Raw genomic sequence first — 144179 nt, forward strand, 5'->3', positions numbered from 1 at the left:
GGACAGGGGCCTCCTTCCTGTCCCTTAAATCTAATCCAGGCAACATGGCCTGAGGATCTGTAGCACTCATAACCCTGGAGGGGTCCCCTTAATCCTACCCAGAACTATGCCAAAGCAATCACTGCACTAATCTAGCATTCACACATCCTTGATCCCGACATCACACCCTCTAGATCCAGCCACCTCTGAAAGCCCCACCTGTCACTGCGTGATACTTTGGGAGGACATCCAGACACAAGCTACAACAGGTGATATTTTAGATCTGAACTATAACAAAAGTCAATTCATTGAAAATAAAATGAAAAATCATGGCTCATCTCTCAAAATAACCACTGAGAGAGAGAGAGAGAGAGAGAGAGAGAGAGAAGTAGAAATCTGACTCTAAAACCTATAGTGAAATACAAAGTAACAAGGAAATCTATGTTAATTTTGGAAAACAATATTTGAGGTCTTTCTCAATTAGAAATCAAAAATCAGAAATTTTTAAAGCCATTATTAATATTATGGGAAATTATTGGTCAAATAATGTATCTATAATTCACTAATGTAAGATAATAAAGAATACATAAACCTGACAACCATATAATGTCTCTGGCAATTATAGCTATCTAATCCCACAGAGAAAAATGAAATGAAATACATATTCTGAACAGAGGATGTGGAAATTTCTCCAGAAGATTTTATTCTATACAAAATAAGATCTTGACCAGTCTACAACTCAAAAGCTGTATATTAATCTCACACAAATAATTGGATTTGTCAAGTAAAATTCATATTAATTAAGGATCCTACTCAATATTATTGATGACTTTAAGATTACAAAATAATAATAGACAATTAAACGACCATTCTTTTCTGATCTTTTCTATCCATACTGACATGAACTCCGTTGTTCAAAGTAGATAATGTCTGTAAAGAGGTACATGAATTGCCTTATAGATTGGGAAATTCCTATGTTATGAAATGTTTTTATTTTATATCCAAGATTTACAATACTTACTTTATATTTCACAAAGAAATATTCCTAGTTAATCTTTATTTCAGAGTTTTTCTACCACTCATCAATCTTAAAGGAGGGATATTATGAAAAGAGCAATTTCTATGCATGGATTCTCCACGAAATTATTAAAACCCCTTTTCTAATAGATCAATTATCTATATCCTAACATAAAAAATGATTAGTGTTCTTTCTTTTCCCAAGGTGAAACACAATATATACCCTGAAATGGACAGATGCCACTATGGGCTCCAATTCATAGTATCTTGGATCGCAGATGTTGTGAATGAGATGGTGCAGTAAGGTCGTATCTATGCGGGTTTGATTACAGAAACTAACATTCTCTAAATAATGAAAAAAAGAATAAGACTACAAGAGCAAGAAGCAATTTAAATATGTTCAGGGACCATTTTCATCTCCAGAATTAAGGATTATTTTGATGTTACATCATTGCCTTTTCTCCTTTACTTTCCTTTTTTGTTTTATGTTAGGATTCCCTATTTTTAACCTTCATACAGAGATTTCTTTAACTGAAATACTGAATAGTTTCTCTGGTGTGGAAAAACTAGAATAGTACACAGGATACTAATGAGATAAGTAATAATGTGAAATAGGAAGTAAAGGGCTAAAGGTGTAGGGAAAGTGGGAAGGGTGGGGAAAGGTAATAAAGGAGAGGAAAAAAATATGAGAAACTGAAACAATGGAAATAAAGTGTTTGTAAATGGGGAGGGGAGGAGGGGGTGAAGGGAGGGCAGGGACAAGGGGAAACAATGAGAATCAAGACCTATTATGTAAAGGTACAGGATCCCAGTAATGAATGTAACTGTGTTGTATAACTAGATTGTACCAATAAACTCAATAAAAAGAAAAAAAAAGAATAAGTCATGACCAGCATCAGTCTAAATTTACACGCGGAGATATCTTTCATTGAATATTTGAGGTCAGTTTTTGCAGATAAGTATGCATAAGTATGTTCTCATGATGCCAACAGGGAGAACTTTTATTTTTTCACTGTGACTAATATTTATGAGTCTTGGCCCGAGGAAGAATATAAAGCTCATAGGTAAAAAATGTTATTCATCTCTGATGTATGTTTATAATTTGAGGTTGATTTGCCTAATATGTTTGTATTTATTTGTTAAGAAGAGATAGAACATTATTATATTTCAATAAGTCTGTGTTTTATAATGATTTATACATGTTTAGCTGATGATTATTTTACTACATTTTTGGATAGAGGAACTAAGAGAGTGGAAAATTTAACATTCTTGTTTACTTAACTGTAAACAACCATTTGTAGTGAAAAATATTTTGTACATTGGTATATTTGATTTATTGTTCATCTCATCCACCTCACTAATGTTGCTCTTATTTATTAAAAATTTAATTATATCAGCACTATTTTAATGTAGCTTTTTGTTTATTTGTTTCATACCCATTGGCATATTGCATTTAATATATTCAAACAGTATTACAGAAACTTCTTTAATGATAAAAATTCAGAGAGATTTCATTATTCAGCATTCAATATTCTAGCAGAAGACCTTTCATGTCATTAAGCATGCTGTTGTTCATAACCTCATTATTTCCTCAGGAATGATTTTAGGGGGATGATTTAGTTGTAAATTGTGTAAATATTAGGCTCAGAAGAATAAAATCCTCCTAAGATTGTGAACCTGTTATAATTCCCTATAACTCAAGAATAATTTTATTTAAAAATATCTCTGCTAGGCAAAAGGTCAAGATTGAATATAAACTCGCTAAATTAATATTTTTGTTATTTAACAAATTCAAGTTTAAGAGTGATCACAGTATATTGAGAAGAATGTTTGATCCAGTCTATGTCTACTACAGGAAATTTGTGCGTAATTGGAAAGAAGGTTGGGAAAATATATTAAATATATTTACAGACAGCAAGACTATCTTTGAGAATTATATTAACTGTATTGAAGAGTATCTCAACATGCAGTGAATCTATGAAAATATTGTTTTATTAAGTGAGATAATTATCTTTTAAAAAGACTTTACATTGTGCTATAGAAGGATTGCTGTCGGTACAGTGCAATCAATATACCTTATAATATATATGTACACATATGGCTATCTTGAAAAAATATAACATTACTTAGGAAATCTCCAATGGGTGAGTATTGACAGATATATCTGCAAATATGTTTTGCAAATCAGAAAATAGCTTAACTGAATATAAGGAGAAGAAGCTCTAATACCCAATAAATTCTATGGAATCAGCATTCACTTTCAGGTGTGTGCACTAAACCATAAAAAGTTTAATGTAAGAAAAATAGAATACAAAATATGTATTCAAATGTCATTAATAATATGGGTAAACAAAGCACTTTTCTGGAAGTGACATTGCCACAGTATCCTTAGTAGTCCATGCCACTGAATTTTGCCATTTATAGTAGCTTGAGAATAATTAGTAGCTCTACTTATAGCCAAATTTATTTCCTGTAGAACTTTCCATGCAAAGTGAATGATCTATGAACTTATACTTACATTTCAACGATCATATCTAAACATGTGGTTTTATAAGAGGACTAATTAATTTATAGTTGAAAACAGAACTATAAATATGCTTTGTCATTTATAAAAAATACAATTATAAAACATTGCCACATATATTTTAGCATTAGAAAGATAATTAATTTTCATTGACAAAAGAGTTCAAGTGTAGTAATGTTAGACAATTTTAAATGGCAAAATAAGGAAATTTGAAAACCTAGTACACCTTAAAAAATAAGAATGCTGCCAGGCCTGGTGGCACACACCTATAATCCCAGCGCTCAGAAGGCTGAGGCAGGAGGATCGCTGGGAGTTTGAGACCAGCCCGGGATACATACTGAGTTCCAGTTCAGTCTCAATTACATAGTGAGACCCTATCTCAAAAAACAAAACAAAACAAACAAACAAAAGTATGCTGGGGTAATAATTAACAAAGTCAATATTTTCTGAGTTCTAGAAATTAAATAAAAATCTCAGGACAGGTCAAAGAGGGTCGACTGAAGAAAAAAATATAGAATCTCAGTAGGAACAGAAAACATTGTGAAACTTTACATTGTCTTCATCCCATCCTTTTGTGCCAAGGTGATTCACATTATTTTTTTTTTAATCAATGGCTTCATAACTGTAATAGATATAAAATCCAAGGAAATGATAGCCAATAAAGGGAAAAGAAACCTTGGTTGGTGTAGAAAACTTTAAGTACTAGTGTAATATAATTTAAAGTGCCTGGAAGCTTCTGTGAGATTATATATTTTAGGAGGAGATTGTATATTCATATATATATGTATCTTTATCTTTATCTTATTGTGGCAAACAAAAATCTGGTTATATAACTTTAAAGAAAAAATATAGAATAGGGCACTCTGTAAAGCTCTGACATGCTTTTCAGGATTCAGGAAGGCAAGTAACATAGTGTTTTCTAATATATGCATATCGATGGCTTTGTCCACTCTCAGTGAATGCCTAGGAAGATCCTAATTTTAACATCTGGCAGAGTTGAACAATATAAGCAAAAAAGAAATGAAAACTAAGTCTCAAAAGCTGTCTTCCTGAATATTCAAAGCACACATAAACATATGCACACACATGTGTAGAAAACCTTTTGGAAAAGACTGGACAGTCTACTGTTTTGAATAGCTTCTGAAAATCTTTTATTTGGCCAAGTGAATCAAGTAAAGACTTCAATGGCTACACATAATCAAGAAAACAGATTTTTTTCAGAAGTAACTTGTGGGAGGAAAAAGAGGAAGAAGCCACAACAGAAATAGTGTCTGTGGATGGAGAGTAGTGTTCTCAAATAATTATGTTAAAAATGTAAACTAGGCACACAAAGATATGGTAGGGAAGAGAAAAGGAAGGGGGAAGAAATCTGATTCTGAATACTGTGACATTTTCTTATTTAAAGCATTTTGTTTTCAAATAATTAACAGAAGGGCAAATAGAAAGAGTACTCTATATACAGAGGAAAACACAGTAAGTAGAGACTGTTCATGAAGAAGCTTAAAGTATCAATGAAAAGGAATTTTAAAGTAACCAAATAAAGTTTCTAGAGTTAGAAATGTAAAACAGAAAAAAAAACCTTACACTTGCTAGAGTGTCTCTCAATATGATTTGAGAACACACAGATTAAATAATTAGGAAACGTGAAGGCAGCATAACTGAGAGTACTTAATCTAAAGAAGAGATTAAAGAGAATGGAGAAATTATTATTATGTCATCAGAAGTATATAGGCCACCTTGGAGAGTACTAAAGTATGTATCTTGAGATTCCCAGGAGAAAAGGAGAGGCAAATGATCTAAAAGAATAATAAAAAAAAAATACCAAACTACCTAAATATAAATCAAACCATTGATCTATATAACAAGAAAGACAACAAACTACACATAAGATGAGAGAAGTCCATCGACTTCATCCAATAGTCAATGAAATGCAGAAGAAAAATCTAGAAAAACAGCAAAATAAAAACAAACACATTAAGATATTCTGACAGCATTGAACTTACTTCTCATTAGGAAAATGGAGAACAGAAGGTACATAAATGGCATATTTAAGGGTAAAAATGTGAAAAAAATTGTTGGATAAAAATTGCACATACACCAATTTTTTAATTTAATTTTTAATTTTTTGGAATCCAGTAAGAGATGATATTATAGTTTCCATTCAATTAATGTGTGATTCATGTCAAAAATACATATACAAAAACTAAATTTTAAGGCAGAAGTAAAACAATATAAAATAGCATGTCTATTATAGACTGTATGTCAGATTTTTAAGAGATCTACATAGTATTTTATAGCACTAAAATATGTCAGAAAAATTATCCATTGGTGCAAGATTCCCCAGCCTATGAAATACTTCAGCTGCTAATTGAATAAATTTTGCTGTTAACTAAGAGCTATAGTAGAATCAAGTGATCACTTTTTATGTCACAGGAACTAAGGCAGGTTATCTTATTTAGTTTTCATTTGTAAAGGCTTTAGAATATTAAATATGAAGTATTACTAAAATATTTTTAGATTTAACCCCCACACTATTTCCAAAGGGATGCATATAATTTCCTTTCATCTCTATTTTAAATTTCTGTGAACTGTTAATACCTATTCATTGTAGGCCCATCCTACTGATAATGAAGGCATAACTTATTTATTTGATATGGTAAAAAAAGTTATAGCCAATTATTGCATCTTTTTCTGTTCACTAGATAATTTCAAACTGAAGTCAAAGAAATTTTGCACATCAACAAGTGAATTTCTACAAGTTTCAATTATGACTGGAACCTGGGCATGGAGGCAGGTGGAGTTCATGCTTGCTTGCCTGTTTTGTGCTACCGGGGACCTAGTAGGCAAATACTCTATCACTCAGAGATTCTTCTAGCCTAATAATTCATAGTTATAGTGAATTAATAGTAGCCTTTCTGAAAAACAGAGTTAACAACCTTAAATTCTATTCATGATCAATGCCTTTTGTTTTGGAGACATGGGCTAAGAAGAAAAATGCTTTAATCAGATAACAAGGGTTAGCTAGCTTGTCCCTAGCAAGCTTCCATATTCCACTGGATAGTGTCAAAAAAGGCAAAATGTATTCAAAATAATTTTGTAAGTGTAGCAAATATGAGATTGATGATATCTTAACTAACATAGTAATTGCAACAATACCTCTTTATTACAAACTTTAAGCTATTTTTATAAAACAGCTATAGACCTCACTGTACTTCACACTTTATTTTTCCATTAATAAAAACTTGTTAAAATTTCTTATGCAGTACTTCTGCAAAAATTGCAATCAAAGAAAATCACTAAAACTACCAGGAAGACTTTGAAATCCTGATTGCAGATTCATTTCAAAGTAGATTTAGCCCCTTTTAGGACCTGGCACTTAAATAGCAAATAAAAAACTAAATTTATGCAGAGAAAAATAGGTAGTAAAAGATCCTCCGGTGATCACCTTCTGACAGATATAGAAATTTAAGTAATTAATTACACACTAAACTATCTTGACAGGTGCTAAGAAAACCAGGTGAGAGATTGCAGTTCCTGACTTTAGTATAAAATAAGGCACATTGACAAATTCAGGAAGGAACATATTTCCATGCCACCTCTCCCCAGCTAAAAGCAACACAGCACAAAAGAGATGTTCCTTCTTGAAAGTCAGAGAGGACATTGAGTTCAGGCTTTTGAACTGAAGCCCAGTACCGGAAGCTATGCTGAAACCCAGTGCCACACAGAGCCCCATTCACCCCTATTCCCAGGACTGCACTTAAGAAATACTGTCCAGTAATTAGTCTAGCCAGGTAGTTGAGGGACTGCCCCTACCAAACCTTCTGCAACCTTGCACAATGCAGGAAGGGAAAAAAGACTCAACTTTAATGAGAGAAGAGCACAAAAGCTAGAAAAGTCTGTGCTTTGGAATTCACTACTTGACTTGCTACAAAGATACACAGAATCTGGCACAAAGCAAAGATCTAGATACCTTGGTCAGAGGTCATACATGAAGACTCTAGACGTGCTGTGGAACCTGACAGAGAATTGCATGTCAGTGGGACTAACCAAACATTATCATTGCTAATTGAAGATTTACCCCAAAAGTCTATATAGGTTCCTGAGGCTATTAAGACTCAGCTATAGCCCAGCTTGCCAAGAGACTGCTTTCATCAAATATTACCTAAGCTCAGGTGACATCTGTTTCCAGACCTGAGCTGACAGATGGAGCTACTAATTCCAGGGAGAAACTCAGAACTCTACTCCACTGAGACAAACGTCTCTTTCAGCTTTCACTACCACTAACTGTGGCATGAGAGTAAGAGCACCGCTGAAGTTTGTTGTGGCTGTGAAACTTAAATACGAACAAGTTTGTTGTGAACTTTTACAGTGAAGAAAATTGCCTTCACCCCTACCCGTCTGGTATTAGGGAGAATGTTGTCGATGACTTCAATCACTGAAGATAGGACAAAATACTGAGCAAAGGACTTTGCCTTGACTGAGTGAAGTACTGGTGAAAACTTACACTAGGAGAAGGCTTTGGACAATTTTCACCAGGTTAGTGTCCACAGAAAGCCTATCAAGAGCACCCAGGGTGGGGCAATGACACAAGGATCTTGCCTATCACTTCTGTTTTGGCTGTATTACTTGTGGCTCATTGCAGTGATCTCAGGCCATATGTACACTCCATCAGCAGGCAGTCCATGGAAGAACAGGCCTTAGTGCTATTACACTGTTATTCTGATACTGGTGTCCTGTGAATTCAGCATTACAGAGTATTGCTACATTGGCAGCCACAGGCTGCTTAACACTGCTTATCACATTCTGCCTCTAATCATAGGCAGCCCAGTAAAGGAGAGTAACTAACCATGGAAAGAAGAGGTGGTATGTGGGCCCATAGTGATGTCCAGGAGCCAGAGGCTATCGTTTCCACAGTGACTGCACCACAGCAGAAAAAGAATCTGTCAGTGCTTGGAAACAAGACTGTGACTGTAGAAAATATATCCACAGCTATCCTGCTTCTAGGGAGTGGCTTAATATCAAAGACAGTTATTTTCTAGTAGTTCTCTCCTCATGCTGAACTACAAACCAATTAAAGATAAAAACAAATCTGGGCTTGGATCACTGTTTAGTGCAGTGGACTTACTACAAACAGGGACTTAAGAGTGATGTCTAGTCATGACATGTCCAATGTCTTACAGAAAATAATCAGCCTGTATAGAATTTAGAGAAGAACAGATAAGAAGATAAGAAAGATAAGAACATAAAGTGTGGAATAAAGCCTGACTGATCAGTACACAGATGATGCTACACACTAGTAAATACCAAGAATTTGTGGAGAAACGTGACCCTAATTAGTGTCAAATAAAGTTCCAGGAACCCATAAAAATCAACATGGGCAAATCTCAGATCTGCTTTATGCCAACCCAAAGATTTCAGAGAAAACATCAAATAATTTAGTGTTCAAAGGGAGAAATTTCAACAGAGAGATGGAAACAATTAAAAATCAAATAGAAATTCTTGGTGTGAAAAATAAACAAATGAAAAAAGATTTAAAAAGATGATGTAAGGCAACAGTAGCAAAACAGATCAAGCACAAGGAAGAATTAATGACTTCAGTCACAGGTTATTTGGAAATACCTCATTACAAGAGGAAATCTAATTTAAAAATCAAAGTAGAATAATGAAAGCTTATCAGAATGTTAGAATAAAATTTAAAGAACAAACATTTGGGTCATAGAAGTTTGAGTCCACTTGAGAATATCACATGGGTGAGATGATCATTCAAAGAGAAAATAAGCATAGAGAAAGATGTAAATACCCAGTTATAAGGCCAGTCATAACCACATATATATTAAGACATTGTGTAACCAAATTTTCAAAGATGAAAACAAAGATTGTTAAGGATGCAAGAATAAAGAAACTTCACAGACCAGGAGGAAGTGCCATGAGATTTTCATAGTACTCTAGGAAAAAAATAATACGCTAAAACACTCCACACAACAAAATTATATTTTTGAAAATAAAAGAAGGGTAAAAAAAATTCCCACTCTAAGAAAAGCTGAGTTAATATACCTCCACAGTTATATAAGAAATGCAAAGTGGAGTTCTTCAAACAAGGAGATACTAATGAGTAAGAAAAAAAATCAGAATTTGTGGAATAAATTTTTAAGATTAAATACAAATTCTGCATCTTCTAAAATAAAATGGTGGCCTAAGATTTAGCTCAGTGGTTCCAGAGCCTGCCTCATAAGCACAAGGACCCAATTTTGATCCTCCATACCAAAAAAATAAAAATAAATAAATAAATAAAATACAATAAAATGGTGTATGAAAGATTCATATAACATTTAGTAGTACTACAATTAATGACAGTGAGATAAAATGATGGCATCACCTTTTTAAGATAAATATCAAAAGGTGCAACATGATACGGCAAGAATTAGAATTGTGGAGAAGAATAAAGAGGTCTTTATTATTGTTTTTTTTATTTCTTTGTATTTTTCCTTTATGACCATGTAAGTTTGCTCTTATTTCAAAACAATAATATAATTAAAATTCATTTTCATACGTTTCATGATAAACAAAAAGTAAAATCTGTAATAGATGGACCATGAAAAATCATTATTAAATGAATGTTAAGAAAATTGACCACCATGATAGAAGCCATGAAGACTCAGCATAAGAAAGAAATGGAAACAATGAATGCCCAACAGAGGAAAGAAATGGAATCCATAAAACAGATTCAAACAGATATCCAGGATATTAAAAACTCTATTGAAAGCATACACGACAGAATAAAAGATTGAGAAGATAGAATTTCAGATATAGAAGATAGGATGATCACAGTCAGTGAACGTGAAAAAAGGGGCAGGGGAAAAATGAGAATCAAGACCTATTATGTAAAGGTACAGAATCCCAATGATGAATGCAATTGTATTGTATACCTAGATTGTGCCAATAACCTCAATAAAAAGAAAAAAAGAAGAAAGAAAAACAGTAAGGGATCATGAGAAATCAATCCAACAACTTCTAGAAGATGCAAAGAAAAATGACATAAGACTGATAGGAATTCATGAAATAGCAGGAGAAAATGCAAATGACTTAAAAAAGCCCTTCACAGAATTAATGACAGAAAACTTCCCAAACAGAAGGGAAGAATTAGACATACAGATAAGTGAGGCATATAGAACTCCAACTAGCCAAGATAAAAAAAAAAAATCTACACCCAGACATATAATAATCAAGATCCCAGAAATCCAACAGAAAAACAAAATACTACAAGCAGTAAGAGAAAAGAAACAAATCACATGCAAAGGAAAGGCCATTACAATCACAGCAGACTTATCAACACAAACCCTTAGGTCAAGGAGATCCTGGAGTGAGGTATTCCAAGTCCTAAAAGAAAATAACCTCCAACCTAGACTGATGTATCCTGAAGAACTCTCTTTCAAAATAGATGGGGAAATAAGATACTTCCATGACAAAAAACACTTGAGAAATTTCATGAACACCAAACCAGCACTGCAAGGAATTCTAAACAATATCCTAGAAAAGGACAATGAAGGTCACAATACCATGAGGCCCAACCGACCAAATCAAATAGGCAAGGCAAGAATCTAAAAGGAGAGGGGTTAAAAAGTAAAAATGAGTCAACAAAAGGACAATAACATGAAAACAATAAATTAGAATATATCAGTTATAACCATCAATGTCAATGGCCTCAATTCACCAACCAAGAGAAATAGAGTGGTAGAATGGATTAAGAAGCAAAATCCAACAAAATGTTGTATACAAGAAACACACCTAGTGCAAAAGAAAGCCCATAGACTGAAAGTGAAAGGATGGAAAACAATTCTCCACTTGTCAGGAGCCCAGAAAAAAGCAGGGGTGGCAATCTTATTCTCAGACAAAGTAAATTTCAAACCAAAACTCATTAAGAGAGACAAAGAAGGACACTACATCCTTGTAAAGGGAACAATTCAAGAGGAAGAGTTGACAATCATAAACATATATGCACCAAATATAAATGCCCTCAACTATATAAAACAAATATTAAGTAACATGAAAAACCAAATAAGCACCAACACAATTTTAGTGTCTACCACAAATTGACAGATCATCTAGGCAGAAAATCAACAATGAAATAATAGAACTGAACCAAGCTTTGGAACTCACGGACTTAATAGATGTTTACAGAGTATTCCACCCCACAAAATCAGAATATACATTCCTTTCGGTTGCACATGGATCATTTTTGAAGATAGACCACACATTGGCTCACAGAACAGGACTGAATAAATGCAAAAGAAATGAAGTCATCCCCTGTATATTATCACAGCATAGTGCAATCAAGCTGGAGATCAATAGCACAAGAAACTGTAGGAACTTCACAAACACATGGAAACTGAACAACACTCTCCTAAACAATCAATGGATTACAGAGGAAATTAAAGATGAAATTAGACAGTTTTTATAAATAAATGAAAAGGCCAATACAACATACAGGAATCTATGGGAAACAATGAAAGCAGTTCTACGGGGAAAATTCATAACACTGAATGCCCACACTAGTAAAACAGAGTGGGCTCAAATAAACAACCTAATGATAAAATTTAGACTCCTAGAAAAACAAGAGCAAGAAAAACCCAAAGCTTGAACAAGAGAGGAAATTATAAAGTTCCAAGCAGAAACCAATGCAATAGAAACTAAGAAAATGATACAAACAATAAATGAAACAAAGAGCTGGTTTTTTGAAAGAATAAATAAAATCAACAAACCCTTACCTAATCTTATCAAAAAAAGAAAAGAAAAGGCTCAGATCCATGCAATCAGAAATGAAAAAGGCGAAATCACAGCAGATCCAAAAGAAATCCAGAAGATCTTGAATACCTACTTTGAGAACCTGTACTCCAATAAAATGGAAAACACAGAAGAAATGGACAAATTTTTAGATACTTGCAAATTGCCAAAAAATTACTGCCATTACTCTTCAAAGTTTTCAATGAAATTCAAAGGGAAGCTATACTTCCAAATTCATTCCTGGAAGCAAGTATCACTTTGATTCCCAAACCAGGGAAAGATGCAACTAAAAAGGAGAACTACACACCAATATCCTTAATGAATATACAAGGAAAAATCCTTAATAAGATACTAGCAAAGAGAATACAGAGGATTATCAAGACGATCATCCATCCTGACCAAGTCAGATTTATTCCAGAAGTGCAAGGGTGGTTCAACATATAAATGTAATACATTATATTAACAAAGTCAAGGACAAAAACCATATGATCCTCTCAATAGATGCAGAAAAACCATTTGATAAAATTCAACACCCATTCATGATAAAAACCCTGCAAAAAATTGGAATACATGGTCTATATCTCAACTTAATAAAGGCTATCTATGAAAAGCCAACAGCCAACATCATATTAAATGGCCAAACACTGAAAATCTTCACGTTAAAATCAGGAACAAGACAAGAATGCCCATTATCACCACTCCTCTTCAATATAATTCTGGAAACATTAGCTACAGCAATAAGACAAGAAAAAGAAATGAAAGCAATAAAGATAGGAAAGGAAGAAGTTAAACTGTCATTATTTGCTGATGATATGATACTCTACGTTGAAGACCTAAAAGACTCCACCAAAAGACTTCTAGACTTAATTGACAGATTCGATAGAGTATCTGGATACAAGATGAACACCCAAAAATCAATAGCTTTCTTATACACAAATAACAGACTCACTGAGAGAGAAATAAGGGAAAAAATTCCTTTTACAATAGCATCCAAAAAAATGAAGTATGTAGGAATCAATCTAACAAAAGAAGCAAAAGATCTCTACACTGAAAACTACAGCACTGTGAAAAAAGAAATTGAAGAAGATATTAAAAAATGGAAAGATATCCCCTGCTCCTGGGTAGGAAGAATCAACATAGTGAAAATGGCCATACTACCAAAACTGCTATATACGTTCAATGCAATGCCAATTGAAATTCCAACACTATATTTTGCAGAACTAGAAAAAAGAATCCAAAATTCATTTGGAACCATAAGAGACCTAGAATAGCAAAAGCCATCTTGGGCAACAGACACATGAGACCAGGTATAACAATTCCCAATGTGAAACTATACTACAAAGCCACTGTGATAAAAACAGCATGGTACTGTCAAAGAAACAGGCCTGAGGATCAGTGGAACAGAGTGGAAGACACAAAAACAAACCCAGATATACTCAGCTAACTCATCTTTGATAAAGGAGTTGACCATCCCCAGTGGAGGAAAGATAGCTTCTTTAATAAACAGTGTTTGAAAAACTGGATGTCAACCTGCCACAGATTAAAACTAGACCCTTATCTTTCTCCATGCCCTAAATTAAAATAAAAATGGATTAAAGATCTAAATATTAAAATAGAAACATTAAACTTGCTGGAAATTAAGTTAGGCAGAACTCTGGAAGACATTGGCATAGGAAAAGACTTTATGAACAAATCTTCAGTAGCACAGGAACTAGCAGATAGAAACAACAACTGGGATCTCATCTTATTAAAAAGTTAGTTCAGTTCAAAAGAAACCATCAGCAGAACTAAGAGACAATCTACAATGTGAGAAAAAAATTTTACCAGCTGCTCCTCAGACAAAGGACTATTATCTACAATATATAAAGAACTCAAAACAATCAGCCCACCCAAATATAAAGACCCGATTCAAAAATGGGTATCTGAAATGAACAGACATTTCTCAAATAAAGAAGTAAAAGCAGCAAGTAAATATATGAAAAAATGTTCCACATCACTGATCATTTGAGAGATGCAGATGAAAACAACACTGAGATTCCACTTCACCCCACAAAGAATGGCTGCTGTCAAGAAATCACACAATAGCAAATGTTGGCGGGGTTGTGAGGCAAAAGGAACCCTTCTCCATTGTTCGTGGGAGTGCAGACTGGTGCAACCACTATGGAAATCAATATGGAGATACCTCAAAGAGCTAAGACTGGAGGTTCCATTTGACCCAACCATCCTTCTGCTGGGTATCTTTCCAAAAGAACTAAAAGAATCATGTCACAGAGAAGTACATGCACCCATGTTTATAGCGGCACAGTTTGTAATAGCTAAAACTTGGAAACAGCCTATTTGCCCATCCGTTGGAAACTGGATAAAGATGATGTGGCTTTTCTATAAAATGGAATATTACTCAGCCATAAAGAATAAGAAAACAGATTCATTCATAGGAAAATGGATAGATATTAAAGATATACTAAGTGAAATAAATAAGGCACACATGTAAATACCAAACAGTTTCTCTGGTGTGAATAATCTACAACAATACAGAAGATCCTAGTAAGATTACTGGCATTGAGAAATGGAAAGAAAGGAGCTAAAAGTGTAGGGAAGTTGGGATGGGTAGGGCAAGGGTAACAAGGGAAAAGAAAAAATGTGAGATAATGAAAAGATGGAAATAAAGTGATTCTAAATGGGGATGGGAGGAGGGGGTGAAGCGAGGGCAGGGACACAGGGAAAAAATGAGAACCAAGACCTGCCATGTAGAGGTACAAGATCCCAACAGTGAATGTAACTGTACTGTATCCCTAAAATGTACCAATAAACTCAATTAAAGCTGAAAAAAAAAAAGAAATTTGACCAAATGTCTAGGTTATGAACTCCTTTCTCAAGTTTGTTTTAATATTGTGGGTGAAAAAAGGACAGATGAAACCTCTCCATACCCTGCTGTACTCCCAGTCTTCTGGTAGGAAGACGTGCAGTCTTAATTACTAAATTAATTACTAAATTCTGCATTAAATCATAGCATGGAAAAGTGATTCCCAAACAACAGGTTAGTCAGCTTTGATGGTCAGCACATAGGCTGAAAGCACACATTTGAACTGCTTCAACCCAGTGCATATAAATGATCTTAAACTTCTGCTGCATGGCCATGGATTTAGTTCAGTGGCACTGTGCCTGCCTTGCAAGGGCACAGTCCTGAGTTCAATCTCCAGTACGGGAAAAAAAAAATTCTGCTGCTGTCATATATCTAACATTGTAAATTGGAAATGTAGATTTTCCTAGGTTAAACGCTTATCCATTGAATGAATGTTCAGACTTACAACTATGGCATGCTGTTTAGAAATGCAACTGCAGCTTAGACTTAAAATCCTTCTTTTATTGGTACAGTTAAATACATCTTGTTGATAGAGACTCAGTAGCTTATTTTTGTATAATCTCATGTAAACAGTAGTGCGATTTTTGCTGTTTGTACAGTAGAATGCTATTGTTTTCTATTCTTTTTCACATTAGAGTAATAAATGTAAGAGCTATGCAAATGCTAGCAAAGTAACCAAGTTGGAATTTCCTTTGAGCATATGCTTGTTCTGAATATTTTAAATTCACATGCTACATACAATTATTCAATTAATGATCAATTAATTTAGCAATTTAGTCTCAGAACTTGGCCATTAAATGAAAAATGCCTGTAGCCTGTCTTTTAAGCACATTCACTAAGCAGGCTGTGCAAATAAACACAGAATTCATGAAAAAGCAAATCTCTTCAAAATACGTTTGATTTCTATAATGTCTGATAATGGGGAAAAAATAAACTACCTTACTCACTGGATATAAAACAGGTTTGCCTGCTTTGATGCAGATGGGAGTGATTTAGAATGCAGCCTTGGGAGATCTGTTGATCACATATGATAAAGGCAGAGCAGCTGTGTCAAAGGGCGAGAAAAATTTATCAGTGCACTGTTTTTATTGGACTCACTTCTACAGGCTCCTCTCTCGAAAGTTCCTCAGGTGATACTAAAATGGTTTAATCTGGAGTTATGTAAATTCAAGGACATAGACTCTTTAGAAGTGATGTTACTTTTGAAATTTTTTGATATGTAGAAATGTCTCACACCATATGGCACCACATATTTTCTCAAGGGTTCTAAACCACAGGAAACAATTGAATGATTACCACTGTTATCCTAATCTCTGTGCTTGTTTTATATTTATACTATACTCCTGGCTGGCAGCTCTTTTGCTACCTACTTTTCATGTCTTCCTATTCTCCAAGGTTTTTGCTGCAGAGATGACAGAGCAGGGGCTCCATTAATGCCAGTTTCACTGTTGAAGGTATTTGGCATTTCCAGTGTAGATTCAAGCAGGTTCCTGATTCCGTGATATCTTATTAGTAGTATGTGATATCATTGGTACCTTGCAATGACCTGTAGAAACTCCTTCATTAAAGAGCCAAAATGACACATTCAAAATAGAGTTTCCAGCAATATCAACTGTGTGATCAACATAACATTGCAATTATCAGATCTATTATAAATATAATTTTGTTGACTTTTTAATGTTTGAAATAATATCACAGTAAACTGCATATGCTGCATCTTAATGTTTGTAACTAAAAATAAAATATTTGCCTAAAAAAACCCAAAAAAAGTAAGATGAGTGTGGGCAAAATCCAGGAGAAAAAACAAAACAAAACAAAATATACACATAGAGTCACAGAGGTTGCCATTATCAAAATATAAAATGATTTTCATGAAGTTTCCTAAAAGACAGAAAGCATGAGTATGAATTTTAGCAGATATATAAAAATATGAAGGAAAATGTCAAATTTAAATCTAGACATTAAAATAATATATTAACAAATTTACTTCATGAATACATGGAAGAGAAAATTAATGAGAGTTAAAGATAAAATTAGTAGAGTACATAGTCAACTAGTGGAATATATTCATCTGAAATATAATAATAAATTAAGAAAAAATACAAAAAATGATTAGAGACAGAAGGAAAGATTAATGTGGTTATCTTTGCATTCTTAGAAGACATGAAGAGAGTTAATGGGACAAAAATTAATTATTAGAGGGGAAATGGACTCAATCTGGTGATGTATATAAATTTATAGATAGAATGATACTGTAAATAGAAGCAATATAAATTGCAGGACTTATCTAGAGATAAACACCTGAGAACATAAAACAAAGTTAGAGCATTAAGAAAGTTAAATATTAATTTGGAAACAAGTGGACTACTACATTTTTCCACCGTAACAGATCTACAAAAATTTAATTAAATGATATATTTGAAGGATTGAACAGTATTATGGACAATTTAGATTTTTGTAGTCAGCTATAATCTAGTTCATGTTGTGCATTGGTCATATTCAACAAAAATATTGACTATCACTAGCTAAACTTCAAAAATGAAATAGTGTATCTTGTATAAGCAAATAGAAAGGCTCCCATGCTAAAAGTCAGAAATAAAGAAAAGAATGTGTGCTTAATTAACAATAAATTAATATCAAAATTTAATGAACATATAATATCATAGGTAATACAAGCTCAATAATAATGAAATATAGAGTCTGCAAGATATTTTTTTAAGATACCCAGCAAAACTTCCAAATTTTACATACATATTCTATAATCTCTGCAACAGGCAATGAAATAAATAAAAGCATGATAAAATATTTCTATTTTCTTATACAAGATACACTATTTCCTCTTTGAAGTTTAGCTAGTGATAAGGTCAATATGTTTGTTAATGTGATCAGTGTTCAATTTGAACTAGATTATAGCTGACTACAAACATCTAAGTTGTCCACAGTACTGTTCAATCCTTCAAATATATCATATAATTTATTTTTTGTAGATTTGTTTCTGTAGAAATATGCAGTAGTCCACTTGTTTCCAAATTAATATTTAACTTTCTTATTGCTGTAACTTTGCTTTATATTCTCAGTTGTTTTTCTCTAGATAAATCCTTTACTTTATATTGTTTCTATTTACAATATATTCTATCTATAAATTTATATACTTCACCATATCGAGTCCTTCAAATAATGACATTTTCCTTTCCTATTTGTATTGCTTTTAGTTCTTTCTCTTGTCTGATTGCTCTGTCCAAAGTTTCAAGAACCACATTAAGGAGGAGTGGTATTAGTGGTTACACACTCATAGAAGATTGAATCTAAATCCATATCTACACTATATACAAAGGTTAAAAATATGATCAAAGACATAAATATTCAAACAAAATCACTTAATCTGCTAGAAGGTAAAATAGCTAAAACTCTTGAACACATAGACATAGGTAAGTGACTGTATAAGAAATAGTATCAGGCAGAGGTAAGGGGAAAAAATGAGAATCAAGACTTGCCATGTAAAGGTACATGATCCCAACAATGAATGTAACTGTACTGTATCCCTAAAATGTACCAATAAACTCAATAAAATTTAAAAAAAGAAAAGAAATAGCATCAATAATCAACAAATGAAATTGTATCAAATTTGAAAGGTCATGCACAACAAAGGAAAGAATCAACAAAGTGAAGAAACAGTCTACTGAATGGAGGAATTATTTTGCAAGCTAATCTTATGACAGAGGACTAATAGTTAGAATATACAAAGATCTCAAAAATATCTGACCCCCAAAACAAAAGATCCAACCAAAAGCGGGAAATTAAAATGAATACTCACTTCTCAGAAAGACAAATGGCTGGTGAATAGATCAAAATATGTTCAACATCTCTGACCACTACAGACTTGCAAATTGAAACACTGAGATACCATGTGAATCCAGAAAGATCAGCTCTCCTCAAAAAATCAAAAAATAGCAAATACTGCCAAGACTATGAGAACCAAGACCTGTCATGTAAAGGTACAAGATCCCAATGATGAATATACTGTATACCTAAAATATACCAATAAACTCAATGAGGAAAAAACATAACTACAGGTTAAAAGGTACCCTTTTTCATTTTTGGTGGCCATGTAAACTGGTATAGCCATCTTGGAAAGTAGTATGGAGATGCTAGAAAACAGTAAAAATAGAAATGTCATTTGACTCTATTATTCTCCTTCTAAATACTTTTGCAAATTATTTAAAGATACCATTCCACAGTGATGCATGCACTCTTGTATTTATAGTAGCATGAGCCATAATAGTTACGTCTTGGAAGCAGCTCTCATATCTCTAAACAGATGACTGGAAAAAGGATGTGTAGTATGTATATGTAATGTATTAATTCCCTGCCATAATAAAAAGAACCAGCAGGAGTCATTGCAGAAAACTGATGTACTTTGAGACTACAATGCTAAGTGAAATAAGTCAGACACACAAGCTTAAAAGTCACATACTTTCTTTGATATGAGAAATCCAAATTATAATTATTTTGAAACGATAGTAGAAGTTAGACACCAGGAAACATGGAGACAGGTCTTTGTAAAATAGAAAAGGAATCTAGAGACCGAAAGAGGTTGGGAATGGAATGAAAAGAATCAAAATGTGTTACCGCATGTACCTAATCCCTAAGATGAATGTAATTATTACATATTTATTCATAATTTGTTCTACAAACATGTACTGATAAAGATAATTTCCTAATTTGTGTTTCAAAATCTCTGACTGATAACTATCTCATCAAATTGGGTTTATTTTAGTCACATTATTAAGTCAAAGAAATTCACATTCATTTATTCATATATTTATTATATTGTTTGTGGTGAGAAGGTGTAAAATCTTCTTTTTGAAAATAAAAAAAAAATAAAATTTATAAAAATGAAGAGTAGATGAAGAGTGGTATTTTTCCAGGGTGTATGTGTATATGGGAATAAAAAGACTTCATGTAGAGGCCACTGACTTAGCTCAACAGGAAGAATAAATTTTAGAGATCTAGTGATAATTATAGCTTGTGAATTTATATTTCAGATTCTCTCTTTGAAACAACATCTGTATCCTCAGTTCTTAAAACATGACTTATTGGCAAGATGGTCAATAAAAATTTGAAACTGTATTAGTTGCAATATAGAGGTTTGAACCCAGGAACACACACATGCTTGGCAAGTGCTATGCCCCCGAGCCACACCCCCAGCGCTGAGTAAATCCTTTACACACTGTGCGATCTATAGATCCTCACAAATATTTTAAGATATCATATGTCATGTCTGTCTTATGTTTGATAAATACTTAGACATCTGACAAAGCCCCCCAAAATAATAAATTGATTTTTTTTCTTCAAGTGATATATTTAATGTGTGTGAAGACTAGACCGTCTTGCTGATTAAAATAAATATTTGGTGATTTTCATGGTTATTCCTTTGAAATGCTGAACTTTATTTTGAAATCTCATTTGTATATTTTTGCTTGCAATTTTATTACTCTATAAAGCTTTAGTCGGGTTCCTGAGCTCTCAGCTATTTCACCAGTCTAATTCTATTATATTTTTGGTCTCCGTCAATTAATTTTCTTTGCTCAGATAATAAATTTACACTATTTTTCTTCTTTTGAGTACTTAGATGTTTTAATATGGAACATTGCATTAAAATGAAATAACAAATGGCTTTGTGGTACACAAATTTTCAACGTCTGTTTGGTCTGATAATATAGTTCATAGTAGCTTTATTTCCCCCAAAGTTGTACATGTACATAAAAGACATTATTTTGTGCATTTACAAATGACACATAATTTAAGAGTGATGTCACTATTGCACATATATATCTAGGTTTCACAGTGATTGATACAATTCTCTTTAAAATTTTGCACAAAAGTACAGTATATAATCACATTTCATCTTACACCGCGCAGAATATAGTTTTCTAAATCATACTCCATTGTCATGAGCATGTTCGTCTTCCTTCCAAACAGAGCACGGTGCCTGAAAATAAGATCTACTCGGCACATTTGGAGATATAAATTTTTGAGATTACTGCAGTTGGTACTGTATATCTCTTTTGTACCTGAACCTCTAAATCTTGCTTTTTTTTAACCACTTTTGTGCTTGCAAGATTAATGTCCTTGTATATTTTGTTTATATTAAGCAGTTTAGTACTATTTGTCCTGTTAGCATGATATATCATGTAATTTATTTATAAAGTAAAAATGAGATTTAATCATAACTCTTGCATAAACTCATAAACTCGAATTTTGGTGCATAATCACCCATAGTGAAAAAAGTCAAACTTAAAAGTGCACACACACATATATACCCAATATAAAAACCCATAATTTTAAACATATAAACAAGTGGCATATCATGTCATGTCCACCACTAAAACCAAGTTAAACTTTATAAGTGTAACTTGACTACATTATAATTGCAAACTTATTGTCAAATTAGCCTCTTAAAACTATACCTTGAAATTTTAAATTTAAAAATATCTAAGGTGCTAATTTCCTTGATTTTCTAATTATTACTGTCAAATTTCTGGTCAATTCTCCTGTGAAAGTGGCTATTATAAGCAACTGAAGCAATGCATATAAAAATGATTTTAAGACTTTTTCTAGTAGCCTTACTTTTATATTTCTAAAATACATTATAGATTGTCTGATTTTAATGGACAGTTATTTAATGACAAATGGCAGAGGTTTGGATTTATGTTAAAAGATAAAATAATTTTAAAATATTTAATTAATAAAATAAAATTTAAATAAAATAAAGTCATGTGTAAAACTCTACCATGACTTATGATAATCACATCACCTGTGGATAATGCTCATTTTTATATTTAGTGCTCTTTTGAAAACTTTGAATTAGATGATTTTCTAAAAAATTCTTATTATACTCTCTCCTGTCTGCTTCTCTCATTCAACCCCTCAACCTGACTAATCTCTGCCTCTCTGTTCCTCTCCAACACTCTACTCTTTTTTCTAATATCATTCTCTTTTAGACATTCCCCTCATCTATATTTTCTTCACCTTTAAAAATGATACATAGATTTTAGGTTTGGATCTAGGTAACTGGTGCCCCCAATTCTGCATACTTCATAATTAAAGGGCTATGAAAATGTAAACTGGAAGAAATTAGAAATCCTGTGCCTTAAAACATTCAATTTATAACTCAAGAAACTGAAAACAACCTTACAATATTGAACAGTTAGTGTTTTCAATACTATTAGAAAAGACCCTCTAATGCTGCTATGTGTCTGAATTTTATTAAATATTATTATGATCAATTTTGTAAGAGAAAATACAATGTGGCAGAAAGGTGGAAAAGAATGAATATAATAGAGAGAGAGTCAATTCAAGTCCATATTTTTATTCAGATGACAAAATATTCTAGAATCATTAACTGAGGTGAAATATGGGGGAAATATGTTTCTATTAGCTCTGGAAGTTCCGTTTTCAAAAGTGTACCTAATGGTAGCTAACATCTAATATGTCCTACTGGCACATTTATGAATACCATTCACAATTCCTATGGTTACATGCACAATAAGGTGCAAAAGTGAGTCTGTTGAAATCTGAGGATATATACTATCAGTTATATCTCAAAGAAGCTGATAAAAGCCTGTGAAAAAGTGTTGGCCATAGCTATGCTTGGAACAAGAAGAAAGTAAGAGCTTTTGTAGTTGTATGAGAGACATCAAATCCACTTTCTAATGGTGAAATTACATCCTAGAGCATCCCTGAACCACATATACAATATATGTTCAAAGCAGCTGTTATTCAGAATAACAAAAACAAAGCAGAATTTTTAAAATGAAAATATATTAAATAATAGGATAGTGTGATGTGAAATTTTGTTACACTTATCCACTACTTAACTGTGGAATTTTCATATGAGGTGCCCTTAGTTGCCCTCTCAACTAAAGGTTGATTCAAAGTCTTGAATTGATTCAGAAAGTTCCATGGTCATTTCGACTTTGGGGAAGAGCCAAAAGTTACACAGTGCCACGCTTGATAAGATGAATGAAAGCACATCACAGTGTATTTCTCTTTAAAATAATTGGCAACTGGCCTCAGCGAAGATACAAGATCAAACTTGTGAAGACATCCATGAAAGAGGTCTTCCAGAATGGCTTCAGAAAATAGTAAGAAAAATGGAATAAGAGTGTTTAAAGTGAATGAGAGTATGGAGGGGAAAAAATGGAAGGATGTCTTTTACTGTAACACATATTTATTTACACAGTCACTATATTTTTATCATAGCTCATATCTACATCTTCGAAATAGATAGTCATTATTAAGTGTTATCTAGGGATACTTACATATATGGCTAAATTACAAATAACTTTAGTACTATATCCCGACAATATGTAAAATCATTTTTCTTTTCTCTAAAAGGACAGAAAAGAATTTTGTGCATGTCCACAGAGGGTCCAATTGAACTGATTTTAACTTCTACCTGAATGGTCAATCAATTAGGTGCATTTGTTGTCGTAATTTTTATGACTGTGTGTATTTGATATAAAATGAATGAGGAGTCTTTGATCTAAGACCAGTATTTTTCTGACATGCACAGTACCGCAAGGAAAAGAGCTGTCCAAATTTGTATTTCTCTCAAATGCTTGGATCGTGCCTTTCATATTCTTCAATACTACCTAGACTACTCTGATCAATTTTTTGTGTTGTGAAACCAAATAATCTTTTCAAATTGCTTAGGCTTTTTTATTGTTCTTGTTTGAGAGAAGGAGAGGAGATTTAGACAAAATAAAGCATTAGATATGTAAGTATATGGAAGAGATAAAAGTTATATTCACAGATATAAATATCATGTAGTTATAAAAAATCTATTGGAAATATATTTTTAAATATTATGTATATAACTTATGAGGAAAGTCACCCCACAGTGAAAAGCCCTACCTATATTGTTATGCATTATTGTTTGGGGTTATTTCAACAGGGATTGACATGGGATATGTGAAAAACTTATTTATTCCTATGTTTACTTTTTTTCCACACAGGAAATAGAGACTCAAAAGAAGACAAACATATGTTCTAGAGGAAAAAAGGTTAAAATAGCAGAAGAGTGTAAATAGGTGTTTAAATTTAAATCAGAACTATAGACACAGAAATAGGAAACTATAACAGGGAATTATAGACTGAATTAAAACAGGCCTAATTCTTATAAGATTTCTCTAAGAAGTAATATTTATGTAAAGACTTAACCATATGAAGATGCAGCCATTTTGAAGGGGCAGATGAGTTAATGTTTCAGGACAAAGAAACATCTGCAGTGCCATTAGAACATGTAGAAATCAAAGTGTGTTGACAGATAAAAAACCATAGGTGATTTGGCTTTTGTGAGACAGATAAGCACACATCAAATTTCATAAATTCATAGTGAAAACTAAAATTGTATATGTAATTCATATTGAATCTAAGAAATTAATGATTTGTGGATAAAATTCTGGAAAGAGTATCTGTTCTTCTTTTCTTTTAAAAAATTATTCTATCTCTGGTTCAAAAGTTGGAGGGGACTTAGTCTATGTTAAGACACATGGAAATAAAACACTGCAAATGATCATGCTTCAAAAGCAACTTTGTGACAGATTATTTTGATCAATAATTATCACCTACTAAATGTTGTCATCCTTCACAATATAAACGTAAAATAATGAGCTCTCTAGGACACACATATTGGTGTTTTATGCATTTATTTCTTTCTTTTATTGAGTTCATTGGTACATTTTAGGTATAAAGTACAGTTGCATTCATTATTGGGATCTTGTACCTTTACATGACAGGTGGTCATGGTTCTCATTTTTTCCCCTTGTCCCTGCCCTCCCTTCACCCCCTCCTCCCCTCCCCATTTACAAACATAACACTTTATTTCCATTTTTTCATTTTCTCATATTTTCTCTTATTACTTTTTCCCCTACGCTTCCCACTTTCCCTACACCGTTAGCCCTTTTCTTACTCCTAAGTGAAATAAATAAGTCACACACGTGTAAATACTGAATAGTTTCTCTGGTGTAAATAAACTGTAATAGTACATAAGATCCTAATGAGATAACTGACATTGTGAAATGGGAATTTTATACGTGTAACATAAATAATTTACTCGTGGAAAAATAATGGATTAAGCATTGTTTTATATATTGTCTCCATGTTGCTCTTGGCAGTGGTCATGTTAGACAGTCTTTTTAACATGAGTAGTGAAGAAACAGCAAAATAGAAAATGTAAACAAATCTCTTCAGTGTAAAATGATGGTAAATGGTGAAGATAGAATGCAAATCCCAATATTTATGACTTAGAGTTCTTGTTGTTAAATATCATTAAATATGTTTTCTTTACTATGAATTCTCCAACTTCTAGGTTAACAGGTACTTACTGTAAGATAACATTTTATACTTTGAGATACAACCTAGAAACCTTTGATGGAGATGTTTGTCCTCATAAATGATATTTGAGTGAAGACAAAATAAAGCACAAAAGTAATATGTGTGTGTTTTAAATAGTAGTAAGGCCAAATTTTAAGCATGGAGGATAGCTGCATGATGTACGTGTTTGGAATGTTTGGTGCCATCTAACCAAAGACATGAAGATGATAACAGCACAAGCCATGGTCAGTAATCATAAAAAAGCTACTGTATCTGAAACTCTTTGAGGGAGCCATCTAGTGTAAGAAAGAATTTGACAAAGGAATCGGAGAGTCCATATAGGGTAGGATCTATAAAACACTGTGCATGCTCAGACTTATTCAGTGAATGAAATGAGAACAAATTGGAGAGAGTTGTACAGAGAAGAGAATTGTAATCTACTGTAAGGTTTTTGTTTTTTTGTTTTTTGTTTTTGTTTGTTTGTTTGTTTGTTTGGTACCGGGGATTGAACTCGGGTCTGCGCTTGCAAGGCAGGCCACCGAACCGCTGAGCTAAATCCCCGGCTACTGTAAATTTTAATTACACAAATTTCTGTTTTGAGAATATGTAGAAAGTGAACATTGAAATAAGCCATAAAATGATAAGCAAAGGAGGGTAACATTAAGGTGATAACAGCCAAAGTACCTAAAAGTAATAGAAATCAAACTGTATTTTTAAAAAGTAAATCAGGAAGTGATGCTGGATTACTCTTGTGACATGAGAAAAAACAATTTCATGTTTGTCTTTTATTAAGAATGCTACTGGATTGACACTCAAAATTAACTTCTGATTTTAAATCATTTCAATTAAAATGTCATTACAGATTTTTTAAAAGGTGATCCCTTTTCTCCACTAACCACAACTCCTTGTGATGTTTTAAATTGACGTTATTGATGGAAATGCAACATATGAGTTTGGAAAAGAATTATCCAGAGTCTTATCCATCAGATTTATGGGGTAAATACATTACGGTAAAAAGTAGAAAGAAATTCTAGAAAATGGTACCTTAGATTTATTTCATCCATAGAAGACTAACTAATGTCTAGAAAGTGATAAAATATGCAAAATATTTTAAATTGCATTATAAAATCTCCCTACGAAAACTACATATTTTTACAAAACCGTTTGCATTTGTATGTATAATAATTTATACGTGTAACATAAATAATCTACTCGTGGAAAAATAATGGATTAAGCAGTTTTTTATATATTGTCTCCATGTTGCGCTTAAGACATAGGACATAGATTAAGTGATGTTTCTCATGGTACAGACGAGGCATGGCAGAGCCACAGTTAAATCCATATTTGAGGGAAACGTGTTTTCTATTGCATCCATACTTCCCGATGTGAGCGTTAAGTCCTAAATCAAATCAATGGTCAAATATTTCACTTATACTGAGTATGTACATAATTCTAAATTTTGAGTTGGTCCTAAATATTTTTATTCTGTTCTTATATTGGATGCAAAATGTTTCATAGATATATGATGTTAAAATGAAGTATTGATTTTCTCAGAAAATGAAAAAAAAAAACTACTCTCAGACTCTTTGTAATAACTGTACAGAGGGAAAGTATTTTAGCTCTTTTAATCTTCTAAAATCACTTTCCTGTACATAATTCTGATTCCTTTTCCCCCCACAGGGATAGTGAGGCAGGTATACATTAATTCATGTCATAGTACAAGAACAGGTAGCAATAAAACACTGGCATTTTCCAAATTACCAGTATAAAGTACTGTCAGAGGAACATGAGTATTATCTTCAAATTCTCCAAGGGGTTAACCTTTATATTATCTGTTAAATATAAATTATTTATTAGCTTCTCATATTTCATATGTAAAATTTGAGCCTTACTCTTGTTCCCCAAGATGACCTTGATGTAATCAGAGATAATAGTGTTCTTTACCAAAGACATTAATCAATAAGTTTATAATATGAAAGCTATGAATATTTAATAAGTTCAACTTGCATAATTCAGATCTTGAATCACTAAAAAATAAAGTCAGTTGTGTTACTATGATTTCTAGATCTCCATAATTCTTATATTATTTGTTTCTTATTTTATTATTCTGTTATTTAAGAATTATATTTAAATGGAAGTATGAAATTTTATAGTTTTCTTGTATATAAGATATTATTTGTTTAGTGACTTCTTGTAGTCAGGGTTTGCATGAGAATAGATTCAATACAGAACACATTAATATGTATGATTATTTTATAATATTCACGGAAAATGTCAAATGCAAGACATCTGTCCACACTCTAGAGACCCCATGGCAATGTCCCACACAAGTCCGTCTAAAGGCCTAGAGCCCTCCACAAGGAATCATGCAAGTCTGTAACAAGGATCTGCACCAGAAAGGCCCAAAGGCCAGTGATGGAAACTAGAAAGCCTGCAGTGACAGGAGGAAGGATCTGTGCCACCAGGCTGAGGGATGCAGACTGGAGCCAGGAAACGATGCCAAGGTGAAGACCAAAGATCCCCTGACAACAGGCTTTCCTACTGAAAGCAAGGACCTGCACTCTTCTGATGATGGGACAGCCTAGTTCACATCTTGAAAACCAGCCATGGCAAGCTTCTCCAAGAAGACCAACAGCATAGGATCTTCCCCTCCAGTTTTCTTTTTATGCTGTTGGCAACAGTCTTCAAGTAGGTTGTCTATACCCAGAAACACACCGACTCTGCTCAGCTGGGTGTTACAAGTTGACCATTACTTAATCCACCACATTACTTTTCTGACTATGATCTACTAGAACTATTTTGTTAAAAATATTTCTGACAAAATTATTATTTTTTTCTTCAAAAGGTTTATTTTTATGTTGTTTATTGGTACATTTTAGATATACAATACAGTTACATTCATCACTGGGATCTTACACCTTTCCATTCTATATCTTTGTTCCTATTTTTCCCCATTCCCTTGCCCTCCCTTCACCCCCACCACCCTTCCCTGTTTACAAAGACATTGTTTCCATGTTTTTCCTTTTCACATATTTTTCTTTTCCCTTTTTACCTTTCCCCCACCCCTCCCACTTCCTCTACTCCTTTAGACCTTTTCTTCCTATTACACAATATCTATTATTTATTTTAATCCTTATTTACACTTTCAGTTTTTCACACCGGAGAAACTATTCAGTATTTACACATGTGGGTCCTATTAATTTCACTTGAGAGTGTAGCCTCAATGTGCATCCACTTAGATATAAATATCTCTAGTTTCTCATTCTTTCTAAGTTTAAGCAGTTATATATACCTTTGAAGAATATAATGGGAAATGAAATATATAGTTACTATCATTTGTTTAGTGTATACACAAACTATAAATATGGGTGAGCATATATATATATGTGGTGTGATTCTTTTAATTCTTTTGGGAAGATGCCCAGCAGTGGGATAGCTAGGTCAAAGGGGACTTCTAATCCTAGTTGTTGGAGGTATGTCTATATTGATTTTCACAGTGGTTGCACCAGTCTGCACTCCCACCAAATATGAAGAAGGATTCCTATTCCCCACCATCTTAAAGAGAAAGTCTTTATTCATTAAGAAATGCTGTTAACTAAATATTTTAAAGATTGGTAGAAATGAGAACTGAACAATTCTTTGAAAAATAAAAATACGCAAGGGTGGGGGGTAGCTCAGCAGAAGAGAGCTTGTATAAAGGTGTATGAGGTAACAGTCTCTTTCACCAAAAATAAAATTGGAAATTGTAATAATTAAAAGGAATATAGAAATCATCATTATACCTTACCTAAGAAAAGACCTTGTTGAATTTTATTAAAATCTGATATTATAGATTATGCAGGAAACTATACATAATATGTATACATAGATAGATATACAAACACATAGGCATATATTCTTTCAAACGCATTGCATTTTGAAAACAATTTTAAAGCAATCAGGGGTAGGAAATATTAATTTTTAAAGAAAATTCCTATTGCACATAGCTACAGAGCAGACTTTGTAGTCACGTAATCATTCTACTCTCTCATAGTTCAGTGCAATTTTTAAAAATAAGTCATTATATGAGGAAATGTTTGTGTATGAATGCCAAAATACAGGGAAAATACAGTTATATAAATAGCATATATATTTCATCAGAACATTGTTTTTACTGATGTTAGTACATTGCATACCTATATTGGACCTTGGCTTTGAAACAAACTAAATATAATAGCTGTACTGTTCACATATTTGGTGAAATCAAAATCATCTTGCTTTCTTATTTTTAGGCAAGAAGAATGCATAATTTATGAATGAGCTGACACTACAATGAGAAATGTATTAAAGAATTAATAATAAAATAAATAATAAAAGTTAAAATAATCAGATAGATACTTTTGGTATTAGAGTCATTGTTTATCCAAGAAGCATGAGTTGAAAATGCTTATTCTACATCTTGCAGAAATGTTCTTTTAAGCAAGCACTCAGTGGGTACAAAGTACATCTCGGTTCAGTATTACTTGAGCAATTCCTCATGTGTCAAATGGAAGATAAAACTGGGAAAGTGCAGGTGAGTGGTCAAGTAGATAGAAATTGGATGTATGTGGACACGTGTGTGTGTGTGTTCACACTTATGTGTAAAAATAACATCAGAAAACTGTTCCAATTTTCACTTCTGAGGTGTTTGAACTAAGAATGAATAAAACTAGATAAAAATAGATGATTGTGTCACTTTAATTTGTTTTCTAGCTTTAAAACATTGAAAACTTCAGGCTAGAGAAATAAATGAACAGTTCTATAGTAGTAGAAATAATTGTAATGTCTATTATGTTTTCTTAGACAGTGGAGATGAGATCAAATATTTGATTCTCAAAAGTGAGGAACAATAAAGACGAAACTGATGTAATGAATGATGACTGAAATACTTTCTGAAGATGTATCTTTTTGAAGTAGGTATTTGGACATAAACTATATTGTTTATACCATGACTAATGTACATTGTCATGGATAAGGAAATTTCAAGCCATATTCATGTGTCTTGAAATTATTTTATTTATTACTAAGAGCAATGTCTAAGACAAGTACTATGGTAAAAACAGGTTTACTGTCTCTGGTACTCACCTGTGCTATCTCTATGTATATTATCATTGTTATATATTATCAGTTCTTCACAGAAATGGCTTTACTGTGGTAAATGAAATACCTCATTTTCCTGCTCTGTTCATTTACATTATAATGTTCCTCAGCACATGTGTAGAGGTTTCTCACAGTGTTAGAGCAAGTTTCGAATTAAAATAAAGTTAAAAAAAAAGTTTGACTCAATTTTAAATCTTTTACTCCTGGATAATTTGAGTTTTTAAGCAAAATGTATTCTATTATTAACAAGAAAAACGTTGAATGGTATATAAATGGAATTATTTAAAAATCATTATGTTGTGAATAACAACATTGGTAAATGAAAAATAATCTAAATTCAAAACAATCTAAAGTAGACATTCCAACAAAAGCAATGAAAGTATTTCCCCCATTCCTCTGCCCTCCCTTCAACCCCTTCACCACACCCTATTTACAAAGACTGTGTTTCTTTTCTCGTATTTTTTTTCCCTTTCTCCTACTCCGCCTACTTCCTCTTTCCCTTCTCTTTTGCACCTTTTCTTCCTATTTCACATTACCTATTATACATTTTGGTCATCATTTACACTTTTACTTTCTCATGCCAAGGAAAATGTTCAGTATTTACACATGTGTGTCCTAATTATTACACTTGAGAGTATGGCCTCAATGTGCATTCATGATGAATATCACCGTATTTTATACATAAAGTGTACCAATAAACCTAATGAATAAAAACAACGAAAATATAATTAAAAATTTGGTTTCTTACATTATTTTTATTCCGGTAATTTATACTTTATATTATTATATTTATTCTACTAAACATTAATCATAATTTAAAAACCTGCTGTACACTGTGGGAAATGAAGTATTATTATTTTATTGGAAAATCAACCTAAATTGCAAATTTGAATTATGGCAAAAGTTAATATATCCAGTGTATTCTCAGAAAAATGTGAAACAAGCAAAATATAAAATGGAAACTAAAACCATTTCTGATAATATAGATGTTATAATTGATTTATTATAGGGTAGGAGAATAACATGTTTAAATTGTATAAAATAAATATAGCATCTTGAGTTCTAGTATCTTATATAGAGAAATCAATGAGCAACTTTTTTTTATATTGTTCTACCTTCTCTGAGATTTTAAAAGAGCCAAGAGTTTACCTCTATTACTTGATATTTATGGAGCTCACTGGATTTGTTAGGTATTAAATAATTTTCAAAATTTCATATGTTATGAATAGCATTGCATTTAAAAGTTTAATATAAAATTACTCTCAATCAGTAGGAAAACACATTAATTCATTATGAAGATTGCAGGCAATAAAAATCATGATATGTGCCAAAATAAAAATGAACGAATCTTTAAGCAAATGTTGAATTAAAAAGACACAAATACTCAATTAAACTTTTATTTTTTTTCTTTTTAAAGTGTGTGTAGAAAGAAAGAGTAGGAGTATAATGTGGACTTTTAATCCTATGTATATGCATTTCCAAATAAAAATATAAATGAAAATTATTTTAAAATATTAATGCCTGTTAATTACTTTATGCATTTTGAAATTTTTATTAATTTCACTTTTTTTTCTTTCGTTTTTTTTGGGCTGGGTACCGGGGATTGAACTCGGATCCTTGCGCTTGCAAGGCAGGCCACCGAACATCTGATCTAAATCCCCGGCCCTATTAATTTCTTTATAAAGGAAATTTTACCTTTCAGTGTTTCCTCTGAGAGTTTTTGGTCCCAGATTGTATTTTAACGATTATTCTAATGGTTTCCAGTATGTAACAGATTTCACACATTATTAAGCGATCCGTGAATATTCCATTTTGTATTCCAAATGAATAGCTATTTCCTTTTCGTATGCAAAGAATCTTGTTATTTTACTTTCTATAAGGAATTTATAAAAATAATTCTAAATGGCAGATAATACGATGCACCATATAAAATTTTCACATATAGCGTTATATAAAATATTTTAAAATAAAATCTCCTACATAGTGTACATACAGAAACTTACACATTATAAATATATCTAGATAGGTATATTTTTATAGAGAGAGAACACTTAAATTCAATGCAGGACACAGAAGAGTGTTTCAAAATCAAACCCTGCAGTCCCTCTAAATAAAGATACATAATTCCTATTTTTAACAGCATAGGATAATCATGTTTTATGGTTAAGATCGGGTAGCACGATATTTGTATGTTTATACATTTTTTGTGTAAATATCTGTGAATTTATAAGCCCATATTTTTGTTGATAAGATTAATAGAGGACATTGTTTATACCAATAGTTCATTCACGTACACTGATACAAAGCTTTACATTTGGGATTGTACCATGATTTTTTATTATACTAATAGATTTTTGACTTGTTTCCCATTTAAAACAAATGTAAATAGTGCTGAAATATATTATGTTGATTTTATATCTGATGTTCAAGTATGTTGGTTTCTGTTTTGACAGACAATTGAGTCTTAATTTGGGGTCATGGATATCTGTAAATAATGTCAAATTTTTATGTTTAACCATTACATTCTACTTTCAGCATTAGTATGTGAATTATTGTCAATATTGTTAATTTTTGAAACTTAATTGCTATGTAGTTATACTCTCATTTTAAATTTTACCTCATAATCTGTATAAATTGAATTTCTGATAAATTTGAATGTTTTGTGCATTTATTAGCAATTTGGCTAAATTTCTTATCTAACTTTCATGTCAAACATCTTATGCAACGCTTATGGCTTTCTTTGTCATTGCTTATTGATTTATAAGAATTTCGGTATAATTTCTGTTTCTTAGGAGCTTTCTGCCACTATTCCATGAACTTTTTCTCCTCTTCCATGCCCCACTGTCATGCCGCTCTGCATTGGAGCTAGCCATATAGGGACTAAAAACTCTACAAACTGTAAAACAAAATAAATCCTTCTTCCTAGAATTGGGACTCTTGGGTCTCAGCAATGAGAAAGTAATGATATACCTACATATATAATTACATGTATATTATATGTACTTACAAATACATATATAACATTGTTTTCTTAAAAATGTAATATGAATTACACTTTATGCTTTTATTTATATTTAGTTTTATGATTAGGTGCTATTTCCTAATTCAGTCATTGGAGTGAAATCAATTTTAATTTCAGAGGATTTTTCATGGAAGGACTAAATCCAATATGTTGTTTTTGTTTGTTTTTTTTGTTTTTGTTTTTGTTTGCTTTTAGTACCAGGGATTGAACTTGGGTCCTTGCACTTGCAAGGCAGGCCACTGAACTGCTGAGCTAAATCACCGGCCTAAATCCAATATGTTAAGGATACATTGTCATTCACATACACTGTTCAACATTTAGGCGTACAATTTTGTGTACAGGTATATGACACAGATTGATTTGTTTTTCTTCTTTTCGCTGGTCTTGAATTTGTGCAAGGTTCTTAGATAAGTTTTTCATTGGATCTTTTAAACAATTCACCAGATATTGACAAATAATTTTATTTTGAAAATTATTTAATCATTATTCAATTTTAATAGATAGATTCATAAGACAGTATCTATTACTTTACTTTTATTTTCCAGCTTTCTTGATGGATATATAATCGTGTTTAGGTATCACAAATTACTAACATACATATTTGAAAATCTTTTTATTTTATTATATATAGACATTCCTCATTTAACTAAATTCTGTTCCTGCCACTAAGTCATGGAATCGCTTGGTTGCTAAATCAAAAATTGTTTATACTATGCATATTGCAATATTCAGAACAAAGAAATGGTCAAAGGAAACTCCAACCTGATCACTTTGCTTTTATTCACACAACTCTTATGCACTGTACTGCAATGTATCTCACAACATAAAACTGCAGTACTCTACAACAAAATCAGGAAAAATAGCAGTACTGTCTAAGCAGATGCAATGTACAAAAACAAGATATTAGGGCTGTATAAAAATATACAGAACTGTACCAAAAAAAAATTTGTCACAAGTCTGAGTGGTGATTTGTTAAGTCCAAAAGACATTTCTCGGTGGTAGATCTAAGCAGTCACTACACAGGTAGGTCTTTAAACAAGGATAATCTGTATTCGGCCATGAAATCCAAATACGAAAAGAATTGCAATAACAATAATGCACAGTTTTGATCCTAAAGAAAATATTCCCTTTTCTATTTCTTTAAAGAAATACTTCAGATTTCATGTTTTTCTGTCATGATATTTTCTAGTTTTAATCACCTGAGTGTGATTTGTCCTATGTAAAAAGGTATGCATAAACTCTTCTATAGAGCAAGCATTATTTGTGAGTTATCAAAAATTCCTGGATGTTTTGACCCTTGACGTTGGCTCCTAATTTTATCACAACTAATTAAATTTTATTTTGATGTAAAAACCGTCATATTGTATATTAAATGCTTTCACATCAAATATTAAATATTTTCATATCAGTTCAATGGGTATTATACAGTGCTTGCAAATTGCAGCAGTGGAAAAGCAAAACATGTCTATTATTTGAGTTAATGTCAGAGTCATTTATAGAGAATTAACAAGAACAAAGTTACAATATTCATAGGTAATTTAAAAAAGATTCCTATTTTACTTGCAAATAGTAGTAATTAGATTAAGACCAGAATTTTTTTTTCTAATATTAAAAATGAAAATCTAGTAATTTAAATGTAGGAGGGGAACAGGTCTCATTTTAATTAATCACTGCAGAGTCTATAGCACGCGACAAAATAACCTGAGTCATAGGGCAGTCAGGTGGCCTGATTTTCTGCTCTGATCCTAAGGAATTTCTTCAAGAAATATTTGCCACAGGTATTTTCTACTCTCAGCCATATCCAGCCATATATTATTTGCCACAGGTATTTTCTACTCTCAGCCATATCCACAGCCATATGCGTGGATACACACACACACACACACACACACACACACACATATTTTGACAGACTGTTTAATCAGTGATATGCACCATTGACTATCATGGAGATAAAATGAAAAGAGTGAAAATTAGTGGTTGTGCACAGAATACATAAACAATAGTTAATTTACAGGATAAGGAAACCATAAAACACACCTAGTCTCTCTGCTCGTAAGGATTGCAACAATGTAATTATTCTGAATTGCTCCAACTATTTTAAACTGTTTATCCTCCTTGCCCATATGAAGACATATGAAGTAGGTTTTTAAATTTGTGGTCAGTGTCTTTGCAATGTATTTTTTTTCTCTCCCCCTCTCTCTGAAGCTGATAACAATGAAAGTATGACTGCAGAATCTATACAAAGTCACAAACAAAGTCACTGGGCCAGAGCTTGTCACCCAATAATAGACTGTCATTTATGAGTTCCCACTTTATGGCACTACTGAAATACTTTCACCTGAACCACTGTGGAGCCACCTGAATCATGAGGATAAATCTGCCAATGTGCTCTGCATACAATGATAGATCATCTGAGGGTGAAAGAGTCTCAGAGCAAGAAGGGAGTTTCTCTCTCATCCTTCCTATCCCTATGCGTGTGATGCCTGAGTAGGATGAAACCCTGCTTTCCTAGTGCTATTTATTGGAGGCTGTTATGCCTGTGCATTTTTCATTCACATTTTGACAATTCCTGCTACAATGTAGCTGCTGCAGTGAACACACCCTCATTTCTGTTGAAACTGCAGTAGTTCACAGAGTGTTCATTTCCTTCATGCTGATTCTCCAGATGAGCACCTAGGTGCCAAGCATTCTGTCAGCATTTTACATTCATTATTTCATTTAGTACTTATGGAAAGCCCAGGTCACAAAACCTGTAAATGGTGTGGTAAATATTCAACGCTGCATCTCCTTAATTTGAAAACCTCTGCAGTTCTAGTGGGTTACTATGCCTCGAGTTTGTGGATCTAATACAGTAATAGTACTGCATTCATTTAGAGTGTGTTTGAATTGTGATACATGGATATAACTAACTGCTGTATGCAACTTAGATTTATAATTAAATAATAATGACAAAACAAACACAATATATTATAATTCCACTTAATACCTTAAAAGCCCTCATTTGTCCTCTGTGGAGTTCACTCATTAAGTAGTAACCATTTATACTGATGGATGCTCTATTAAAGCTCCTAAATTTCTCTTTTTCAGGGTTTTACTGCCCATCGTTACGCTCTATTCTAAATTTATATGAATGAAATTATTATATATTCTTTTTCTGGCTTGTTATTCAAGTCAAGGTTATGCTTCAAGATTTATCAAAATTGAAGCATACAGCTGCAGCCTATTCAACAGTTAATGGACATTTGAGATTTTTTTTCCAGTATTTTGCTATTATCACTAGGTTACTAGGAAAATTTTGATTTTATGTCTCCTAGCACCCATGTACAATATCGTCTCTAGATCACACACCACATAATAAGATCGCTATGTCACTCACCCACATGGCAACGAAACTAAGTAAAGCCAAATCATTTTCCAAAGTACCTGCATCCATTTACAGTACGATGAGTATTTACTAAGCAATTAGTTAAGGGGTCCATTTCTCCATGTCTGTCAATAATTAGTTTTACCCAACATATGATATTATTCAAATTTGTCACTGTGGATTTTAAATATGTATATTTCTCTGCTGTATACTTCTCTTTATTATTCATACGTCAACTGTTGTTAAATCCCTCTTCTGGCTCTTATCACTTTAAAATTTTGTTAGATTATTTCTTACACACAAACACACACACACACACACACTTACACACATGCATACACATGATTTTTCCCTGTTTAACACACTATATATTTTTTCTCTGAGTAGTAACTCTGATTTGTTTGTTTGAGAAATATTATCATCTATGTTTGGCTTCTCATTTGTTATAAAAAATGAACAGATTTTTGTAAATTCAATTGACTTTATCCATGTTTTCCTTTCTTTCTATAATTTATGAGTCATCTTTAGCAAATTATTCCTCATCTTCTGGGCTTCTACTGGGCACACACCTCTGTAATCCCAGCACTTGAGAAGCAGAGGCAGGAGGACTGCCAGGAGTTTGAGGCCAGCCTGAACTGTAGACTGAGTTTAAGGTGAGGCTTAACTGCATACACATAATTTGAAATAAGAAAAACATTTTCCCGATCCAAGTATATTGTTATTATTTTCTATCATAATTTTTAAAATGTAGATTTACTTTTTTACATTTATATGAATGATGTATCTGGGACCAACTGTTTAAGAGCTGAACCTCTTTTTCAAATAGTGATGATTATTTTTCCATTTTTAAATTGTAAACAATAATGCGAACGTATTCCTCATCTTCTGGGCTTCTACTGGGCACACACCTCTGTAATCCCAGCACTTGAGAAGCAGAGGCAGGAGGACTGCCAGGAGTTTGAGGCCAGCCTGAACTGTAGACTGAGTTTAAGGTGAGGCTTAACTGCATACACATAATTTGAAATAAGAAAAACATTTTCCCGATCCAAGTATATTGTTATTATTTTCTATCATAATTTTTAAAATGTAGATTTACTTTTTTACATTTATATGAATGATGTATCTGGGACCAACTGTTTAAGAGCTAAACCTCTTTTTCAAATAGTGATGATTATTTTTCCATTTTTAAATTGTAAACAATAATGCGAACGTTCTGCATAAATTAGATGAACAAATACACATTAATATATTTTGTTTGGATTGTGATTTCAGTTACTTTAAATGCATAGATATTTTGAAGATATATTCATATGTGCAGTGTCCTGTTAACCTGTCTACAAAAATATTCCTGTAAAGTTTTGTGTTTCTATTTTCAAGCACTTTTCCAACACAGAGCACTTTGTTAGGTATCATACTATATGTTTTATTTCCTGACACATAATATCTTATTATACTTTTTGTTTTTTGTTTGTTTGTTTTGTTTTGCTTTGTTTTGTTTTTTGGCACAGGGGATTGAACTCAGGCCCTCACGCTTATGAGGCAGGCACTGGATTATTACACTTTTTTAGAAATCGTCATTATTAGTTTATGTATGTTCTTTTTTAACTTATTAAGACTTAAAATCATGAAATGATACACAATTGTTAAGCCACTTTTTCTTCTTATATTGTTAAAGTTGCATAGTTATTCTCTAATCTGACAATGTGCAAGAACATGTTGATCAATTCTCTGCTGTTGAATTGTAAGAAAACAAATGGCTCATTATGTGTTATCTTTTAATATGTATACCTGCATTATTCTTTTCTTCTTGTTTCCTTTACATTTTCAAGGAGCTTACCAATATTTCTTAATTCAGATCATTGAAATAATCATATTATTGGAAATATTTTTCCACAAATGTTTAGTACATTTTTTAAATTACCTAGAATATTTATTTCACTTCAGAGTATGGCCTCAATGCGAATCCATTTAGCTATAAATGCCATTAGTTTCTCATTCTTTAGGGCTGAGTAGTACTCCATTTTATTGAAAAAAATAATAATCTTCTTTATCCAGTCTCCAGTTAATGGAAAAACATGTATAAATACCAAATAGTTTCTCTGGTGTGAGAAACTGAAAATGTGAATAAGGATCAAAATGTATAACAGATAACGTGAAATAGGAAGAAAAGATCCAAAGGGGAAGGGAAGGTGGGTAGGGGAAAGGAAATAAGGGGGAATAACAAAACTGGAAATGCAGTCTTTGAAAATAGGGAAGGGTGAAAGGGTTGAAGGGAGTGCAGGGTGATGAAGGATAAATAAGAACCAAGATAAGTTGTGTAAAGGTAAAATTTCCCAATGATAAATGTCATTGTATTGTCTAACTAAAATGTACCAATAAATTTAATGAATAAAAAAGTCATCTGGAATACATGTTTATTTTCTAGAAAGTTACCAGTTGATTGTTCATTTATTGTTAATGTCTATCCAGGTAAATATTTATTTATATTTTGCTAAATTAAAATTAAGGAATTTATCTTCCTGACATGAATTTTCAGAAGTATAGAAATACATTTTTTCAGTTTTAGTTTTCAATATTAAAAAATAATAGCTAGCTTTATGCCTTTGTCACACAGCTATTCTTATTAGAATACACTTGCATATTGTATTATTTTTTCTGTCCAGAGTTTATCTGTTTTTTACAAACACAACCTTGGCAATTCTATGTTATTTGATCATTACATGTGAGACATATATGTGTGTGTGTGTGTGTGTGTGTGTGTGTGTGTTTAAAATTTGAGAGACAAACATGTAGTAAAATTGAAGGACTTATTTGAAAGTGATAAATACTTCTGTTACTTTGTAGGTAAGAAAATATTAGTGCATAATTTTATTTTATTATGCCACTCCACCTGAAGGCCTGCCTGAATCTTTCTAAAAATATGACATGGAAGAAATATTTATGAGCTATCCCTCTATTCCCACCTACAGATTTTGAGGAATGTAAGGAAACAAGAAGTGGAAAAATTTTCAGAGCATTTCACCAATAGCAGAAATTCACAATAGTGGAAATAAGTGTAATGTTTACTGATTGACAGTGTTATTTTTACTATATAGCAAGTAATTTTAGCCTAACATAAGAGAAACAAATATATTAATATGTATAACGTTATTTTTATAATGCTGTGATGTTCCTCTAGCACATTTTAAATGTTCTGAAGAGACACTTTTTGTATTTGTAAAGTACAAATTTTGAGTATAGCTGCCAGAAAGTGTAACTTTGAAGATATGTAACTTTGAGAGTGGTTTAATGAATTCAGAAAGCCATTTCTTTTTTCCTAAAGATGTGAATGTCTTATTAAAAAAAAAAAACTTTTATAGAATTGTAATGAGAGAGGATTTTATTGTCTGAGAAAGGTATAAAGAATCGTTTCATATGTGTCCATTGGAAATATGGGGAATATTTTGAGATGTTAAATGTTTTGTCCTCTATAATACTTGGAGTTTATATCTCAGCCTTTCTGATCAATACAGGAAGAAACGCCTTTTTATCTAATACAGTTGTGTTTTATTACACTTTCCATTGTATTAATGCTTTCGATAATGCCTCTGCTCTTTCTGCTGACAACAGTAGAAAAAGGACATAACAGAAAGAAAAAAAAAAGGAGGATTACTGTCTTATGGCCTAGAGAAATTGTCAGAGAAGACTAGAGAGAGACTGATTCAGAGCATTCTGTCACTGCAAAGTCTAGATCTGGAGTTTTAGAGAAGCCACAGGGCATGGGGTAGTCTGAAGTAGTATGATCCAGAGCAGCACTCACAGGGCGTACTGGGAGAGGATTTCAATTTAAATAGATGGGATATTCAGCAGCTGGAAAGGGTAACCAGGTAAGTTTGAAGCAACACCACTCTGTCCATTTTGTTTGGACATTATGTAGTGGATGCAGTATTTTCTTTGTGTTTTCCTTGAAGTTTAGTATGAAGAGCATGAATTAATGCCAAATGCTAAAAATCAGAATGGAAAAGTTACTGTGTATGCACATCTATGATCAAGAATAACGAACTATAGACTTTGGTTACGACACAGCACTTCTTTTTTGTGTGTGTGTGTACCGGGGATTGAACTCCGGTCCTCCGGCTTACAAGGCAGGCCACCGAACCACTGAGCTAAATCTCCGGCCCAACGCAGCACTTCTTAAACCAGGTTGGGTTAATTAGTTTCCTAGCTCTCCAAACAAGGGAGATAAGCTTGACAAATTATTTCTTTGAAAACGTAGAGAACTTAGTGATCACATCTGTAACATGAGGCATTTTACGTGTAAAGTTCACGTAAGCCACAGAGCTGCAGTCTCATTTCGGACTAATATGAAGCAAATTCAGAGGCTGAATATTTGTATAGAGAATATCTGATCAGATTGACAGTGTACTTTCTTCGGGCGAAACATGTCAGCTTGGAAGGCGAAATCATTCTCCAAAACATGCCCTTGTCCCTTTTCCTAAAATGGGTAAATATTACTTTACAAAGCAAAGAAAAATTGAAGCTGCAGTCAGAATTATAATTACTGATTATCTGACCCTAAGATAAAAATAACAAAAAAGAAACATACAGAAAGAATTATCTGGGGGACCTAATGGAATCACAAGATTCCTTTAATGTGAAACTGTGAGGAAGAAGAAGCCGGAGTAATGGGACACAGAAAGGACTCAACTCATTATTGGAGTCTCTAACAACGAAGAAGACAACTAAGAGCTAAACAATGTAAACTTTAATGTAAGCTTAGAAGAGGGAAAGGCAGAGTGAGCAGCGAGGAACAAAAGCTTCTCCCCAGTGCTTTCAGAAAGGAACACATTCCTTTGTTTTAGCCCACGTTGACATTTAGTCTACAGAACTGTAAGATAATACAGTTTTTGTTGTTTTAAGCAACTAAATTTGTGGTAGTGTTTTAGAGCAGCAGTAGAAAATTAATACAGTGAGATTAAACCACAATTCTATGAGATAGTTCTCTATCATTTATTTGCTTTTGTATTCAATGATGACCTGTTTATAAAAATCATATCAGTTATAAAGTAGTAGAATTAAATATAATATGATTATACTGAGGTCTCAGCCAAGCAGCTCTCAAAAATAGAGGGCTGACAAAATTTATGTTTTCCGACTAATCTTTTCTTAGTGCCTACTGTAATTAAAAAATGTACTTTGTTACCTCTAAAAATAAAATATGGTGGTGCTTGTCAGATCTATTCACTCTATGAACTTCATTGCTTTCATTATCTTTATCACTAGGCAGTTTTTCCTCTTTAAAATAAGGCTTCGATTTCTTATCGATGTTAGATACCCATCTCTGGTACTGAGCAAGTGGCACCTCTTCTACTTGCCTTGGCAAAATGTATATTAATCTTGGTTAATTTCTTCATTACTCAACCAAGAACTGAGCTTCAAACCTTGGGAACATCGTGCACTAATACATTTTTCTCTTCTTCCACGTCTGCCTGTTCTCAAAGGTAATAAATCTGTGTGTTGTTTACTTTCAGCTTTGCCACAAGCATAGATTGTATTCACAATATTCTCAGCTGGGCTGGAACCTAAGAGTTAATTTGGCTGTTACCACTGTATTTTACTACTGTATTTTGTATCTAGTTATGTTTATGCTCTTGTCAGTGTCTTCTTTAGAAGCCCTGTTTTTTTTTTTTTTTCCTTTCGTTGAGTTTACTGGTACTTTTTAAGTATAAAGTACAGTTACATTTATCATTCCAATCTTGCACCTTTACATGACAGGCCTTGGTTCTCGTTTTTTTCACCATACCCCTGCCTGCCCTTCAACCACTCCACCCTTCCCTCCTACAAAGACTTTGCTACCAGTTTTCCCTTTTCTCATATTGTTTCCTTCCCCTATTTCCTCTCCCCTACACTTCACTTCCCCTACACCATTAGCCCTTTTCTTCCTATTCACATGGTTGATCCTGTTTTTTTATGTTTTTAAATTTTTTGATCACTGGAAGTTTGCTCCCAATTAACTTCACCATTTCTCCTCTAAAAGTTATATGACCATGATCTATCCATTTTTTTAATGTCTAATGACAATGATGGCAAACTTACTATGCCCAAAAAAAAAAAAGCCAGTACTGACTAAGAAAAGGATAATAAGCCCACTATTGATAATCTATTGCCAAAGGACAAACAAGAAAGAAATCTTGGATTGTTGACAACAGAATTTGTCTTTGGTATCTTTCTTGGTTATCAATCACTGATCTTTTCATACTTTACATAAAGTATTTGTATCTTAGGAGTATCATAGCGAAGCACAGCACCACAGATGTATAATTCAAGCAAAAAATGAAGTTTCTCATAATTTTGAGGGACAGAAGTCCAAAATCAAAACAGGGACAGTTACTTTTGAAGGTCTGAGCTTTCATGGGAAGTTCAGTCTCTACACAGAAAGGAACCTATTCTTCTTTTCATAGTCCTAGGTTCTTTGTACCCTTGATGAAAGAATTTAGTCAAGAAAGTAGTCAAGCATGCAGAAACGCATGCACTGAGTGTGTTTGGGGTATTTTTTATGCACAGAGGAGTTAATCCCGGGGTTCAAGGAACTAGGCTAACCATGTTGATCTGCATCTTTCATAGAAGTAATTTAGAAACTGCAAAATATCTTTCTATCCTTTTTAGATGGTGACTGTTGTCTCAGGGACTCGGATCATGTAAGAAACTTATTTATAAATTTATGAAAGATAAATTATTAATTAAAAAAGAGCTCACCCCAAGGCATGAAGGACTAGAGGACATTTCCTTTTCGGAGGCTATTGAGCTCTGTAGCACATGGCAGACATGAATGCTATATGTTTTGAAAGAGAAGACCCGATGGCAAGTATCAGGAAGACAGTGGATAACATACAGTTTCAAAATGGCATTGTACTCTATAGCATTACTTTCAGTCTGAGGCCTGACAAAGGCTTGTAAATGCATTATACCTCTGTTATGGGGAAAATAATGCCCAAACTCTTAGATGTCAGATGAGCCAAGTCCATGAACACACTACACCCATTAATGAAATCATGCATTAAAAGAAGTAACTGATTTTTATTGGAAATAAAAAGAACAGCTCTTGGGTTTCCAGGAGGGTTCTTGAGTGGGTGGCCATCAAGGCTCTTTATCAAAGGTAATTCACAGCAAAATCACAAGGATACGATGTTGGTCAAGCTACAATCAGCCTATAGGGTTACAAGTATAGTTGCTTAGCTACAGTGATCCAATAGGGACATGAGTCATGCAGGAAGGGTACATGGAAAGAACAATAGGATTCCTAGAAAGTGCAGGGAATGTGGGTTCAGAAATTATGGTCACCCCTATATGCATCTAATGCCTATGTGGGTCCACTGGAGCAGGTTGTGCTACTTACAGTATGATCCCTAGTTGTTGTTATCTCAAAGGGGGCTCGTGGGCCTGGCTGTCCATCTCCATGTCTCCACCTTAAGTCCTGGACCTTTTCACATTTGCATTTGGCTGCAATTTTGATGTGTCTTCCTGGTTTAGCTTCTTTGAGGGCCCAATATCTCTTTAACTGAATATTAGTTTCTGTCTTACCTAGCTGCCTGTAGAGCATTGAATTCTTTGTTTCTTTATTGGCAATACATGCTTTTTGGGACCCTTCTCCCTTGGTCCCTTCAGCCAGCTAATGGCTACCTACCTGCCTACCATGGGGAAAGAGCATTCCATGTCTCTTTCTTAGTATGTGGTGAATTTCGGGAAATCTCTCCTGTTCACTGATGTCTGTATCTCTCAGTTCTTTGTTTCCATCTTTCCTCACATTCTCATTATCCCTGTGGATATATCCATCTTTATGTCTGAATTGTCCCCTTTAGTAAGACACTCGCCGTGTTCAATTAATGCTGCTATATAAAAATTGCACTGGCCAAGTTGAAAATGAAAAATAGACTTTATTCAAAGACTATTTCTAGAGGGTCAAGATAATGACAGTAAAGGGTAGATTAAATAAAATTTTGCTGAACCAAATGGCAAGAACATTGTTAAGGGCTAGTTTAAAATAACAAGAAGGTGCTAAAGGTTAATTATAACTGTGATTAAACATTCTGTGTTTGGTAATTGTGCTTACTGAAGTTAGACTTCTGTCCTCCAATAAGAACTAGAAGACAAATGCTCTATCTTTCTTGATGTTTATATATCAAAGTTCTCCAGTACTAGAGAAAGACATTCCAGAATTGTAAAGTTGGAAAGATGCTGAGAAAAAATTTAATTGTCACAAAAATAGAAAAATATATTTATAATTTCAAATTTTCCAGTGTAAAATCTCTAAGAAAGGGAAGCCAGGGACTTAGATCCTGGAGGAAGCTTGTCTAAAGTTTAGTCTTCCCAGCAATAAGGCCTTCTTAATCAAAGCCCATATAATTAATATTTGAGTTTGATTTTCTATGTTCAACTTCTGTCACCTTTGGAGGTATTTGGGTTTAGAATTTCACCACATTTTTTTGTTGGTAGGATGCAATTCCACTCATAAAACCTGCTAACAAAGAAAAATAAATGTATTTCTAAACTATTTCACTTTTTAAAATAACATTTGTTTGTATCTTAATAAATAAAAACAGATTAACTTCTACAATGGAAAGGATTAAGTTCAAATATCACACTATATTTGTTTTTGTTTAATGGATTTAGGAGAGTAATAATTGCCCAATAATTGCTAGTGAATTGTCTACCCATTACAGTATATTAGAAAAAAGTAAATAGAAGAAAATTATAAAACTATTTAGAAAAAAACACAAACGTCCAAGTGAATTATTAATATATGTAACATCTCTCTCTATTTAAGTAGGTAAAATGTTCAAGCTGATCAAATCTAAACAAAACACGTACAGTTACTATTTATGTTTTAATTAATTTTATTGGTATATTTAATGTATACATTATAATAACATTCACCGTTGGAAATTTTTACCTTTACATAATCAGTCTCTGTTCTGATTTTTCCCCATTCCCTTGCCCTCCTTTCACCCTCTCCCTCCCTCCCTTTCTACAAAGACTTTGTTTCCAGTTTTGTTCATTTTCTCATATCTGTTCCATTCCCTTCTTTCCTTTCCCCTACCCTTACCACTTCCCCTTTCCCTTTGCCCCTTTTCCTCCCGTTCACATTATCTATTTTACCTTTTAGCCCTTACACACTCATAAATTGGTAGTATTATAAAATCTATTTACATTTATACCTTAATGATCAAATACCTACATCTTTCCTTTAAAAATTCTGTTTCAGTCCTTTTGTGGATGAGATTGAAATGTGTATCTTTATCATATACCATGTGACTCTCATGAGAAAATGTTGTTCAATATAAAATATAAAGCTTCTGAAGAGTAAATTTTAAAAGGAAACTTCTATTGGTAGAAATCTCATTCTGCAAAAGTATCATTAGTTGGTGCATAGCAAATATTGTTAGAGTTAGCCAGGTAATTTGTACAATATTTATTTTTTGCAATACAGTATCACATGAAATACACTAGGCAATTATGGTTTGGGACACTTGTTTTTGATGTTGTACTTCACAAAATATAACTTTGAGATGATCCTTTCTATCCAGTGAATGTATTCAGAACCTACAGTACATTAAGCATCAAAGCTCAAATTTTGTCAGCTTTTTCCATCAATTGTTTCTACATGGCTGGTAGATAATTGAAGAACTAACATCTTTCCAGATGTAGAAGTACAGAGTAGAAATAATAAATGATCTACATCTGTACCCTTAATTCTATTTTAAAAGCTATAAAAACTGTTATAGGAATAATATATTCTTGCATTTATCTTGCAGAATGTGTCACTACCTGTATGTAGAGTAAATATCTTTCCTATTAAGTTCGGATTATTCTATGGATCCAATCCAAGATGCCCATCTCTCAGTTCAGAATACGGATCTAAGTTGACATTACCTACTTGGAAAAAATTGAGGCATTCTTTCTTAATTGGTGGTCGTGATTTTGCTTAGAGAATTGACTTGTATGGTAGAAATATTTGGCCATATGAAGATGTGCTGAAAACCAAGAAATTAGAAACAAAACAAAAACCCTACAGAGTGATTCTAATCTGGAGCCTCAGAAAGTTAAGCATATTATTTTCTGGAGTTTCAAAGCATAAAAATTATTGCACACACATTCCAAGTTATGAGTAAAACATTTTCTAGAATAACTAAATTTTTACAAAAAAAAAACAGAAATAAATGCTGAAGGAAAAATACTTCTATATTAGTGGAAGACTCATATGTAAAACGCAGCTTGTTTAAAACAAACCCATAAGAAATAAATATACCATTTCCCATAAACAATTTGAATTTCATTTAACATACTAAATATTTATTTTGAGTAATAATATTTGTGATGACTTTATGACAACTTACCCTTACTTTTACTCTGAAAAATTAGGTTGGATACTTTATCAAATCTATATTCCTGACATAGATACTAGTACTAATAGCCAACATACCTGGGATTCTTATCCCTTAAAAGACTTTGTTTTAAATACTCTTCTATGTTATATTCTTTAATTCTGAGTATTTTGAGTCTTTTATAAATGAAAAAATTAACATAAAATACAAGAAAAATCCTTAAGGTCAAATATGTAGTCAAGACCATGTACAGGATTCACATCTAGGTGGTCTTTTTTATGGCTGGTGTCCTCAAACTTGGCCTGTGATTTTTAATGTTTCTCATTGTAACACTGAAAATAAACTATAAAATCTCCTCTTAGATCTACTTGAAGTGTGTCTGAGAAGAGTCTAGCATTTTAGGATTCCATTTTTGTTCAATTTTAGAAACTGTGTATTTTAAAAATCGGCCGACCCATTTCTTCCGTGATTGACTCGTTCAGAATTTGCCGTTCAGTTTCCATTTGCTTGTGCAGTTTCTCCAGTTTGTTTAGAGGTGAATTTCTAGTTTCATTTCACTGGACTTCATAAGGTGCATGAGCTAATTTTATTGCTTTTCTTCAGCTTCTTAAGAAATGTTTAATGACCTGGCATATCATCTATTTTTGAGAAAGTTCCATGCGCTTCTGGAAAGTGTATGTATTCCACAATTGTCAGACAGAACACTGTGGAGATGTATTGTCTATTTTATCTATGGTGCACTTATTCTACTTTTTATGTGATGACATTTTGTTTAGTTGACCTATCTGTACAAGAGTTTTCAATCACTCAATATACATATATTAAGGTTTATGAAACCTTTTATGTACAGTAGTGCTTTTTAAAAAAATTAAATTAGTCATACCAATGTTTGATCCATAAATATTTCAATTTATTTTCTTCTTGGTGGAGTGTTCTATTCACCAGTATTTAGGGACTGTCATTGTCTCTCTTACTAATTTTAGTTTTCATTCCTTTTATAGATCATAATTTTATCTGGAAATCTGCTTTGTTGGAAATGAGTATAGCTACTCCAAGAAGCTATTCAGTTTACTCTGAATTCATGTTTAGATAAAGCCATTATAAATTAAAATACATTTAAAACATTTAGTCTACTAAACGTAATTTAACAACATAGTTGTTTACTCTCATAAGATTGGTTGTTCACTCTCATAACAGGGCTAACTGGGAGCTACAGCTCATACTGTCTAAAACAACATACTGCTAGTACAGAAAAATATTTTAAAAATCAAAGATTTTTTTTAAATGTGTACAAATATAGCATTTTTTTACTTCAAATTAATGTAGGAGCGTCACATTTTCCCTGCAGTCTCTTCACAATTTGTTATTATTTGATTTCTTAATGACAGCCATCTGTCTGGAGTGAGATGCAATTTCAAGATTATATTAATTTTTTATTTCTCTGTGGCCAATGATACTGCACATTTCTCCACATACTTTCTGCCCATTTGTACTTTTGCGAAAAGTCTCTTCATTTCACTTGCCTATTTATTAATTGAGTCTTTTCTTTGGGGGGGTAATTATTTTGTATTCTTCTTGTATATTAGAAATTAGTGCTCTGAGGAATTGCTAGCAATGTTTTTCTCATTCTGTAGGTGGTCTTTTCTCTATTCTGGTTGTTACATTTGTGTTACAAATGTGTGTTCTTTTAATTTGATGTGGATTCTGATTTGTTGATGCTTGCTAGTATTTCCTTTGCAACAGAGTTTTGTTCCGAGAGTCCTTTCTTATGATTGGCTTCAAGAATTTCAGCCATTTTATCTTCCAGTGGATTAAATGTTTCTGTTGTAACATTACCTCTTTGATCAATTTTGATTTTAGTTTAGTCCATGATGAGACATATGAGTACAGATTCAATCTTCTGCATGCGTATAACCAATATTCCAAACACCATTTATTAAAAACAGTATCTTTCTTCTACTGTATATTTATGGACTATTTGTCAAAGATCAAATAGTTGAATATGTTTGGGGTTGTTTCTGAATGCTTTGTTCTGTTTCATTGTCTGTTTGGGGCCAGTGCTATGCTTTTCTTTGTCTGAAAATTTATAATATAACTTCAAGTCTGGGACTGTGATGCCTCAACTCAGTTTCTTTCCAGTAAGGTAAACCAACATTAAAATATATTATGATATTTTGTGGCATTGTGAAGACTTTATATTTCACTACAAAATACCTTGTAGCAAATGTCCTACATCTTTACTTTTCACATCTCTATTCTGTCTTTAATAGAGCTGCAGTGTCATTTCTTCACTATACAAATAGGATTGAATATTAATCTTATAATGCAATTATTTTCCTCAAAAGAAAAATTTTACCATCTTTTGAAAATTCCCTATTTCTGGAATTCTCTTGAAAGCATTTTCCAGACTTACTGATTCCATTGATTATCTTCCAAAGCCTACTTCATGGGCCCTTTTATTTTAGCCTTCAAACCCTTGTACGAATCTCCTCTTCTACAATCCAAGGGCTACACTTATTTCAGACAAGGAGTGCTGCAAACTTTGGGATGTACACTACAAATAAATCCCAGAAAATTAATACAGTTGTATCTTTTTTATTCTAACCCAAAAGTGTCAAGAGAATCAACAGAGTGATTTATATTAGCCAAGTCAGAGCTAAGCTATGTAAAATCATGACTACACTCAAAGCTATAGTTGGAAAGCAATGGGAAGAGAAACAGTTACATTACTGTTAGCCAAATATTCAAATCCTTTGTGCAGTGGTATAAATCTTCCTTTTCAATTCTACTTCAAGCATTACAGTCATTTAAAAAAGGAACAATGACACCAGGAAGCAATTGTTTCATAAATACACATGCACACGCACACACACACACACACACACACACTTCTAATCATTCCATTTTAAATAAAATGTTTAAATTCAAAATGTCTAACAATTTTAAAAAACGAATTTCTATATTTCTTCTGTCTACTCTATTAATCGTGCTATAATGCTATAACCATATTATAAGATAGCTGGTTTTCATAGTAGAAAGTTTTAACATGTAGGCCCAGAATAAAAAGAAAGATGAACTTTATAAGCTTATTTCTTTCTTCTGAGTAAAGCATCTATAATCAATAAAATTTAAGTAATCTGTCCAAAGGCTACATGTGTTAAGTTAGTGAGGTTTGTGATAGCTAAATTATTTTCATCTATTTAAATTACTACTATTGTTGTAGAATTTTAAATTTTATTTCAAGACCTCTTTATTGGGTTGCAATGTAAATCTAGAATTCAGATAACATTCTAGGAATATTGTCAATATTTAATAACATTGTACTACTGGAAATATTATTACACAATATGTGATGCAGATTTTAATCTATACATAATGTCATATGTTTTTTTATTTCATTTGATTTTTTGAGACAGGGTTTCACTGTGTAGTCCAGACTGCCCTGGAACTTACTATGTAGCCCAGGCTGGTCCCGAATTCACAGCGATCCTCCCGCCTCAGCCTCCCGAGTGCTGGGATTACAGGCGTGCACCACCAGGCCCAGCTTGCCATATGTTTAACATATAAGAATGTGAATGAATTTATGCGTTTCCCAAGTACATAAAATAAATATAAAATGACTAGATATTCTGTAACCCAGGATAGATTTAAGAATGAAATAATGATGACAGAAAAGCTATGTCCTCTGCCCTCGAGTATCAATTGCTCCCTAGTTTCTTCATTGAGACTTCTTTCTGTCCTCCTTGATTAGTTCTTTCCCTTATTCAGCCCGCTGCTCTGAATAAGCACTATCAGCAAATCCTGCATGCACTATAGGTAAATTTTCATCTCTTTTCTCCATTTCATCTTTCAGTGTCGACACCTCTCCAATCCACCAGAGGGAGAAATCTTCACTCCGCAAATCAGAACGGATGTGGAAGAAACAGCGTAAACATAACCTGAACTGCTTGCTTCCCTGGTGTTTCCTAACATAGGAAGGCTGCTCAATTTTCCACACCTAGAGTGGGCCGGGGATTTAGCTCAGTGGTGCTGCGCCTGCCTTGCAAGCACAAATACCTAAGTTCGATCCCCCGGACCAAAATAATAAATAAACAAACACATAAATAAATAATATTGAATCCTGATCCGCTCTTTATAGATCATTTTCTATCATCCTGCTTTGTGTTATATTTCCCATGGAAGTGTGAGCAAGGCAACTAATTCATTCAGATGCTCACTTTCCTGGTTAATTTCAATACATTTTCGTAGATCGACAAGAAGATGTCTTTTAGAATGTCAATGAGTTCATCAGTCTAGTTCATTAACTGATATGAACGAAGAAGACGTGGTTTTTATACACCACAGAGTATCATTCAGCCATAAATATGGAAATGACGCTTTTTGCAGGAAGATGATAGACATATCGATACCCATGTTAAACTAAATGAGACAGACTCCTAAAGAAAAATTGTTTCAATTTTTCTCTTTATATGTGGGATCTGAAAACATAGATGAGATGAACGTAGAAGGCATATTAGACAAGGGGCAAGGTATATGAGAGGGTGGGAGAAGAGTGTGGTGAGGCAGGGAAATGGGCATAGAAGAATCAAAGTATGTTTACATACAAGGAAATGTCACAGCAGAGTCCAATAGGTAGTATAATTAGTACCCACTAAGAATAAATGTTTAATTAAGTTATGTTACTTTCCTCTTCACATCAACTTCCTTAGATTCATCAGGGCTCTCGCACTCCATTAACGCGCTGAAAATAGATTTTCAAGATATTCTCACCTGCTCTTTCTTACCTCAGATCATATATCCCGCAAACACTATCCTATTCAGAGATGTCTTCCCTGTCACTACATATACAGCTGTGCTGTTGGATACTCCACCTGCCTTACGTGTACCAATTCGATACTAGCTTTCGCAATCCTTTAAAATCAGTGACTGACAAAGGAAAGAACATGAAATGAAAGGATTAAGTGCATACTATTAGTGCAGTGGGACTGTATTCGTATAATGAGAACAAATAAATAAAAGAATATAGGAAAAATTTACAATTTCCTGACATAAATATCTTCTGTATAATGCTACAGTAATTTAGCCTCAGGTGTTGGGTATGGAGTTGCAAAAATTTCATGCAAACATACAATGCAACAAAAGAATGAAAAATAATGATAAAATTTTAATGAATTGCTCTTTTAGAACCATTTCAGCAAGCTATAGTTATTTTTAAATGTTGAAATTATAATCATTACAAATACATATATTTTTTTATGAGTTTTTTTTTGGTTTTAGCCTTAGACATGAACTTATATTGAGTCCTAGAAGAAGAAGAACTTAGAAAAACATAATTTTTATTATAGTTTACTAAATCAGGCCCTATTTTTAGGAAGCAAGATAATCACAATTTTGGATCATAGTCAAAGAGATTCTTCAAATTTAATTTATTAAATTATGATCTCTCTTCTCCATGGTGCAGACTGATGTCAGCTGATGATCCACTTTAATGTCATAATTATGAAAGCAGATACAATTTTAGGACAATTTACATTTAGAGTATAAAGGGAGGTTGATGTACACATTGAAAAATATATTTGCAACTCAAATTTACACATTTAAAATAAACAACAGTTGTACTAATAGAATGTATTATTTTTCCTTCAAGTTTATTGGTACATTTTAGGTATATCAAACAGTTACATTCATCATTGGGATCTTGTACCTTTACATGATGTATCATGGTTCTCATTTTTCCCTATTACCCTAGCCTCCCTTCACCCCCTCCAACCCTCCCTATTTACAAAGACTGTTTCCATTTTTTTCCTTTCTCCTCTTTTCCTTTTCCCTACTGCTCCCACTTCCCTTACTCTTTGACCATTTCTTCCCATTATGCAAAATCAATTATACATTTTGATCCTTATTTGCACTTTTAGATTTTCACACCAGAGAAACTATTTTGTATTGTATTACACATGTACGTCCTATTAATTTCACTTAAGTATGTCCTCAATATTCATCCACTTAGCTATAAATGTCTTTAGTTTCTCATTCTTTATAACAAAGTAGTATTTCATTTTATGAAACAATGTCTTCTGTATACAGTTTCCAGTTGATGGATAATTGAGCTGTTTCCAAGTTTTAGCTATTACAAACTGCTTCGCTATAAACATGGTGTGTGCATATATCACTGTGGTATGATGCTTTCAATTCTTTTGGGAAGATACAAGTAGAGAAATAGATGGTTCAAATGGGGCTTCTAATCCTAGTTGTTTGAAGTGTCTCCTCTCCATATTGATTTCCACAGTGGTTGCACCAATCTGCACTCACACCAACAATGGAGAAGGGTTCCTTTCTCCCAGCAACCCCTCCAGCATCTGTTATTGGTGGATTTCTTGATGGCAGCCATTCTTTGTGGGGTGAGATGGAATCTCAGTGTTATTTTCATTTGCAACTTTTGAAGGATCAGTAATGTTGAACACTTTTTCATTTGTTTACTTGCTATTTCTACCTCTTTGTCTGAGAAATGTTCATTTCAGCTGCTTATTTTTGAATTGGGCCTTTATATTTGGGTGTCCAGATTTTTTTTTTTTTTGAGTTCTTTATATATTTTAGACAGTAGACCTTTGTCTGAGGAACAGCTGGTAAAATTTTTTCACACATTATAGGTTGTCTCTTATCTTTGTTGGTGGTTTCTCTTACAGTGTGCAGAAGCTTTGTGATAAGATGAGATCCTAGTTGTTGACTCTTTGTGCTTGTTCCCATGGTACTGAGGATTTGTTCATAAAGTCTTTTCCTTTGCTCACGTCTTCAAGAGATCTGCCTAATTTATATTCCGGCAAGTTTAGTGTTTCTGTTTTAATACTTAGATCTTTAATCCACTTGGATTTTTGTTTAGTTCAGGGTGAAAGATAGGGGTCTAGTTTTAATCTTTGACAAGAATGTACTTAAGTTTATAAATTTATTTATATATTGCCTCAATTGTAAATTGCTATTTTTTATTTTATTGTTAGGCATTTTAAGATTACTTCATAAAAAAGATAGTTAAATAGCCCTATTTTCTCCAAATTATCTTTATGCTTTTCATTTCACATTAATATTTTTCTTAGACTACTTTTAATTTACTTTCTTGTCTATTTGAGTCATCTTTTGAATCAAATTAATTTGTTATAATTGAAAATCTTTATGATGCCCTTTACTTAAATTATTTTATTTACTTTAAGATTTTATTACAATATCACAAAATCCCTTTTTATATGAGTTTACTGATTTTTTCAACTCAAATAAGAGTATTTAATTTTTATACATTTTTATACTTACTTTCTCTTTTATTTTTAAGTTTAAAATGAAAAACACCACTATTATCTATAACAATAAATGTGGAATAACTATTTTTCCATCAAGGAAAACATGTTAAAGTGTTTACTTGCCATTTTAACACTAGAAAACACACAAAAACACACATACTCATATATTGCAAGACCAAGATATTAACCTTTACCAAATAATTAAAGCATGAAGCAACACTTTCAAAATCCAACTTAATCAAAGGAATATTCAATTTTTCAGAATTCTTATAATTTAAATTTACTTTTAGATTCTAAATCTAAATCTTATCTCCAGGGTATTTCACTGATTATATAAAATGTTCAAAAATATTGCTACATATATTTGAAAGAGATGACACTTTACCTTATAGTGAGTATAGAAATTTTATTGCTTGTCAAAGTAGGTCTGAGACAAGAAAGCAAAGATGAAAATCTTACATTATAATTTAAAAAGTTTATGTCTAAATCTAAGATGCTAAATATTTCTTGTATGTATAAAGAGTAATATATTATAGTACAAATAAAATATAACTTTCAGATATTTAAATAATCTTTGGGGTTGCTTTTATAAACCTATGAGAGATTGTTCACAGATAAAATCACTAATCATATTTTCATGGAATAGTCCAATAGTTGACTATTTATTAGCCTGGAAAATATATTTCACAAAACACCTAAAATCATAAATTATATCTTTACCTGTTTCAAAGAATTTATTAAAAAGCTACATGTATGTATAGTTCTAAAACAAATAAAAAATTCTGACTTCTATAACTGTATCTTACAATTCCAATTAGTCATTTATTCCTTTTCAGTATTCTTTAAAAAGTAACCTCTTGAAAAATCCCCCTGGGATGTTGGTTCAAAATAAAATTTTAGCATTCCTGAGTTTCTATCTTAATAATTACTCTCATTCATGATTTAATTGGATGGAAATTTTATGACTCACTAAAAGTGCAAACAATAGGAATGGTATAAAATTCATTATTTCCCTCAGGTATTTTCTTACATAATTTTAAAATGTATTCTATTATACCTTGGCCTACCACTGATAATCCTGATATCAATTCATTTTTTTCTTAACCAAACAATCCTCCTGACTCAGCTTCCCACAGTGCTGGTATTAGAAGTGTGCACCACCACGTCTAGCCTTGCGCTTCTTAAAAACCTAAATATAATTATTGTTTCTAGCCATGCCAGTGCTTTATTTAAAAGTAGCGATAACCACCATTCCCCAGATTCCTGCAGCGCTTGCTAAATCACTGAGACTTTTATTTATTTACTTACTTATTTTGATTTTTTTGAAAGAGAGTCTCACCATGTAGTTGAGACTGATTTGGAATTCACTATGTAGCCCAGGCTGATCTTGAACTCACAGCCATCCTCCTGCCTCAACCGCGGGAGTGCTGGGATTACAGATGTGCTTCCCTACGCCTGGCCTTAAATCTCTGGGACTTTCAGAGCCATTTGCATTTTGATGTAGGCTGTCTCTTCAGTGATATTCTATTAGGAACTCTTTCTCAACAGCATCGAATCAGTAAGTACTTTTTAGTCACTGATTGTACTTTTATAGATACATATATTTATTATTAGTTTCTTCATAATAAATGACTGTATACTAGTATAATTATACAATGACTGTTTCGTTTTATCCATAGCATAACTTAAAATCACTTGAATTTTTCTGTCCTTATTTTGTATTTTTTTCTTTCTTTTCTTTTATACAGATTAGTTAATTCCTTTTATTACTAGATAATCTTGAACCTCGACCAACTTGCACATGCAATCCTGGTATAAATTCCTGGCTTCTATGGTTTATGCCTAGAAAGTTCAATTTGGAGTTCACACTTCACAGGATGAAGGCTGCATACAAAAAATATCTTTGAATTTCAGCTGGAAGAGTTTTCCTAACCTAAAGAGAATGTTTTGTACAGGTTTGAAACCAGTCATTAGATATTAAAATGTACAGAACAAAAGCAGGCAGAGATTTGGTGAAAAAAATACACCTGAAGTATATAGTATCCTGGTTGTTTGGGTAACTGACTTCCACATGTACATAATGGTAACTAGGCTAAGATTATAAAATTGTTTCTTTGTTTTATTTCTTCTTTTTCTTTGTAACTGCCCCACTCTTTGGTTGGATCACTTTTCAAAGAAACTAATACTCAAATCATATTTTCTGTCAAATTCAAGAGAGATGGAAACAAAACAGTACTTTAGATGTAGTTCCGGCGGGTGGGATTTGGACCCTGATCACTTGCTGACCAGATGGTAATAAAAATCACATTTCTGATAGAATGTACAGTACTGAAAAGCCTTGACACACAAGTATTTCAGTTTCTAGAATACTGTAAACTGTGAAAATTGTTATGAGATGTCAGAAAAGTAGGAACTGAGGTGAGCAGTTATGAAAAGTGGCAAATGGTATGATAAGTAAGATCATAGGATCTCTTTTGTGTATTTAAATTGAAAGCATCAAAGATAAAAATAACAATTGAGATAGATACTTCAGATTAAAACATATACAGGTACAAGTTCCCTATGATGAGTGTTATCATTATGTATGACTAAAATGTACCAATAAATGTTTTGCTTTAAAAATGAAATAAATATGTCATTGTACAAGCATACAATGGAAAAAAAGGACACCTTTGAAAAGCAGGATGCCCAAAGACATAATATCACGCCATCATTTAAAATTAGATTTGGCTCTGGTCTTGAACCCCTTCCTTCTTATTTATTCTATTAAATTTATTTTCATTTTTGCCTTTTTAGTTAGTATACACTTGCAGTCAGTAATGACTACATTCACTTGTACATAACTCGTGTTAACTCTTTACCTCCCTATATCTTTGTCCCTTTTGTTTCATAAAGACTTTTCTGTTTCGATTGTGTATATTTTATTTTATTCTTTAATTTATTTATATTTGGGGTTCTCATATAAGAAAAACTACGTGATTTTTAAGCTTGTGTGTCTGATTTATTTTGCTTAATATTATGTTTTCAGTGTGTATTAATTTTCTATGAGTGACTCAGATTTATACTTCATAATAGTATTCTGAGAATAATTATTTTTCAATATTCTATTTATTTTTTTCTGCTGATTGTAGCATTCCTCTGCAATCACAATTGTCTCTTTCAGATTAAAATATATGGACAAGAATACAACCATTTTTTCTTTATTCTTAAAACTCTCTATATCCTGCTCCGAGACTTCTTGTGTTATTTCAGTTCTCCAAAACTACTTCAGATTCCCCTGGAGATCCTTTCCTATTTATACTTCTTTCCTTCCTGATGTTCATTTCTGTATTTTATTATGCCTTTTACACTGGTTATCACACAGGTAATGAATGGTTCAATACATGTGCATGTGGAACATTAATCTCTATTCAGTATCTGACTTATGAAGCCCATAGGACTTCTTAAACATTCTTACATTAGCTTCCAGAGAAACGATACACATGTCTCCTGGACAACCTAGATATTTTATTTGCTTTGGTTTTTCTTTCTGTTGTTTTTTGTTGTTGTTGTTGTTGTTGTTTTTCATTGCTATTGCCTCTACTACCTATAATTAAGCTTACTAGATTTGGCAGAGTTCTCTCTCCTTTGACCATATTAATAGTCATCTTTTACAATTTTATGCTTTATTTTGTTTTTAATGGACCAAAAGTAATTGTTTGTTCAATGAGGTATAATATGATTTTTTTCATACATTGCACTGATTTAACTATCAAACTAATTAACACATCTATTACCACAAGTATTTATTTTGGTGCACATAATATTTAATTCCTTCTATTTTAGCTATTTTTAAGCATGCAATAAGGTTCTATTAACTATTCTCAACATGCTGTATAAAAGATCACCAGAATATCTATACATTTGTTCATAAAGTGCCAGAAGATAACTTCTAACTCTGATATGTGTGTGTAAGTTTATCTTTTTCTTATAAGAATAATTCTAAAAATGATCTCTGCCCTCTAATGATCTTGCCCCCTGAATAAGCAATTAAATACCAAACTAGATTCTGCTGTGAAAGATTTTACAGATGTAATTAAAGTCTCATGTCTCTAGTAGATCTAATGAATCTAGTTCTTCCAATCAAATTTGAAACTTAGGGAAAACTGTAAAAGTCACTTGTTTCTAATATGAATCATTTTACCATTATTATATTTTGTATTTTCTTTCATAAGCTCTTGCTCATTTGTCCTTGCACTTCATTGTGTTTTGAACAAGTGTGGATTCTTGCTACATTCAGTCATTCATGTATACACAAAATCAAACTTTTTATATGCTTAGGAGGAGCTAAGCATTTAGCCTGAAAATGGAGGTATATGGCTGAGAAACAGTAATCTTCTCCAAATTGTGCTCTACTTAACTATCATGGATATATTTCATTTTTCAGGTGTGCAATTAACCGCAGTAATTCTAAGTGGATTTGACATCTTGATATTAGTAATTATTATGTGATTAATTTAGCCCTGGTAAAGAGCAATGAGCATCATTTGAAACTTAGATTGCATTGTTCTAAATAGGGACACAGGTGGTATTTAACATTGTTTTGACTCAGTCAATGATTTATTCCCCAGAAGAATTCAATAAACTGATAGAATATTTATAGCCTATACTAACGCAAAATATATTTTCCTTTTTATAGTCACCCTATTTACATAAAACAAATTCAGAACCTGAATCGTTATATCCTTTGTCTAGATATCTCCTCCAAAACCCCATGTGGTCACAGGTGGGGCTCTTTTGGAGGTAGCTGGATCTAGAAATTGTGATACTGGGATTAAGGGTGCAATTACTAAATTTGTCAAGTGATTATTTTGGCACCTGCCCTAAGCCTGGTAGCCTAGGTGGAATATTAAAGGAGTAGAAAGAAGCTGTTATGATAGCTTGTAGCATGGTGTTTTCTGCTTTTTGTGTTCTGCCCACCATGAACTGTTTCTCTTCTGGGATGCCCCTGTTAGGTATCCCACCTTAGAGCCAGCCCACTATGAGATGAAACCTCTACAAGTTGTAATGCAAATTAAACCTTTCCTCTTTAACTTTGGGTGTTGTGTATTTTGTTTTAACAAGGAAGAATGTAACTAAGTATGTGAATTGTTTCAAAGGGTCATGATTTTGAAATTCAATGTTTTTAAAAATTTTTCCATATGGAGCATGTTAAATAAAGGAAACATTGAGTTTCATATTCTTTCTTTCAGCCCTCTTGTTAGTTTGGGGTTTTTAAAAATCTCTACAGCAGTCAACCTTTTCCTAGTTTGAAACTTTTATTTCTTCTATTTGTTTGTGTTGTCATGATCATGAAAACTTGAGGACAAAAATGTATTCAGAAGAGTTGAAGATAGCCAATTTTACTTTATTCATCATTATATTGGCAAAAATCAATATATTTGCTTGTCTCTTACTCAGATAAATATTCACATGGGTTTCACTTCAAATGTTATTTTTGTTATGAATTGGATTGTAAATCAGGCCACTTCCACCAGAGATGTGGCATTTTAGAGTATTACTGTCTGCTCATCCATGGTCTAATTTTCAGGAATGTTATTTATCTATGATAAAGACAGACTGAGATTACATAAAAAATTACAGAAATAAATGAGACTTAGTTTTAAATAACTTTTACTATGTTTTGCTCTATTACAAACATTATGAATGCCATTAATTTCTTACTATGCCTTATTTTCAAATAAAAATTTATCATAGATTTGTATAGATAAAAAAACATTATATATAGTGTTTTGTAAATTCACTTTCCAGACCAAGAATTTTGGTGTGTGACCAGAATCATGGAAAGAATTAAGTTTGGGAACCAACGTACCACTGTGTACCAATTACAGAATGCTGAAAACTGAGCCTGATGGATGATTCTGTTTGAATTTCAAAGTACTAGAATACTAACAGGAATGTGGACAAGAACATCCAAGCTAAGGACAATTCCATTTGAGAACAAAGATTCTATTGACATTTACCAGCAAGGTGTGTTTTGTTCTGGAAATAAATAAATAAATAAATATTTTTAAAAATTTCACATTTTGCCCATATTCAGAGGCTTTTTTTTTGTGTGTGTGTGAGACAGGGTCTCACTATGTAGTTGAGACTGACCTGGAACTCATTATGTAACCCAGGGTGGTCTCGAACTCACAGCAATCCTCCTGCCTCAGCCTCCCGAGTGCTGGGATTACAGTCGTGTGCCACCACGCCTGGCCCCATATTCAGAGACTTTGAAGGAGATTGATAGTAAAGATTGTTGACTAGTTTAAGAGGAGGAAGAAATTTCCAGATAGCCTAATATTCATGTTGTGGCATGGGTACTGCTTATCTGTTTTTAACAAGAGTTACTGTGAGAAATGGGATTAAAAAGCTCAGCAGGAAATTTTGCAAAGCAGCCTAGGAGGAACCACGCAGAAGGCTGAGAACGAAAGAAGTGCAGCTGCTGAGGATATCACTGCCATTGAAAATACAAGGAGGCGCTTTTTTCAGGGACAAGGAGAGAGATGTCTCGAGGGCATTTCAGGTATCACTAATCTCATCAGAGATTCAAAAGAGCAAAAGTGTAAAGCTTTAGTTTGAGAAGAAAATCTTGGGACACCTTGTTGAGAAGGGCTGCATGGGAATCAGCTCTTCCCCGTAGTTACTTCACTGTGCTCATCTGTGCGGGCCTTCCTTCATGTTGATCGCTGCCATGGCACAAGCGGCATGGCTACTTCTAGTTCTGGCTGCACACATTGGGATAATCTGTGTAAGGTTTTCACCAGCATGAAGTTTACAAGAGTTATATAGTCAAGGACTCTTCGACCCTGATTTCAAAGGAAAATCTAGGAATCCAGGCAAGGAATACCTGAGAGTGTAGTAATTAAATGTGTGAGAACTAATGTAATACTACACAAAATGAGAGATACCAGAAGTTTGAAATGAATGCCACAGAAAGCTGCAGGCTCTAAGCAGAGCCCACTCAAGAGAAAGGCTGTGAGACCTGCAACCAGCAAGGAAATAGTAATGGAACTACCGAGTCTCTCTGGATTTCACATCTCACCAACGTGTGCATTTGTTGCTGGATATGGACCTAATGTTTTCCCTACTAGGTTTCCGTTGTACTTTTCTGACATTTGGAATGGGAATATATACCCTGTGCCACTGTATTTTAGGATTATGCAAAGCCTTTAACTTTGTAGAGATTTGCAGCTAACACTTTGCCTTGAGTCTCAGAAGAAACTTTGACACGAACGTTTGGAAAATGCTGACGCTGTTGACTTTTGGGAAAAGATTGCTGCAACTCCAGTAGTATGAATGTAGTGGTGTTATGTAAGAATTATTAATGCAATCGCTTCTCAGCCTTTTCCTAAGTGTAAGAATGATTCACACACTACTGCCTTTTGTGGAGGTTGTGTATAGTTTAAGGAGACATGCTTTGTCTGAGGTTGATAAGGATTTACATGTAGTGTTTATGTAGTGTCACCTTGATTGGCTTTAGGATCATTTCGGGGGATTGGTGGTACATAATCCCAGGTGGGCCAAGGATCTCTAGCACATCTTCTGAAGCTTCTGTTCTGGCACTGCTCTACTTCCCAGCTGCCACGAAATAAGCAGCTTTGCTCAACCATGCATGTACAGAGTGATTTTTGTTTTGGAGTCAGAGACCATGGAATGAAACCCCATAAAACATGAGTCAAATTAAACCTGGCCTTTATTAGTTGTAAATGTTGGGTATTGTTTCCCAACAATGGGAAAACTGATTAATGCAACTTTGTAAACTTATTGTGGTCCTAATCAAAACATCCACAAATATTGTAAAATTAATAAAATGTGTGTAATTTATTGGACACATTAATGGTCTAGAATGGCCAAGATCATTTTGAAAAATGTATTCAAGTTTTGTAGACACTTAACTGTCTCTTTTCAAGTTGTTATGATGGTAATCAAGGCATTATTGTTTCGGGATCATCACCTTTCATTGTGCTAAAGTTATATATTATAATATATTTAAACCAAAATCTAAAGTAAGAATGATCATTCCCTTTTATAGTGATAGCCTCTCTTCACTTCTACCAAATGAACATTACTTATACTTGATAAATTGCAAGTACATTTCAAGTGAATTTCCTGTGTTTGCCAGGATAGGAAATATTTGGAATTGTTCTTGAGTACGTCAATGCCAATCAACATATCTTGCTCTTCTAATTGATAGACCACTGCAAAGAAGTTATGTAAAAATGACCGGATGTCCCCTTCCTTCCCACAGTTATTGGTAGGTCATATTCTCTTGCATGCACTTTATTCATAGATCTCACATGGGTTGAGAGTGGAAATAAATGGTCCTGATCCATTCAATTTGCAAACAACATAAGGAGGCTATGATGAGAAAAAATATTGTTGTAGAAGGAGAAACTTAAATAAAACTTGAAATTGCTGATTGAATAATATCCATCTTATTTATTTATTTATTTATTTATTTTGGGGGGGGGTTGAGACAAGGTCTCACTATGTAGTTGAGACTGACCTGGAACTCACTATGTAGCCCAGGGTGGTCTCGAACTCACAGCAATCCTCCTGCCTCAGCCTCCCGAGTGCTGGGATTACAGGCGTGCACCACCACACCCTGCATTCCATTTTATTTTTGCCTGGGATTACAGAAGAACATTTGATTTTTTAAAGAAAAATATAACATATTGCTGTATTTTGGATTTTGTATCGTGATAAAGGTAAATCAACTGATTTACTAGGGCCTAGAATGTAACATTAGCAGCAAAGTACTAATTCATGGAAATGGCCTAGTTTCTGCTCCCATTTAACTATTTTCAAATACATTTTTGGAGTTTATGTCCTTCAGTCAATCCTTAGAAACTGGTCCTTGAAGCTACCAAAGATTGCTGCCGCCAGATTGGTACAGAAGAGCTGTTTGCCCCAGGTCTCTTCATACCGCCCTCATTCCACCTCTGCAGGTTGGACCATCTGGCACACTGCTTCTAACTAGTGCCAATGTGTCCTCTGTCACTTCACTCATCCCTGGAGAATATCTTGAATAATTGCTGAACCTTAGTAATAATAACACCTCTTGAGGCCAAGAACAAGTTGCTTATATATCTGTACTGCCTCGAGCATTATCTAGGCATTCAAATTGAAAAAATTAAATAAGCATTCTACAACAAGCTATTAACTACGGCTCAATAAACAAGTAACCTCTAGGTATGTAGGCCAGATACTATTAACCCAAACTACTAGAGGCTATCCCATGTTATTTTGTTCATGGACTTTATCCAAGAAAAGTGATCTATGCTCCTGGTGCATTCCATTATGTAGAAATGTTTGGGGATCTTTGCATACCTGTTTTTCCTTTCTAAATAGCATGGCATCTTTTTGGGCAATGTTATCAACTGTAAGCAGAGACTTGATTGAATTTTAAGAGCAAAACTTAGTATGTAAATTAGATGCCAATGTGTCCTGAATTTCACAGAAATTCCTCCTGTATAGTAAAATAAACCATTAAATATAAGGTCATATGACTTTCTAAATTTACTATAAATTAAATATATTATAAAGAATGAAAAGGCCTATCACATGTGGATTCAGAGGATGGTTTCTTTACAGATGTTTTCTTACTCTAGACTCTTGGAAAATAAATACATGTTTATCAATTCTATATGTGAAATGTTTATATACTACATGTTTATATATTACGTAAATGCTGTTTATATGTGAGCAAACATGTCTTGTTTGAGACACCAATGGCTATCATATATTTTCACTTCATTTTGTGCTACTATTGCAGAATCCCTAAGTCTGAGTAACTTAAAGTGAATGCACATAGATTTTTCTCACAGTTGCGGAACCTTTGGAGTTTAAATTTAAGGCCTCAATGCATGGCAAGACCTTTCTGGATGCATAATCACCTGGTAGAAGACACAGGAGCAAACACAGAGCCCATCGCCCAACTATTCTATAATGGTATTAATTAATCAATGATGGTGAGTTCTTACGAACTCACTGTCACACATTTCCATTCTGTACTAGGGGGGATTGAATTTCAATGTGTGTTTTGGAGAAAGCAAATATTCAAATCACAGCAAGGTATCAATCATCTTACTTAAAACTCTGGCATCCTCAGAGAAACTAAGAACAGATCATAGCATCATTCACATATGCATGCACCCTACAAATATTCTTTTGCACATGATATACATATTATTTCACTATTATATATATAATGTATTATATTATATATAATTATGATTAATATATTATGTGTATGTATGTATGTATGTATCTATCTATCTATCTATCTATATATATATATATATATATATATTCCACATTTATGTGTTCAACCAAGCGAGCCTCAGAAATACTCAGGAAAATAAATCTCATCTGTGCTAAACATGTATGGACATACAGCTATTTATATAACCTTCACTTTGTGTTAGCTATTATAAGTAACAGAGATGATTTAAAGTATGCGGAAGGTTATGCCCACCAATTCTGGCCATTCAAAGGAAGTGAACTTCCACAGTTCTTGGTAGTCACAGAGATTCTACAACGAATGAATACTAGGAAAAATATATATGTGCATGTATCATTTTACCAGAATATATTTGTGATCAGTAATAAATATACTTTAAAAAGTGCAACCATGGATTATTTCTCATCAAATCTACCTCTATTTGTTTTGAAATTGATCAGCTTCAGTAATGTTAACGCAAAATCTTATACCTTAATATCGGAGTCCACATATATTCAAGTATGCACACTAGAATCAAGAAGGAAGATATGGTTCACAGGATGAAATAACTAATGATGAAAGAAGAACATTTGAGAAAAGTCACTATGATTAGTGTCAAATTTGTCACAGTTCTTTATTATGGAGCATAGCACAAATCCATTCCCAAAGGTACACTAGTAAGACCTTACCACTTTTCAGATCTGGGTACACCAAACACATATTCAGATGATCACAATGCTTTAATGGGATGCTTTTTGAAATTTAAGTCAGCGATATTTTGTAAACTATGTTAATCATTCAAATTTATTATCTGGCATGATTAGAAATACTTATTTTCAGAGTAATCATTATGAATATAATCATTTATAGTAATTACTGTATTACTATATAAATTATTTAGATTCCCCAACACAGCCTATGAAGTACATATATTTTCTTTGTGTATGTGTGTGAGAGAAAAAAAAATGTAACCTCAGACTCCTATATGCTAGGGAAGAAATATTGAAAATGAGGTAATCTTGCTCCAGAATACACATTCTTATTCACTAAACTATATTAAAGGCTTTCCACTGAGCAGAATTCACAGAGGTTTGAAACAAATTTCTTTTCATAGAGCACCAAAAGTGTAGGCAGGTATCACAATGAAATTATATGGACAGTGCTAAAACTGAAAATGATGATACTGAAAATACTGTACAAACATGCATAGAGAGATGTATCCCAAAATGTAATTGAAATATGGATCAACTAAGCAGCATTTCCTGCTTAATTAAATTTATATATATATGCATATACATATATATATGTATATATATAATATATATGCATACACATAATACAAATATACACTGATATTAACACACACAAACAACCATATATATATGCATGCTGGTGAGTGATTTTATACATATATTATTTTTGTTGAACTTTTGGAAATTGAACACAAGGATTTTTAAATGCTAAAAAATTGCTCTACTATTAGGCTGTGCTCTCAGGACCACTATATAAACCTTTGTAACTCTAAAGATAGATTTTAAGAACAAAGGACAATAAATTATTATTTATCTCATTAAAAAAGTATTGAATTATTGTAGATTTCTGAAAGCTCAAAATTTTAATTTTTCCATATATTTATGTGCATGTAAGTAGAACACTTTCTAAGTCAGTGATATATTACAAATGCTATTGGCCAGGTGAATCTTTTCTTTTCTTTTTTTTTTTCTCATTGAGTTTACTGGTACATTTTAGGTACACAGTACAGTTACATTTATCTTTAGAATCCTATATCTTTACATGGCAGGTCTTGGTTCCCATTTTTACCCTTACCCCTGCCCTCCCTTCATCCCCTCCTCCCTTCCCTATTTACAAACACTTTATTTCCAATTTTTAGTTTTCTCATATTTTTTTCTTTTCCCTTATTTCCTTTCCCCTATCCTTCCCACTTCCCCTACACCTTTAGCCCCTTTCTTCCTATTTCACAGTCAATTATACCATTAAAATCTTATGTACAATTATAGTTTTTCATACCAAAGAAACTATTTGGTATTTACACATGTGTGACTTATTTATTTCACTTAAGAATATATCCTTAATATTCATCCATTTTCCTATCATACCAATGACTCTAATTTCTCATTCTTTATGGTTGAGTAGTATTCCATTTTATAGAAAAAACACATCTTCTTTATCCAGTCTCCACTGATGGGCAAATGGGCTGTTTCCAAGTTTTATCTATTACAAACTGTGCCGCTATAAACATGGCTACACATATATCACTGTGGAATGATTCTTTTAATTATTTTGGAAAGATACCCAGCAGAGGAATGGCTGGGTCAAATGGAACCTCTAGTCCCAGTTCTTCGAGGTATCTCCATATTGATTTCCACAGTGGTCGCACCAGTCTGCACTCCCACCAACAATGGAGAAGGGTTTCTTTCTCCCCACAACCCTGCCAACATTTGTTATTGATTGATTTCTTGATAGCAGCCATTCTTTGTGGGGAGAGGTGGAATCTCAGTGTTGTTTTCATCTGCATCTCTCAGGTCACACATATGCTGCTGGCCTCTTAGCTCTCAAGAGTGTCTTATGAGGTGTAGCCATCATAGTGGTGACAAGTGTGTAAAGATTTACATTTTGAAGCTTCAAGGGACAGAAGGACTGAGGTGTCATGCTTTGGAGTTTGTGAGGACTTAAGGCAACTAATATGGTAGAATCAAAAGAGCTGAAGCTGAAGGATGTTCCAAAATTTTCAAATTATCTCTTGACTAATTTTATTCCCTATTACATAGAAGTAACTATAATTACATGATACATATTCATACCTAAATGGATCTAAAATATAGAGATCTTATTGTTTTATATATAGATCGTGTTATACTTATTTGGCACTTTGTTTTTGCTTTAAAAATCTTTCTCATCCCTTACATATTGTGAGCCTTGAAAAAGACTAAGATTTGAAAAATAATTTTATGGTAATATTGCATTTTTCTCTCAAGATGAATAGGTGTTTTAAATTTATAATACAAATACAGAAATAATTCTACAAGTATGAAGAATAGTCAGAGAATGAGAATTACTTCTCACAAAAATATGTTTCTAATTATTACCTCAAATCTGTGAAATTTCAAAGCGGAAATAATTCCATGCTGTATTTGAAACACAATTTTAATATGTGCATAAAATTTCTTATATTATTATACTTATGCTCATCAATTATAAATTGTTCAAAGACAATGGGAAACTGCATGTAGAACTCTTCAATTACAATTACATTACCAGAAGTTAGAAGATTAATTATAGCTAGCCTACTCACTAACGTGGCATTGCATTAGAATGTTTGTAAATACTGTTTAAAGAAGTTAATACTTCTGCATGTAAGAGTTACAGCAAATACATAATTAGTACTACAACACAGTTTTTAAGTTAACACACTATTAATACAACAATTGAGAGCAAATTTAATATAAATGTTAGATAGAGTTGCAAGAATATGCCAGGCGTGGTGGCACACACCTGTTATCCCAGCACTCAGGAGGCTGAGGCAGCAGAATCAATGTGAGCTCAAGATCAGCCTGAGTTGCATAGTGAGTTCCAGGTCAGTCTCAACTACATAGTGAGACCCTGGCTCAAGATAAATAAATCAATAAACAAAACAACAACAACAAAACAATTCCAAGAATATGTTACTTGACTGGTTTCCATTATAAATAATCTATATGTATGTCTCATTGAACAGAGCTTTTTTAATAAAAAATGTTTCTTTAATATTTAAAACATCATTTTAATGGTTCACATTTAATTCCTATTAGTTACTGAGTTTTTTCGATCATTGTAAATAATACATTTTTCATATACTAAGAAGCATTAATAATTTCCTTCATATAAGTATAATTTTGCTTCCAGTTCTTCGATTTCTTGAGAATATTGCTGTGTAAAAGATGCCAATTCCAGAAACTATTCATCATTTATTTTTTGGATACTGTTTGTAAATGAACATGTAATACTTTTCTTTAATTAAAATCTCTGTTTTTTTTTCTTCAAATCTTATTTTATCAGTGCATGCTATTTATACATCTTAATGGGTTGCATTTTGACAGGTTGCACGTGCATGCAATATGTAATAATCATTTTTCTGCCTCAGTTTCCCCTTCCCTTCCTCATTTCAGTGTTTTTTTTGGGGGAGGGGAGTAGAAGTGTTTCAGTGGGTATAAAAACTTCCAGTCATATCATTACCTGTCATCTTCCCTTCCCTCCCCTTTATTGCTCTTCTCTTATCCAATAATAATCTCCTTTTTTGTAATCTGTTTTAGATTCCACCTAAGGGAGAACAATAAATATTTGTTATGTAGCATGATGATCTTTACATTCATCTGTAGTCCTGTAAATTTGCTCTTTTTGACAGATATATAATAGTCCATTGTGAAAATATACTGCATTTTCTTTACCCATTCATCTGTGTTTGGCTATTGTGAATTATGCTGCAAAAAACATGGCTATGCTGATAATGCTATTGTATGTGGACTTTAATTTCTCAATGTATGTAACAAAGAGTGGTGTATCTAACTCAATTCTTGGCTCTATTTTTAGTGAGTTTTTTTTAACAACCTACATATGATTTTTATAGAGAGAGGCTATACTAATTTACATTCCCACCAGAGTACAGAAGCATTGTTCTTTTCCCCTGAATCCTCACCAGAAATTATTAGGCTTGTTTTTTGTTTTGTTTTGTATAATCCCTGATGATTGCCGTTCTGAATGAGGTGAGATGGAATTTCAATATCGATATTTATTTATTCTGGGGAGGAAGTATGGATTGAACTCAAGTCCTGCTCATTGAGCTCCAACTGTTGCCCTTTATATTCTGATGTATTTCTCACTGCTTGCTCAAGTGGAACTTTAAATTTTGATCTTGCGAGGCATACACCACCATGACTGGCTCACCCCAGTTTTTGTTGTTCTTGGTGGCGTTGGTGTGGCTGCTGTTTAGACACAGTCTGGCTCTGTAGTTCATACTGGCCTTGAATTTTACAGCGATCCTCCTGCCTCAACTTCCTGAGTGCTGGGATTAAAGGCTTGTGCCACCAAAGCCAGATAAAGGCAGTTTGGATTTTCATTTATTAATAATTTAAGACAAGGAACACCTCTTTGTATTATTTTTGAGAATTTTCACTTTTTCTTTTGAAAAGAAGCTGTACAATTCACTCACCCATATTTCACTGGGCTATTTGATTTCTTACTGTTTTGTCTTCTGAGTTCTTTATAGATTCTAAATATTAATCTCCCATTGGAATAGCAGCTGGTGTTCTTTAAGTTATATCTTCACTGTGTTGATTGTTATCCTTGTTGAATAGAAACTTTTTAATTCAATATAATCCCATTTAATAACTCTTTCTATTATTTCCTGTGGTCTTGGATTCCTACTGAGTCAATCCTTACTTGTGCCTATAGTTTCAAGTGTTTCCCCTGTGTTGTGCATAATTTAGCAGTTTCAGTTTCCAGTCTTATTTCTGAGTCTTCGGCATGATACTATTGCCAGGTGGAGGAAGCAAAAGAAGACCAATAAATTCTGTGCTGGAAGGAGAGAGTGAGGGGATCCAGGTGATCTACTGGGCTCAGCCAGTTCTTTCAACCCAGCTCCTTCAGAAAACTACATGCAGTGGTATGACAGTGGGTCTCATGCTCTGAACCACTGTGTGCTGGACAATTTGAACTCACTACTACTCAGATCTATTGGGGGGCGCCTGTGATCAGCACTCCATCTTTTCGTGATTGTCTCTTGGGGTCATCTCATGCGCAGTTATCGTAGTCAGGTAATCCCAGGGAACCCGAAGTGTGGCTACTCTGGGAATTCAGATTCCCAAAGCAGCCGGGTCTTAAGCAATAGATCTCTTCTATAAACGGCTGCTGGTCACACCACCCATAAAAAGGTGGGTGCTACAGTAAATTTCTTCTTCAAAGTTACACTGCTTTGCAGGAGGAAAAACCCATCGCTATCACCATCACATTTTCAGCTTGCAGTCACTGGTGATTCTTCCTCGGGATATCCCTGCCTGTTCATTTTTATCACTGATGCTGCAGGTCCTCTCCTGGACCGGCCATGTTCCCTCCCCATTCTGGGAGTCTATCTTTGAGGGCTTCATTCTTTTCTCTAAGTTGTCTTTTGTTTCTCCATGAAGCTTAGATTTCCTATCAGCTTGTTCTTGATTCCTGGAGCTTCGCTTTCTTTCTCCTCATTAATCTACTTGTTTTTCAGATGCCTCATTCTGGTTCCCAAAGAAATTATGATCTCATGCTGACTTCTACACTGTTATCTTCAGAATATTTTGCACAGTTTATTTTTTTTAGAAAAATCACAGAATGTTACCCATTCAAAATTTTCTAGGATATTTGAGGGGTGAGACCTAATACTACATAAGTTTGAAGTAATCTGTTTCTAGTTTGTGTTTCTTCAACAATTACAGTTTTATTTTCTTTTTCCTTCTCTTTTTCTTTTTTATTGCTTTTTAAAATATATATAAGCTATAAATTTGAATGGGATGGTTTAAGAAGCCTCACATCTAGTGCTTTCTGCTTTTAATTTTTAAATCATGCTTTTTTTCCCACATTTGATAAGGAAAAGAGAAAAATCCTGAGCTTCTGTCAAAACAACTTGACTAACAAGATTCTCTTCTCCTACTGCTTTATTTTCTTTGGTATTGGCTACTCCTAAAGTTAAGTAATTCACTGTTGGAAACCGATGCAAAAAAGTGCTTCCCATAAGCTAATTTTTCATTGTCAGAAAATTCCTCTTTTGGAAGTTTCAAGTAGTGATTTAACATCCCATATCTACTGTTATGTCATTGCTTTCCTGTTTTTTTATTCTCCACTTTAAACTTTTCTCTGGTAATGAATTAAGTCAACAAAATGAGAGCAACATGGATTTCTTTTACTCCAGGTTCCCAGTTCAGCCATTCATTTCAGTTCAATAAATGAGCAAGTCACAGTAATAAAAAAAAACAAAACTGATTTTACTAAAAGAATAGCTCCAGCAATTGGAATACAAAACACATGTTACAAAGATAAAGAATGTCTGACCCATCACTTGGAGTGTCAGAATTGATAGAACATGACATAAAGATAGTTTAAAGATTTTCATTTCAATAGAAAGAAAATATGAATGTATGCACAAAATATTTCAGTGAATTATATATATATATATATATATAAATTAGTGCATAGTATTGCAACTTGTATTTCAAAACATGAAAAAGCCTGTATAATCTTTTATCTCTAACTGATTTTCTAGGGTGAAAATTGATTTATGAAAATGTTATTTTTCATGAATTGGCTTGCATACCACTTCTGTATCCATCATCTTTTCTGTTGCTGTGACAAAAGATTGTCACACAGAACTTAAAGGAGGCAACAGCTTATTTGGCTCACAGTTTCAGAGATTTCAGTCCGTGGTTAGCTAGCTGCAAAGCAAAAATTCACATTGGAAGGGCACACTGGAGCAAAAATATTCACTTCTTGACAGCCAGAGCACAGAGCGTTATGTGATCCACGAGCCTGCCCCAGTCACCCACCTAGTTGAAATGAGCCCTCATCCAGTTAGCACATTCAGCCAATACCGTCAGTGAATTAATCAACTAATGAGTATAGCATCTCCATAACTCCGTCTTTCATTTGCCACTTTGCATTTTTCTCTGCCAATAAGGCAAGTCCACAAAATGAAAGCAATGTGGACTTTTTTTTAAATTCAAGGTTCACAGATTGGCCAGGAGTCTTCTAATCCAATAAAATATACAGTAAAGATTAATTGGTGCTGTTATCTTCCAGACGTCTAAAACTAGTGTTAGCAGATTTTCTTTCCTCGAATTCTTCTTTTAGTTAAAAATTTTATGTCATATTTTATTTGTTTGTTTGGATTTTTGAGACAGGGTCTCACTATGTAGTTGAGACTGACCTGGAACTCACTATGTAGCCCAGGGTGGTTTCGAACTCACAGTGATCCTCCTACCTCAGCCTCCCAAGTGCTGGGATTACAGGCATGCGCCACGACACCTGGTTCATGATATTTTAAATATACATCTTTTTCCTACAATATATTATTTAAACTGCTTTCCTTGCAGCACTTTTGATGACTTTAGGAATCTTGTACTCAGTCAATAAGGATTGGTTTATATACATAGTATGTGAACTCCACTTAAACATGAAGTTTAAAAATTCAACACCATTTACAATAGCTGTGTGAAATTTTTCTAATAACTTTGAGATGATAGAATTAAAATTATTGGTGGAAAATTCCCTTCCAGGTGTACACTTTTCTTCGAAAAGAGTAACTAATAAGAATTCAAGGATCAAAAGATGTAATTTCTAGGAATAAACAAATATTACAAATGGAAGTTTTAATTTCTACCAAGCTTGGCAGTACAATATAACCACTCCATAAGGAAAAAAGCTCTAAACATTTTCACTATTTCTTAATTATTCATCTGTCCCTTTGTGGAAACATTCAGAAAAATGCAGAAACCCAAATGAATCGTAACATCTTGTCATTTGTACGGACTGGCTCATGCTTTCTTTTGTAATTTGCATTTCAGAGTCCAGTATTTCAATTATATATTGACCTAAAATAAAGATCAGGATACATTTATCAAGGATGTGAGAGTACTGCAAGGTGTAGGATACTAAAACCTTTGGTTGCAAGTAACACTATCCTGCAAGTGTTCTGAAAGACCAGCAGGCAATTCTAGTAAATTTAAACTTGATTCAACAAGTGAAGTCTTACAAAATGAGTAGTACCGCGTGTCGGACATCACGTGATCATGACTGAGCTGATTGCTCTCCTTGCTGTCGCTCACTGTGAAATGGTGGGTGACCATTTCGCAAAAACAGGAGGTTATGGAGGACATCTTATCTGAAGAGAAGGCAGAAAAGGCAGAGAAATCTCTCAATTCAAATATTAGGAAGATGTGTAAAATGTAGGAAACCGAAAAATTTTATACAAAAGCACCACCAGAATAAGGCTGTAACAGTGCCAGTGATGAATCTGTTTAAAGGCAATACAATGTCACATTTCTGTGACATTCTCAGAAGGAAGCAAATGCAGGTATCACTGGATAGGTTCCTTGTTAAAGCTGAAAGAAAAGAAAGAGCTTCCATTGAGTCAATAAATAGCAGTGATTCCATTAGTGATAGTGCAAGTTGTCCTACTCAATAACCTTGCACTCCACTCTATAACATCAGCCACAGAGCTTTCAAAGGTGAGGTCAGGTTAAATTTTCCTTGTAGTCTGTATTTTCTTTATTATTTTGTATTATATTTTTTGTTTGTTTTGTTTTTCTTTTTTTGGTACTGGGCATCAAACTAGGGACCTTGTGCTTTCGAGGCAGGGGGCGGTACCACTGAGCTGCATCCCTGGCTGTATGCTGTAATCATTTCTATATGAATATTATTTGGGTTGTAAATTACCTGAGTTTCCATTTTTTCATATGGGAAATTCACTGTCATATACAAATTCCTTGGATTACAAGTATTTTTTGGAATGAACTATGCTCACAAACTAAGGTTGTACTATCTTTACATATTTAATTTTTTGTTTTTCCTTTGTGAGTATACTACCCTTTATGACTTGATACTTGTGTAAATTCTTCTTACTTTTACATTTCAGTAACTTTGAAAGACTGTGGAAATATATTTTAAATTAATGACATAAGAAATGCACAAATATTTTAAATTAGAAATCATCTTAATTTACCTGCAATCTATTTTTCGATAATTGTTTAATCATTTCTTCTTACTAATTTCTTACTTTTCAATGTATATTTTTGTCATTCCTTTGCACAACAAGAAGCCCTAATTTTATTTTCATATTTATTTGAATTTTCACACAGAATTTCTATTTTTTATTTTTCTGCAGATTAAAAATATTTTTATTTTAGTTAATATTCCTAAATTAATTTATTCCTTAAAATAATTGTTTCTAATCATTTATTTTTGTTCAAAATTCAGACTTCTTGTTTCTTCTAATTTTGTGAGTACTTCCATTTGTTTATTTTAGCCATATTTCTTTGTAGATGTTTTTTGGCTTGTTTATTTTTTGTTTCTTTTATCACATTGGTTCGGTGTGGAGTTACTCCTTCACACTCTTAAAACATCTTACATTAGAGGATTTTTTTATGCTTATGGTAGTATTGTTCCTTAATACATGGTGGAACTTAGTTTTCTGATATTTTGGAAGATAGAAGCAGCAAGAATAAGAGTAATAACAGCTTTTGTTCTTACAAGTAAGAAAAAAATAAACCAGGACAATCTTACCTTTCCTTTTGTGTACCTTCACTTCCTTTTCCAGCTTATCCACATGCAAAGAACAGTGTATCCCAGAATTTGAAAATAATTTGGATCACCAAAGCAAATTTTGGTGGATCTTGTCAAATCATCACAAATAGAAAAAGTTGCACAAACTGTCATTGCATTCTTATTACTTATTTCCCATCTTGGGCAGAAATTTAGGGTTCTCCTGCCTCGGCATCCCAGATTGCTGTGTCCCACCATTCTTGTATGAAAAGAGCAATTTAAAATGCACATGTAGGATGCTTTTGCAGAATATGATTGCCATTTCAATTTACTTGGTGTATTCCTCTTCTGATGCTCTTGGTCTCAATTCCAAACTGACATCTCCCTTTGAAGCTTTTTTGTTTCCCTTTTTTTGTTTAAGAATTCCTTTGATTACGTTACAGTGGAATAAACTAGGATTAGCTCTCCATCTCAAGGTCAAATAATAATCAAATTTTATGTCATCTGCAACCTTAATTATCTTTTCTACATGAGCAAAGTTATTCACAAATTGTGAGAAATTGCTTGCAGAATATATAAAGAGGCCATTATTATTCTTACAGCACTTTACTTTTGAAAAATATCTGATTTGTGTTCACAAACACACAGATACTCTTGCACATATACTTATAAATGAAATATAAATCAAAATTACATTACTTAACAATAACTCATTTAAATTTATTTTTAATAAATGGATAAAATAATGGAGAATTATCTTTATCATTTTACATCTACCCAGAATTAATTTACTATATTCATAACTTTGCAAATATTATTATTATATAATTTTATTTCCATTGTTCATATATTACTCTAATACATTATTTGTGCACTGCTATTTACATTATTGCAATAATAGCTATATATAATGAAAGAAATATGTCTTTAATTATACTTCAGTATATTGAAATGTAATCATTCATAATTTTAAAATGTCATATTTCTATTACATCTGTCAAATTTTTCTATTTTTATTTCAGTAAGTTAAAAATAACATTATGGAATGAATTAATAGCTGAATATCAAAAGTGTGTAACAATACTGTAAGAGTTTATTGCACTTTTCAAGCTCATAACATGTAAAATAAAACACTTCAGCTTTTACTGCTTCATATTCCTAAGTCCTAGTAAGTGATGTCATAAAGCATTTTAAAACATGGCATGAGTTATGCAGCTTTTAAGGTTATAAAAATGTGAAGATAACTATTTGGCACTGACGTGGTGCTTTCAGAATTTGTTCAAACACCATAACCTAGAAGTCATTAATTACATTGTTAATAAATGTATGTTCAAAAGTGAAAGCAAAAATCAATAATAGGAACAGCAAATGCAGACAATAAATATGAGGAAACGTGACATACTGAGGGAAATTCAAATTATAGTCTTTTCAGAGTTGTTTTGGAGTTAGACTAATTATATTTGCTGATTGTTTTGAGAGATAGTTTCAAATGTTAACATTGTTACTAATTAGGTATCTGTAGAAGTTTAACCATAAAAGGGGTGTTGCCTGATAACACATAATGAAAATAATGAAGGCTTTCTACTTTTCGCAGTTTTTTTACATTGAGATTTTTTCTGATTCTTGACTTTTCTTATGCAAACATTTTATACATTCAGCATGTTAGTTCATATATTGAACTAGCAATAAAAATTTAGCAAATAACAATATAGCATTATCTGAAAATGTTAGTTTGATGGTTAATTTTGTATTTCAAATTAGCTATATCAATGTACCTAGAAATTTGATCAAACAGCCATCTGAATTTTGCTTCAGAAGTAGTTGGGTTTTTTCTTTTTTGTATTTTTTAGATAAGATTAACTTCTAAGTCAGTAGAGCAGAAATAAAGTTTATATTTATCTGTAATATGGTGGTCTTCATCCAGTCAGCTAAATGCATTAAAAAACTGAGTTCCCTCTATGTAGAAAGACGTCTTAGTCCAGATTGACTTTCATTTTTTTTTCTATTAGAGTATGTTTCTACCATATGAAGTTCAAATTCATCTTGGTAAGTAGGTACATCTGCAAAACACAGTTTATTTCTGTTTCACTTTTTTGGTGGGGAGTCTTATTTTTCCCCATGCCCCTCCTCTCCTTTCAACCCTTCTCTCTCTCTGTCTACAAAGACTTTTCCATTTTGTAAATTTTCTCTTATTAATTCCACTCCTTCTTTCTTTTCCCCTAACCCTCCCGTTTCCCCTTCCCCTTTGTCCTTTTTCTTCCTACTTCACATTATTGATTATAGCTTTTAGTCCTTACACTTTCAGTTCCTCACACTATAGAAACTATTCAATATTTACACATTTGCATCCTATATATCCTCAATGTGCATCCATTTAGCTATAAATGTCTCTAATTTCTAATTTTTATGGCTGAGTAATACTCCATTTTATTTTCTTTTTTTAAATACATTGTCTTTATCCAGTCTCCCATTGATGAGCAATTGGGCTGCTTCCAGGTTTAGCTATTACAATTGTGCTGTTATGAACACGGGTGCACATATATCACTGTGGTATGGTTCTTTTAATTATTTTGGGAAGATATCCAGCAGGAGAGTAGCTGGATCAAACGGGACGTCCAATCCTAGTTGTTTGAGGTATCTCCATACCGATTTCCACAGTGGTTGTACCAGTCTACACTCCCACCAGCAGGGGAGCAGGGCACCTCTTTCCTCACATCTCTAACAGCATTGCTTATTGGTTGATGTCTTGACAGCAGCCATCCTTTCTGGGGTGAGGTGGAATCTCAGCATTGTTTTCATTTGCATTTCTTGAATGACCAGTGATGTTGAACATTTTTTCATACGTTTATTTGCTATTTCTACTTCTTTGTCTTGGAAACATCCTTCCCTCTCTGTCTCTAAATTCCCTTTGCTTGTTTTAATTCTTGTTATTATTCTTTGCTAATATTTATGCAATACAATGTTTGCATTCATTGTGGATATTCAGTGCCTGTACATAGCACATGTAAAATCTTCGTGTTTTCTCTTTTCCTCCTTTTACCCCACCATGTCTTTTGAGCCTTTTCCCATTTGCAAGAGATTTATCCTCTGGTTTCCTTCTATCCTCACTTTATTTTGCTCTTTGTACTTTACCTTTTTTCATGAGAGATAACCTAAGGTGTTCAACCTTGAGTGTCTTATTTTTTTTCACCCAAAATTATAATTATTTGGTGCAACTGTTTTTCTACAAATGTTTTGAATTTATCCTTCTTTCTACATGAGTGGTATCCCATTATGAATCATTATACGTTTTCTTTATGCATTTTCTGCTGTTCAGCATACAGCCAATTTACCTCAGCATCATTTATTCATCAGGCTAGAGTCTCTCCGATGTACGCTTTTTGCCCCTTTGTTGAAGATCAAATGGGTGAATGCGTCTAGGGATAGTTCTACATCTTCTGCCATATTCCATATTCCACATGTGCGGTTTTTTGTGCCAGTATCATGTTGCCTCTGTCATGATAATTGCTTTGTAGTATAACTTCAAGTCAGTTATTGTGCTTCCTCATACTTTTTACTCTTATTGGTCGAGTTTGTTTTTGCTCTACTGAGTCTCTTCTGATTCCACTTTTAGGTTATAACATCAGTTATTCTCTGGGTTTCTGGCCTTCTAGCCAGTCAGCCCATTAGTAAAAATTTTTACTTTTCTAATTTTAAATTTTAATTTTAAAAGACTCACAAATATTTTATTTCTGATCTTTCCAGTAAAATGGTAGATTTTTAAAAGTTGTTTATAGTCACTGTCTTAGTTATTTTTCTATTGCTGGCACAAAATACCTGACACACACACAAGTTAAAGAAGGAAAGATTTATTTTAGCTTATAGTTTGTGGAAGGTTCAGTGCACGTCCAAGGCATGGCTGGCTCCAAGGCAGGGTGGCATGGCAGAAGATCATGGAACAGGAGAAAGAGTCCATGGCAGAACATGAAGAAAACAGTGAGCCTATCCTCATCCCCTTTTATATTCCATCCAGGCTAGAAGCCTATTGCTGGGTGCTACCCACACCCAGAAGTATGCTAAATCATGCAGCTGACTAATCCAGTCCTCACATGGCCATAACCCACTGTCCACATTCGTAATTCACCCACTGCCAAAGTACTACCTGTGAGAGCCTGAGGCTTTCTAGGATATTTCTACATAAGCTACAGCTGTCATGCAAATCAAATGAAATTTGTTTAAAGAGTTATCTAAGTAAATAAGAATACATATATTAAAATCAATGCACATTTCACTTAGGCATTGTGGAATACGTTATTGGACAGATCACAATTCATCTTGTTTCTCACTGTCTCTTCAACAACTGCTGACATATATTGGACATATAGTATGAGTGTGAAATAATTCTTTTGTGTTGCCAGTGAGATCTTTACTGTTTTAGTACACTCTGACTAAATCTGAATTCTATGTTTGATTATGTTACTTTGAAATGCTGAAAATAAAATAGCCTCCTTTTTTCTCAGGGGATAGAAATATCACATAATGAAATAGATTCATCAGTAAAAATTCTAGAGAAAAATTAGTGTAATTACAAAACACCCAGCAGAATCAGATAAGTTACAACAGTCAAATGAAGAAATATTTGATGGCTCTCAGATTATCATAGAAGAAATTTTGAATGACCAATTAAGTTTCAGTTTAGTTGTTACAACCTCAGATTACCAGCTTTATGATACATTATTAAGATACCTCAGTAGATGTATTTGTAAATTCAGTTCCAAATCTTACATCTGTGTAAATTAGTAGACTTTAAATCAAATGAGCACATGGCAGTTTTGCAATGCTTAACAAAAAAACCCATGATGACGCCACAAATTTCTACTGAGATTATTTGTTTTAGTCATAACCAATAGAACCTGAACAGTTATCAAAGCTTTGAGAATAAGGAAAATATTCATACTATGAAAACATTTTAGAGTTGAGTCTAAGAAATTATAAATTATTTAAACCAAGTATATTTTAGTGTACAAATAAGCATGGAAGTTCATGAGAATTAGGGTGATATTTATAATTTTGATTTTTTTTCTCATTGAGTTTATTGGCACATTTTAGGTATACAGTACAGTTACATTCATCATCGGGATCTTGTACCTTTACATGACATGTCTTGGTTCTCATTTTTTCCTTCATCCCTGCCCTCCTAGTTTTGATTTATCACTGTTAAAATATACAAAAGTGGATTACATAAAAATTAAGCAAATTTATATAGGCAGATTAGTTTGGAAATTATTTTGGAAGAAGAGTTAGCAAGAAACCTCTACAGCTTATTCTTTATAAGAAAAAACAACAAATCAAAATAAACAAATAAATTTCAGACACATAACATTATAAATACTTCATTTGTTTTGAAAACATAAAGGCATCCACATTAAAACCTTGAAATACATAAAAATGATGTTGGATAACACAACCTTATTTAATTATCCACTTCATTTGACTCAATAGACAGATGGGAGTTGGAGAATGACAGTAAATAATCATGAGTTTAATTGGGTAGTGAATTTTCTTACAGCTGCTGTCCAAATGTGGTCTCACTGCTAAAGCAAATTAATAAACTTGTATCTTGCTTTTCTATTGCAAAGATCAGTTTTGTCTTCCCTGGTGATAAGAACTAGTAGCAAAAATATATTTTTCCAAAAGCAATGACAATAGTACTTGTGTGAATTTATCACCACTCCATTTCTCTTTCAAAACAATGTATCTAGAAAACAACTGTGAAATTGTCTATGATGACCCCTCTCATCGGTTCTCTGTTATTCATGGAGATGCTGTATATTAAATGTCCTAAATGGATACTTAAAAATACAAGTAAATTAAATAAATGCATTTTTTAGAATTACATATATACATACATAGCATGCATAAAATAAATTTTAATCCGTAAATTAGGCTTTGTAACAGAGTAACAAATATAACTAAAAATTAAAATAGAAGTATTAATCAATATACTTAAATAAAGTTATGTGAATATAGTTTCTCTGTCTCTCCAAATATTGTATTCACCTATCTTCTTGTAATAATGTGACATGACATAAAGAAAACAGCTTTCAGCTTCTGTTTTGCATAGTCTTACTCTTGTATTTTGTGGGCCAACACTAAGTAAAATAAGGTTGCTCGAGTAGAAATACATCAATTCTGCAAAAGTTGATAGGATAGCTAAGATTGCTCCTGAACAACTGGTAAGTGCTGTGTACAGCAGGGATACACAGAACAAAAGCATGATTCACAATCTGAGTTGGATGACAGACTAGATTTTATCATCTCAATGCAACATGTAATTTAAAACCTGTGAATTGTATATTTTTTTCTCTAAAACTTAGAAAGCAATTGTCCAGCCTATTTCAAGAGGGCTCAGATTAAAATAAGTTTTATAAAAGGAAGAAATGTCTACCATATTTTTAATATTTTCTGTGCATTTAATGATCCAGACAGTTTAAAATATTACTTTTCTATATTGTTTTTAAATTAATAAATAGTATTTTATATTTTTATTGTGCACACAATTATCTTTAAAATATATATAATATAAATTATAATATAAATATATATATGTATAGATATATAATCAAACAATGGTTAAAACTATCAAATAAACAAGTTACTTTCTATAGTTATTTTTTCATGAAAACATATAACATCCATTATCTTAACATTTTTCAAGGATGAAATATAGCATTATTAAAGATAATCATCCTACATTATAATAGGGCTCTTGAAATTCAGTCTCCCTATATAACTAATTATGTATTGTTTAACCAACAAAGCCTTATTCCTACCTGTCTTCAATCCTCCCAAATTCTGGCAACCATCACTCTAAGCTCTACTTTATGTGACCAATTTATTTAGGCTCCACCCAAGGGTAATTATACACAGTACTTGCTTCTTTGTATTTTACTTATTTCACCTAAAAAAAAAATCTTCTATATCCATTGATGTTGTTATGAATCATAAAATAGTTTATATTTTCACTATGCAAATATTATTCATATGTTTATGTGTACTTTACATATTTATATATTCATTGATACTTAGTTGAGTTCCATAATTTGGCTTACTGAATGGGGGTGCATGCTTGAATTGAAGAAAAACACAAGAGTAAATTAGTTTCAGTTTCATCATTGTAACAAAATACCCAAGGGGGAAACCTTAGAAAAGGAAGTATTAATTTTTTGTTAGAATTTCAGATGTTTTAGTCCATGGTTTCTTGTTCCATTGTTTCTGGTTCTGCTATGAGGTAGATGAAAATGATGGTAGGGTGTGAAGAAGGAAAGCTACTCACATCACAACAGCTAAGGAGAGAGGAAGATATGGGGAGAAGAGAAAGGAACAGGAACTTGGTATAGTTTTTGAAGCCACAAAAACAGTGACCTGTTATTCCCAGGTGAACTCCACGTTTTAAAGTTCCATATGTCCATATAAGTCCATCAAATTATGTGTGCCTTCATGGTTTAAGGTACTAGTGATATTAGAACTTCTAGCATCAAATCACCTTCCAAAAAATGTACCAACTAGCAACCAACCAAAATGTACCTAACCAGCAATTAGTCTTTGGAGCACACAGCAAAATTTAGTAATAATATTAAAATTGAAAGAAAAATACATCCTATTTTAATCCACTACTTTCCCCATTTATTTAGTAACTGAAGAAGTTTCTAGTTCTGAATGCTTCCAGATTGTAAATTGAGATACAAATCTCAAATTCTTCTCACAGTGGTGGAAATATTTTACTATATGGATGTGGCTATACACAATTAACTTAGGGTCTAAGGCAAATTCTGATGCAGGATTGAGCTTATAGAAGCCCATAAAATTATGAACAAGGTCTTGGTGTTATGGTGCATAAATCTTCTCTCATTTAGTTTCAGTACCTGGCTTTCAACTGCGCTTCTGCAATATGAAGCCTAAAAGAATATAAAATTCAAGATGCCAAGTCTGAATTTAATATGACTAACTCATTAAATTAAGGAGATTGCAAATTTAGTAAGCTCGAACTTTCCCCTAATTTATTTCATCAGGCAGAGATCCAGCTGCAAACATATAATACAGCTTCTTAGAATATATGAAGTTCATCAAAGATGCTAAACATGGGACTGTGACAAATTAAATTAAATAGCTACTCCTGAGTTCATGTTAAGGGAAAGGATGTTAAGGTTACCCATGTTACCCATGTTAAGTAAGGGTAAGGATCCCAGAAACAGAATCTAAGTAGTTAGATTTCAGGGAATTAAAATGTATACACTAATGTCTTTGGTGATATGAGCACAGAGTGAATCCCAGAGAGCCCTGAGAAACCCTGTCACAGCCACTAGCCTAATGACTCACACCCTTGGAAGATCCAAAGCTGCTACAACTGGCTCTGGCCCTGGTCACCATAGCCAGGACCTGCAAGGTTGAGACCAGTTTCCAACCTGACCACTGCCACACTCTCAGCCCAATGATAGGACACCAACTTCATTTTTTGTATTACATATGTATTTCATAGTCATTTAAAATATGTAGAACCACTCCCCAGCAACTTTTTTATTTAATGTGTCATTGATAAATTTGGGAGGCATATGTCCAAAGGTTGTGGTTTTATGAAATGATTTTGAATGGCACGTTAATCTTTATTAATACAGCTTCTGTATTATAGTCAAGCTGACTATAATTTCTATCAATGTGTAAAATAAAATATGAAAGCAGGGAAGAGAGTGTTAAGCAGAAGGAAATAAGGAGAAAGAGATAAATATAGAAACATAGAAAATGTGGCAGGAAATTTACATGTATTTGATTTTAAAGCTAGAAGAATAATATAAGTATTGATAGACATATATTTTATAGTCAGAGAGTAAAGTATAGGTCAATTTTGGGGCAAAAGCAATAAGACTAATAAGTGACAGTGGAAATGAATTTCATAAAAATATGTGCTCTACAATGAGCTTTCTTTTGCTTAAAGAACACTGATTTATCTGTACAACAATTACAGTATTAAACTTTATGAGATTGATTTCTGTCTCTTTGTCTTTCTAATAACTGTAAGAAAGGAGCAGTGTATTTAAGTGAATTTGTATCTTTAATGTATAATATTTTAGTGTCTCATTGTCCTGTCATAGATATCTAATCATAGAAAAGGAATGAAATGGAATAGAAAAGCAACATTTAATAGTCTTTAAATGTTGAATCACATCAAGATTGGGAAATCATCGACATAATATTTAATATTTTGCTACTGTATATTGAACTATTGACATAGATTTAGAATTTGACAAGTCACTTCCTGGATGGCAAGACAGTGAACAAAGAACATACAGATGTAATTTCTTCTAGACAAAAGAGGAAGGAAATATCCAAGTAAGGGACTTTAATAAACTCATATGTGTCGAGATTTATTTATGTACTTGTTGGACTATGGAACTCTTACCAAATGCAATGTGCACCCTCCAAATTTAGTATATAATATAATATAATTCAGAATATAATTCCCTGTAAATTCATCTATCATTTTTTATCTCATTCTTTATCTCAGCACTAGGCTTTAAAAATACTAACAATTATTTCTCTATTCATTTTTATAATTATTGCAAAGAACAATTTCAACATTTTGATCATTTACAAGTGTAAAAATATGTTTTAACAAGATGTAAACTATACACATTTTTTCTAATGAGCAAAGATCATATTTTTATGACATAGTAAAGTAAGTAAGGTAAATTTCATTATACTAATGACTTTTAGATTATATATAAATTTTATAAAATTTATAAATTTTATTGGAGTTTATTGTGGAATAGATACTAACAGTTCTCAATTCTGATAAATAAAAATGCATTTCAATTTTACAAAAAGTTGTCTTGACTAATATAAATTTTCTAAGACTGATTTCAGATGAAAAATAAGTGATTATGATGAAGCTCAGTGCTATGATTTGTATGTCCCTCCCAAAACTGTTGAGATTAATTATCAATATTGTGATATAAAGAAGGGAGTCTTGTAAGGGGTTTAATTTATGAGAGTAGTGCTCTCATGAATGAATTAATGCTGCTAACACTGAAAGGGCTACTGTTAAAATTTACCTTATTATTTTGTTTTTTAATTACTAAGTGTATTTTTCCTCCTTACCTTTGTTCTATTTGATATCACACTAAAGTATGTGTAATTATTTTGGAAATAAACGAGAATACATTAATATGTAATCACTGATCTGTACAAAGTAAATCTAAATTATATTCATGCTCAGAAAGTTGTTGAATCTTTGAATGAAGTCAAGTCATCTCTCATTGAGAAGACAAAAGTTGAGCTCAACGGAATGCAATGGGTGAGTCAAATGAATTTCTGGTAGAAGAGCATCCCAAAAGATGTGAACAGCCAGGGCAGAAGGGCTGAGACTAAAAGAGATGAAGGAAAGAAACCACTGGGAGTTAGGGGGAAGACGTGCTAAGCATGCTGTATTTCAGGTCTGTGGCTACTAAGATAATACACATTATCATGGATAACAGCACAGAGACTGGAAAATTACTGTGTTCACACCCTGTAGTGCTGCTACGAACATGGTCATCTGAAGCATGAAAATGATGTTTTCTGTGGGTTATCTGTTCATGAAATTGCTCTAAGAGTAGTGTTAGCACAATAGGGATGTGCTCAACTATGATTTCACATTGGCCAAAATGAGGGTCATAGATTTTTTTTTAGTAGATTAAGGTATCATCGAATTAATGTCAAACACTTATTATGACTACACTATTGATAGAAATCTATAAGAGGAAAATATAAAATGGTTAAATAAAACACATTTAATGGAGCTATTACAATAATTTGAATGAGAGGCAATGAATGCCTTTAGTACTGGGAGTATTGGGAAGTTTGAGTTTTGAAACAACAGCAATGGGAAACTGTGGCATATTAGATGTGGACCACAAGGTAAAGATAATATTTAAGAATAACTTCAAGATTTTACTTAAGCAATAGAATAGGATAATGAGGAACGTGAACATCTGAGATTTTTGAAAAATGGGAATAAAGAAAACCACACAATTGTTAAAAGCTTGAGATTTTTAACGTAAAGGAATTGGACGATTTGACATATATATATATTAAGTAGCCCATTGTTTTAGCTGGGTTGTGATTGTTGTTTAGAAGAGGAAGTGGAACTAACAAATTAAATTTTAAAATATTACGGTGGGGTTGATATTTAAAACTATGGAATCAGATGAGTCCAACACTGCAGTAAATGTAGACACACATACACAAAACATTGTATTTGCGGATATGTACACGCATCCTCATATATACATATATATTTAAATATTTATTTTATATATGTATATGTCTGTGTACATTATGTATGCTTCTATGATATATGGTATGCATATTTATTTGAACACAGTTGATAAATTGAAATGTTTTATAACATAGTTGGATCAAATCCCTTAATATTATGATGTTTTCTGTTAGGAATCAGGATATCCCAAAGTCAAGGCTCTCTCTTGGCAGTCCTCTCACGTATTGTCAGGAAAGTGGTGGTAGAAACTTGTACATTTGAGAAAGCCAGAGTCTATTTCTGACACATGGTTTATGGCAGGAGAAGAAAAACTGAACAAAAGGTCAATAGAGCAAAGCTGAGCACAAAATTTCCCCTGCTGTGAAACACAGGCCTGCCATGGATGTCACTTTTAGCTTCTTGAGTTGCTTTCGAGGTGTCACTCGGAACCATCCTTGCCATCACCTGCAGACAGCGTCACAAATCAATCAGACCCCTAATACTGAACCTCTAAATAGGTCTTCGAAATCAGAATATCCAGCCACTATTTTCTTTTCACTATAGATAATTTGTTTAAGGGCACAGGAGGAGTACACTATCAAGAAAATAATAATGTAAGACACTTAAGAAAATTTCCACCTGGAAATCAGCTTAGAAGACAGAAAAATGCAAGGCACATTCATTCTAGGATTCAGAAAAAATTTCCCCAGGGTAGCACACCAGCACCCAGCACAAGAATAATTCTTTCAGATTGACTGGCGCATGAACTCATGGTAACACTGGTGTGTATATATGGAGAAGAGAAAGAAAGAGAAGAAGAGTACAGAAATGCACAACCAAGCTCCTGTTTTGTAAGACACTTTTTTTTTTCAGTGAGCAAACACCACTGTTGAGAAAAAAAAGTGCATGGTATTATCTTTATAGCAACTCTTGGACATGTGCGGTAGACTTTTGTAAAAAATTATATTATTTCAAAATTTTTCTGTTAAAAATGCTGTATTTTTACTAAAAATATGATTTCAAAGAGCAGTGCAATCAGTTGCAAATAAATAGTAAGGAGGAGCAGGAGGACATTCTAGATGCCATAACTGAAGCGTATGCTGGGAAATAAGATGATACAGGAGAAAGAATTTGAAGATATTGAAAAATGATGCTCGAAGTATTGGATTTTAGGTCTATGAAAATCCTAAAATGTAAGTAGCACAAAAAGCTGGTAGAATTGGTACTAAAGGAATTAATTAAATGTGTCACTAGACAAATCAAGTTTAGCATTACCATGGTTCCATGAATGGAGAAAAATGTCACAAGAAATCAAAAGCCCCACTACCTTGAGGTGTTTGAACCTGAAATTATACTATGCTCATAATGTGGGATGTCACAAGCTGAGAAAATAACAATTAAAAAATAATCCTGGTGTGATGAAAATCTTGGGGGGTTCTAAAATCAAATGCAAAATTTTTCTGGAGGGACACATTAAACCATGTAGGATTTATAAGGGGTAAACATCAAAGAAGGCCAAATTGAAATGAGCTCACAAGGTCAAAATAAAAAAAAATTATAAAAATCATGATGCATGAAAGTCATCAGACAGAAGCTCCAGGAGAATTTGAGATACTGGGCTTAAACCTCAAAGCAAACCACAAGAGCGTGAGATCCTAGGGTGACAGAAAATTACACACATTTGAACACATGCAAAAAAAAAACCTTGTATTTAAATAGATTACTAAGATCAGAGTATGTCTGTATTAAATTCACTATAATGGGGAAGACAGAGTTTTAATTCATCAGCTAGAAAGTTCAAGTAGAAATTAATATACCCCCATAGTGCCTTTAAAAAAGCATAGTCATTGGTGGCAGTTAGCTAGTTGGTTAGTTATCGGTGAAGAAAGTTGACCTTAAAAGCAGGGGATTTGTTGAAAGTCTAATTGAAAAGAAATTATGTATAAGTATTCTGTCACTATTATATACAGAAATGGGATGTTAGCTTTCCTTTATTCAACACAATTGAAATGTTTTGTTTTATAGTGGTAAAACAAATTCTTGTGTGGGGGGAAATGTTGAAAATTAATAGATTGTACTGTTCAAAGGGATTCCAGAGAAAAATCAAATACAATATTTGGTATTTAACCAGGAAATTTTTGTCCCACTTCAAGCAAGAAATGATGGGTAAACATTATCTTTTTTGTAAAGTATGAAAAAGAAAGACCAAATGAAAACAGTGAAACAAATACACTGATAATATTTCCAACAATGATTTCTACAAAAATAAATGCCAGCAATTTCATCAGGGAGGAAAGGAAGCATTGAGCAAGTGCCCTATCTTGCATATAAGAGAAGAGATAAAGATCATCAGAAATGCAGTTAATAAAAAAATACGAATTTAAGAAACCCCAAATGGAAAAAATTTGATATAATAAGTATATGCCAGAAAAATAAATATTATTATCTATCAATGCTATGGTATAGATTTATTGTATAAGACAGGACAAGTTAAAATTTCAAGTAATTTATGCTTCTGTTTTATGACTCAATCAATATTTGTACATGCTTAATTTTGTTTTGTAACTCAGGTACAGCACAAGCATAGTTTATGTATATTTTAAGGAATTCATAATATTTCATTAATCAGCAACTTGTTGCTTTAATGAAGTCAAAAGAAACTATATTATGAAGATATACTTTGGAATTACTAAAGTAAATAATTCAATATTTAAGACAAAGGAACTAAAACTGAGAACTAAAACCCATATTAAGATAGATGATAAAATCTTTTTTATCCCATCCTATGGGCTGTTTGTTTTATGTCTAAAACTGAGAAGCAACATCCAAACACTGCACAGAATACAATTATATACATATAGCCACACATGTATCTTCATTTATTCTCAAAGAAAACTATCATAACTTGTCCAAACAATGTTAAACATGTAAACTTTGGAAAAATAACTTTTCTTTTAACTTATTTATTTTTTTATTTATCTGAGAATTCTCAGAAAATAAATAATTTTAGTGTTAACATACTCAATGAATAAAATTTAAAACACTGAATAGATAGTCAACCATTAATATAATATTCTACTAAAAAGATACAAAGAAACACAGGAAAGAATCTTAGGATGATTTTAAAAATCTACTTATGGTAAAAAATCTACTTATTTTTACATTATGTAACTCTCAATCTTTTATTTTAGGAAAATTAACCTTGCATACATTTCTCTGGAAATTTCATTTTTATTATAACTGTATGGTTAATTATGGGACCTTCCTCGTTAGAAAAGGATCACATTCTCTCTTGTTCAGTGATAAAAACCCAGATGTAAGAATCAGACACAGCCTATGAAAATGAATATTTCTTCACATACTTTGCAAGGAAGAGTGAGGTGTGCATGAATGAGGTTTTAGGGGTGATGCTCGGCATCCCATGAACAAATTGTTGCTTCATGACCTCTCCAAGCACATGAGACTTGTGTCAATTCCATCCAAGGATCATGCTCAATGACCTTCCAATACGTCACACCTCTTGATTTCACCACCTTATCACCACCACATAAGACACCAAGCTTCCAGTATTGCATCCAAATTACACTTTCAATTTAACTCTCTTCTCTTGCATGATCAGGGATGTTTAAAGACGTGAGTGGCGTTAATTATATTTAGGGAAATGACTGGGGAACAGGAATTGTTAATAGAAAAGGACAAAAAGAGAAGATGAATAGGCAAAAGATGACATGATAAATTTGAAATTCATTAGCAAAAGCAGAAAAATGTAGAGGAAAGTTCAGGTATGCACCAGTACTCAGATGTTTATTCTAATCAGGAAATACACTTGGAGAAAAAATTGACATCTAATGTAGATGACAAGAAAAGGGAAAACCGAGGTTAACAAAAAGTTAATGGCTAACAAGGACTCGTTACCTCCATTCATTCATAGATTGCACTACATTGGACATTCACAGAGAATCTACACTATTTACCCTTTAAAGAAACATGGTATTTTCATTCTTCATTATGAGAAAAATTATATGTCTTATGTAATACCACTTTCAAGAAATTTTCAAGTAGAGAAAAACAATCATCAGTGAGAAATCAGTGGAGAACATATAGGTAAGTTAAATTCTTCCTTTGAGATTAAAGGTCTATTAATTACATGAAAATAAAAATCTATTATTAGTTGTTACTTAATATTCCTTAAAGTGCAAATTTATACTACATAGATTCATGCCAGTTGCAAATTTGTGACTGAAATTAAATAAGTGACATATTATCTAAAAGTTGAGGTCTCCATTTTTCTTATTCAATATTAAAAATATCTTATGTGATAATATTTTTTGGAACAGGGGATCAAAGTCAGGACCTTGTGTTTGTGAAGCAGACAGAGGAACCACTGAACTAAATCCCCAGCCCTAATGAATTTTCCAATTAGGAATTTAGCTAAATTCCTCTTCCTCCAAATTTGCATTTTTCCTATATAACATTCAAATGATTGATTACCTTTCATTTCTGCATTACATGTCTTCATATTTGATTTTTTGCTTAAAATAACTTGTTTTATACATATATTTAGCTAAATTCCTCTTCCTCCAAATTTGCATTTTTCCTATATAACATTCAAATGATTGATTGCCTTTCATTTCTGCATTACATGTCTTTTTGATTTTTTGCTTAAAATAACTTGTTTTATACATCAGTCATATTCTATTTTTCCACAAAAGGTGAAAAGTTTGTAAAAAATTATCTATTTTAATCTCTGCCATGATTTTTTTCATTTTCTCTCTCTTCTTCCAAATCACCAATTACTTTTTGTCCTATCACAGCAGTGATTCTATGTCATTTATAAATCAAGAGAGGAAGGGTAAGCAGATTTGAACTTTGAAAATCATATGTTCTTTTACAAAGTTAACTGGAAAGTGTTAAAAACTAGATTTATATAATAATTTCTTGAGCTCTCTTTTTCATTATTAGTTTCTTAAAGAGTGAATATTTTGATTGCTAGGTTAACAGGTTTTTTATCTATTGCTACTTTTGACATGCTTGAAGTACATAAAGATTCCTTTCCTCATGGGGTGTTTATAATAGACTTTGTAAAAAGTAAATCATAAGGCACTTGTTATTTTTGAGTTCCATAATTTTTTGCATCTGCTTTTCTTATATTTCATTGGCTCATCATTAGTTTTTCCTTCACAGTATAAAATAAACTCTGAAGTGTTTTTATATTTTTCCTCTGTCTCTATGTTTCCATATCTATATGTCTCTTATTCAATTTAAGCCTCTAATTACCTTCTCTTGGCTTTCTCCTTGTCTTTCTTCATGAATCCTTCGCACCAGAATTGCCTACAACAATGGGTATGTATTCATATGCACCATTCAATCTGGGAGCAACTAGACAAATCTGACTATTGAGTCCTTGAAATGTAGCTAGAAAGTTTATTAAGCTGGATTAAAAAATGATTTTAGTTCATTGAAATTTTAAAAATTTCATGTGACTACTGTTTATGATGTAAGACACTTCAACATCATACTCTTTCATTCTCTTCCCTCTCCATTGTCTGGGTATCCATTTATCTCCCTATCTGTGTCTTGTTATTAATTATGACCTTAGCTATCTGTTTCTCTGACCATGGCATCATTTGCTTAACTCACTGAAAGGCCAAAGCTTTACTTTGATTGAAACCACAAGGCACAGATCCTGTTCATACCTTTAGTTATTTGCATAGATGACTAGAGATTGCTGACTGAGCTGTTTGATTCTGATATGATAAAGCTTGAGGATTGTTGTGCATACACACTCACCCATACACTCTCATACACACACTTTTTGTTATTATTTCTATAAAATTCCACAAAAATCAGAACCACACAGGTCATACTCAACTTCATGATTCTTTAAATGAGTAGCAGGCAACAAAATCTTGCACAAGTCTTTATAATCTTGTATAATATGCAACTTGACTGCATTATTTTGTAGCTTTATTTTTCACATGGCTTGGTTTACTCATGATCTTAATAAATGCGTTGTCTTATGCTTTAGAGAATGTATTTACTAAAACATGCTTTGATTCCAAGTGCCACAAAAAAACCACATTTTAAATCTAATATTACTTAAGCCATGTCTTAAATTTGACATGTACAATATTTTAATAATAATAATAATAATAAAATAAATAAAAGCCTTCATTTAAGTAGATATCACTTAATTTAAAATTCAGAGCATTGAATGCAAGATGGTAAAAATGGGGATTTCAGCATTCATGCCCTCATAGAAATAATAGTGTTGGACAATGAAAATACCTTCATAGGAGCTGAGAAATCAAAATGAAATATTATAATGAAAATTTACAGAAATAAGGAATGATACACTAAAGAGAGCAACTTCCTACGGTATTATTTTATTTACATCACCTCTCCCACAAACCCAAACAAAACAGGATGAAGAGAAGTAATGGCCATGTGGGGGAAGGATACTGAAGAAAGGTTTGCTGTTGACAGTAAATCAGGCACACTAGCAAGGCTAGAATTTCCAGTAGGCTTCTGTGGCCCGATGTACATGACAGTTCCTGTGGCTTCAGTCTCTAAGCCTATCTATGTTAGATCAGCTCTTGTGACCCCTGGACCCAGATAAGTTCCCACAGACCCTGGCTCCAGCTCAGACCCAGAGCCCTAAATACCAAGACTTCCTTCACATTCATAATCCCTAGGCCAACTCACATGGTCTCAGGTAGACAGAAAGACCTTCAGGGGACCTCAGCAGAAGCCCGCATGAGGAATTCACCAGTTGACCTTACTAGAACGGCTAAATGAGCTGAATGACAAGGGCTTTTCTTGGAAACACCAATCTGTAAAGACTAGAAAATGAGCCTACTTCTTTATGACACATACAGGAGAATGAAAACTATGAAGGAGTATGCAGGAGGACAAAGACCATAAATAATCCTGGAAACAGAACACCACCAAAGAACACAATTAATTACCAACCATTTAAATCGAAAGCAAAGAAATAAATTATATTTCTATATGACAATTTTTTTTTCTTTCCCAAGTTTTTTGTTTTGCTTTGCTTTGTTTTGTTTTGTTTGTTCTTTGTTTTGTTTTGTTTTGTTGTTGTTGTTGTTTTTGGTACTGGGGGATTGAACTTGGGATCTTGTGCTTGTGAGGCAGGCTGCAGACAATTTCTTATAAGTAAAATATTCTATAGACTGCCACCCAATAAAGCAAAAAAGAAAAAAAGTAACAACAACAACAAAAAAATAAACCCTTTAGCTCTAATAAATAAATGCAGTGAATTTTCAGAAAACAAAAATCCACATGAAAAATATTGGTTATATTTTCATATTCTGACAAATTATGTTGAAAAAATAACTAAAGAAACAATGCTACTTGCAAATGCATCAAGAATGAAATAGAAATACATTTAAACAGAGATAGGCAAATCTAGACAAAGTGCTAAATCAAACAAATATTATAAAATGCATATAACTGAAAAAGTTTTTTATATTATAAATAGAAAGAATGTTTTAAATGCTCATCTTACTAAAAGCAAACTACAGTTTCATATAAAAATTTTCACAAGTTTAAATAAAACAAACATTTTCCAAATTTGGTATGAAAACACAAAACATTTGAAATAACCAAAACAATCTTGAGAAAGAAGAACAAAATTGGAGATCTCATAATTCCCAGATTTGACCTATTTTACAAAGTTGTTACATTTGAAATAGTATAGTATTTGTATAATAATAGACATATAGACAAATAGCACAATTTGTGATAGCTAAAAAGTGGAAATATCTCAATTGCCCATCAACTGGAGAATGGATGAAGAATTTTTTTTTTTAATTGAGTACTACTAAGCCATAAAGAATGAGAAACTAGAGGGTCGGGGATTTAGATCAGTGGTTCAGTGGCCTATCTTGCAAATGCAAGAACCAGAGTTCAATCCCCGGTACCAATAAATAAATAAATAAATAAATAAATAAATAAATAAATAAATAAATATAAATAAAAATATAAACCTGAATGAAATCCAAATGATGAACCTAACCCTGCTACTAAACTTAACCCTAACCCTATCCTTAAAATTAGCACTAGAACTAACCCAACTGAAAGCTAACCATAATAACAATAACTGAGCCCCTATCCCCAAACTTACTACCAAACACAAACCCTAAACTTATCCCTATTATATAAATAAATAAATAAATAAATAAAACAAAAAAGAAAAAGAAAAAAAGAAAAAGAATGAGAAACTAGAGACATTTATAGTTAAATGTATTCATATTGAGGCCATACTGTTAAGTGAAATAAATAGAACACATGTGTAAAAACAAAATAGTTTCTCTGGTTTGAGAAACTGAAAGTGTAAATAAGGATCAAATTGTATAACAGACAATGTGAAATAGGAAGAAAAGGTCCAAAGGGTTAAGGGAAATGAAAGAAGGAAAATGAATAAATATGAGAAAAGGAAATAAAAGGAAACAAAGTCTTGGCAAATAGGAAAGAGTGGAGGGATTTAAGGGAGGGAAGGGGAATGGGGAAAATATAAGAACCAAGATATATCACATAAAGGTACAAACTCCCAGGAATGAGTGTCAAGATATGGTATACCTAAAATGTATGGTAAAATTAATGAAAAAGAAAAAAGAAAGAATTACAGAGCTCAGAAATAAGGTAATATACTCATGCTTAACTAAAGTGGACAAGAGCACAAAATGTACAAATGATAGTCTCTTCCAAAAACAACCTTCAAAAGATTCCTACACTTTACACACAAATTAATTTAAAATGGATTAATGAATTATGTCTTGAAACTACCAAACTTCTAGAAGAAAATATAGGAAAAGGTCAATTGGCATTGGTTTTGGAAATTGTTTTTGTGAGTGCATATTTTTGTTTCAATCTAGAACATACCCACAATCCTCCTGTGTTCACGGGTACAGCTTTAGGTAGGTGTTTGGATCATTTGGGCACTGTGCAGATACATGGGTGAGTTGGGAAAGAGGGACTTGACCTTAAAGAACACGTCAACCTCCCCATCCCTTCACTTTCCTCTCTGCTTTCTGTTTTCCATGATATGAGCACTTCTACCTTGCCATTTTTACATATGAGCAAGCTCACAACAAAGGATTAAAATCTCTGAAACTGAGTCACAAGAAATCTGTTCTTCTATAATTTTTAGGTGTTGCATATTGTGTTTTGGTGAAGATGAAAATTACTAAATGAAATCTTAATGCTGAAAGTGGAGCTGTTGCTCAGTTACATGATCATGTGGCTTAGAAGTTCTTGAAACTGGCTTGTAGCGGGATTGAGAAAGTTTAAAAGATACTGGCTAGAGAAGTTCTAGAATACTGTAAGACCATGTTGATGGGAAATTCTGGCCAGAGTGCAGAAGACTAAATTAAGGAAGGAAATTCAGATCATAAGGCCAGATTAAGGAGATTTCAGTTGGAAAAAAAAGCATGTGATTGGCAGATGGAATCAAGAATGTGTTATTTTATGGCATAAATAAAATAATAATGTCTTCATTTTCCTCCTGTTAAGTGACTCTGCAAAAGAATGAGATAGAGGGAAGCTGATTTATAATTTTTGCAGTGGAAATTTTCAGGCAACTCAAAATTCAAGGTGTGGTATGCAGTTGCCCACTTTAACCAGCTCTACACTGAGAATCAAGAAAAACAGAACATCTGAATCTTTATAAATAATTTAAATTTCACCACAGAGGAAGCATGTATAAATTCTTGACCTATAAAATTTTGAAAGAGAAGAGAAGCCTGTATAGACTAGAGTAGAGCTTGTTGGCAGGTCTTAGCCTGGACTCTTCCCTGAATCCAGTAGCTTGAACCCATGGGCCCAGCAAAAGAAGCCTGCCTGGGAAAAAGCTGCACAGGCACACAAGCAACAGCCAGATACCACTGATAAGTGCATGAAGAACCCGGCCTGAAGCCCATACAGACACCAGGGACTAGGGTTCACAGCCCCCACACAAAGGTCCTCCCAGACAATAGCTAATAAGAGGGCAGGCTCCATTGAGAGGCATGCCCAGGTTCCATCCTAAGTATGATAGGCCCCAGCCAGAACCCAGCCTAAACAACAGAGCAGCACAGGGATCCAGGAGACCACCATTCTGAACCCAGGAATTAGTACAGTGGTGAGCAGCAGAGAGAAGGGCTCTGAGTGTCTTGCTGAGAACTGAAGACCACTGGGAGAGGAAACAGTTCCCTTAACAAAGGTGAAGCAGGCTTTGTCTGATGAAATGAGAAGACATGTAAACAAATCACAAAACCAGACTTCCAGATCACCTAAGGCAACACCAAAAGGAAACAAGATGGAACAATCTGATACTCAACCACCTGGACTCCCTGAACTGGCAATAAATAAATAAAAGTAAAGAGGATCTAGAAAATATGAAATCAGAAATAATCTCGCAGTTAACAGCAGAGATTGTGCCCATAGTGAAAGATATGATTAATAAATCTAGAGAAAACATAAAAAAAATGTAGAGGAGCTGAGGAACATGATGGCATCCCAACCTAGGAAACAAATGGAATCCATAAAACAGATTTCTAAGAGATTAAAAACTCCATTGAAAGTTTATGCAGCAATATCAGCCAATGCAAAGAAAGAATATCAGATACAGAAGACAGGAATGCACTTAGGGGCCAGGAAAAGAAAAAATTCTTAAAAATAGTAAGGGACCACAGGAAATTAATCCAGCAACTGCTAGATGACACAAAGAAGAATGACATAACACTACTCAGAGTCAATGTTCAGACACAAAAAGAAGCTTTTATTCACCAAAATAGTAATTACATTTTCATTAATATGGTGTTGAAAGAGCACAGAATGTTCTTATCAAATAATTAATATTTAGTGAATTTTGTCCCAACAAATTTTATTATATAAATTTTATTATATAAAGGAAGTCAGTGCTATCCAGCAGAGAACATTTTAAATCTCAGAACAAATACAAGATATCAAAGTTACAAAGCTTTTATAATTAAATATCAAATGATTTTGTTGCTGCTTTTAGCATTATTCCATTTCTGTAAGTGTTGTAGAAAATTGTATTTGAAGATGATCAATTCCAAAGACCTAAAAAGTTTTCCACTCAACTCTGATAAGCACATAAGGAATCAAAAAAACACTTGACCAAGCCGGGCGTGGTGGCTCACGCCTGTAATCCCAGCACTCGGGCAAAAGGATAGCTGCAAGTTCGAGACCAGCCTGGGCTACGTAGTGAGTTCCAGCTCAGTCTCAACTACATAGTGAGACCCTGTCTCAAAAAACCAACCAAACAAACAATCCAAAAAATACACTTGACCAATTTTCTGATTATTTGTAATAGATAGGAAGCAGAAATGTGGGAGCAAGGAAATGGAACCAGGTATAGGATTTTATTACCAAATAATTGATTAAAGAAAGTAAAAAACACTTCAATTATAATGCTAGAAGATTTAAAGAACAGTTTTACCTCTTTAAATAAAATGGGATATATGATGTAGCAAAATCTGTTTAAATATGGGGCCTTTTATTCCACAGTTGAACTATGCGACAAAGACATTTTTTCCTACCAGAATTGGTATCCATACTAAGGTAAACAGAGTCCATGTTTAACTGAGAAAAAACAACGTAAATGTCAGTATTGATTAAGCAAAGTTTTGAATTATGCATAAAGAGAAAATTATTTTGAGATAAAATAATGATGAAAAGATAAACGTCCTCTGGCCCCCTAGCGTAACCTACTGGAGGATTTCTTAGAGTTAAAAGTTACACTGGTGTGACAGTTCAGATGCTATGTCAATGTATTGGTTGTGAGATCGACTTTGAAGATCGATGGAGCACTCTCGGTGTGTCTGGGTGGGTCTTGGAGGTGCCTTTGGAATCTAAGTCTGTTAATGACCCTTTCTCTCTGGAATTCTTCCTCTGTTTTGCTTTCTGGCCACCGTGAACTAAGTATCTTTGTCTTGCAATGTCAATGCACCATAATATTTCTGCCTTGGAGCCAGTGTACCTTATGTAAATCTCCTTTATAAAGCTCTCTTTCAATTTTTGGATTCTGATTATTGTGTCCTAGCAATGGTAAAGCAAACTAATACAGCTGGCTTCTTAAAAATCAGGAAAAATAGTGCTAATGAAGGTACTGTACACATTAGTTATTTTACCATGTATTTCTGGTAATGTACTTTCATTACTAAAAATTTAAATAAATACATTATGACTCATTTTATTTCTAGCCTCGCAATTGAAGTTTCTATTTATTATTTCTATAATAAGCACAGATAATCTGAAATACAGGAGTTACGTTTTTAATAGTTTCCAATTCTGAAAACATAATATTTTTAAACATTTAGAAGGAAATAATTCCTTAAACATAGAAGGAAATAATTCATAAATGTTTAGGAAAAGTAATACGAATAATGGAGAACTTGCAGTCATATCATTATCCAGAAATATTTGAATGTGTTAATGCCACTGCACTTTTATTGTGTGTTGATTTTTTATTCTGTGATAAATGTAATTATAAGTAATATCTAAGCTTATGTATAGTTTTGATAGAAAAAACTTTTTATATGTCCCTACAGTTTTTGTTGAATTAAATATTGTGTACCATGATATGAACACATTATCATTAAAATAATGACAAGCTGCTTATCATTATATAAATTAAGTTACTTGAACAAATATTTTTCACATTTTACATTCTCTTCTGTATGTTAAATAATTGTGTTATATCACATGATGAAACTCACAGAAAAATAAAGCCAAAGTAATTAATGTTCTTCTCTCTTTAAAGTTAAAATTATGGAGATATAATTTACATAGAGCAAAATTATTTAAGATATACTTCTGTGTGAGAAAATTATCATTTTTCTCTTACCATTTAATGCTGAATTGTATACTACAAAAACGAAAAAGTCCCAATAAGCAAGAACTGGCTCAATTTTCTATTCCTCATACAAGAACATGTTCTTACTGCTTTCTCTTATTAAATAAAATAAGCAAAATGGTCCTTCTTACCAAAAATGATCTGGTACTTTCTTTAAGTTTTAGCTTTTTTGTCATCGCACTCAGTTTGCCAATTTTGCCTCCATTTTTCTTGACTTCAATATTGGAATCTTTTTTGTTTTCTACTGCTCCTATTAGAACATTTTTATCTGAAGAAAACCAATCAAAAAATCTAAATAACCGGGAATTTCGCTCAGTGGCACCGCGCCTGCCTCACAAGTGTAAGGTCCTGAGTTTGATCCCCATTACACCCGCAAACAAAACAAAACAAAGCCTAAGAATCATACATATATCTTCACATCACCTCTAACTTCTGGAAAGCATTCCACTGAGGTGCTGATACAAACTACTGCAACTCTCATTTACTCACAAAATTGCTATTGAATTTCCACCATCATAATATTGAAAAATACATAGTTTCTTCAATAAAAGAAGTTTAAAATAAATCTGGTTTTATAAGTATCTCTATGTAATACTGACTTTAACCCATTTTGGAATTATGCCAAAGAAAATTATAACTAGATCAAATGATGTCTTTATTTTTTAGATTTTGAGGAACCCCCGCCTGCACTCCCTTCCATAGTAACTATATACTTTGCAGCATAATCAACAGTGGAGAAATAATTGTTTTTTTTCTTTCCATCCTCACCAGTACTTATTGTATTAGTAGTCTTGATATCCATTCTGTATGGAAAATCTAGTGTAATTTTGAACTGCATTTCTCTGATGTTTAAATATTTTTCATCTTGCATTGTAATTTTTATTTCTTCTCTTTAGACACTTTTTGTTCAGATCATTTACCCCCATGTTGACTGAGTTATTTGGTTTGTTGTGGTGTTCATGTTATTGCTATTGTTAATTGAGTTCTGAACATTAATCATCTGTTAGAAATATGGCACACAAAGGTTTTCTCCAACTCCGTAGGCTGTCTCTTCATTCTATGTTAGGCCTATGCTCTGCAGAAGTATTCAAATTTAGTGTAGTATCACTTGTTAGTTCTTGGTATCATTTCCTGTGCTATTGAAGTCCTACTTACGATGTCTATTCAGGAAAGAAGGAAGAACCAATGAGGTTACTCTCATAATGGTTTTATAAATATATAAAGATTCTGTCTTTCTTTTTAGAAGAATGTGTGGATTTTTCTACCATTTAAAGAGATTGCATCTGCATATTGCCAGTGCCTTGAATCAAAATACTAGTTGGGCCCCAAGTTTATGATTCCCAATGATGAAAATTAACAATTAAATTATTAATGATACATTTACAGAAGTGGTGCTTGTAATACATATAGAGACATTCCCAAAATATGAATTTTCATAAAGACCTTTTGCTAAGATCTCTAAATAAGGAAACAGATTCTAACTGAAAACTTGAGTTCCTTCCTCTGAAACAATTCCTGATTGAAAATATATTCTCCTTAAAGTGATTATTCTACCTTACAATAACACATAATAAGTACATATTATTTTATTATACAAATACAAAGATCTATTTATATACATCTTTTACTACTTTCAATTGTAATTACTCTGGTTTAGGGGTTATAATTTTTTAAATTAAATTGTTTTCCAAAATGCAAGGGATCTATGAATAAATCTTTATTCCATGTCAAAACTTATTTTGGGAAGACCAGGGAAATATAAGGAGCACTACTACATAAAGAAACAAATATTATATAACTGTTGTATTTATTTGAAGCAAGCATAATCCATGATTTTATGTTTATTGAACAGTAGGCATTTCTAATCTGTGTCCACAAATGTGTTTCATTTCTTTTTACTGGTTTGTAATCTTTATCTTTGAGTTTTGTAAATTCTTCATATACATTATTTACCAATTTGCTATAATATTAATAAGCTGAATTTATTTCTCCCTGCTGTTACATTTTATCTAATATGCACAATTTTATATTTTAAAAATCTCAAGTATATGTATAGCATATAATGCTGCATTCTTTCAATTATTTTGCAGTTTTATATAAAAAAATTTTATTTAAAACATGGAGGTCGATATTTAATTATATTTGTTTGCCATATGGATAACCAGTTATCCTATGGTGGTTTATTGTAACTTACATTTGCTCATAATGTTTTTCAATGTCAAATATGTTGACTATCACAAAGACCATCTGCAGAATTCAGCTTTCAAGCTATGTATTCTTTTTCATGGGTATCATTACATTATACAGTTTTACTATCCTTACTTTAAAATTCCTAATTATTCATTTTTTTAAATTTTATTTCCTTATAATTCTATTGCCATCATACTGTCAATTTATAAATAATGATGACATTTTTACAATACTGGAATTGTAGAGTGAGGCAAAGAAAGACTCCATTATTTCTGTAAAAGGTTTTATACATTTATATATATAAAATTTCTGTAAAATATTTATTTATATAAATACTCTGTTCTCTCTGTCTCACATTTCCAGGTAAGAAAGTTTCTAACTCTAAATAGTGTTAATAATTTTAGCCAATATAAACTGAACTTATTGTATTTTTTCCAAAGATATTTAACATATATAATTTGATATTCTTGCTGAGATTATCATGTTGATATTTGCATTTGGTATTAAATTACCTCTGCCTATGAATGATAAATAATGATTTATAAAGTATCTTATCATCTAGACACACGATTTGATTTCATATAATAATATTTTACTAAGTAATTTGAAAGAAGACCAAAGGATGAAAGTAGGGTCAGAGAGAGCTAAGGATGGGGATAAAAAGAATTAAGATATTTTATGGGCATGCATCACCCCCCACCCTGCAAGAAATGTAGTCATTATATATGGCATACATGTACAAATAAAAATGAAAATTATGTATTGATAGATTAATCATATTTTTCTTACATATTAAGAAGAAATTTATTGTCAAAATTATAAGCTTACTATAGATAGGACACAAAGCTACAAAATAGGTATAAAATAATTTTTAAAGCAAAATAAATTAAAACTACATTTTTATTTTAAAGAGTGATAATTCAGGTATAATAATCAAGATAGTAAGATTTTGGCAAAAGTTTAGACACACAGATACAATGAACAAAAATGAAAACAGAAGTTAAAGCACAAAAAAGTTTTTTAATAAACCTAGACAAGAATTTCAGTGCATGTAAGAAAATATTTTCAGGAAATGATGTCAAAAAACTTTGAATATTAATTCTTCTCTGAATGCACATAAAATATAGATGCAAATGTGAATACTAAAATGCCAATGACTCTACAAGAAAATCAGCAGCAACAGTGACATTTTGACCTTGGGACAGGGCCAGAGATTTAGCTCAGTTTTTTGCCGCCTGCCTTGATCTTGGGACAGGTATAGTCTTCTTAAGTGAGAAAAATCAGACAAAAAAGCATGAATATCACATGTTTTTTCTTATATCATAAACCCAAATTATAAACAAAGGGAACAATAAAAGCTAGATAATAAGAAGTACAGTAATACTCTTCTGAAACAGAAAGGTGATCAAGAGGTGCCAGGAGTGAGGAGAGGGGTGGAGAAGGGTTGGCAAGGAATTAAGATGTGTTATGTATATGTATCACTCTACCTAAATAATGTTAGCATTATGTACCATAAACATGTACTAAACAGACAATTAAAACGGTGAGGAGTTTGGAATGAAGAAAGTATTTATAAGAGAAGATGATAAATTTGACAGAACTATCGCTGAAAATGATATGCAATATTAATACTCTTTTGTTTGATTTCCTATCTTGGCTATGATTGCTGAAATTAATATGGAAGTGCTAGTATCTTTTTGCAATTCTGATTTCACTTTTTAAAAAGTCAGAACCAGAAATGGGATTACTGGATTATATGGTAATCATATATTTAATTTTAGAAGAATATTTATTGCATTCTCTATAGCGGGGGGCATAAAAAATGTGCAAGTATAACAATTTCACCAATTTCCCATCAACATTGGTTATCTTTTGCTTTTATAACATCACACCACAAAGGTTTGACCTATGGTTTTATGTTTTTTATTTATATTTTTATGATTATTAATGATTAATGATGTTGAGCATCTTGACCTGCACTTGTATGTGTCATTATTTGTGGTGCCTTCTTTTGGAAAATATCTGCTAAGATTCTTCAAACACTTATTGGGAAAATGTTTTTACTTTTGTTATTCAGTTACATAAGTTCTTGACAAACTTTATAAAATCAACTCGTAATCAAACATGTTTTTTGTATTCTTTTCCTCATTTTGTAGGTTAATCTTCACACTGTTAATTGTTCCTTTTGTTGTGCTGGACCTTTTATTTCAATTCATTCTACTATTGTATTTTTGTTCTGATAGCTGGATCTTGTGAGTTAAATCTATAATATTGTCACCAAAACCAAACTCAAAGAACTCCTTTTTTCTTTTAAAAATTGAAGAGTTTCAAGTCTTTTGCTTAATTCTCTAATCCATTTCACTCTATTCTGTGTGGAAAGTAAGATTACAACTTCATTCTTTTGCATATGGAAATCCAGTTTCCCCAACCCAAAGCAATATTTTGACAGACTATCTTCTTCCATTGTTTATTCTTGCTAAATGTGTCCAAGTTCAACTCCTTGTCTCTCTATAATATACATATATATAGTAATATAATATATAATATATATAATATATTATGTTATATTCATATATATTCATTTATTTCTAGGGCCATTTTTCTGTTCCATTTGTCTGTATGTCTGTTTTTATTCTATAACCATGCTATTTTAATTCATGTTTTTGAAAGGAATAAATATGAGATAAGAAAAAAACAGAAACAAAGTCTTTGTAAATAAGGAGGAGTTGAAGAGTTGAAGAGAGGGCTGGGAAAAAATAAGAACCAAGATATATCATGTAAAGTTACAAATTTCCAAAGGTGAATGTCATCATAATGTATACCAAAAATGTACCGATAAAATTAATGAATAAAACAATTAAAAAACAGAAAATATGAAGAAAGCTAGTAAGAAAGAAAAATAACAAGGAGATAAAACACTAGGAGAAAAATTAGGAAGGCATTAGAAAATATTTTTCTATCAATAACATGTTAAATGTAAACGGATTAATTTTTATTAATGGGATTAGTTGACAAAAATGACCCAGATATATACTTTATACTATACATTCACCTTCAACTCAAGAATACAAACTCACTGAGAATGAGTAGAGTGTAAACATGTATTCTAAGGAAATGATAAATAAAAGAGAACAAGAACAAGGTAGTGTGATTCCAATCAGAGAAATTTGATTTAATTTTTTAAAAAAACCCTACCAAGGGCCGGCTATTTAGCTCAGTGATTCTGTTGCATGCCTTGCAAGCTGAAGGACCCGAATTCAATCCCCAGTACCAAAAAAATAAAAAAGAAAAAAGAAAGAAAGAAAAGAAAAGAAAAAAAAAACTATCAAAAGAGTCAAATCAGACACCAGAGTCAAATAACATGAAAGACATGATTGTTATTATCATATATCCATTCCTAACCTATTTATTTAAAGCAAATAATCATAGATTTGAAGGAAGAAATAGAAGATAGTATAACAATATAAAATATTTCAATTACATCCTTCACTGAAAAATTATTACACAATCAAGATAGGTCAAAAGGGCAACAGATGATGCGAACAATGCTAAAAACAAAATAGACTTGACTGTTATAGATATTATACCATGAAACACGAGAAGAATACACATACTTCACAAATGTACAAGGATCGTTCACCAAAAAACAAAACAAAACAAAAACAAAACACTAACTAAATGACATAACTCATCACATTTCAGAAAATTAAAATTTTCTTAAGTAATTCTGTTGGGAAGATACTAAGTACAGCAGTAGCTTGGTCAAATGGGACTTCTAATCCTAGTAGTTTAAGGCATCTTCATGTGGATTTCCACAGTGGTTGCACCAGCCTGCACTCCCACCAACAATGAGGAAGGATTTTTTTTCTCCCCACAACCCTACCAGCATTTGTTGCTGGTTGATTTTTTTCTAACCACCATATAATGATACTGGAAGTCACCAGCATATTAAAAAACTGGAAAAAAATTAAAATATGTGAAAAAAATATACTTTCAATGAACAAGTAAGATAAATATCAAATAAAATATCTTGAGACAAATTAAAATGAATATGCAGCATTTAAAAAGAACTATAAAGTGTGAGAAAGGCAGATCTGAGAGGGAGGTTTACAATAAATAGCTAAATTTTTAAAAATTAGACTCTCCAGCAAACAACCTAACTCCATATCTCAAAGAAATATAAAAGGAGCAAATCAAAGCTAATAAATTTTGCAGAAATAAACATAAAGATAAGCACATAAATAATTAAGATAGACTATAAGAAAAAAAACAAGAGAAAAATAATCAGTGAAAGGAGAAGGCAGTCTTGTTTTAAAGACAAAATTTGACCAACCTTTAGGTAGCCTTACTATAGAAAATAATATAAAAATAAATCTCAAAATCAAAAGTGAAAGAGAAGGCATTACAACAAATTTTACAAACATTTAAATACACTACAGACTACTATGGAGAATAATATACCAACCAACTGAAAGCTTCAAAGAATATAAATTAAAGGAATCATAGAACATACCCAAATAGAAACACAAAACCATACCTCAAGGAAGAATACCTGTGGCTAGTATGTGATAGAAACAGCACCCAAACATCTCCAAATGAGAAAAGACAGAGCTCGAGGCCTTCGCTGAACGATTTTACTAAACATTAAAAATAAAATTAATGCCATCTCACATCTTTGAAACCACTGAAAGGCAGCGGGGACTTCCACAGGTGTTATAAGGCAGATACACAGCCAAAATAAGGCAGCCCATGAAGTGGAAACTGCAGGCTAAATTCTTCATTGTATTTTTCTATCACATCAACAAAATCAATTTTCAAACATTAAATTTGATCTTTAATATATAAAGAAGAGTACTGAAAAATAAATTGTGTTGTTTTGCTTAATTCATGTTTTTCCCACAAGGAAGAAATAATGCTGCCTAGAATGCTCTTCATTAAGGTTACAGTAACCACGGATGTCCTATTACATAATAAAACCAGAGGGAAAAATATTACATATTCCATTCTATATTTACTTTGTGTTATTTCTGACTCACTTATTTTGCAGTACTGGGGATTGAACTTAGGACCTCACCGATACTGGGCGAAGGCCTACTGCTGTAATACATTACTGGCCAGTATTCTATCCCTTACAAAAGTTGGTAGAATTCTCATCTGAAATTTGTGGCAGGTCACAGTAGAAGATGTAGCAAAGAACTTTAATTCAGAAAATGCTTATATGTTTTCACTATATGATAACTTTAGGTCTTTTGATTTGTATAGGATTTGGGTATTTGAAAACTGACAAAATCATTTATGAAGATTATCAATATTTTAAATGAAAAATAAACAAACTCCAGTACATATATACCACAGAACTATTTCTAGGTGCTCATACCTTTTCTGTAATTTTTTTAAATTTCTCAAAATAACAATTATGCTTTGAAAATTTCATATAGACTTTTACTCATTTAGGTATTTTAATTTCAATCACATTAGAAAGAAGATATATAAAATGATCTTACAATGCCTTCCTTCTAGCTTAGTGTTTCATTATAACTTTAAAATAAATATGTCCTGATTATTATTCCCTTATAAGTAGTTTGTGGGAGTATGAGTACTGTCATTGTATGCATAGTAATCAAAGTAAAATCTGTTTTATGAGGGCAATGATGTAGGACTTAATTAAGATTGGGCAAAGGGTCACCTTCTGAGAATAATTACAAGTCAAAGTACCGGTGATCAAGGTTATAGTTTACAGAATACTTCTAATCAGTTCATAACTTTGACAGCACTATTAATACACATGCCTATATTTTCTTTACTATTTATTTAGTTTACTAACATTTTATGTGAGTATTTTTAACTTCAATGATTATGAAGTCACAAATTCATGAATTCTTGGACAAATATGGGATCCCTTTATGGACAGCAAAGCAGATCATTGGGTCAATCTTTTCTTTTTACCACTATATTTTAATAATATATAGGATTGTGTTATATTAAGTAATTAGCTCATGAATATGTTTTAAATAGCTATTAAATGTATGTTATTTTAGCCTTAATTTTGGATTTTTAAAAGTGCTTAAAGATAAGATGTTTTTATTTAATATTTTAACCAATTCATTCTAATATGTCCGTCTATATGTGCATGTAAAATAAAGAGCAAGTTGTTAAAATTAAAAGGGGTTGGGCCAGGGATGTAGCTCAATGGTGCCCCCACCTGCCTCTCAAGCACAAGGTCCTGAGTTCCATCCCCTGTATAAAAAGAAAAAGGAAAGAAAATTAAGGTGGTTTGAAGGGGGTAAGAAGAATTAAATTATGTTATATACAAATTCTCTATCATGAATGTGATTATGTATATCTAAGGTGTACCAATAAAATTAATTCAAAATAAAATAAAACTAATTCATCAATAAAAATAGGTTAATTGAATATGTATTGTATAAGCAGGTGGGAGCTACCATAATTTGTTGAGATAATATAGAATATGAAAAGAATGACAGTAAGATAAATAAGGATTTTACAAGGGATTATTTGTGGTAAATCTCAGAAAATTTCACCAAAACTCATTTTCTAGTATGTGAACCATTTGAGTTCTTTCTTTGTTAAGGTACATGAACTGGAGTGAACAGATTGACAGTACAGATATCTGTAGATGATCACAGAGCAATACCTTATTTTCAGTTTTAATTAAGTTGTTCCTTGTGCCAAAAGTCACTAAGTACTTCAGCTAATGAAACATGAGCAAAAGAAAAAAAATTCTGTTTCCCCAAAGTCCCAATGTAACAGATCAATCATCTGATCCAAGTGAAAATCAAAATTTCTTTTGGTGGGCAGAAAAAGAGCCTGACATAGCCTCTACTTTAAATAATCTGAGCGATATTTACAAATGGAGATACCATTGTCACTTCAGCTACTTTCTGGAAACCACATCTCAGAGTGATGCCTACCCTTCGATAGAGGGAGACTAGGAGACTCAGAGAGGAGCCATGTTTCACCCATGAATTTTGTTGTCACTGGCTTGCGACAATCAATGGCACAAAAAATATTTATTACTCTTCTGTTTATTTTCAAAAATAGCAAGTCAATGAGTCAATGGGTTTCTTTCTATTTCATGTTAATTTCACAAATTCTAAAATACATCACCTTTTTTTACCTTAGGTAACTGAGTAATTGCTCATAATATGATATGTTCATTCCCTCAATGTTTAATGAATTCTGAGTTGTAATAATAGTGAAGTCAGTTTGTTTTGAAGTATGCTTTCGCATTTAATAGTTACTACTTGAATAAATTTGAAAAGAGAACTGTAGGTGCAAATGATTTGAAGACATTTCCTTTGTTGCATAAATTACCTGTACACAAATTTGATCTTCATGTCTTCTTTTACAGTTTCCCTTGTACACTTGGGTTAGCTAGTGAAAGAGTGCACCTTACCTTAATAAATAGAAATATGAGTCCAAAATTGACCTGTGCCCCAGGCCATATACAGAAAATCGTGACAAGGATGGGAAAGAGGATTTTCGTTTTTTTAAAAAAGTTGTTTTTTGCTTTTGTTTTTTATTGAGTTTATTGGTACTTTTTATGTGTACAGTACAGTTACATTCATCTTTGCAATCTTGTACCTTCACATGACAGATTTTGGTTGTCATCTTTTCCCCATACCCCTGCCCTCCCTTCACCCCCTCCATCCTTCTCTATTTAGAAATATTTTGTTTCCATTATTTTTCTTTTCCCTTATTTCTTTTCCCCTATCCTTCCAGCTTCCACTACACCATTAGCCCTTTACTTTCTAGTTCACATTTTCAATTACACAATTTAGATTTTATTTACACTGTTAGTTTTTCACAACACAGAAACTATTCAGTATTTGCATGTGTGTCTTACTTATTTCACATGAGTATGGCTCAATATCCATCCATTTTCCTACTAATGACTCTGGTTTCTCATTCTTTAGAGCTGAGTAGTATTCCATTTTATAGAAAAAGCACATCTTTGTCCAGTCTCCATCTGATGGACATTTGGGCTGTCTCCAAGTTTTAGCTATTACAAACTGTGCTGCTATAAACATAGATGCACATATATCACTGTGATATGATTCTTTTAATTCTTTTGGAAAGATATCCAGCAGAGAAATAACTGGGACAAATGGAACCTCTAATCCTAGTTTTTTGAGTTATCTCCATATTGATTTCCACAGTGGTTGCACCATTCTAAACTCCCACAGACAATGGAAAAGCGTTTCTATGTCCTCACAGCCCTACCAACATTTGGTAATTCTTGATTTCTTTTGTTTTCTCATTGAGTTCATTGGTGTACTTTAGGTATACAGTACAGTTACAACCAACATTTGGGTCTTGTACATGTACATGACAGGTCTTGGTTCTCATTTTTTCCCCTTACCCTGCCCTCCCTTCACCCTCTCCTCCCTTCCCTATTTACAAATACTTTATTTCCATTTTTTTCATTTTCTCATATTTCTTTGCTTTTCCCTTATTACCTTTCCCCTACCCTTCTCACTTCTCCTACACCTTTAGCCTTTTTCTTCCTATTTCACATTGTCAATTACACAATTAGGATCTTATGTACCATTGTAGTTTTTCACATCAGAGAAATTATTCAGTATTTCTACATGCATGACATTTATTTCACTTAGGAGTACATCCTCAATATGTACCCATTTTCCTATGAATGACTCTAATTCCTCATTCTTTATGGCTGAGTAGTATTCCATTTTTTCATATATTTATTTGCTACTTTTATTTCTTTGTATCAGAAATGACTGTTCATTTCAGATTCCCATTTTTTAGTTGGGTCTTTATATTTGGGGGCCCTGATTGTTTTTTTTTATGTTGTAGATAATAGTCCTTTGTCTGAGGAGCAGCTGCAAAAAATATTTCCTACATTATAGGGTGTCTCTTAGCTCTGTTGGTAGTTTATTTTGCAGTTCAGAAGCTTTTTAATAGGATGAGATCCCAGTTGTTGATTCTTTCTGCTAGCTCCCGTGCTACTGAGGATTTGTTCATAAAGTCTTTTTCTATGCCAATGTCTTTAAGAGTTCTGCCTAACTTATATTCCAGGAAGTTTAGAGTTTCTGTTTTAATATTTAGATCTTTAATCCACTTGGACTTTAGTTTAGTGAATGGTGAAATATAAGGATCTAGCTTTAATCCTTGGCAGGTTGACATCCAGATTTTCCAACACAATTTATTAAATCAGCTATCTTTCCTCCACTGAGAATGGTTTGCTCCTTTGTCAAAGATGAAGTAGCTGAGTACATTTAAAGTTGTTTCTGCATCTTCCAATCTAGTTTGCTAATTCTCATGTCTTTTCTCCTTGCTAGTACCATACTGTTTCTTTCACAGTGGTTTTGTAGTACAGTTTCAAGTTGGTGATTGTGATACCCTCTGTCATGTCTCTGTTTCCTAGAATGCCTTTTGCTATTCTAGCTCTCGTCTGGTTCCAAATGAATTTTTGGAATGTTTTCTCTCCTTCTGTTATTGGAATTTCAGTTGGGATTACTTTGAATCTGTATAGCAGTTTTGGTAGTATGACCATTTCCACTATGTTGATTCTTCCTACCCCGAATCAGGAGATATCTTTCCATTTTCTTATATCCTCTTTTATCTCTTTTCAGAGTGCTGTAGTTTTCAGTGTAGAAGTCTTTTGCTTCCTTCATTATATTAATTGTTGATACTTCTTTATGTGTATGCTATTGTGAAAGTAATTGTTTCCCTAATTTCTCTTTCAGTGAGTCCATTATTTGTGTACAAGAAGGCTATTGTTTTTTGAGTGTTGATCTTGTATCCAGCTAGTCCGCTGAAAGTGTCATTTAAGTCTAGAAGTCTTTTGGCAGAGATTTTTGTGTCTTCTAATAATAATATGATATCATCTCATCAGTGAATAATGACAGTTTCACTTTTTCCTTTCCTATCTTTATTGATTTTATTCCTTTCTCTCGTCTAATTGCTGTGGCAAATGTTTCCAAAACTATACTGATCAAGAGTGGTTATAGTGAACATCCTTGTCTTGTTCCTGATTATTATTATCATGAATGGGTGTTGAATGTTGTCAAATGCTTTTTCTGCATCTATTGAGAAGATCATATGGTTTTTGTCCTTGACTGTTAATGCAGTGTATTACATTTATTGATTTACATGCATTGAACCAGCCTTGCATCAATGGGATAAATCCAACTTGGTCAGGGTGTATGATATTATTAATGACCCTCTGTATTCTGTTTGCCAGTATCCTATTTAGGATGTGTGCATCTATGTTCATTAGGGAGATTGGCCTGCAGTTTTGTTTTTTGGTTGGGTCTTTCCCTGGTTTTGGAATCAAACACTTTCTTCCATGTATGAATTAGGAAGTATTGCTTCCCTTTCATTTTCAGTGAAAAATTTAAAGAGTAGTGTCAGTAGTTCTTCTGTAAATGTTTTTTAGAATTCATCATTAGATTCATCAGGACCTGCACTTTTCTTTGTTGGTATTTTTTAATTACATTTTAATTGGGGTGTTTAGAATTTTATAGATTCTCTGTTCAGCTTTAGTAATTCATATATATCTAGAAATATGTCCATTTTCCCATTTTCTTAGAGTACAGGATCTTGAAGTATGTATTGATGATCCTCTGTATTTCTCCTTCATGTGTTGTGACATCACCTTTTAAATTCCTAATTGCATGGATCGAGCCTTTCCTTTCCTTTTTTGACCAGATTGGCCAAGGGTATTTAAATTTTATTTATTGTTTTAAAAAGCAATCTTTTCAATTCATTGAATTTTTGTATCATCCTCCTAGTCTCCTTACATTATATTTCTGCTCTGATCTTTATAATTTTCTCCCTTGTAGGAGCTTTTGGTTTGTTTTGCTTTTCCTTTTTGAGAAGCTTAAAATTCATCATTAGGTTATTTATTTGAGCTCACTCTGTTTTCCTAGTGTGGGCATTCACTGCTACAAATTTCCCTCATAGAACTGCTTTCATTGTATCCCAAAGATTCCTGAATGTTGCATTGGCATTATAATTTATTTGTAAAAGCTAATTTCTTATTTAATTTAATATGTGACACATTGTTTGTTTAGGAGATTGTTATTCAATTTCCATTATCTCCAGTCCTGTTCAATTTAGTTCTGGAAACATTAGGCACAGTGATTAGAAAAGAGAAAGAAATAAAAGGAATAAATATAGGAAATCAAAAAGTTAAATTATCATTATTTACAGATGACATGACACTCTATGTAGAAGAGCCAAGAAACTCCACTAAAATACTTCTAGACTCAATCACCAAATTTAGTAGAGGAGCTGGATTCAAGGTCAACACTAGGTTTCCTAACCCCAAATAACAGACTCCCTGAGATAGGAACTGGAGAAACAACTCCTTTCATAATACCATCCAAAAATATAAAATGTCTAGGAATCAATCTAAGAAATTAGACCTCTATTATGAAAATATAACACTTTTAAAATGAGACCAAAGAGTATATAAGAAAGTAGAAAAACATCCCTTGTTTTGCAGTAGGAAAACTAATTTATTGATAATAGTCTTACTTCCAAAACTGCTATACAAATTTAGTGCAATCCTGATTACAATTCCAATGGTAAATTTCACAGAACTGGAGAAAGGAATCCAAAAATTCATTATGAAGCAGAAGAGACCTGGAATAATCAAAGCAATTCTAGGCAACAAAAATAAGGTAGTATTTATCCTACCAACTTGAATCCCCATTTTGAAACTATACTACAAACCTACTGTGATAACAATAGCAAAGTACTGGCAAAGAAACAGACCCAGGGATCAGTGGAACAGGTTAGAAGATGCATAAACAACTTCAGACATATACGACTACTATCTTTGACAGAGGAGCCAAACACCTTCCCTAGAGGAAAGACAGCCTTTTAATAAATGGGGCTGGAAAAACTGGGTATCAACTTGCCAGAGATTAAAACCAAATCCAGATCTCTCACCACACTCTAAACTAAAATTGAAATTGTCAAAAGATCTAAATATTAAAATGGAAACACAATCTGCTAGAAGATAGGCTAGGTTGAATTCTTAAAGAGATTAGCATAGACAAAGACTTTATGAAAAAAACTTCAGTAGCATGTCAGTAGCATGAGACATTTCTCAGATAATGGAACAGACAGTAAAAGGTGAAATGCTTGGAGTTATCCTGCAGCTCTCCCTGCAGCTAGACCTCAGCAGTAGACAGTAAGAGGCAGAACTACTTGGAGCTATATGCACCCCACCACTGCCACCTCCTCTCCCTGCAGTGCACCACTGGCCTCCTGGCTATGCTGGTACCTGGATTCACATCACAGAAACACTGGTGTTCATAAAGGTCATTGTCCTCTGCTCTAGCCTGGATTCTAATTTAATTTACACAATTTAAGCTGATAGATTAATAACTACCACAAATTATCATTTTCTAATCTGTGCTTGATGCTTTGCATTGCCGTTTGTATCACTTGGGCTAAGACACTGTGATTAATCTAATCAGTTGTCTTTCCTGGTATAATGAAAAAAAAGATGGGCTCAGAGTCATTAGAGACTCAAAAATGAAAGACAAGCTACAGGAATATAAAAATATTAACCTAGGTATTAGGACAAGGACAGTACCAACAACAAAAATAAAAATGGTAAGATATTCAAATAAGGATCAAGTACAAACAGACTTCCCGCATACTGAGGGCAAATTCTAGGAGGAAATGAGGTGGGAAAGGCTGATGATCAACCACCAGTACACCCTGAACTGATAGCACCAGAAATAAGAAAGCAGATGAATGAGGCTCTAGAAAAATTCAAAACAGAAATTATTTCCCAGATAAGTACAGAGATGGTGAACAGAATGAATGACATGATTAGAGACTCTAGAACAGAAACAGATTTAAAAAAAAAAATGCATGAGTTCAGGACCATTTTAGAAGCTATGAATGCCCAGCATACTAAAGAAATGGAAACCTAGATTGCCCAACATAGTAAAGTAATGAAATCCATGAAAAAGAATAAAACAGATATCCAGGAGATTAAAAACTCTATTGAAAGTTTACAAAACTGAATGAACCAATATGAAGGCAGGATATCAGATAAAGAAGACAGGACAGAGACCAGTGACCATGAAAAAAGGGATCTCCTCAAAATAGTAAGGCAACATGAGAAATAAATCCAATGGCTCCTAGATGGTACAAAGAAGAATAATATAAAATTGATAGGAATCCATGAAAAAGGAGAAAGTACAAGTAACATTAAAAAAAAATGTTCACAGAATTAAGGACAGAAAATTTCCCAAACAGAGCAAAAGAATTTGACATACAGATAAGTGAGGCATATAGGACTACAACTAGCCATGATCAAACGTGTAACACACACAAATATGTAATAATTAAGACCCCTTAAACACAACAGAAGAACAAAATGTTACAAGCAGTTACAGAAAAGAAACAAATTACATTCAAAAGAAAGTCCATCAGAATCACAGTAGGCTTTTCAACACAATCCCTCAAGTCAAGGAGAGCCTGGAGTGAGAGGTATTTCTAGCCCCCCCCCAAAAAAAAATAACTTCCAACCTAGACTGATGTATCCTGCAAAACTCTCTTTAAAAATTGATGGGTAAATAAGATACTTCCATGACAAAGAATACCTGAGAAACTTCATGAATATCAAACCAGCAGTACAAACAATTCTAAAGAATATCCTAGAAAAAGACAGTGAAGATCACACCATGAGGCCCAACAGAGCAAATCCAGCAGGCAAGGCAAGAGATTAAAGGGAAAGGATGAAAATGAAAAAAAAGCCAACAACAGGATTATAACACAATGATGATAACTCAATACACAGCAGTTATAACCAACTGTTAATGGCCTCAATTCACCAATGAAAATAAATCAACTGGCACAATGGATTAAGAAGAAAAAACCAACAATATGCTGTATACAAAAAAAAACAAAACAAAAAAAACCTAGTTCAAAAAGAAACCATAGACTGAAAGTTAATGGATGGAAAACAGTTCTCCATGCAACAGGAACTTGGAGGAAAAAGCAGGGGTAACTGTCTTATTTGCAGACAAAGTAAATTTCAAACTAAAACTAGTTGAAAGACAAAGGTTACTATATCCTTATAAAGGGAACAATCCAAGAGGAAGAGATGAAAGTCATAAAAGCACTGCATACTAATGACCCAAACTATACAAAACAAATATTAAGGGACATTAAAAACCAAATAAGCACTAATCCAGTTGTAGTGAGGGGCCTCAATACCCCATTGTCACAAAAAGACAGATCATATTGACAGAAAACCAACAATGAAACACTAGAATTGAACCAAGCCTTTGAACAAATGGACTTAACAAATGTCTGCAGAGTGTTCCACCCTCCAAAATCAGAATATACATTCTTTTTGGTTGCACATGGGTCATTCTCCAAAATAGACCACATACTAGCTCATAGACCATATTTAAGTAAATGCAAAGAAGTTGAAGTTATTCCATGTAAATTGAGCTCACTCTGTTTTCCTAATATGCATATTCACTGCTATGAATTTCCCTTGTAGGACTCCCATAAACTCTGGTATGTTGTATTGGCATTGGCATTTAATTTTTGAAACTAATTTCTTCTTTAATTTTCTCTGTGACACATTGGTTTATCAGGGGGTTGCTAGTCAACTTCCATATGTTTATGAAGATCTTGTGGTTTCTTTTGATATTGATTTCCAATTTCATTGTACTATAATATGATAATATACTAGGGATAATTTCAATTCCTTTGCATTTATTTAAAAATGTTCTATGAGCTAGCATGTGGGTTATTTTGGAGAACAACCTGTGCAAATGTGAAGAATGTATGTTCTGATTCCGTGGGGTGAAACACTCTATAAACATCTATTAAGTGCATTTTTTAAGTTTGGTTGGGATCTAATATTTCAGTGTTAAATTTTTTTCTAGTTGATCTGTCTGTTAGTGACAGTGGAACATTGAGGTCTCCCACTCCTATTGTATTAGTGCTTATTTGACTTTTCTTATCTGCTATGATTTGTTATAAATAGTTACCTGAACTAGTATTTGCTGCATATATATTTATGATAATCATCTCTTCCATCTCTTCCTCCTTTACAAACATATAGTGACCTTCTTTGTCTCTGTTAATTAGCCATGGCTTGAAATCCATTTTGTGCAAGTAAGAGAGTTATGCCTGCTTTTGGGGGGATTTCAGTCTCATGGAATATTGCTTTCTATCCTTTTACTTTCAATCTGTTAATTTATTGTTGAATTTGTGTTTCTTATATGTGGCATATTGATGGATCTTGCTTCTTGACCCATTCTGCTGGTGTATCTCTTTTGATTGGAGAATTGAGACCACTAACATTGGTGGTTGTGTCTGATATATATTGACATATCCTTGTCGTGCTCTTTTCCTATTGTTGCTATTGTTGGATTCTTTTCCCCTTTGTATTTAATGTCTTGGCTGCCAGATGGATTTCTTTTGTTGTTGTTTTTTTTCTGTAATACTTTGTTTTGTTTTGTTTTTGTTTGTTTTTTTTGTGTGTGTGTGCGTGCTGGGGATCAAACTCAGGACCTTGTGCTTGCTAGGAAGGCAGCGAAACCACTGAGCTAAATCCCTGGATTATTCTGTTGGGTTTTATGAAGTTGTGACCCTCACTGTATTTTCCTAGGATACTATTAAGTTTTTGGAGTGCTTGTTTGCTATTCATACCAAGTTCCTCAAGTGTTCTTTGTTGTGACAGAATCTTATTTCTCCATTGATTTTTGAAGTTTAGTTTTGCAGGATACGTTAATCTGAGTTGGAGGTTGTTTTCTTTTAGGCCTTAAATTACTTTACTGCAGGCTCTCCTTAACTTCAGGATTTGTATTAAGAAGTTTGTTGTGATTCTTATGATTTTTGCTTCTTTTCTCTAACTGCTTTTAATATTTCATTTTTGTGTTAGATTTCTAAGATCTTGTCCATTACATGCCAAGGTGTAGGTGTTTTTAATCATAACTAGTTGGAGTTCTGTATGCCTCAATTATTTGATGTCAACTTCTTTTTCTTATTTGGGAAGTTGTCTGGGGAAACTATACTTATGTCTTTTATGCTATGTTCTGCTCCTTCACTGACTCCAGTCACTCTTGTTATTCTTTTTTGCATCATGTAGTATGTTGGATTGACTTCTCATGGTCTCTTGCTATTTTTAAGAACTATTTTTTTTTGTGTGTGTGTGTGTGTGTGTGTGTGTGTGTGTGTTTGTTTGATGACTGCCTTCCTGTCTTCTATATCTGAAATTCTGTCCTCACATGCATTTATTCTGATGTGGAAATTTTAAATGGAATTTTTAATCTCTTGAATATCTGCTTGATGTGTTTCATGTTTTACAATTATTTTCTATGTTGGGTATTCATGGTTTCCATCATTTTCTCAATTCCTCTATTTTTTTTTAATCTCTTTCTCCTCTAGAGATATTAATCATATCTTTCATTATGGTCATCACCTTGGTCATTATCTGATAAATTGTTTCTGATTTCTCTTTTTCCAGATCCTCTTTCATCATTTGATTACCTCCCTTATAACTAGTCCAGTGAGTCCAGATGATTGACTTTCAGATTTCTCCATTTCATTGCCCTCTAATCATGCCTTTGGTGATATCAAAGTCTGGGTTTTGTGTCTTGTTTAGGTGTCTTCTCATTTCTATTTTTGTTGTAATGTTTTTGTTGTGTGTGTCTATTTTATTGTTGCTGTTGTTTCTATATTTTTGGTGTTGTTGTTGTCTTGGGTTTATTTATTGGTTTGATGCTTGTATTTTGCTTATTGCAAGTATCTTTATTGTTAGTATTTAGAACCTTACGGGAAGGATTACCTCTCAGATTGTCTTCCAAGTATATCTCTCCTTTGGGTTTTGAGTATGTAATAGGCCTTAGGCAATATCAGTCTTGGTGCACCAGGAACGACAACTGACTAGAATAATCAACTCACCTTGGACAAAATAATAAAGTCCACACTGACAATAGCAGCAAACACAGCCTCAAAAATGCCAATCTGTGGTAGCTATTAATCTGCCACATTTGACCTCACGAACTAGACTTCTGGTTTTATATAAAAATCTAGAACTAACCAGAAATATGTTTGCTTTCAAAAGCCCTTCAATATAGCAAGTTGACCTTGCGGTAAGAAGATTTAGAAGGAGTTAGGGGGTGGATTGAGAAACAGAAGGAGAGGGGAAGTGAGAAGTAAGGCTAGAGGCCACAGGTGGGTCACGTAAAGTTTAGGAAGCTAGTGAAGACAGGAGGAAAAGAAAGAAGGAACAAAAACAAGAACAGAGTGGCAACAGGAAAACTAGAACCATATTCAGACTCCTATAAAAAGAAGAACAATATAGAAAATACAAAACAGGACAAAAGCAGAAACAAGGAATGTCAGAGTGCCAGGGATTTAGCTCAGTGGCTTTTCTGCCTGCCTCACAACTGCAAGGTCCTGGGTTCTATCCCTGGTACCAAAAGGAAAAAGAAAAAGAAATGTGAGAAATGAAGAAGATAACGAAAAAAAATGTCCACTTCAAGGTGTGTCTCTTCTGTCATTTGTGGACAATGTGGACAGAATGCCGATCTGTGTCATTTGATCGTAGTGAACCAGCCATACTCTGCTGAAATTCTTGCTGTTTTCTGGCTGTGAGGCTGGAATTGAGCTCCCTGACCTCCTTCAGGTTTGAACTCTGCATGGTTCTACTTCTCATCTGGGCTGCCCATCCCCAAAGTGAGTCTGTTTCCAGTAGGAAGCGTTGACTCCAGAAACTCATCAGCCACTGCAATCTGTTTCATCTTTATTGAAGTGACTCTCTTCGCTCTTTCTGTGGGCTTTCATTCTCAGTAAACCTCAGAGAGACTATCTCTTTGCTGCTCACCACCAGAACATCTTCCCCAGGCTCAGAGCAGTGGCCTCTCTGCTCTCTGTCAAGTGAGGTCTGGATCTGAGCTGTGGCGGGCTCCTCCAGGTGGGGCTCAGGCCATGAACTGTTCATTTTTTTTGTCAGAGGCTTTTTCCTTTTGATCTTTGAAGGCTTTTCCGATTTCTTTTATACACATTGATTCATGATACACACTGTTTAAAATGTCTTTTATTAGTGTATTGAAAGATTCACTTCTGAAATATATTCTTTGACTTTACTTATGTAATCGCAGAGTGTGATAAACTTTTCTAGGTTATCTTACTCATAAATAAGTATAAAAATTCAAAGGATTTTAATGTACTGGATACATTATTTAACAAGAATTGAGTCCAGTTATTTCAGAGTCATGGCTATTGTAGCTTTTTTAAATTAGGGAAATAAACTTGAGATTGCACAACAGAATTTGCTTTTTTTGTTTCATGATGCTGGGGATGTAGCACAGAGATTTACAGATAATCACCAAGTGCCTTACTATTAGACTGTATCTCTTCCCTTTAAATAGGCTATATTTTGCATTATTTGTTTTTCTTTTTTTTAATTGTCTTAAATAGCATATTTAGTAAATGGAGCATGTTATAGCTTATCTGTAATCTCAGTACTCTGGGAAACTGAGGCAAAATTTTAGCAAGTTTTAGCCCAGACTATGATTTAGTAAGAGCCTGTTACAAAATTTAAAAAAAAAAATGACTAGTGATATAGCTTATGAAAAGGCCTTGGCTTTAATCTCCTATACATAAGAATGTGAAAAGAGAAAATAAAATAATGTATTTACAATGCTGCAGATCTGTCTGTACTAATGGAAAACAGTAATGACTGCAATGATAGTAAACATTTGACCAGGCATGACTATATGTAAAACACTGAGCTAAATAATTCACATCCCTAATATTTGCTATGTTTCATGGATATCATCTCTGATAATTATTATTATTTTTTATTTCTTGTGCTACTGGGTAATGAAATCAGGTCTCCTCTCACACCCAACTATATCATCAGACTTCTTTCTTCAATTGAAAACAGGGGCCTGGCACAGGAGCCAGGTTTACATCACGTATGCAATTATCTTGCCACAGCTTTTTGAATACCTAAGAATAAAGGTGTTTTCCACCATGATCTGCTGTGGCTCCAGAAATTATTTTCATTATTCTAGTAGATTCAGCTCTTCTAACCTAAGACTACAGAAAAATGGTGTGATAGCTATGTGCAATGGTTTCTTCTTATGCTGATAAGAAAATGATACAAAAAGTGCAATTCTGTAATTACAAATATATTTTGGTCATAGAAAGAATGTTTTGATTTTTTACTTCTTCTAGTCAATCCTGTTTCATTCCCTTTTCCTTCATATGAGTTGATAATTAATAAACATATCTCATTCCAATTATAATTTTGGTATGCAGTTTTATTTTCTAAATTTTTTCGAGATAGTCTTTTTGTTTAGGCTAGTTTTCAACTCGCTGTATACCCAGGCTGGCCTCAAAATTCTCCTGTCTCAGCCTTCGAAGTGCTGGGATTACAGACATGCACCACACCATGCCAAGCTCTAGGGTTCTATTTTTTAGCACAAACCAATTTACAGCAATAAGTATTAAGTAAATTTCAGGCATCACACTTAAATATGCATTGCAGTGTTTTTAAATAAATTTGAATAATATGTAATATTTATGAAGATTGTTCTTGACACATAAGACCTTCACTATACATTTAAAAAAATACTTCACTTTGTTGAGGAAGAGGAAGAGAAAGAAAAAAGGAAGGGTCGAAGGAAGGGAAAACAGGGAAGAAGATAAAATATTAATTTGTAGTACTGTGACTATCTTCCTAATAGGTAAACTGAAACCCGAGATAGTTAAGTGGCTTTCCCTATATTTTAGTTTCTAAGCTTTATAGTATAATTTGAAATCTTTCCTATTTGAATGTGAAACCCAGAGCTTCACACAAAAAAAGAAAATCACTACAAGTTTTAGCCTCCAATTTCAATAATGAACATTTCATGAGTTTGTAGACAATCTTTTTGAAAAGCTAGATGTCTACAGAGATCACCAATGGAAGTACAGACCAACGATTTCAGCCAAATTCTTTCTTGTCACAGTGTCAGTGGCAAAATGCTGAGATCTGGTCTCATCTTTCTGTTGAATGATCAGTTTCTTAGGAGGTGTGTCAGTTCTTAAGAGGTGGCGTGAAATCTAATTTAATTTGGTAGCATCTGAAAAAAGGCATTAGCACAAAGTAGCTAAACAATAGTCCAGGCTAAAATATTGAATTTATTATCAAACGCAGAGCACACAGGGTAGTGTCTAAGGTATGAGATTGTCTTGGAAGAAAAAGTGAGGGACACTAAGAGAAACTCGCAGATACTGGGTTTGCTTCTTGTCTGTTTCTCCTTAGTGAATAAGCTGGCTACAGAAGTTAAATATACATGTTTTTGGTCAATTATTTACTTAAGTAGAGATGGCTGTGATAAGTACTTTGGCAATGTCTTTCTAAAATCTTTATACCTCTAAAGTGCTCATAGTTTATCTAAAACTAATCACTATTAAAATGTCTCTTTTAAGTGGGAAAATAATTGTATAAGAACATTGTTATTCCCTAATATTATAAAATACCCAAATCAGTGGAGATTTAACCCAACCTAAGATTGTTCTTAAAAATGTCAATGATTTTTTTCCCCATGAGTCAACAAACCAGTGAAAATGATATCGGGGGAGATGTGATGAGTTAATATAAGAAAAAGATGAGTGAGATACAAGATTAAAGAATCCTCCCAAAGAATCAAATACACGGATATTTGGTTTCTTTGCTGTATTATAAACCAATTTAAACAACCTTTATTATTTCACCTTAGGGCTGGGGATTTAGCTCAGTGGTTCGGTGGCCTGCCTTGCAAGAGCAAGGACCAGAGTTCAATCCCCAGTACAAACAAACAAAAAAACAAAAAAAAACAAACATTTCACCTTAAAATTATTTAAATCCTAAATTGTAGTAAGAGAAACTAGAATATGATATTTATAACTTCTTTCTCCTATCTTCCTTTGGTTTTGCAATCAGAAACTTCAGTAATGAATTATGAATGTCTTGTTATGACTCTAATATCCTTTATTTTGAATAACTTATATTTGGGGAAAGAGGGTTTTGATGCTGAATGAAAACCATGAAAGTTTGAATCATTTCCTTCTACAATAAATCTCAGAAAGAAGGTAATGAGTCTTTGAGGAACTTATGCTTCCATCTATATTATTTAATTTAATTCAGTTTTAAAGCTTTTATTGCTCAAATACGTTAAGTACCTGCCTTTAAAATTTTCATGTTTTTCCACCTATCTGAGGTGTACAGCTCTATGCAAGAGCAAAAATAAGGAATCAACTTTTCTCTGTGGATAACAGCAAGAAGATAGAAACAGGTAAAGGAAGTAGGCATTGATGGGGCAGAAAAAGTAATTGTCGGCCCAGCCATTGATGATTCTCCTCTTTTCTTTTTTTTTGGGGGTGGGTACTGGGGATTGGACTCGGGACTTTGCCCTTGTGAAGCAGGTGGCAGGACCTCTGGGCTAAATCCCCGGCCCTACTCATTCATTCATTCATTCATTCATTTTTCAGATGAGTAAATTGAAATAGATTTTCCTCCACCATTTATATACTATTTATATGCATTAAACACTTTCAAAAAGCGATATGGTGTGCAAGTCCAACCCCAATAATGACTAAAATACCGTGTTTGCATTTTCTAGTTATGGAAACTGGAGTTCAGAAAATATTAGCATTTTACCAAAGAAGCCTAGTGGAGGAAATGCAGATCGTAAATCATTCCAAATGTCTAACTATAAATTCAGGCAAATTTCAAACCTACATTACTCTAGCTATTCGACAGTTCAGTCAGTGAGGTAAACCTGTGTGAAAAAAGCTATTGCTTCAAAGAATAGCAGGTGGGATGAATGAAACAATATTTTGGGGGCGAAAAACATAATCTTAATTATCTTTTATTTCATAATACTCTATGAAAGAAGGAGAAAATAATAAATATTAAATTCCAAAAAATGTAATGTATGCTTTCCACTATAGGAACATATCCAAAAATATATTCTGAGATTAAGCCTACTTCATGTCAAATATTCTGTACACTTCTTACAAATGATTTGTTGCTGATGTTATGAAAAATAGCACTGATTTAGTTTATATGCAATACCTAGCATAAGGAATGCTATTGTGACTGATTCGGGCAACTTGTTTTTTTTTGTTGTTGTTTTTTGTTTTGTTCTTTTTTCTCAAATATATTGGTATGTTAGGTCACTTAATTTTAGAAAATCTGCCATCTCAAATTTCACAGGTTATTTTCAAATTAAAAACATACTGATGTGTTTCCTTTCTTTTTATCCCAGCATAAATGAGTGTTGTTACATTTTTGTGCAATAATGAAAACTTTTGGACACATCCGAACATTTCCTTCTCATATGCATTTTCTCATTTAACTTCGAATAATGAGACCACTACTGACCCACATGGCATTCACCTGCACTCTTATTTGTGTGAAGATCCCTTTAAGTTTTACATTGTCAACAACTAGAGAGTTTTGCTATGATTCTGTCACAGTCTATTTGTTTTACATTGTTTCTCTTTTCTCACAACTCTTCAATGTAATTTGATGGGAAAATATGGTTAATGGTCTGGCTTACCTATTTTTCTGGACCATCAGTAGAAATATTAACTTTGACAAGAATATATAAAGGGCTCCAAACTATCCTAAACATCTCTCTCAAAAGTTTATTATTTACTATCGCCCACTTTCCCTATTTGTTAGTCATTTTATGAAATGTGTGAATATTTTACCATGTATTGCAATGTCATTGAAATTTAGGCTCTTCTGTAATTTATGACAAGAATTAGAAGAAAAGTAAACAACTGACCTTCATGATCAGACTTGATTTCCAGTACTGAAAAGAATTTTTCTCCACCACTCTATACAGATTTTAAAATAATGTACAATATTTAAATCTCATGTAAAATACATTTGTAAGTATTAAAATTCATATTTAATTATTATTTACTTTAAAGAAAATTCAAATGATTTTAAAATACTTCCAATTTTAAGATTTATATAAAATCTCAATAGATTTTGATTTCCTGGAGATACTCAGAAATCATTATGTCAAATGTCCAAATAAAAACTGCATAATGAATTTTGTGAGACTTTTTTGGACTGATTATATATTCATTTTTCATTTAGTATACACTATTTGTAAATGTAAGTCTGCTGCCAATGTCTGTAAATGCTGTAAATTTGCACAAAAGTGATTAGCCCCAACTTTAAATTTAGCTTTCAAAGTCTTAGAAAATGACCATTGAACATCATTCTCTACATATTAAATGATGGAACCATAATAAAATTTTTGGCTGCAAAAAATCATAAAGATTTAATTTAGATCAAAATGTTTTGGATTTTCTTTATAGATGACACTGATTTTTAGCAGTGATAAGATTAAAATGTGTTTAAATGTTACATTTAAACCTAGAACTCACCTTTTGGACTTTTAAAAATTTGACATGTCTCACTCAAATTGATAAAATGCAAAAAAAAAAGTATATTGCCTTTCCATTGTTGTAAGATAGCAATACAAGCTGTGTATTAAGCAATCTGTGTACACTATCTCACGCTTTCCATGGGTAGAAGTCTATCTGAGCACAGTACAGCTAGCTATTCTGCTCAAAAAGCCATATCCAGGCTGTCAGCCACTTGATATTGACACTTAGAGGCTCAAAGATGGAACACTTTCTTCATCAAGCTTGTAAAGCTAGTGCAATCTCACTGCAGGGAAACCCCCATCCCTATTTTAAAGGCTTTCACCTGACTAAATCAGTTTTACACAATTAATCTCCATTTTGATTAACATAAGTGGAACTGGTTGGGGACATTTCATTACATCTGCAAAATCTCATCACCTTTGTTACACTCTCTCAGCTGAAAGCAACTGTGAGTTTCCATTCACACTCGATTAGATCATAAAATGTGTCAGCACCATGACATGGTACGGTGGTGGACCCTAGGACACTTCCACTAAGTGTCCAAACTTTTTGCCTTGTTTGGGCCTCATTGGATCAAGAGGAATTGTCTTGAAATGCATATAAAATATATAATACAGTTAATGTAGAGAAGTAAAAAAACCTCTTCCTCATTTAAGTGTTTTATAACATTAAAGTGAAATAACACAATTGCAAGTTTAATAACTGAATATATAAATCCTCCAGACCTCCTTCATAGTAACAAATACCTGTTTTTATAGTCACAGTCCCGTAGATGTGTTGAAATAGCACTGTATTGTTGGTAATTATCACATTTTACTCAATAAGTTTCCCATGTACACACAATGTTGAATATGAGTAAATTTCCCTTTGAACCTGTGTGGTGAGCTCAGGAGGGAGTATCAGCATTGCACTGTGCCCTCTCCTTCATAGCTCGTTGTTGCTGGCTGTGTAGTTCTTGCTCAAGTCCAACACAATTAAGTTGTGAAAAATATCAATAAAGATCATCTAATAATCTAAAAGTTTATAATTTTGTGGGGATGCATTACAAGCTGTCCAACACCAGGATGGCTCACAGGGTGTGGATTGAAGACACATACCCTAGCACTTGCCACCATAAACCAAAATTAAAAACTAATAGTTCATTGTACCTCTTAGCACGTATATCACTCAGAGAAAAGAAAAATGAACTTCCAATTTTCACCAATAACCTGGTAATTTATTACCTTATTTATAATCTCATCTCCTCTTTATCTTGAGCATTATGAAAAGTCTATTTCTCTTTGCCTTTCTCTCTTTCTTCCAAATGAATCAGGTTCCTCAGCCTATTGTAGATAAAATTTGAACCGTTAGAAACACAATAGAAACATGATATACCAGGAACATACATAATAGAATTAAAGAGTCAAACGAAACATGGCGAAATAATTTTCAAAATGTACTTACCTCACTCATAATGTTAAACGTTGACTTAAACTAGTGATGTACTAGCATAATATCAATTATGTACTATGCCAAAAAAAAATCTTAAGAAGTTATCTTTGTGAAAAATGGCAACTGCACTGTGTGGCAACTAAGCACAAAATACAATGTTCTTCAAAAGTCTGTGCCCACCAACTTCTGTACAGATTGCCTGTCTTTTTTCATTTTCTATTTATAAAATGCTGACTTAGCTTTCCTTGAAGTGACTTGAGAACAAACAATCTCTCTCAAATGATTTAAACTCTAATAAATCTGTGTGATATTACATTGAGTCTGGGCAAAATATTGCTAATACCAGAAATTCTAGAATTCTCTTTTCTCTGCAGTCATACAATTTCTCTCAATTCATAGGCTATGTTCTGCATGTTTATTATTAGAATTCATTGAGTACAGTCTGCTTTTGAAGGAGTTATACTTTTGTGAGCTTTCACAGTATCATTTATAGTAACTCACACATACTGTAAATTCATATAATTTAATGCAATGTAGCCAATGGATTTAATAAATGTGCACAATTTCAATTATGTTTTATAATGTTTTCAAATGAATACCATGAAACAAAAAGGGATTGTAGTAATTCTTTCACCATTTTTTATTAACTAGGCCTAGTTACTGGCAGCTATACTGACCTCTCTGACAGGACTGAATAGGCAAATGCTTTATCAATAACTGAAGAGTGCTTTAAAAATAGATAGGGACATAAAAATGGTAAGTTATTCCTGACATATGGAACTTGACAATATCTGCTGTCCTGGTAATAAATGTCAGACCATGGTTTTATTTCTGGAATAGCTATTGTCTAATCTCTGGCCATTCTACCTTTATGAAGGAATTAACACTGTATTTGGTTGACAGTAAAATTTAATAAAATCTACCAGCTTTATGTTATATTATAATGCTTAGTAATACAATTTGAACCTTATTTACAGTTTTAGTTTTTAATACCTGAAAAATTATTTGGTATTTATACATGTGTGTCCTATTTATTTCATTTAAGTTATGGCCCAATATGCATCTACTTACCTAAAAAGGACTCTAGTTTCTCATTCTTTATGGCTGAATAGTATTCTGTTTTAGAGAGTAAGGGAAGTGGGAAGAGTAGGGGATAGGATAGAAGGGAAAAGAAAAAAATGAGAAAAGGAAAAAATGGAAAAAAAAAGCCTTTATAAATAGGGAAGGGAGGAGGGGGAAAAGGAGGTTAGGGGTATGGGAAAAAGATGAGAACCAAGATCTGTCATGTAAAGGTACTAGATCCCAGTGATGAATGTAACTGTTCTGTATACTTAAAAAGTACCAATAAACTCAAGGAAAAGAAGAGAATACTTAAGATGGGCATGGTGGCTCATGCCTGTAATCCCAGCACTGGAGAGGCTGAGTCAGGAGGACCCCTGTGAGTTCGAGACCAGCCTGGGCTACATAGTGAGTTCCAGATCAGTCACAACTACATAGTGAGACCCTGTCTCCAAAAACCAAAAATAAATAAATGAATAAATAAAATACTTAATAAGATCACAGTAATCTTAATAAACAAAGAAGCAAAACCACCAGAGTGAGGCAAAAGGCTGATGTCAGATTCCCAAAGTAGAACAAAAACATGTAAAATAGCTATTATGAAGTGATCATGAAATTCTGTTCAGTGACATGGACATTTAGTTATGAAAAGCAAAGTTACATCATGAAAATTTTGGCTCAGCTTGGCATGGATACATGTGTACTAATGTATAAAAAATAAACTCACAGTAAAAGTATAAAGGCTGCCATGGGAGTCACTCAATAAAAGACTGGGAGAATTGGACAGCGTTATGATGACAAATAAATTATTCCACATACGATTACCAAAAGATACACTATGGCCCATAAAACCTGAGACTCTGTGCTAGAACTAACGAATACAACCTTTAGGAATGACTGAGAAATCCCACTCCAGGCAAATACACCCAAGAATAGAGTTCGGAGTGCAGTGGCCAGGGTCACAGGTGAGCACACCCTGGTCAAAGATCTTGTGTCTTTGAGGGTAAAGTGTGTGTATATGGTGGAAGGTAAACACATGCATTGAGAAGATACAGCGATTATTTTATCTTCTACTATGGGTGTGGTACCCTCACAGAAGTCTCTTTTCATGTCTTTTTGGGGGTCTTAATGTGATAATATATGTTTGGTCTATTTGTGAAAATAAAACTTATCAGTTGATACAGCACATGCTCAGGGCTTTTTGTAAGAATCTTACTCATAGAAGGATTGTTTAAAGAAAAGGACAGATATATACAAGAGCTAGAGGCACACCAACTTTGATGTTGGTTGTTAAGGACCACCATTCATGTCAACAGAATTAACCAGAAGAAAATCATTCAGATAATGTAAACACAGCAACAATATAAGAATAAATCATAAAAATTTAATAGGATATAAAAATTTTCCTTAAAAAAGAAAAATGTTACACATTAAACAAACAAAGAATTAGAGCTAGAAAATAAAGCTTACTAAAGCTCAAGGAGTCTAGATTGAAAGACAAGCTTAAATGATAGGAAAAAATATAGTATACACAGAGACACAAAGAAGATGCAATAAAATTTCAGTGAGAGTTCTAGATGATGAGAAAAATGTGAAGAAAATTAAAAATCAAAAGAAAAATTCCTAAAGCTGAAGAAAGACATGAGACTCAATAACATCAAATCTCATAGAGCAGGGAACACCAAAGCAATGAAAACATCAGCATTTAAAAGTATTCTGTTAAAGGCTTAGAAAATTAGAGATAAGGAAAAGAATTCTCAAAATCCCATTGCTTCAGAAAGGTATAAAAATGGTAAACTAAAAAGAAGCATGTAGAGCCAGGGATTTAGCTCAGTTGTTCCATCACCTGCCCTCGAGCACAAGGTCAGGAGTTTTACCCTGGGTACCACCCACCAAAGGAAAAAGAAGAAGAAAGAAGAAGAAGGAGGAGGAGGAGGAGGAGGAGGAGGAGGAGGAGGAAGAGGAGGAAGAAAGAAAGAAAAGAAGCATGTATCAGACTGTCATAAGTGGTGTATAAATAATGTTTGTGGATATCCTGTGAAAATGGATGCAATGTACTTCACTATTATTTAGAAAAAATAACTTTTCCTGCAAATGTAAAAATTAGTGCAATTAATCAGTTGTGATTTGTAGAGAGGTTTTTAGAGACAGAGAAACACATCCAAATATATCTACCAGCATGCTTTATTTTAAAAAGTCTTAGACGTTCAATGGGAATCAAGAAGGTAAAAGGCAGTGACCACCCAGTTGAATGTCTCCAGAAATTGAGGGGCTCCTATGCAGTACATGTAATGATTTAAAAAGTTGAAGTGTGAGAATGTAATAAAAGTATAGAGATCAAATTTCCCCAGCAGAAACTAGAGCAAAGTGAACCTGTTGAAACTATAAAAACAACCAAAATAAACCAGTCAAACAAAAGTGAGCAAGAAGACACTGAACTGTAGTTTAGTATAGGAAATTTGTTGAGCAGAAGAATAGTGAATATATTGAACATTGGTGCTAAAATACATTAGCTTCAAGTATATCATCAAAGCTACCTAAATATATTTAAAAATGAAAGAAATAAGCCAATAAGACCCAACAAACTTACTTTGCATTTATTAATATAAAGCAGGGTTTTACATTCCTAAAATGTTGAGACATTCTACAATTAGAAAAAAAGATTTAAAAAATTGTAGTTTCCCTAGAGCACACAAATATCAGTTCAAAGTTTCAAATGTTGCTATTTTGAGTAATAAGGAACTTGAGACAAAAAAGCAAGCATATTCTCTTTAGAAATGTTACAAGAGTCAACCAAGGATACTTATTTGTTTTCACAAATTCACAAGTCTTTGTAAAACAACCAATCAAGCCAGGTAGGGCGCCACATGCCTGTAATCCCAGTAATAGGGAGGCTGAGGCATGAGAACCGCTGCACATTCGAGGCCATCCTGGGCTACCTAGTGAGTTCAGGGTCAGCCTGAACTATACAAGGAGTCCCTGTCTCAAGAAAGAAAGAAAGAAAAAAAAAAGAGAGGAAGGAAGGAAGGAAGAAGGAAGAAGTTCCTTCAGTAAAATGATGCAGCATTTGTATATAATCAAAGCATAACTCCCTGTACAGATTAAATAATCTCTAGACTATGATAATGTATGACACAATGCAAATCCTATGCAGATAGCTATTATATTGTATTGCTTAGGGAATGATAACAAGAAATAAATTCAAAATTTCAGTAGAGACACAATTTTGTTTTGTTTTGTTTTGTTTCCATGATGTTCACTGGTACATTTTAGGCATACAATGCAGTTACATTCATTCTTGGAACTTGTTCTCTTATATGATATATCTTGGTTCTTATTTCTTCGCCATTCCTTGCCTTCCCTTCAACCTCTCTGCTGGAGTCATTTATTTATTTATTTATTTTCTCTTGGTACCGGTGATTGAAAGCGGGACCTTGTGTTTGGGAGGCAGGCAGCGGAACCACTGAGTTAAATCACCGGCCCACGACACAATTTTTAAAACTATTTTCAATGGCTGGTTGACTCTCTAGAGGTAGAGACCACAGATACATAGAGCCTCCTGGGGCGGGAGGGAGATGTGCACCATTAAAGCAGGGATTCCGTTAGAAAAATGTCAATTAATAACGAACAGATTCATCACAAAATTTTAAAATGAAAATGGTTGCAAACCAAGGGATTAGGCTCACCCTCTTCTAAGTTTTCAGTTTGTTTGTTTGATGGATTCTCTGTTACCTATTTATATTCACCAGAAGAAATGGTCTTGGCTGATGGAGGTAGAGAGATAATTCGGAAGCCTGAAGCAATGTTTCCTGTCAGTCCTAGCCTCCTGAGAACACCATAGTGGATGACCATGGAGAGTAAAAAATAAAGATATTTAGGATACTCTGGAAAAGGCTAGCAGTGTCATCTTTAAGATAACTCCTTATTTATTCTGAATTTTCTTCTCCACCATTGCTCTCTGTCTACATTATCAATTTGCATCAAATAAAATAAAATTCTGTGTAATGGTTGAACTTGTGGGCTGTAATGGTTGAACTTGTGGGCTATCTATGAAAAATACAGCAGGCCCGTTAAACCTGGTTTGCCTAATTATTAACTTGTCCAAGGTACTGGAATCTTGTAAGCCCCCTTTTCCTATGTAGCAAAAATCTAACTATATTTGTATTGCACCATAGGTCTTGCCAACCACTCCCTCTCTTGCCTCCTGTCTCAGACAAAATCTGTATATAAACTTTGACAGGAAAACACTTTTCTTAATGTTCCAATTGGTATAGGTCTTCCAAGTGGGAGATTGCATTATTGCCTATAAATTGCACTTTAGATCAAAAAACAGTCTCATAACGTGTAATTTCCTCATTCACCTGCAAAAAAATATTGTGTTTAAAATTCACGTCTCCAGCAATATTCTTCCAAGGATCTCTGCCAAGATTCCCAAGGTAAAAGCCTTGTTCTTGCCCCTCACTAGCACTCTCTTGCCTGCCACCAATGAATATTAGTAGATGCTACACCTTTGGCCATAGTTGAGTATGTATGTAAACGTCAAGCAGCATGTTTTATACTTCAAGGCAGAGCAACCCTGTTTCCACTGAGCTAGACTAGGATAGTGAGCACTAAATCACTGGAAGTTTTCAAACTGACAGGTTATAATCTGGCTCTAGTGTATTGCCATCTTGGACAGATGGGTAAGTAACATTTTATAATGGCTCTCATTTTCAGCAAAAAAAAGAAATACATTGCAAACCGTAAGCTTTTTCCTCAGTGACTTCCACAGCTTATGAAATTACTGGCAATAAGACATGGCAAAATCACAAGAAAAATTGGCATAGAAATTTTAATTAAATTAACATACCAATCTTCCTAAACTAAATTATTCAAATTAACAACAGGCTTCTATGGATGTGACAAACCAGCCACCAGCCCTCAGTAGATCAGAATGGTTTAATATAATTTTTCCTTTTAAAATGCCCTCGTAGTGCATAAAGTATCTAATCATTTGAGGTTATAAGTGTCAGTACTAGTTAGTAGCCAATGCCTTACCACATAAAATGATCTTACAGTCATTTGTTATGGCTTGTGTTTTGATCTCCCCCTCAAAGCCTCATGAGAATGAGGTAGGGCTTTTTCTGAGCTGGATCTGGAGCATGTGGTCCTGGAATTGATTCATGATGCAATTCTAGGCTCAAGGGTACTAGTATTAAGAGTGTGAGTGCCAACCATCCTACCACCAAGTAGTCTGAATAAAACAAAAGAGGCAGGAAGACTCTGTTAAACTCCTCTGAAGATTTCTTTGTCTTCTGCCTACCACGATGCCCTCCTGCCTTGGAGCCAGTTGATTATCTACTGAAACCACTACAAACTGTGAGCTAAATAAGCCTTTCCGCCTTTAACTTAGAGTGCATTTTGTCTCAGCAACAAGAGAAAAATAACTAAGGCATATCTTAATTAGTTTTGCATGTTATTTAAAATATATATGAAAGTGTATATTGTTCATATTATACTATTAAAGAAAACAATTAATTGACTCAGTTTTCCAACTTCTATTCTTAGAGGCTATTTGATAATAAATCTACCTTATCATAGAGCAAGACAGGAATGAAGGTCCCTCAAGTGGATAGATATCTCCCACTACATTGACATAAATTTTTACTTTTTTTTTTTTTTTGGTGTTGGGGATTGAACTCAGGTCCTCACACTTGTGAGGCAGGCACCGGAACCACTGAGCTAAATCCCCAGTCCAAATTTTTACTTTTTAAAATTTTTGTTTTACAATCCTAGAAAATTTAGAACTTGAGTAATGAAAATAGTTGGGAAATTGATTAGCACAAAACAATGGATTCTTGAGTTTTATGAATACTTGAAAATTAGAAGTCTACATTCACGCATTTTTTTCTCATAGAGAGCTCAAAATCATTCTTGGAGTGTAGAACTGTGTTCATTTTCATTTTTTCCCATTAAGTTTATTGGTACATTTTAGGTATACAATAAATTTACAGTTATCATTGGGATCTTGTACCTTTACATAATCCATCTGGGTTATAATATTTTCCCCATTCCCCTGCCCTCCTTTCACCCCCCCACCCTTACCTATTTACAAAGACTTTGATTCCATGTTTTCCCTTTTCTCATACATCTTTTTTCCCTTCTTACTTTTCCCCTACCCCTCCCACTTCCCCTACTTCTTTAGACCTTCGCATGCTACTATGCAATATCAATTATACCTTTTGATCCTTATTTACACGTTTAGTCTTTCACACCAGAGAAGCTATATGGTATTTACACATATGTATACTATTAATTTCCCTTAAGAGTGTGGCCTCCGTGTGCATCCACTTAGCTATAAAAGGTCTCTAGTTTCTCATTCTTTGTGGCTGAATAGTATAATAAACACTTGACACAAGGGCCTTATCTAGAGAAATGTTTTACCCTGACTCTTCCACTTAATGATCAGTTGCTTCAGTTGCTTTGGGCATTTTGTGAGACTGCTCAATGTGGCAGAGAACACACAGCAAAGCAACACCTCTTACCTCATAGTCAAAGAATGGCAGAGAAAGAAAGCCCTTCATCTTGTTGTTGTCTTCAAGGTCACACCTCCAGTGAAGTGCACATCTCCCACTAGGCCACCGCCCAGTAGTGTCAAGCTTGGCACCAAGCCTTTAACACTTGGACCTTCAAGGGATATTCCAGATCCCACCTACAGCCAGAGTATTGAAGAAACAGTAATTGTGAATAAAGGTCAGTCGGAAGCATGGTAAGGACAGTCACAGGGTAACTCAGCACTTGCATGTGCTCTTGGTAAGCCAGAAAGAAATATTTGTAGATTATTCTGAGCTAGCTTTGTATAAGCTTTCATTTTATTATTCTTGTAACCAACCATGAGTTCAGGAGAGTTCCCCAGAACCTGGCAGCACTTGAGTGAGCACAGCATTGCTGAACAACATAACCCACAACAACAGCATCTTCTCTTGTTCACAAGCAGGTACGTTTACTGAAAAATAAGTGATCTTACATTTAACTATAATTTCTTTCCCTGTGCTTCAGACAATTCAAAAGCCTAACTATGTGTTATTCTAGTAATATAATACTACCACATATCTACAATATGATCCAACTATAACAATCCTATCAGATATCTAAATAAAATGGAGCCAGCTAACACTAGAGCCACCTGTGCTCCCACTGTCATTGAGACCCTGTTCACAATAGCTAAGAGATGGCATCTGATGTGTACTTCAGCAGATTTGCAACAGAACTTGTAAAGAAAAAAATGTGTTTTCTGAATGTGACCAGGGACAAAATTTGAGGGAACATGAAAATTCCTATTAATAAGAACTAGATGTGTATGTGAGAAGAAAAAGATAAAGTCAGATTCGGGACATCTAAGAACTGTGTCTCTTAGACATGAAGCTAAATTGACATCACACTCAACAATCCTGTGGCCACCTCTTGACTACAGGTAGGATCAGAATCATTTCAAGACAACGAAAAGAGATGTTAGCATCACACAGGATTCTGAGAAATGGGATAGCCTTCCAGTTATCAAGATAAAGAGAGATGGATAAATAATGTAGTATTTCCTGTAGTTATGCAGGAAAAATTATACCAGATGGAAGGAATGGCATCAGGCTACAGTAGATGTAGGAATAAGGTTAATGTGGCCAAGGAAATTGAAAGGATATTGAACCTGCTTGAAGAAAAGGAAACTAATAAAATCAAATTCAACAGGAGGTGGAGAATACATCTAGCCTCATAGGTCATAGAAAATGTTCGGAAATAGGAAGTCAGTGGCTGATATTCAGTGGTGCATTATCACACTCAGGCTGACATATATCTTAAATTGGTACTCAGATATTCTGTGATTGTTTCTGTTGCAGATTTAAGGTGCTTGAAGGGCAAACACACGTGCAGGAAACCAGCTCGGAGATTGTTACTTTCTAATTGACAGAAGTGCTGCCAATTGGAGGGGCATTTACTTTATGAAGTTTACTGACAGCACGGAGTCTTATTCTATTTCCTGCACTATATCACGTAAATAGTAATTGCACTAATGTTAGAAGTACTGTAATGTTATTCAAGAACCATCCACTCTTTTAGATTGACTAATCTGTGGGAAGTGAGAGACATTTAAATATGAAAATTTCCTTTCACCATTCTCTAAGTTTACTTACAACATTTTGATTAAACTGGTGTATTAAATAAGAGCTAGAAAATTGTTGATATAATATGAAACTTGAAATTATGATCGAAAAAGGCATTTAACCTATAGAAATTAATAAACCAATGATAATAATATGAAACAAGTTGTTCTTTACATAGTTGTAGGTGGACAGCATCAAGAAATTAAATTAGGGGAATTAAAACAGTAAATTTTATTTCTGAAGAATATTTTTCTAATGTGCAAAATATGAAAAGTAAAAGATATTCAAATTGAACTCTTTTTAGATATTACATAAAGAAGTACCCTGTGTTTCTTTAAAGTAGACTCTTTAATTTCATATTTTGTATGTATTTATTGTCATGCTGAATGCCTGTATGAATGTCATTTCTGGAATAGAGTAAAAACATTGTAAGGTGTTTGTAATATGAAGAAAGAAGCTATTTAACTTATTTTTCTGGTAAATTAGAGGAATTTGCTTTTACTTTTCAAATAGATTCTCACATAAGTAACACTAATCTCAGAGCTGTTTGTAGAATGGAGAAGAATAATGAGTATTTGTTTATTTAAAGACTAGGATATTTCCCCTCTGCATCTTCATTCACTTGAGACAATCATGAGCTCAATGGTCTATACATCATTTGTTTGTAGAAACATAAATTCAATCATATTTCACAAGCAGTACATTCAGAATGAAAGTCATTATTTTATCTCTTTATTTACCACATAAGACAGAACAAAAATATTTAGGAAAACTAGACCATTTTGTATTGTAAAATTAAGTATTAAAGGCTGTAATGGAGATGCAACCTGACTCTTGACTTTTGATGAAAAATATATATCAGGAATCATTATTGATGTTTGTTTTAAATGGAGATGTAGTACACATATGATAAGATTTACTTTTTCAAAATGTACTGTATTATTTGGAGAATTTAGTATATTCACAAAGTTTCATAACTTTAACCACTGATTTCAGAACATCTCTAATACTCTAAAAGGAAACAAATGGATTTATTAAAAGTTATTGTACATATTTCCCTTTATACCAAACAATCATTAGATTTCTTTCTACGGATATAAGCTTGCTATTTCTAGATGTTCCTTTTATTAATTCATGGTTGAAGTACATAATGATGGTATTCCTTGTGTGGAGTACAGACGGACATCTGTTCATTTTATCTCGCTTCGTTCACCTGCCATGTTACTCGCAAAGCTCAAAAATTTTGTGTTATGTATCTGCATCTCCTAATATTTTGTAGGTGAAAAGTATATGGTTATAGCATACTTTTTGTGAATATTTATCAGTAGTAAAAATAAACGATTCTTCCAATTTTTCCACATCCTTGTAATTACTTGTTAATTTCCATTTTAAAAAATTATATGTCTTAGAAAAGATTAAGTGATATGATATTGTGGCTAGTATTTAATTTTCCTAAAGACTAATGGCATTGAGATTCTTCCATGTTTATCAAAAGTAATTTGATATTAAGCTTTGTTATTTATTATTATAAATTAATCCAAAAAATACTCAATAAAATAAAATCACTTCATCGTAGTCTTTAAAGGAATTTAGGAATTGTAAATTTCAAATAAAATGTAGAAAGATCACTTTGAATATGGGAGAAGAAGACTAAATTTATCTAATAGTTCACACTACTGTAAATCCGACGATTTTGTCCAAAATGGTTCGATTTTTCCCAATGCTAAGATTATCAGAAACACAGGCAAGATAGCTGGAAGATATAAAAATATATTTAAGTAATGAATAAATAATTAGTATATTCAGCAGATGTGTTTACATGAAGCACTAGAGAACTTCAAATTAAATAAACAAGATCTAAAATTATTTAGCATACAAAGACATAAAATCCACCAATAAAGTGAAACATTTTGCAATTCAAATTCAACATGTTATAGGAATGAAGAAAATAAGGCTAATATTTTCTAACATGAAAAACAATAGAATATATTGGAGTAAATATAAACAAATAACTTTATATTTGATTTTCTCTAGTTTATTTCAGGAACATCTGAATGGAAAAATTAAAAAAAAGTTGTCAGAGGCATACACTGACCAAGTGGTGTGTTATGAAAATTACTAAGCATCATTACATAAGAAGACTGCGAAATGGAAGGCATTATCATCTTTATAATTCTATATAGTAAAACATTCCAAAACTATTTTTAACAGGAAATAAATACTTACATTGACTATGAACTTGCGTTGTTTGATGTCAGCTGTGTTCAGTATTGTTGGACTGTGTCGATCCGTTCTTATCAGGGATAGCATACTCTGTAATGTGTAACCATCAGACTTTTGATTCATTTTGCCTCTATGCTAAGCAGAAAGACATAGAATGCAAACCTAAATTATGCAAAAGTATTTATAAATATCTGTGTTGCCATAGTCACGAACCATATCATTGCTCAAGCCAACTCAAGTGGCCAAAACAAAATTCAAGGATTGAGAGACAACCACAATGTAATCAGCATTTACATGTAAGTTTTAAAGGAAGGAAGCAAAGAACTGAGTAAAGAAATCGTTGAAAACTGTATCTGACAGATTGCGCACATTTTATAAAGATTTAAATTGCAGTAAGTTGTATGTAATTAGTCTCGAAGTCTGGCTGAATAATTGGTGTTCAGATTTTCATAGAATGGTGAGGAAAATAGTTATAAATTCAATGACCGATTCTCACCTACTTTTAATTTATACAAATACTCATAACTTTTGAAGTAATGGAATATAGTTTTTCAGAGAAAGTGATATAATTAATGGTGTAGAATTTATATTAATTCAAGAGATGAAATTCTTATGCTATAGAAAAAGTTCAGGCATTGGTACTGGAATGTACCACCTTTGTGTGAGAAATTGCTAAATTGGTATTAGAGGAAATTGTGAAATAGGAGTCAAGTTTACCCAATAGAAAGTGGAAACAAGGCCGGGGATTTAGCTCAGCGGTTCAGTGGCCTGCCTTGCTAGCGCAAGGACGCGAGTTCAATCTCCGGTACCAAAACAAACAAACAAACAAAAACAAACAAACAAAAATAGAAAGTGGAAACAAAATATAGGTAGATCAGGAATCATAAGAAGAATGAAGTAAAAGAGTTGATACAGCTAAGTTTTTCTCAATTGCTTCCACTGATCAAATTTATTATATTACATATTATAAATAGGCTTGGTGAAATACATTCAAGTATACGTGAAAGAAGTTTGTACATGACTGACAGATGGGCCTGGATTTCACTTTGAGATTTTCTCAAATTAATATTTTGTCTCTTCATTGCTATGGGTCTATTCAGAATTTCTATTTATCTTTAGTTTGAGTAGCGCTTGTCTTTTTTTAAACTATGCCCTTTTGTTTAAATTCTCTAATTTTTAAAGTATCTGAAAATTTAAATATTAACTTATAATAATTTTATTTCTATAAAGCTGCCAGAGATTTTTTTTTTTTTACTTTTGTTAAGATTTTCATGGAGCCAAACTTTAGTTTTCTTTGTTTTCTTCTGGGATTTCTTAATTTTCATGCATCCAACCTGATTCTCATCCTTACAAGTTTTTCCCTGCTTTTCCTGGGCTCTCATCCAGTATGTCTGCTCTCCCTTTAAGAGGAGGACAGGACGCAAACGTGCACAGAGAGTAGATCACATGAAGACATAGATGGTGACCCAAAAGCTAAGACAGAGGGCTGGAAGGAAAATACCTCTTTTGACAAATTGGTGTCACATTTCTATCCTTAGCATTGTAAAGAAAGGAATTCCCATTGGCTGATGAAAGCAACACCTAGGAGTTTCAAATACATACTATAGTTTATGCTCAGCTTTTAGTAATTCAAGAACATATTTATGAATGTGTTCCCCAATTTCAAGGCTGCTGCTGCTTATTGTCCATATAAGAAATTATTTTTCAGTAATTATGTGGGTTTATCTATCTCTATAGACATTGGGTAGAATTTGCCAAAAGTTTTGAATCTAAGGGAATATATTCATTTTTAGGATTTTTTCATATTTTTCTTATTGTAAGTATAACAGAAATTACTCGAATACCTTATGCAGTCAGGGCTGTAAACATAAGTTGATTTTAAAATGATAGAAAATGATTTATTGCCTCAGTCTATATTATTTCAATCTAAAAATGATAGTTGAGTCTACTTAGGAAAAATAATTGTCAACTTCTATAACCTTGTATAATGATATTCATTTTGAAAATAGAGTGACTATCTTAATGTGATTTCATTAATTTTACGTATTTATTTTGAACAATCAATGCTGATAATTATGCATCAGTATATACTTGCAATTATGTAATTAATACTGATAATTAGTATAGAAGCAAAATAGTGAACATATCTTATTTACAAAGGAATCCCTCTTAAAATATTAGTAAAATATATTATAAATACTTTCACTTAAGATAACCTTTTGTATCTTTATGAGAAAATTAATTTTAATATTTCATATATGTGATTTCTACTTCACTTTACAGTGCCAACATTTTTCCCGTCTCAAGGAAACATATCAGTGAACAAAACTTAGTTTTCATTCACTATTAAATTATAATGATTTGTTTTATCAAAATTTTAAAATTTCACTCAATAGTCCTATAGAACAGTACAATTTGATATGACTATAGCAATAAATCCACAGGTGCATTTATATCAAAACTCATGAGAATGACTTTTTAAATTTCAAATAAAATAAATATATTTCATAAGATAAAGCAAAAGTGGTAATCTTCAAAATATGGGAAAAATTGCATAATATTTTATATTTTTATATTATTTAAAGGTAAAGAATACAAAAGATACGTTATTTTATTTGTAAAAAATATTTCTAGTTATATGTTAGATTAATTTTTATCTACATACTTTCTATATGTGTAATTTGTCCCACACTAATTATACAATTATGTCATTAAAATGATAGGCAATATCTTTAACCTCAGCAATGGAAAACTTTCTAGGTGATACTATTGCCAAGAAAAAGACATTTGTCTGACAAAGTCAACTCCAGAGAGTTATATATATTCATTGACAGGTAACTTTCATATAATGAATTTGTGTTATGAATGAGAATACAAAGGATACACTGAAAGACCTTTTGAAAAGACCTTAGCTTGATAGCTGCTGGAAAAAGAAGTTTAGAGGACATTCAATGCAATATGACACCAGAAGGTTATGTACTTCATTAGTTCCCTAATGCTGCCATTATAAGTTAGCAGAAACTAGGTGATGTAAAATAGAAATAAATGCATTCTCTCATAGTTCTGGCATCCAGATAACTGAAATAACCGTGACCAGGTCTTGTCTATACTGATGTTTCCAGGGAAGAATCATCTCTTTCTTCTTCCCAGTTTCTGGTTTTTATCTGGCATCCCTTGGCATGGATTGGCTTATAGTTGCAGCATTAGAATTTCTGCCTCTCATCACATGGTTATTTTCCGTCCATGTGTCTGTGTCTTTCCTTCCCAATATCCTTCTCCTTTATCTTACAAAGACATTTGTCACTGAATTTAGTTTTTATCCTTATCCAGTATAACTGCATCACCTATAATTGCACCTTCAAAAACTCTATTTCCAAATTGTTTTATTTGCAGGTTCAGAATAGACATACATTGTGGAGACCAATTTATTTCAAATCAGCGGGTCTAAAAGTCACACTGTCCCCAAATGTTGAAAAACCTTAACCCATTCCATGGTCCATACTACGCATAAAATGTCAACAAAACATAATTGATTCATAGTTAAATTATATGTTCTAAATTTTCTAGATTATGTATGGACGAAACTTTAGGCATGGTATATTATGGAACAAAGTTATTTTCCAACTCTGGATTTAACTGAGAAATTAAGTAATCTATTTCAAATATGATGATGAGATATTCATAACTATGCATCCCAATTACAAAACATAAATAGTCAGAGAAAATGACAGCAAAGACTGGAGGAAAATTTTAACTGGACAGAGAACATTCCACTAGGTTTCAAAGCCAAAGCATAACCATTTGTGCCTCGATGCTATTCTCTTAGTCTACTTGGGTAAGCATTCTAGATACTTTTCAACTCCACAAAAGAAACTGTAGGCCCAGGCTTCTGAAAGTTGATGGTAAGATCACACTCTAAGTCCATTTGTCGGTGGCAAAGTTTTAAATCCCTATGTTTTGCTGTGGCTTTATACTCAGCACAAGATGGCATTGTTTCTAGTGATCCAACCGTCACAAAAAGTCTATCAATCTTCCATGAAAAAACAAGAGAATAGACATGATTATTCCCCCATATCCTCCCCAAATCTCCCATCTCTGTCCTTGGCTTCCACTGCTATGATTGTGAGAATCTATACATAATGAAGCTCATTTCTGCAGAAAGAGTCTCCAGTGATACTCTCAATGTTATCTCTAAGAACACATTTGCCTTTCATCCTTTGCAATATGGAATGACTATTTTTCTAAATCGTCAGGTTCTAATTGTTATTGTTATTGTTTAATGGTTCCTTCTTCAATCTAACTCTTCCACATTTTACAGGAACCAAATTTTTTCTTCACCACAGTTTTATTTATTTATTTGTTTGTTTGTTTGTTTGTTTGTTTTGTTTTGTTTTTTTGAGACAGGGTCTCACTATGTAGTTGAGTTGAGACTAACCTGGAACTCACTATGTAGCCCAGGCTGGTCTTGAACTCAGGGCAATCCTCCTGCCTCAGCCTCCCAAGTACTAGGATTACAGGCGTGCGCCACCATACCCGGCTTCTGCACATTGTTTAAAAAAAAAAAAAATCTCCTCAGCTGAATCTTCAACTTTATCTAAGTAAATTCTTTCCACCCGAAAGCGGTATTAAATTCAAACATGTTTACTGTCACTTTAGAACTAGGATCACCTTTTCGCTATTTCCTCATAGCACATTCTTTTTTTCTATCTGAAATCGTACCAGAAGCACAATAAACATTATAATGGCAATTATATCTAGGGAAGTCTAAAAAAATTTAATTCGGGAGTAACATTTATACATTATAAATTTTATTTTTGTTACAGGTATAGCTGTTAAAAAGTAGGAAGCATAGTTGTCCTACACTGTAAATGAACCTAGATTTTTATATATGAAATATAAAGCCTTCAAGAAAAGATACACCATCCCAGTCACTACTTTCTATCACCTAGTACTGTGCTTCAATTTAATAATTGACATTTTATATTTATTATTTGTTGACTTCCATGAAGAAAATGTTATATAAGTGAATTCATCTCGGAATCAGAATCTCATATGGCAACTAAATATTATAATTTGTACATATAAAAATACAGTGTTGAGAGGTAAGGATTGCAATTCATTCTCAGAGATAAAATTAGTGTTCTTAAGAACAATATCAAATCTCAGAATAGCATTTCTGAAAAAAATGAAAATAGTTTTGGGAAAGTTTAAAAGAAAAACACTTTCTACTTAAGAACAGGCTAATAAATAAATATTATAAAAAGGACTATTCTATTTCCTCTATTTTGCTTATGAAATTTCCAGGAATCGTTTTAATATAATTTAATGAGTTAATCCTCATTATTTATATTTATTTTTCTGATAAATTGACAAATAAGTGGTTGCAAAAGAATCAATTTACTAATTGTTTATTAAAAAGTAATAAATAGAATTATTTATATAAGAATGTTATATGTTTTAAATAGGTACACATTTAATATACTTAGATATGTACATATATATGTACATATATATATAACAGATAAATATAAAGATACAAATGTATATATACACTCCCCTGGTACTTATTTGTATAATATAGAATTTATATTTAAGGTATATGTAATTATAGTTAGCATCTACACCCTAATTCCTATGTTAAAACTATGTAAATGTTGTGTTATTTATTTGAGAAAGAGAAATTAGAAAACTGTGACATATGAATTTAAAATCGATGAAAATCTGTGGAAGAGTATGTGTACCGTTCACACTGCTGTGATAAGAAGCTATCAAATGAGCTAAGAATGCTGGATTCTGTTTGTTTGGATATCCTGAGATGAAAAACCTTTGATATGAAGGTATCTATGACCATCAGACTATTACAATATTCGCATTGTGCTCTATGATTCTAGTTAAAAGATTGTTACTTTAAAATCTAACAATATGGGAAATTGAAACTAAATTTGAGTCACAATTTGCACAAATGAATTTAGATTTTTATTGATATAACAGAGATTCTCGTGTTCTTTCAAAATTCTATATCTCATATGAAAACAGCAGTAGTGAATACAGCCTTCTGTCGATTTGAGAAAATATATCTGAGTTATGAATTTGAAGTAGGTGAATTAAATATTTTTATGACAGATATTTTGAGGAATATGTATTCACATGAACACATTTTTGTGTGTGCCTGATGTACCTCTCTATTATGGACAAGCTGGTTTCAATAAATTGATTTGTTAAAAATGACTTTTATCCAAGTGATAATCGAATTAAAAATGTCAAAAATAAGGAACCAACCTCTATTACATTGCAAATGCTGCCTAAACAGCATGAAAAGTTTACTTTGGTTGACAATTTTGTGTAA

Source organism: Fukomys damarensis, unplaced genomic scaffold, assembly GCF_012274545.1.
Source record: "Fukomys damarensis isolate Sample0158 unplaced genomic scaffold, DMR_v1.0_HiC HiC_scaffold_1, whole genome shotgun sequence".
NCBI lineage: Eukaryota > Metazoa > Chordata > Mammalia > Rodentia > Bathyergidae > Fukomys > Fukomys damarensis.